The sequence below is a fragment of the Rhipicephalus microplus genome, chromosome 2 (assembly GCF_043290135.1).
Source record: "Rhipicephalus microplus isolate Deutch F79 chromosome 2, USDA_Rmic, whole genome shotgun sequence".
Classification (NCBI taxonomy): domain Eukaryota; kingdom Metazoa; phylum Arthropoda; class Arachnida; order Ixodida; family Ixodidae; genus Rhipicephalus; species Rhipicephalus microplus.
This window is the reverse complement of record NC_134701.1, coordinates 224,071,402-224,215,580: the sequence shown is the minus strand read 5'-3', so window position 1 is coordinate 224,215,580 and position 144,179 is coordinate 224,071,402. Positions and strand designations below refer to the sequence as shown.

The following is a 144,179-nucleotide window of genomic DNA, read 5'->3' as shown; positions in this document are numbered from 1 at the left end:
ACTGGTACAAACATGATAAGCATGAGATGCGTGTCATGTGAGAACATGACTACATGCCACAGTCAAGGCACCGATACATTTCGACAAGACGAGGCGCGCGTGCTCGCTGGCGTTCATTTCGTCACGTCACGCCAGCGCTGCCACGCCAGGCGCCGGTGCTGCCATATACTCGCAGGCGCGCGCCGAGCTGCGTTGCTCTGACGCCTGCGCGTTTCAGCGCGTCCACCGTCCCTCCGTTACGAAAAGAGGAAGACGCAGGGTTGTCCGGGCAACGCATAGGCGCATAATGCAGCATGTCGTATTTCGCGCCGGTTGCCGTCGGGCCACGCTGACGGATGCTGGTCGCGCCTGGCGTCAGAGTCTAGAGTGCTCGCGTTTTGCTAACGTTGCGTCGCTGTGCCCGGTGTGCGTGCGCTGAACGCTACATTGGAGTATATCGGGACCTTCATGATGCGCTCACGGCCGTTTTGCTAGCTCCACATATACCAAATTTGGTGTTACGTGACGTCAATAATTGACAAATTATATGACTAGTGCAAACATGGTACTCGTGACACGTGTGTCATGTAGTAAGAACATGACAACATACCGCGCTCATAGCGTGTCCGTGGCCGTTTCGCTAGCTCCACATATACTAAATTTGGTATCTCGTGGCGTGAATAGATGAGGAAAGTAAACGACGCCTCCAAACATGATAGCCATGACACGGAAGTCATACACTGCATCATTTTCCTTCACCTCTTAACGTTGTACTGATTTTAAGGCGACATAACACTTCTCATTCGTGCTTCGCATATCATCGAGTCCCACTGTACGTGGCATCTTCCAATTTTCTTTATTATTTTAAACACCCTTTCACTTCTGAGGTGCGTGGCACTCTGCTTATCCTTTCTGATATATCTGTGTCTTGTTACCGTGCCTAAAGTGTTTTATATGGTACGAGCAAATAAACAGTGATGTATTATAGTAATACAGCACTCTGGAACTGGCTAGGACTTGGTTGAAGACATACTGCTCGTGTACAGTAGAGGGCCCTTTTGTGTAGAGCACGAAAGCAGCTGGGTTTCGCTCTGCGGGTGGAAACCTTGAGGGAGTATCGAGTTCTGACGTGGTCAGTCTGACAACAAGGCCATGCATACTTCTGATACACCATGTCAGGTTTCGCCCCGCAGTGCAAAAAACCTGCTGTTGGCGCACTCCACACAGATGTAGCCGCGGCTGTAGATGTCGTATACAGTTGGAGAGCATATATGTTGCCCTGAGAAATAACTTTTTCTTCTCTTATATAATTTCTTCTAATTTCTTCCTTTCTTTATTTCTTAAGAAATATCTATAATTGTGACAGAATCCTTCCTCCCAAAAAAGGTATTGCAAGAGTGCTGATCACTGATCACCACAGCCTGCCCGTAAGCGGTTCAGTTGACGTCTCCTTGGCATCATCGCGACTCGCATTACTTTGTTTTTTTTTTTTTGAAAGCTCTTTTGTGCTTTTTAGGGACCACCGGACTTCACAACCACTTGTGAAAGAACACCATGTGACCATGCTGTGTTGTCTCGAGCTGACTATCCATCTTTCTTACTCTTCTTCTTTTCTCTCTACCTTTTTCTTTTCTAATATTCCCCTTTCCCCCACGTCAAGTGGAGGGTAGCCAACCGAGCCAAGCTTGGTTAATTTCTCTGTATTTGATATATCCATCTCTCTCTCGCCTTAGTCTTTCGGTTTGTCCCTTCCTTCCTTCGCAATACATAACCCGCATAAATTTTCATTTCAGTGATGCAAAGGAAGAAGTGCGTTTTTGAGTCTACCTTTGAATCAATTGAAATAACTGCACATTTTTGTATAATTTGTCAGGAGGCACACGTACTCCAACATTTCCAGTTTGATGCCATTGATCTCTGCCTGTCTCAAGTAATTCGATAAGTTATCGAGAACAAAATGCTCTCTATAACAGCAGGTGGTCTTAGAAGCGCGACTAGGCCATTTCAGCATTCTTGAAGTACTCAATTCCCCAACGATGACACCATGTAAGCATCCTTATTCACAAACTGTTACTTAGTTGTAACGCAGGCAATACTTCTCAATGTCATGGACGCCTATTCCTAACATTGCTTTAAAACAAGACCCATTATCTTTCAGTGAATAAAAAAAAGCACCTGGCCTGTGCTGAACGCGCAGAACTGTCACAGCGAAAGCTAGAACCGTGGTCTTTAGGAGCCTTTTAACTTAATAGCATTGACAATTTGATGTCTGCTGTTGCTCAGAGGTAACAACCCCAAAAATAATTTTCTGCAAACACACCCTCCTGCGCGAGCCTTCTGGCGTTATATGCTGTAATAGACACACTGCCTGCCGTCTTGATACGTAAATATAAATCTACTGCGTTTTTGTAGTGTTTTGTTTGAGTGTCTTACAGGTGGTAAAATAAGCTCCACACACGGAAGGAAATTTATTCGACTACAGCGGAAGAGGACGCTACTGCGACATCTGTTATACTTAAAACGGCTCGGAACGCGTTGTAAAACACTTATAAGCACTCTGATTAATGTGGCTGCAAGTTACGTCAAAGAAATATTGATAGCAAATACGTTGGTGCACACGAGCAACATTGGGCATATATGGGAGTACCATCAGATGTAGGAAGATGCCATTATTGTAATTTAGAGTGTGTGGACCTGTTCTATTTGATGTTTTTAGTGGGCGGAGGGAAGTAAAACTATCATTTCAAGAACCAGCTCGTGCTCCTTTCATCCTCTTCTTTCTCGTCTGCGTCACTACTTGAACAGGTGCACCAATCTGTCTGGCCTAAGAAAAGGAAGAAACTTTAGTTTTACGGAAATGTCTGTGTAGCTGAATGTCCTTATTATTTTCACAATAATAAATCTGAACAAGATCGTTTTCGTTTTACAAAACGAGAAGATACGTTTTTTATAGCTTTGAAATACTTCCTATAGGCTACCCGACCCAAGGCAAGTCCCCCAGTGCAGGTGTAAACCAAACTTTTGGCATGTATACATTTAAGGCTCAATGGTGCAACGTGCATCTACACCTTACTCCAGGCCGCTACTGCTGGAAGGCGTTCTGGGAGAAGTAGTGCCGTAGGTGTCCAATGTTGTTCAAGAACAACTCATTACTCGCCTATAAATAATCATTATTTTTTTCTGAAAACGTTATCGGCATATTTCATAATTTTCTGATGCATACCAGGGGTTTCTTGGTGTTGTTTATTTAAATAAAATTTTGGGCATCAAAGGGTTAAAAGGCTCTCATGCGTTATGCGTGACCGAAAAATCGAACGATGCAAATAATGATAAATGGTAAATGATAAATGATAAAAAAAAACTTGGAGCAGAGTGGGGAACCAACCAGGGTTGTTGGGGTCCCAGTGGGGATTGAAGCAGGGTCGTATGCGTGGAAAGGGGATGTTCTATCAACCAGCCTCGCCGCTGCTCATTAAAAAATGCAAAGAACTTCCTCTACTTAGAAATTCACTGAAAGTAGTTTTCATGCTTCACAAACACACATGTTGCAAAATGCAACAAAAAATATTGCAATAATAATGCGTGGTACAAGCGTCCATTGCCAACGGCTGCCAAAATATGTGGCTATCGTAATGACTCTCTGGTTGAAAGCCGCTACACCACTACACACGGCACACACTCTATTGCGATGCATAGCAAATTCAAAAAGGTTTCACGCACTAAGTGTTCGAAGTACGCACTGTGAACAGGATTTCGCTATCCCGTTCAACTCCTAAAGGCGAAGCTTCACGGTCACTCATTTTTTGAACACTTTTTTGGTTGCTGCTGCCAGCCCAATTGCGGGGTACCCACTAGGCCATTAATCATTGCGTAGTAGGCCACTATACCATGCTTCGTCATTCTTCGGAGAAGCGTGGTTCCTGCTGAATACTTGCAAGGAACTTTCTGCAATTGTTATGTGCAGTGGCTGACGGTGATAAAGAATTATACCAGAAACTTTTGTAATTCCCATAATCCCCCACAGTGGGTACGCGCCATAGTTAATAGGTGAACACGATCAAGCCTTTGTAAAGGGTTGCAGCAATCGGTGACCCAGTAGTTGCGCAATTCGCATTATCTGACACCTAATTGTTCCATTGCTCTTCCATAACGTTTTGTTATTCATATTGTTACGAGAAGGAGACTGACTCGGAGGGGTCGTCAGAGATGTATTTACAGCCGGTTAAGCGAGCAGCGCCAGCCACAGAGATTAGCTGGCTCCTGTCTTCTTCGTCTCCATGCACTGGCGCGTAGCATGACCCCCGGCGGTGAAGGCATCGTCCCGGTGCTTTAAAGGTGCTTATCTGACGCATTCTTGCAGGGCTTGATCCGCGATACGTGTACAATATCGCTGGACCACACAGCAGATGATGATGGATAGATGGGGCTGATCTCGTAGGTGACAGGTGTTACTTCACGCAATATACGGTAGGGTCCCGTAGAATGAGACAGAAGTTTTTCTGATAGGCCCAGCCGACGATGAGGGGACCAGAGTAAAACGAGGGTACCGGGAGTGAAATGTACGTCTCTACGTTCCGCATCGTAACGGCGGCATTGGTTGGTTTGCGACGCCATCAGCCGAGCGCGAGTGAACTGATGGGCATGATCGGCTCGCGCAATCATGTCGCGTGCATACTCGCTGGTGGACGAGGTGTTAGCTGAGATGACTGTGTCCAGTGGTAAAGTCGGCTCTCTTGCGTACAATAAGTAGACCGGCGAAAAGCCCGCTGTGTCGTGATGGGATGAATTATACGCGAAAGTTGCGTAGGGTAAGACAAGGTCCCAGTCTTGGTGGTCGGGCGACACGTACATAGCGAGCATATTTGTTAAGAGTACGGTTAAATCGTTCCGTGAGCCCGTTTCTTTGAGGGTGGTAAGCGTTTGTCAGTGTGTGTTGCGTGGAACAAGAACGCAGAATTTCGGCGATTACTTGGGATAGAAATATACGGCCACGGTCTGTGAGAAGCTGCCTCGGAGCACCGTGAATCAATATAACGTCCCGTAACAAGAAGTCAGCGACGTCGGTTGCACAGCTGGTCGGTAGAGCTCGCGTAATAGCGTAGCGTGTAGCGTAGTCTGTAATCACGGCTATCCATTTGTTTTCCAATGTTGATGTGGGAAAAGGACCAAGCAGGTCTAACCCTACACGTTAAAATAGTTCCGCGGGTATGTCAATTGGTTGAAGATGGCCAGCGCGTAGCAGCGACGGTGTTTTACGACGCTGGCATAGGTCGCACGTGGCGACGTATCGGCGTACCGAGCGAGCAAGGCCTTGCCAGAAGAAATGGCGCCGGACGCGCTCGTACGTGCGGGATACGCCAAGGTGTCCAGCCGTGGGAGCATCGTGAAGTTCGGTGAGAACACAGCGGCGCAAATGCTTAGGCACAACGATGAGAAAGTCATGCTCATCTGGTCGGAAATTGCGCTGGTATAGCATACCTTTTGAATGACAAAGTAGCGGACGGAAGCATCATTTGGGGAAGATACAGTGCGGCTGATGATGTCAAGCAGGACTGGATCACGCTTTTAATCTTCCCCAATGTTAAGGAAGTCGGACACTGACAAGATAGAGTTCTCTGTGGGCTCGTCAGTGTCCTCAGGATCGTCGACAGGGTACCTGCAGAGGCAATCGGCATCATGTTGTAGAAGGCCCGATTTGTAGACCACCGAATATGAAAACTCTTGCAGGCGCAAAGCCCAGCGACCAAGGCGGCCTGATGGATCTTTCAGAGAGTTGAGCCAGCAGAGCGCGTGGTGGTCGGTAACTACTGAAAATGGGCGTCCGTATAGATAAGGTCGAAATTTCGCCACCACCCATACAAGAGCCAAGCACTCACGCTCAGTGATCGAATAGTTACGTTCAGGTGCGGATATGAGACGGCTGGCATATGCAATAACGCAATCATGGCCATGTTGTGTCTGAGCCAGCACTGCACCAATGCCATGTCCACTTGCATCTGTACAGATTTCTGTAGGGGCAGCAGGGTTGAAGTGTGCTAGAATCGGATGTGTAGTGAGAAGAGCGATGAAGGTCGAGAACGCAGAAGCCTCTTCTGAGCCCCATGAAAACGGGACGTCTTTCTTGAGGAGCTGCGTAAGCGGCCTCGCTATGTGCGCAAAATTTTTCACGAAGCGTCGGAAGTAGGAGCATAGTCCGATAAAGCTGCGTACATCCTTCGCAGATCGTGGTACAGGAAAGTTTTTGACGGCGCTGATTTTTGCCGGGTCTGGTTGTACACCGTTCGCGTCTTCTAAATGGCCAAGTACTGCGATTTGATGGCGTCCAAAGTGACATTTCGACGAGTTGAGCTGCAGGCTAGCGCAACGGAAGATGCCTAAGATGCCTGATAGGCGCTCTATATGAGTTTCAAATGTTGTTGAAAAGACGATGACGTCGTCCAAGTAGCACAAACAGGTGGACCATTTAAATCCTCTGAGCAGGGAGTCCATCATTCGTTCGAAGGCGGCTGGAGCGTTACAAAGGCCGATGGGCATGGCCTTGAACTGATATAGGCCATCGGGAGTGATTAATGCCGTCTTTTCACGGTCCATTTCATCTACCTCTATCTGCCAGTAGTCTGAACGAAGATCTATGGAGGAAAAATAGTGGGACCCATAAAGGCTATCAAGCGCATAATCTGTTCGTGGCAGAGAGTACACGTCTTTTTTTCGTAATTTTGTCGAGGTGTCGATAATCAACGCAGAAACACCATGCACCGTCTTTCTTGCGAACTAGCACTACAGGAGAAGCCCAAGGACTGCAGGATGGCTCGGTGATGTCCTTGGCGAGCATTTTGTCGACCACACTTTGGATAATGTGACGCTCGGCCGCCGACACCCGTTATGGACGCCTATGAATAGGATGCTCATTGCCAGTGTTTATGCGGTGAGTCATACCAGTAGCTTTCCCTAACGGACGGCCACTGAGGTCAAAAACGTCGATGTAGGACACGATTAACGCGATTCTTTTCCCGACATCAAGCCTCTCTGGGGTCAACTCGCAAGGGAGTTCCAAGCACCAGCGGGGCTCAATGGTTGAATACTGGGCTGGCACTCAGGGTGTCACAGGGTTCGAATCCCAATGCGGCATTAATGTCTAATTACTAGCATTTTTACAGCGAAATCTGTTATGAGATCACAACGCGGGTCACGCGTGGCACCTGATTGTCCGCCGATGCCGCCGCCCGTAACCAGTATCACACTTAGGACGCAATGGGATTCGAACACCGGTCTGCTGTGTGCCATCCCAGTATTCTACCTGCGAGCTACACCAGTGCTTGGAGCTCGTTTCTAAACTGGCTTTAAGGAGGCTTGATGTAGGGAAAAGAATCGCGGTAATATTTTGGTAATAAAGTGTTTTAGAACATCAAAGGAACAGACAGGTGCCACACAATGCGAATTGCGTAACGAGTGGGTCGTCCAACGCTCCAGCATATTAGTAAACTTGTTCTTGATCACCTATTACCTGTGGCGCATAACCACTTCAGGTATATTTCTTCATCGTCGTCAGCCACTGCATAAAAAATTCACAAAATTACAAACAACTGTGTAGCGGATACCACTTTTCTCCAAAGAATGACGGATAACATAGTGATTGCTGGCCTACTACACAAAATTTATGATTATTTATGGCGTAGCGGGTACCCAGCAGTGTGCTTGCAGCATCCCAAAAAGTGCTTAAAAAGGCTCTGAAAAGCCGCTCTTCTAGCTTTCGTTGTGACTGTGCTGCGCGTTCAGCGGAGGCCTGGCGTCTTCTTCTTATTTCGTGCAATAGTGTTTACGGACACCGGCGGTGGCGGACAACTACGGTGCGCACGTGACCCGCGTTGTTATCTCATAACAGCTTGCGCAGTAATAAAACCAAGATGATAAGATGAAGAAAAGAATTTAGCACCCCTTTTCGCATTGTTTCAGCTGACAACGTGCCAATCAAACAAATAATTGAACACTTCCTGTCGTGTGATTGTTCGTGATATGTTCACGATAGTCATCTTTTCTGCCATTTGATAGGAGGGCCTGTTATAGCGATCAAACAGGCTGCCAACTGGTGCCACTCCGCTTGTTTTCAACTAAATGCGTGTATATGGCGGCGCCACGGTGACGTTCTCCTAAAGCGCACGGGTTGACTGACGTCTTCGCGAAAGTCGTCCCGGACGCATGACTTGGTCACGCCTCATTTTTTTGACACCGACTGCTGCTCCTACACTTCTGCTCCGCTGTTTTGTCATCCCAACAGCACTCAGCGGTCAATTAGTGGAAAGAAGGAAAACAGCAAAAGCTGACTTCGCTTCACCTTCGCCCTCGGGCGCCACGAACGTATTGATTTACACTCCAACGCTGAAGCCAGGTCCTGGGTGAGCCGAACGAGAACAATATAAACGAAAATAGAGAAAGGGAAAGAGTGAGAAAGAAAGGGCTAGACACGCTCGCCCTATACACGTCGGTGTATGTATCCCCAGCGCATCATTGATCCTGGCCGTGACGTCGTCGGGGCCCTTCCCCGGTGTCCTCACATCCCGCGGGGGTGCGCATGCGCGTTTGCAGCCACCGGAAGCGACCGTGGCGGATCTCGGGTTCTTCGTTTGTTGTGGAGAGCCGCCGCAGCCGCGTGACGAAGTCTTCCAGCTTCCACAAACTGCTGGGAGCCCCAACGGGACGCGCTCGCCGGAATTGAAAGTTCGTGTGGTGCGCGGTGTGACGAAGACTATACGGGTTAGGCTTCTGCTCGAAGATAGTGCGATGGGTATCGAAAACGAAAGGAAGAAGGGACCGTTTTCTCGTTCTGGCGCTAATGATCGCGCGTGAAACAGAGACAACGTTACCACAACCGCCACCAACAGAAGCTGCGTCTCCGCACGCGACGAGTTCGGACGGAGCACCACGCGAACAAGGATTTTCAGCGGGGGCGATGCTCCGCTTCGCCGTGCTAGTGTCCGCTACTAAGCCTAGGAGTCGCGCTGGAAACTTCGCTGCAGCAGGGTGCGTGCGCGCTCTGTCGTCGCCGCCGCCGCTAAGCCTAATGTGAGTTCGAGTATTCGGCGCGCGGGGGCTTGTTTCGCTCTTTCTGTTTTGCTTCCTTTCGCTCTCTTTCACTTTGTTGCTTGCGCCGCCAAACGCACTCGCTTCGAGAGTTGGGCCCGTCCCGTGTCGGGAAGAAGGCAACGGAAAGAGCTCACGATGGACAACCCGAACGCAAACTTCGACGATGATAGCCTGTCTGAGGAAGAGGCTGGCGAGACGATCAGGCTGCGACCCTTTCTTGACTGGAGGGTGAGAGGACGATTTCACTTTTTTTCCCTATTCTTTTCTTATAACGCACTGGCTTCCCTTAGAATGATGCTTAATGGTAATTTCGATGGTGGAAAGAGTGCTTCTCTTGAAAGGAAGCTGAATGGTCATTGTAATGAGAGAGGAGGGGAGTCATTTTGAAACACTGCAACTGTGTTCCGCAAGTTAAGGAAGTATCAAAAGTATGTAGCATCGAGCTCAAGCTTTGCGTACTTATCTGCTGGTTCTTGCACTAATGTTGAAAGTTGTGCTCGGAAGTGGAGCCGAACTTCGTGGGTTCGAACCTGGCTGCTGCAATCGCATCTCGATGGAAATTAAATGCGAGAGGTCCGTGCACTGTGAGATGTTAGTGTACGCGAAAGAACACCAGAGGATTATATTTTACGGAGCATTTTGCTTCAACGTGCCTTTCAATCATACCGTACTTTCGACACGTGCAACTACGGATAGATGGTTGCAATGTCCTGACAGGACAGTTCAAACGCGGTGCATTTTAGTTTGTTTGTTTCTTGACATGTTTTTTGGTTGGCGTTTGTGTGAAGACGCCCCTGTGAAACACGCTTTAGGATAATTTATGGTCTCTCCGCTCCTTTGTTTCTTCTTCTCTCTTACGTATCAACAGCCAAGTCTTCTCTGATCGGTGCCCGCCTACGGTGCTCGGCTGCCGACACAAAGGTCGGGACTTCGACCCTGCCGCGGTGGTCGCATTTCAGTTGGCTCGAAATGCTGGAGGCCCACGTTTTGTGTGATGTCAGTGCAGAGGGTTGAAACTTCCGCAGCCTTCCACTGCGACGTTCATCGTAATCTAACCGTGGCTTTGAGACCTGAAAGCCCCGGTATTACATTTGTCTGCTCGGTAAACGCAACGGGACAAAATTTAACGATCTCCAGTCAACATGAAACCAATGCCACTTTCACTTTCTGCTGTATAGCACTGCTTTAAAAGCAGATTATTCTTCTGATGGAGACGGAAATGTTGTAGGCCCGTGTGCTCAGATTTGCGTGCACAGAAAGAACTCCAGAAGTTCGAAATTTCCGGAGTCCTACACTACGGCGTCTCTCATAATCATATGGTGGTTTTGGAACGTTAATCCCCACATATCTGTGAATCAAAAGCATTCACTTTCCCTTGTATAATATTGTTTTAAAAGCTGATTATTCGAGCCAGAAACACGTCCTACCCTCTTAATAAGGAAATGGTATCTTTGTATGACGTGCAGCCACTTGTTCGAAACAGTTTTTTATTGTTTCAGTTTTTTTTTTTTTGGTAAAAGAAACACAAGTGTTTCAAGAAGCCAGCCTTTTCTGAGGAACGTTGAAACGAAGGTGTTCAGTTATCACCGTATGCATGGCTGTCACGTTAGGTAATACGTTTCCAAAGCCCGCATTACGATAAGCCGCTTGCCGCTCAACGTGCCACAAGGCTGGACAGATTATCGTCGGGAGCAAGCCAGATATAATGGCGGGCTCGTATGCTTAAACCGACGTACCGTTACTCCTTGCACGCTAGGATCAATCGATTGTATAACAATTCTATTGCTTGCGAAAAAACTGGCTGCAGGGTTATTGCAGGGCCTGTGCAGTTTTATCCACGCGACCACTTCCTTCCCCGTACAGCCTCTCCTGGCAATAATTTCGAGATGATCGTTAACCACCGCGTGCGAGAGTCGCTTTTCTATTAATAACTTTCGGTTCTCTATTTTGGCCGATAACACAGTCGCTTTGAATATTTTTTGCTTATATGGAGGCCTTGAACAGCAACGTAGTTTTTGTTATCTTTTCTATAGCAACCTAAAACGTTCAGCGATTACTTATAGCTGTGTATAGTGACCTTACTTTTTCATACGATTCTTGTGCACGCTCTTCAAGCTTATCTCTGCCATTGGTTCTGCTTGATTAGGATTCAGAACGAGCTGAGTGTGTGTATACACGTTCAAACTTAGTTTCCTTCTGTTTTTTTTTTGTTATGTCAAGATACGACAACGCGAGGGTGGAATGAGAGAATGAATGATCTTTGTGCACATTGTCATTGTTCCTGAAATATTGTAGACGTAAAACTGTCATAATGTTACTGCCTAGTTTTTGCGAAGATATTGTTTTTTCTTCACTATGAGTGGGAAAATAGAAACTGGCGTTATATTACGTGAAGCACTGCCATCATTGTAAGCATGCACATTATCATCGAAAGAATGGTGCAGTCTCAAAGGTATACGTCAAAAATGTGACGAGGAGTGTGCAGGCTACATATCCCATCATCTGTGGAATACACCGGGCCGTACCGACGAACCATTCATTACGTCGTGTATAGAAGCAATAAAGAGTTCGTGAGGCGGCAGCATTAGGAACGCGGAGCTAAATCTTTGGTTCGTTATAAACCAGTAAGGCGCAGATGTAATGCACAAAAGCAACGATGGTCTAAAGTACAGACGCGAAAGCGTAGTTATGTCAACTAAACGCTTTAACGTTTGAGATGACGTGCTAGATCTAAACGCATAACCTGTCTCGTTCCTACTTTTGCGAAGCAGCGCGAAGTCTGATGTTTTTAGTCATCCTGTGAAACTTTGGGCTATTTCACAATCTATACCCTAACGACATCAATAGCGTGGCCTTTGTCTCACTCACGTCTAAAATTATAATTTATTATTACCTCGTCATTCTCTGTTCCTTCTTTTCCCGCATTTCCTGCTGGAGCCCTTATTTTCCCGTTCTGCCCCTTAGATCTAGTGGCTAAGGTACCGAGCTGCTGACCCACAGATCGCGGAATCAAATCGCGGCTGGGGCGACTGAATTTTCGATGGAGGCGAAAATGTTGCTGGCTCATGTGCTCAGATTTGGGTGCACGTTAAATAACTTCAAGAGATCAAAATTTTCGGAGCCCTCTATTACGGCGTCTCTCATAATTTATGGTGGTTTGGAGACGTTAGGCCCCACATATCAATTTCTTGTTCTCTTTTTGTATTCAATATAACGTGCCGTAACTTATATGTGCCCAGCAAAAATTGTCTTAAGTGAAGCTTTTTTATTCGCTCATCTCTGTAGTCGGTGGTGAATACAGAGGATATTTCGGAACATTCATGCTAAACATTGATGGTCTCTATTTTGAACTCGAAGTAAGCACGCAATTTATATAAAAGAATGCTCTTCGGTAATCGGCTTGCTTGATCAAGCAAAGGTTATATTCATATTCATAAACAAGTTATATTTATAAGCTTGTTTTAGGTTATGGCTGGGCGGCGGAATCGCAGACAGCGGAATTTTCAAAAAGTAGTTGTCACGCTTAGAATCTGTGTACCCTGTTTAGAACAATAACGCTGGGATATGCTATGTAGTCTCTGGCTGTTCTTTGACGTCTGCGTACAGAGTAAATGCAGAAACGTGATAACGGCGAAAAAAAAGTGCACGTGGAGGTAACGTCATTTATTCACCGCTCTGAGATGATGAGAACTGGCACGAAATAGAACGAAAATGCGACACTACCGAAAAAGCGTGTTGTGTGGGGTGACAAGTAGTGTAACAGCGATAATCTAGTGCAACACATTCACAATCAAAAGGCGAAACAGTGTACCCGTCATCACATCTTTTAATGACGCCATCATGATCGTCGTGTTTGGGTACAAGCGTGTAGCCCATGACGTCATGCGACGCATTATCAAATGGCTGACTCTTGAACGCAGGACTTGAGTCACCTCACCGTTCGGTCAACTTGTCTATCACTTCAGCAAAGTGGCTGACAAGTGTTTCGTATCCAACTGTAAGAATAAAGTTGATTTTTAAATTCTGAGCATTTCTTACCACCGTATTCACAAACGTTCCTGGACGACTTGACTTGCACCCTTCACTTGAGAGAGTTGAGCACTGCGCCACCGCTCAGCTGAAAATGACGCTGCGCTACTAAAGAATCGCATCAGATTGTCGTTGATATACAGTGACTTGCCGTGCCTAGGGACAGCGCTCCCATCGGATTTCTTAAGAGGAGGTGAAGCGTTGAGTGAAGGGACGTTCTAGAATACGGGGTTAGCCTACTAAAGGCACTGACCATTTTTCTTCTATCTTTTCTTTGTTTCTTTCTTTATTTATTTTTTCTTTCTTTCTTCCTTTCTTTCTTTTTTCCTTTCTTTCTTTTTTCCTTTCTTTCTTTCTTTCTTTCTCGCCGCCTACGTTTGGGTGCTGTCGTGGTCACCTGTGCGGTACACTTGCGGTACACAAATCGGGTATGCAAAAGCAAGAAGATAGGCCGAGTATGTCTGGCTGGTCACAACATAAATAACGTGAAGCCCTCGTCACCTACGTCATCAAACAATTTTTACCTGACAGGCGAGACTTACACAGGTGTCTCGATGCGCCACAGGTGATTGATAGTTTATATCTGCCCGCAAAAGGCTAAAACAGGCTTAACGCCCTCGTATTTAAATTGTCATCGGAAGCTTTGACCCAACAAATGCAAAGAACAAAAGTCGCAATCTCTGCAGTAATCAAACCCAAGCATTCTGCGTGACATTCAAGTTCGCTTCCAAGGAAGGAGCCACGCTATATTTTACTTTGATACTCGAAGAGCGTTTCGCGTTTTCTTTAAACACAAAAGTTTTCTATACCGGGGTTAACCATGACTCCACTGACGTATTTTTGTCACGGATATGAGGTTGGTAAACATACATTAAGTTATCGCAACGAAAAAAAATTACAAGAAACAGTTCCTTCACAGGGCGTCGAACTTACTACCTCTCGCTCTGGAGTGCACAGCGCAAACTGTCTCGGCCACAATGTTTATGTTCTTCAGGTTGCTAACGGTGAGCTATTCATATACGTCCTTTACCGCTGGCGGAAAAAAGATAGGTGGCTTTACCATGTGCTAGTCATCACTGCAGAGATGGTGCGAAAGGTGCAGAGGGCACGCTTCAAATCTTGCGATGCACGTGAGCCTCAACCGGGTGTGGTCGCTCGTGCGCGTACTTAGCAATCGGGGTGGTTTGTACCATAGAGTTTCCCACAATACTTACTAGAGGGAACTCTGGCGCTAGTGTCTATGGGAGCTGCAACGCACGGAGTTTCAGCGAGCATGGCAATGATGGGTAGTACACACATTTGTCTAATATTCGTACTTCTGGCCTGCTTCTGGCTCCGTGTGTGTTCGTGTGGCTTGAAGCTGTTTTCTTACGAAACAAGTATCAGCAAATGTTCAGCGGTTGTGCTTCACGATTTTATTTTTTTAGACTTACTTTCCAAATTGGCTTTCGAAGTTCAAAAGCATTCAATCTTTCTTTAAAAACAAAAACCGAAACACAGCAATAAACGAAGCCGCAAGCACGATTCGCTGCCCTCAAGTATGAAGACTAGGCAAATGTGTGTACTACCCATCATTCCCATGGTCGCTGAACGATCGCTGCGCCAGAGTGCCCTCTAGTTAATTTTGAGAAACTCTATGGTTTGTACATCTTGAGCAAGTGTGCGTTACAGAGAGCACGAACGTCACTTGGCCGGCTGCAGCGGCCGCGGTTGCGAGATGAAGTACTCTGCTCACGCACAAAGTAACAATTGCGGCCACAGGTCGGCGAGTCCGCTCATGAGTCGACTCACTCGCGCTCCCCCACGCACAGATCAAGCCGTGATTTTGAGGTTGAGTGAGTCCGGGTGAGTACTGTTTTGGTAATATTGCGTCCGAGTGAGTCTGGTTAAGGAAAGTTCTCGTGAGTGCAAGTCCGAGTGAATGTAAATCGGAAAACTTTTGGTTTCCTAAGCGCAAAATATATTTCATTAGTGAATCTGATAGCATCTTTGGGAACTGTGCCCCGGAGCAGTCGCGGAGCATTCTACAATTTCCCCAAAACCGAAAAAAGGGGGCTAAACGCCCCGGTTCTGTGGAGGGGCAAATGGAATACCAGCCGTTGCGCGTCGTCTGCTGATCGTCTCCTACACGCGCGGCGCGCAACGGAATGCTGGGATTGCACAGCATCGCTCCGCCAATTTTTTCGGAGCACCTCGGAGCAACAAAAATAAAAAGTGCCTAGACAGGTTTCACCCTGATTTCCGAAGACGGTTGGAACACACTGATGCGCACCGGTGCACACCAGTGCACACTGGTGCACTTCCCAAAAATGCCATGAGTGAGCTGCCTCAGTTTTTCCGGCCTATGATTGTGGCAGTTGTAGGTTGGCGCACACTTTCTCACTTTCTCTACTTGTATGCTCGTTCTTGGCGACCGCCCTTGTGTTTGAGAAAATCGCCCTATAGTAAGCGTCGAGCTGCGACAGCTACTTGTTCGTGCTCGTTCGGTGTGTGTTCTTTTCGTGCGTCCTTTTTGCTTGAGGAACGTGCTGCAAGTTTCTAGTGGTTTGGCGTTCGTCGCGTGTGACATCACAATTTGTTGCTATAGCGTTCATTTCTTTGACCCTCTGTTGAAACAATGCACAGTAAACACTCAACTGCATTTGTGCAGGCATGTTTCACTTTCGTGTTATACATATTCCTGTGACAGAAAGATGAGTCGTGTTTATTTTGTTTTGTTTTATTGCAAAATAACGTGGGCACTTTATTCTTAGAATATACTGTTTTCAGAATATACTGCTCTAATCATTTGATGAGTAATCATCTTGTACCATGCTTTGGAAGGTATATAGCTGTAAAGTATGCAAGGGGGCAACAGACGAAAAAATATACAGTCAATGGAGGTCTTTTTTTTTTTATTGACGTGCTGTGGCGGGCAACCAATTGGAAAGGCATGGGGTGGTGGAAGTAATTTTCAAAAGAGAACATACAGCGTTCTCACACGTACGGCGCACTACTGCTAGAGGACACAGTGTCCCCTTCAACTTTAACTTTACCTTCGATTCCTAGCTTCAGCGCTTAATATTGAAATAAGACGACAAATCGGTCTAGTTCTCCTCGGCTATTAATGACAGTCGCTAGACCATCCAATTACTTGAATAGAAATGTGTCCCGGAATAATTTGACTCCTCTGTAGGGCCTTTATGCGAAAATATCCTGATCATCCACGCCGTCAGACGTCAAACCAAATTTTAAAATCTACGTTTCAGACTATATTTATGTAAGTGTCATTATTAGCCACTCAGCGTGAGCTAGTCATCGGCATAAAAAAGAACAGAGCACTATCAACGTTTACCCAAGATCCAGTTTTTATTTCTCTATAAAGGCGCTTATACAAGCGTGTTACCTAATCGTCCCCGATGGCATCAAATTAAAATTACCTGCTGGAAAAAAAAGCGTCGATAACTCACCAGTGCCGCGAAAAGTTGGATCATGACGATATGCGCGCTGCGTCGCAGTGCTATGAAAACAAATCATTTGGGCGAACTATTAAGGATCATCTTGCGGCAAACTGGCTCGACGTTATGCCGGCAGTGCTTTTGAAACGTATTCAAAATATGATATTGTAACCTATTATTCCAAAGGTGAGCGCTCTTTACCAGGAGCATCGCTGAAGCAAATGTTTCAACAAACGGTCGCCTCCTCTGAAGCGCCAACTCACTCATGGACGCCTTGTTGCGTCTATGCGTAGGTTTTGTACACTGTCCTCCCACAACCCCAAAAATGGAGGACAGGGCAAGGCAAGATTGCCAGTTGGAAAGTTGGCTGTAACCCCTGATCAAGAGCACTCATCTGTTCAATGTTTCATGTTCAGTTATGACTTGATATTTCAACCTATGTTGATAACCAAAATTTGAAATTCGTCGCATAAAATTTTGAAGATGTACGTATATATTTAGCTCCTACGTTGTCCCGACGTTTCTTTACATTCAATCATGCCATCATATATCATGTGCCCCCAGTGCGTTAATGCAGTAACCTTCATTATGTGTCCCATGATTTCCTTTATTATTGTAAATTAATAAAGCAATGTTGACGTTTATGTATAGCACTGGATTCTAATGCATGATAGGATATGTGAAAAGCAAAGAAATGTGACAGATATTACATGGAGACCACCCAGGCACAGTTTACTGTTACACTTAACTTAGAACTCCCACCTCACTTTTTCACACGCAGATCCTTTCTACAAAAGGTTACGAATTCATCCAATGAATTTCTCTAATTTCTGTAGTTCATCGACAAAAAAAAAGCATACAACATAGTTCGAAAATCATAAACAAATTAGGGGACCCTAAAGCTTCGCCTTGAGGAGTGTAACACGATAGCGACATCCTGTTCTGGTGCGTACTTCAAACACTTTGTGCATAAAATATTTTCGAATTTGCTATGCACGCACTGTATACGTGGACTTAAGAGAATAGGCACGGTAGCGTGTGTGTGTTTTGTAGTGGAGTACCGGCTCTCTACAACGCAGACGTTATGCTAATCACATATATTGGCGCCCCGTGGCAATGGACGTTCGTACCACGCATTATTACTGCAATATTTCATGTTGTGTTGTGAAGCATGTATACAGGCCGCGTGTGTTTGTGAAGAATGAAATATGCTTTCACTGCATTTCCAAGCAGAGGAAGTTCTTTTCACTATTCTAGCAAACAGAGGCGTCGCGAAGACGAAGACGGAATTCTGAACGGTCATGTTTTTCATGTTCTCCGCTTCTAAGGATTAATCGGCCATGTGCTGAGGTGCTGCTCAGGCTTCAGCCAGCGGCAATGACGACCGTGTTGTACTTCCTCGCCTTCCCACCGGTAAGCTCGTTGTGGACTCTGTTTTTCTACGTGCGGACTTAGCTGGTCGCCCTTAACCGGTTCAAGATTTCAGAGATGCTCTTCGGGATATCATTGACTTGAAGGAAAGAAGCTCCATAGGTCAATTTCAAATGTCTCGTGTTTGTATGGTCACATGCAAGTCAGAGCTGACGAAAACAAAGTTGGTCACAAGAGGCGAATTTTTCGTCGAAAGCCGTCGCTGCCTTGTTATTGACCCGGAGCCCACGGAAGTGAAGATGAAGCTTATGTGGCTACCTGAGCACTTGGAGGACGCCTATATCCGCAAGGCACTGCAAACATTTGGGAAGGTCAAGACAATATCACAAGAAAGCTCGAAAGTAGCGGACATGGAGCAAATGCGGCCGCTAAATTGGGATGTGGTTTTGTCCCTTGCTGATGGAGTTCGCGTTGCTAATATTCGCCATAATTTTGCTGTCTGCTGAGTGCGAATCCTTGTCCTGATACCTGGCCACCCACCACTTTGCCTTTGGTGCAGTAAGGTCGGACACATCCGTCAAAACTGCAGGACACCTCGCTGTAACCCCTGTCGACGCTTCGGTCATTTGGCCGAGATTGTGTTATGACATACGCCAATAAGCTGCGACAGCGCACAAAACAGCCAAATGATAGCCTGAAAGAGCATATTATGGATGCCATCGAGCTTCTGGACGCAACAGGAGACACTCAGTCAATTTCAGATGCTGCGGGCTCTACCACAAAGAATCCAGAAGAGGACAGGTAGTCCCTCGCTTTTGACTGAGTTGAAAGTTCTGCGTGCAAAGAGCCAAGTGAATAATGCAAGCAGCATACCCAAAATGGCTCCCCACAAGCCATAGCACAAGCAGAAGTCCCTATGAAGAATGCTGCTGCGCTTACCCAAAAATGTGCCGAAAGGCCGCCCGTACAAGACAGACACTCTGGGCCGGATTCCGCAGTAGGTTCTTCACCTGCTTGCGCTGCAGCTTCGCAGCAGGTTTTTGGTCATGGTGCGGTGTCAGATGGTATACGCAGGCCTCTATGGATGCAGCAATACCGAAGCGTCGCACATCGTACAGCTCATATTAAAGCAAACGGTCAGTGACTAGGAAGTCCCAGCGTCAGTGACTAGGAAGCCGCACCGTCGCCGAAAGTTCATGCCCAAAGGGAAGTGTCGGCGATACCGATCTAGGACGCCTGGGGGGGGGGGGGGGGGGTGTCACAGGAAGCTTCACCACCAACTCTAGGGACTGATCAAGTGGGACTATAAGCGCAATAGAAGGTAGTCACCATGGCGCAGTCTGAGTGACTTATTTTTGCTACCTTGAACGTACGCGGCCTTGCCGCAGTCTGAGCGACTTATTTTTGCTACCTTGAACGTACGAGGCCTTAGGTCTTCGCAGAAACAGGCACAGCTCCGTAGACTTTTCAATCGGAAGTGTCTCGATTTTGTCGCAATCCGAGAGACAAAGATCGAGAGCGAAGAAGAGAATGAGAAGGCCCTGCGGCCTTTTCTGTCTCAGTATAACGTGCGTGTTTCACATGCAAAAGGTTTATCTGCGGGCTGTTGGCTATTTCTGAGCAAGAGCCTACCCTGTTCAGCATTCTGCACTAGTGTCGATGAAGAGGGCACGTATATATGCACTGATGTTTTGTTGCAAGGAGCACCGTGGTGAATTATCAATCTATATGTGTCTAATGAGGTACCGCAACGACTTGGACTCTTTGAAAAAGTGCGGAATTTAATTGACGTGGACAGATGCACGGAACTTATGCGAGAATTCAAATGTGTATGTCATGCTATTGATCGTAATAATCCTTCTGAAAAGAGAGACAGGAGTGGCGAGCTTTTATCCGGTATTGTACATAACGCAGGACTAATTGACATCGGGGTCTTAATCTGGCAACGGCATATACAAGAGTACACGACAGTTCTCATGCTTGCCTTGACCGGATTTACGTGTCCTCATCACTCCTCTCTTGAGGGATAGTGGCAATCTACCTATCATAATTTGAGAGTGCTTGCCAAATGTGCTCCAACCCATTCTTATTCTTCTAGTTACTTCATTCTCGTGGTTTGGCTCCGCGGTTATAACCTGCCCTAAGTAGACCGTCTTTTACAACTTGAAGTCGTCTATTACCTATCTCGAAGCGCTTCTCTCTTCCAAGGTTGTTGTACATTACTTTCGTTTTCTGTGGGTTAATTTTAAGACCCACCTTTCTGCTCTCCTTGTCCAACTCCGTAATAATGAGTTGCAATTCGTCCCCTGAGTTACTCAGCAATGCAATGTCATCGGCGAAGCGCGGGTTACCAAGATATTCTGCATTAACTCTTATTCCTAACTCTTCCCATTGTAGGCCTCTGAAAACCTCCTGTAGGCACGCAGTAAATAGCAGTGGGAAGATTGTATCCCCCTGCCTTACACTTTTCTTGATTGATATTTTGTCGATTTTTTTATGGAGCACTATGGTGAAAGTTGAACCTCAGTAGATTTCTTCCAGAATGTTTATATATACTTCGTCGACACGCTGATTCCGCAGTGTCTGCATGACTGCCGATATTTCTACTGAATCAAACGCCTTCTCGTAATCTATGAAGGCTATGTATAGTGCTTGGCTGTATTTTGAGCATTTCTTCATTACCCGATCTATAGTATGAATATGGTCGATTGTTGAGTAGCCTGTTCGAAATCCTGCTTGTTCCTTGGGTTGATTTTATTCTGATGTTTTATTAGGTCTGTCAGCAATTACCTTTGTAAATACCTTGTATACTACGGAGAGCAAGCTGATCGGCCTGTAATTCTTCAAGTCCTTGTCATCTCCTTTCTTATGTATTAAGATGGTGTTAGCATTCTTCCAAGAATCTGGTACTCTTCCCGTCAGGAGACACCTCGTAAACAGGATGGCTGGTTTTTTAACACAATCTGTCCTCCATCTTTCAGCAGATCAGATGTTACCTGATCCTCACCAGCAGCTTTGCCTCTTTGCATGCTCTCCAAGGCTTTTCTGACACTTTTTGTCATTACTGGTGGGGTGTCATCCGGGTCACTGCTAGTTCTTATAGTATTAAGGTCGTGGTTGTCCCGGCTGCTGTACAGGTCTCTGAAACTCCTTTGCTATTTTAACTACCCAATTCATATTGGTAGTTATTTAGCTTTCTTTTTTCCTTATTGCATACATCCGATTTTCGCCTATCCCAAGTTTCCTCTTCGCTGCTTTGACACTTCCTCCGTTTTTCAGAGCGTGTTCAATTCCCTCTATGTTATACCTTCTTACATTGGATACCTTACGCTTATTAATCAATTTCGAAGGCTCTGTCAGTTCTATTTTGTCTGTTGTACTGGAGACATTCATGCTTTGACGCGTTTTAATGAGATTCTTCGTTTCCCGGGAAAGCTTGCCAGTGCCCTGTCTAACTACCGTGCCTCCAATTTCCACTGCACACTCCGTTATAATACTCGTCAGATTATTATTCGTTTCATACTCGTCATATTACTCGTCATTCATACTCATCAGATTATCAATCAAGGTATATAACAGCTGTATCTTGCCGGTACTCAGATATGGAGCAGAAACCTGGAGACTTAAAAAGAGGGTTCAGTTTAAATTGAGGACGACACAGCGAGCAATGGAACGAAAATTGGTAGGTGCAACCTTAAGAGACAAGAAGAGTGCAGAGTGGATTAGAGAACAAATGGGTGTTAAAGATATCATAGCATAAATCAAGAAGAGTAAATGGACATGTACCGGGTATGTAACGCGTAGACAGGATAACCGCTGGTCATTAAGAGTAACTAACTGGATTCCCAGGGAAGGCAAGCGGGTTAGGGGGAGACAGGAGGTTAGGTGGGCAGGTGAGATTAAGAAGTTCACGGGTATAAATTGGCAGCAGCAAGCACAGGACCAAGTTAACTGGCGCAACATGGGAAAGGCCTTTGTCCTGCAGTGGACGTAGTCAGGCCGATGATGATGATGATCACTCCTCTCTCGTAAAATGTCCTGCAGTACTGAAGCTGTACTATTCTCAGACCATTGTATTGTTATTGCGCAAATTGGTGAAAATCGTCACAGACAATTCCGTCACAGTGGGCCTTTTTGCAAATGAACGCGAAGCTCCTTGGTGATCAGGAACTTATCGATCGTGTCCAGATGGTGATTAGGCATTTTTTTTCAATTGGTCTGCATATCTTCGCTGCTTTGGTGCTTTTTAAATGAGAAGTTCGTGCTCTAGCTTTAAAAATTGGGGCTGTTAAGTCTTTTCATAGAAAGAATGATGAAAATATACTTCTTAAAATATCTTTAGGAGATAGAATGCGAAATGCCGGGAAAAAACATCAAAGACATTGAGAATAATAAATGCCAACTTCAAATATATGATGTTTCTCGCTACTAAGGGGCACGTATTAGATCTCGGAACCATCGCACTTTCAACTCTGAGCAACCAACGCACCAAGCTTTACTTGATGAGCAGCGCCATGTAACTTGTAAAGCTATTCCAGACTTTTACTCTAACGGTGTGCTCATAAAATTACAAAATACATTAGTTTGGCGTTTGAAAAGTACTATAACAGTTTATTTAGCTCTGTTTATTTAGGTGCTGTATTAGTATGCTCTTCCCTCTTCCGTTACACTACACTCCAATCTTTCAGGCCACGATGTGTTGAAGCGAGTGCGCAAATTGTACATTTCACCGAATCCAATAACGTTCTTATATAAAATCCACTGTGAAATGTTGGCGGTAAACACATGGTTAAAAAGAAAGGGTATTTTTATTCCGTCTGTTAACTGCCCTCTATGTGATGTGCCAGAAACGATCAGACATTGCTTTGTTAGCTGCAAAGATGCCATACTGTTTTGGGATGTCCTTCAGCGAGCATTGAAAAAAAAGTTTCGTCTATAATGCTCACACAATACGTTATATTGTACGTACCAGCAGCGCTTGGTGAAGTGCCATATGATAAGTTTTTCCTGACGTGTACACACAGCTTGTGGAAGACAGAAATGTGGGACCGCAATGCAGAGCCCACCATCCTCTTCAAGCACACATTTCATTCAAATGACTATTCCCCGCAAAGACATTTACAAGCTAGAATTCAGACCGGACTGGTACTCCTTCTTGGAGAACTCTTTGACCTCACCCCTTTCTTGTTTGCATAACGCGATGTGAAGAGCTCTCGAGCGGAAGAACTTGTGCTGTGTTAGCAATTGAGTGTTTATGAATAACGCTTGGGCGCTTAATGTCGCCATTTGATGGTACTTTTGTTTGCCTGATTTTATTTCTTTATTACGCAAATACTTCATAAATACTATGACAAAAAAAGAGGCATGGTCACGCAAACGATCCGGATTCGATCCCCACTTGAGCCCAAACAACCCTGGTTTGGTCCCCACTCTGCTCCAGAATATTTGATTATTTATTTATTTCATTTGCATCGTTCTCGATTTTTTAGTAACACATAGATGATCATTCTTTGCTCCCAACCAATGACGCTGACGCCGTAATTCCTGCGAAACGAGCTCTTTCACGCTGTTGCGTTAAAGATGCCTATACAATATGTTCGGTTTTCAACAATGATCTGTGAATCCGCGTAAACTAAGCTTTTCTTCGCTCTCTTGAATCGAAAACGAGTAAAATGTGAAAGTAGCTTTGAATTCAGTGTGAACGCGTTTTTTTTCCTCGTATTCTCTTTACACAAACGCTGTTTCCGTGAAGTGAACCACCGGTGTTGCAAATCATCGCTTCTCTACTCGCTTCTCATCAGGAGGAATTACAAACGTACGGTGTTTGCCTAACGGAAGAGAGCGTAAAAGTAAGCTACACCCACCTACAATTTCTAACGTCGAAGCCACGAAAATGTGGCGTTCTTGGTCTTATTGCTTCTTTATCTTTTTTTTTAAACACTGAAGCTAACTGGTCATACTTCTTGGACAATGTGTGACACGTTCGTGGCACACTTTCTCGCTGCACAAGTCTCGCAAGAAAAAAAACTAGAGACGCGGAATTGTATACGACACGGCCGCGGAGGCACGTTCTCGTCTTTGGGGAAAGCAGTCAGATGCAAAGAGTCTTGCAAAGTGCTTCCTGTCGCAACGTCGAACGGGTGACATTTCTTTCGTGTAGGCTCGATCCTACTGTGAAAAAGGGTGTCATTCTTCTTCCTGCTTTTAAACGGGTGGCCTTCGTTTTTGAGCACGTCTCTGTGGAATCCTTTCAATGCGATTCCATTGCTTTCAACTTCCTCGGGGCGTTACGAATGCTACGAATCCCTACGCGTCATCGAGTGCGTTTTACTCGCTGTCGAAAACAATGGTTTGAACGCCGTTTCTTACTCTTTCTTCGATGATGTCTTTGCCTGTGTGAGCAAAAGCTTATTCTGTAGCTAAAAAACAACAAAAAACTAGCAGGCCCAGCAGTGCTTTGCTCATGGTGTCACGTTCATGCAACAACGCGTGTTAGTTAAGTAGGAAACCTAATTAGTTTTGTGAGTGATTTCTGTTACTTCTCATATCGCACACCATGTGGGTAGTGCCGCCGTAGTTACTGCTACAGACTCGTATGCGAGAATGTGATTGAGTAACTGAACCAGCATATCGAATACCTTATTGGATACTCGTGAGTCAGAGATCTATCTACGCGGTAGTGGTAAAAAGCTCATTTCGCAGAAACTCCAGCGCCGTTGGTTGTGAGCGGAAAATTATCTTGGGCGTGACCAAAAATTTGAGATACATACAAATAAAATTTAATATAAAACATTCTGGGGGCACTAGTATATAGGAATCGAACGCGGTTTGTTTGCGTGGAAAGCGTGTGTTCTACCGCGCAGCCAGGCGTCCTACATACATGTTTCACAATACACGAAATATTACAGTAATAATGCGTCGTACAAGTGTACACTGCCTTCGGGCGTCAGAGCATGATTATCACAATGAATTCATGATTTAAATGAGTCGCTTTCAAAACGGAACTGCCTTCACCAAAGCATTTGTGCGCATTGCACGCGATCGTGTGCGATCATGTACATCACACTACAGTTTCTTTACTATATTTCACTATGAAATCCATCCTGTTTCATCTTTCTTTTTTTTCTCGCAAGTAGATCAATCGTAACCTGCATTAAAGAACTCTTTCATGAAAACTATCTGGTTTTTGGCCAATCCCCCAGCTTGGGTACGTGCCACATCTTTAAGAAACTTGATTTAAAGTCACCTGTAGTGGGTGCACAGCAAGTTTGATAAGATTACATGCACTATACATTTAAAGTACGTGCTGGGGACAGGATATCGCTATCGCGTTCAACTTTTAAAGGCGAAAATTAAGGATCTCTCAATTCTCGGCATCGTGGAAGGAATGGGACATGTCGAATATGCTTTGTGTGTGATCAACGTTTGAGGTGATCTCAATCAATTAAGAGATTGACTGGTCAATCGGTTGATCTGTTGGTTAATCATCCAATCAATCTGCTGATTCAATCGGTTAATCGGTCAATTGATCTATCAGTGAGTCGGTCAATCAATCGGTCAATCTATCACTCTTCATTGGTAACCTAACACGAGAATACAATACGCGCATAATATACGAAATAAATACGCAAAACGATGTCTCAAGGTAGCATATAGCAAGCGGGACCTCCTAGCGGCAGTTATATGATGGTCTGAATGACTGTAAGGCCACACATCTGCGTTTGGAGATGCCTTAAAATGTTCACCGTCGTAACCAAAAGGCACCTTCTCCGAAACGAATTCTTTCATCGTAGCTTTGCTTAAAGGAAGTGTCGCTCAATCAGACGTAAATAATGAATGATTGATGCACCTGACAGGCTAGTTTACATTGTTATTTCATGAATTGTTACGTTAGTGAGGAAATGTAGGAGAAACGCTATCACTCAAGAGTATAAGAATAGCCAGCATGAGACATTGGCCGAAGTACTACATTAAAGCATTTCCTTATTGAGAAAGAAAAGGTTCAACTAGTGGGAAAAACCCTGTTCTAATGATCGCATTTCGTTTCTTTTTCTAACCAGCTATAAAATCCCAGTGTTTATGTTGGCCTTGGGCTGCAATACATGCGATGATATGAACAATGATAGAAGCACACATCAAGATGAAGCAAGCTTAACCATACGACATATTCACTGCTTCCTTTGCATGTCATTACAAGCAAGACACAGCGCCATGTCTGTCGCCTTGACGAAATGAAACAATAGGAACTCGCTGAAGCCTGTCGACTCTAGGAGCTGCGATGCCGTCGTAAATGAACTCAATATCTTTATTTTAAAACCCGATACCAGGGTGCAAGGATGGGAACCAAAGGACACCAGAACTGACTTCCAGCAATAGAAATGCTGCTAGAATAAGGAATTATATATACACACCACAATCTATACATTCACCAAATAATTTTGTGGTTACCGGTATGGTATTATGAGTAGAGACGCGGAGAAACGAAAACCGCTAGGCCTGCGTGGAACGCGCCGCACAGTGACAGTGAAAGTTAGAAGAGCGGCCTTTCAGAACTTTTTTAAACACTCTTTGGGTAACTGCTACAAACACGCTGCTGGGTACCCACTGCGTCATAATCGCAATTTTTGCGTAGTAGGCCAGCATTCACTATGTTATCCTTTATCATCCTTTGTAAAAGCATGGTTTCCGCTGCACACTTGCTAAGAATTTTGTTCAATTTGTTATGCAGTGGCTGACGATGATTAAGAATTATGCCTGAAGTGGGGTATGCGCCACAGTTAATTGGTGATCAAGAAAAAGTTTTCTGATGGGTTGGAGCATTGAACAATCCAGTCGTTACGCAATTCGCATTGCGTGACGCCTGGTTGTTCCTTTGATGTTCTAAAGCGCTTTATTACTCATATTAACGCGATTGCTTTCCCGACATCAAGCCTGTCTAAGGCCAGTTTAGAAACGAGCTTCAAGCACTAGCGTGCCTCGGTGGTAAAAGAATGGGTTAACACGCAGCGAACCCGGGTTAGAATCCCATCGTGCCATTATATTTTATTACTTACTGCGTTTCTTTTTTCTTTACTGGTTATGGACGCCAGAGTTGGCGGCGTTGGACAACTATGGCACCACGCATGAGCCGTGTTCTGATCTCTAACATCTCTCGCTGTAAAATGAACCTTTTAAGATAGACCACCAACTGCTTGACATATGCAGTGATCAGGTCATGAATGCAACAGAGCGTATTTTACTGCCCTATTTTTACCTTTTTTTTATTAACTCACAAAAATAAACATAACCTTTACACTCTATTTGTCTCAATGCAACACAAGATTCGCACGCACCGCTTTTTTGAATATGCTTTGTTGCGAACTAGCATGTTCGTACTGCAGAAATGCTGCTGATTTTCGAAATTCATTAAGAAGACTACTTCTGTCTCTCCTCTGTGTCCTGTCCCTTCTACCACTGCTTTGCGTTCATGTCATACCCGACATTACTTTTCACCATAGCTCCCCTTCGACGTCATGCACAGCTTGATGTACTTGTTCTAGCCCCGGAACCGCGTTATATAAACTAAACATCACCTATGGCTCTATTCAACCATTTCTGCTGTTAAGTCATTATTGTGACTATATACAATGAACACCGATCGTGCAGCTACGTTGTAAGCTGGTGCCGCAGAAGCACCTCTGCATTTTCACTCTGCACGCTCGCACCAACCAAACGTTGAGGACAAACAATATGCGTGTTCTCAGAAAAAAAAAGAGAAAAAAGAAAGTCGGCTTTAAAAGCAGCGATAGCTTAGCTTCCTCTTCAAACCGAGGGTCGTTATGTAAACGCGTTATTATTTTTTTTCTGCGAGTGGCGTGAGCCTTCTTCTCAGGCAAAAGTGGCAGTAATAGGAAGCGTATAAAATTTAAACATGAGCCGCCGCAATCCACACGCCCTCTTTGCTGCCTTGTTAAATCTGTCGGTCCTTGTATGCGATGACACGTGGAAGGTTAGTGCGTCATCTATGAACACCAGTTCGGAGAAGCAAGTACATGATGCGCACTTCGTGTAGTAAGCCCCCCTTTTTTGTATGTAGCCGCATTATACATTGTGCATCGGAGCGTGTGTTTTTCGTACCTTTGCGTTGAGCCCATTAGCGGATTATCTTTGTTTATCTAGAGCTAATAGTTTTCATAGGCTGAAGTGAGTGAACCGAGGGCTGTTCAGGAAAATGAATGTGTTGCAATGAAATCACATCAAAATCATGTCGAGTAGTCAAGGGTGGCTTGCATATACCGTCGATTTTGTTAAGTACGTGCAAGAGGGAACTAACTGAAGTAAAAAAAAAGATTGCGGTGTTTTGAGAAAAATTTTGTCCCTTACGTGCTCATGAAATGTTAACCTCGCATAGTCAAGTATAGGCGGTAGTATATATGGTAGTCTATATTCGGGATTATCGACGGTAGACGGTGGTATAAATATAGACGGTAGTCTATACTCGCGGAAAACTTTCCTTGTCACTGAAGGGAAAACCTTATGTGAATTAGTGACGCCGTGGAAAGTAATTGCTGCGCGGGTTGCATTCGAAGTACACATAGAAGGTGCCACTTTCGTAAGCTTTGCAAAAATGTAAAGTGACAACGTGTAAATTGAAGTAAATAGAAGTATCTCCCTGGTGTGAGCTGCTTCCGGCCTCAATAAGATACAAGCAGTTAGCTATTCCCGGGCTTCCAGCCCAAACTTCAGTGTTTTGGGCGATGTATTCAAGCTGGTAGAACGTCTGATTCAAGTGGTGTCTACATCTTCTGTGCGCAGATGCGGTTGCAAGCTGAGACACCTCATGCCCAATTATTCACAACAATGAAGGACAAAGAGAACCAACTTTATTAAAATGGGACAGAGTATAATTCACAGAACTATGGTTTTCGGGCCGTGCCTGGCCGCAACATCCTCGGTTCGTTGTATGGCCCGGAGCTGTCTTTCGGGGCTCCTGTTCCGGATTACACTTCTGCATGCTTTGGGCGAAGAAGTCGTCCGGAGATCACGGGGGTGGATCCCGGCTGCAGTTCCGTAAGATGTGACAGAGGGGCCACACTGACAGCAATGTGGACTGAATAAACTGTAGTAATGTGTGTGGATACACGTGTACACGGGAAGGAGTTCGTTTGGAGGCTAGGTCAGTTGTGGTTTGGTCAGCGGGGGATGCAGCAGTGTCTCGTTCGAGGCAGTAGTGCTGGGCTATTTTCGTGATAGGAGGTCAGAGGCTCATGCCGTCACCGCTGGTGACGTCACGCTGTGGACCACTACTGGCTCAGATGGCCCCAATCAATGAGACTCCAACGTGGGGCCGTTGTCATCGTTAGCCACGTGACGCAGGCGGCCCTCTTGTGCTAGGAGAGCAATTCAGAACTCTTACTGCCATTCAGGCCTCCTGACCACAATAATAAGTATCCTCCCTCCCCGATCACTGGCGTCTATGTCAACGGTGTAGCCGCATACCACACCTTAACCTCTTGCGCATTTTAGGTCTATTCGTATATAATTGAATCAACGCATAAATAGTCTGGTATATCTCACGTATGTGCAATATACGGATACACTTCTGGAACTACTTCCATTAGCGATAGGAAACGTGTGATTTGGCTCTAACATTTGCTTCATTGCCAAGAATATCCTACGGGTACAGTGGTTAAGGTGCTCATTTCGCGGCACATGTTCGCTTGCAATACACACGAATGCTTTGGGGAAGGCAGTTTTGTTTTGAAAGAGACGTCATACACGAGTCATTTTGGCAGATCTCAAACTTTCCATTTGCCCTTATAGGAGTGCTCCCGAAGAGCAGATAACTATCACATGTAATTTTAGTGCACCGTTGAATACTGCTAATGAAGAAATATAACAGGATTGATTAGGCGCTAATTATATTACTATACTTACGTCACAATTACAACCGATTGCTGTAAAGTACACTAATTTCTTCTAGTACTTCATCTTGCTTTAAATAGGTCACTGAACCTTGGCGCCAAATTATGCATGTTTACATCATTTAGAGACTACTGATCATAATATGTGCAACGAAGTGATAACAATGTAGAGATAACGAGATAACAGTGAAAAACAGTGCGATACAACGAAATCAAGACAAACAGGATAGTTGTCTTGTTTGGTTTTTCTTCCTTGCACCGCGCGGTTGTCCACTGTGAATATGCACCAACAAAATCAAGTTCGCACGCTTTTAAAGATCACGATTAGTTAAACTCTACGCGTGCACACGCCTCACTCGAAAGTTCTCCTTTAGAGAGAATGCGGTACGTCTCTGCAAGAAGCAACACTTCCCTCAGCTACTTTCAATGTCTGGAGTCTCGCGAGAGAGAGAGAAAGCGGCGCGTTGGCTGCCTTTGTTCTTTCGTCGGTTCCGCTTTCAGCTTGTGTGCTCCTACACGCCGGGCAAAGCGCCGGCTCACTTTTCGATGTTGCTGCCTCCAACGGCGATTGCGTCTGGTTTGCCAGTGTACACGCTCCTTCAATCGCTTGCGAGTGCTGCGCCAGCAACGTAGGTGTCGGAACATAATGTGGACCTTCACGTAGTAAGTTCTCTACTGTTTCCTCGTGATATGTTTGTGCCTTTTATACAGCGTTCATTGTGGTCTATGAATTGATTTTCGCCCGATACTGACACCGCGCGCTGTAACATTGTAGTCGATACACATGTGCAATCACAGTCTTAACAGTGGGCAAGAGACGACGAGGCGCTAGTCGGCTCGTCGTCTCTTGGTCGGATTTCTCAGAAAGAAATTTGGCCTCGTAGTTGCCGAGAAATTCGTCCCTCTGCGGGGATCGAACCCCCGAACCAATGCGTTTTCGGGATAGTCGCTATACCATTTCGGCTAACTTGTGAGCTGGCAGTTGACAGTGCCAGGGCGAAATAATCGATAACTTGAACGCGCAGAACTGAACTGCAGTAATTGATGTCTTGTGTGACGTTACCAGTTTCCCCACAGGGGTGCTACATGAGGTCCTTCGCTTTCTATAAAATATCGCCATGCTCTGCTCTTATTTATTTTTACTCTCCCTTTCTCTTTCAACCCCCTATTCCCCAACCCCAGTGTAGGGGAGCATACCAGATACTAGCATCTGGTTAACCTCCCTGCCTTCCTTATTTCTCATTTCTCTCTCTCATCGCCATGCTCTGATTTGGAGCGCAAACGAGGTGTCGTGCTCACTGTTGTTTCAGATCAACTACCGGTACACCTATGTTTCTCTCAATCAGGCTTTTTATATTACGCGACGCACATGCCGGGCATCACGTAAACATGCAGCTAGGTATGTTTTGAGTCGCACATGCGCAACGTGAATTATCCGCACAGTGAATGTGCGACACAACGTCATGGTGTGACCGCCTTCATGTGCCTTCGAAGCAACTATACGCAACTACTCAGAACAACTGGATGCAGCAGCTTACCCCCAATCGCCAGAAGAAAAAAAATTCACTCCGCCGGTTCTGCGGTGACCAAGTTCGTACCTGCGATGCATTCAAAGCTGTAGCTGCGTCATATCATATTTGATGCTCTTCGGTCACAGGACAGAAGAGCATCAAATTATGTGTTACTTCGTATGACAAGGCACGTTACTATCCTGTCTCTAAGTCGCATTAGTTCGAAAAACTCACAGGTTGCCGTGCGCATCCTCCTCCGTCGACTTGAAGACTGAAGTCATCTTTTTTTATATTTATTATACAGAACTTCTCACGTTCCTCTTCGAAAGGTTTATGCAGCTAACCTCGCTAAGCACAAGCTCCGGGTTCTGCCCGGCTTTGATCGAGCGATGATGTCATGTAAGGACGTCACATATTTTGGCAACCTTTGGCACCATGATGACGTCATGTGGTGACACGATCACGTGATGACTTTTTTTATCGCTCGTATTGACGCCGCCGATGGAAGACGCCAAGGCGGGACGAGACGCCCGTCAATTGTCGCGTGTTGATGAGGCATCTAAAGCTTTCGCCCTAATACCTTCTGATCTAGAATGGAAGTAGTAGAAAAAAGGTTTGTCTGACGTACGTAGCGTTGTCTGCCGCGTCAGAAACAGGAGTGCGGAGCAGACTGTCAGCGGCGCCTGCGGTCAGAAACGTATACGTTGCAGAGCGTCCGGGAGAGCGGGAAGAGTCCACGCAGTGAAACTGTAGATACAGCGCGTCACGAGGTTTACGGCGGATCAGGCCGCCCGTGGAAACGACACGGCCCGCGCTCTCGCGTTTCTATCCGGCCGCGGAACGGGACACGACAGAAGCCGGTGGTGGCGTGGCCAGTGTCCGCCGAAAGCCCGCCGGTATACAGCGCTTGTCTAGACTTCGGCAACGTGCATCAAGGACGCATTCTCTCTAGCTCGAGGCCATAGGTCCCCCACGTGGTACCTGTCGGATGACGTCAGATCACGTAAGTCACCAAGCTCAGCGCCAGGCAAGTGGTACATGGTGCAACATCCCGCTTTTATTCTCACTTGGCAAAAGTTCCTTCGTAAATTTTGCATATGACGTGCTGGTGTCCGTGGCCATCACAATCCCTCCCCAGAAACGCAGTCGTGCACGTTCTCTGATAGGTGTGAGAAAAATCGGCTAATGAAATTGGAAGGAGGCATTACCACGCTTTTTTTTGCCAATATATATATATCCTGTGATCATAATTTGCCAAACAGATCTGAGCGCGAAAGAAAGCTGCTGCATCATGCTGGTCAATCTAAGCGGCTTCGTTTCGCCAACGCAGTGAGTGTGCGAGTGGGCCGTCAATTATACAAGGCCATTCACGAGTAAAGCGACGAGTGCTGGTACACATCGAATAGTTAGCCTTCGGCATAGAGCGAGGCAATCGTATAATCATCGAGGGATCAGAGATTATTATGCAGCTGTTACTCGACGACCCTGGAGTGCCACTATTGAACTCTAGTTTGCGAATCCAATGTTCGTTCCCGAAGAGCTGCTTCTAATGACCGTGGCATAAAAGGACGGCAGTGAAAATAAGTTAACTGTCGTGTTATCGATCCTCCATGATTGTCAAACTCATAGTCTACTGTTGCTCCAACTCGTAGCCCTTCGTATTGCCCTACTTCGCCTCATTAGTGATTTGTTCCACATTCAATCATTCCTGGTCGTAATGTGTATAGATTCGTGTAGAAGACTGGCACGGGCGCAGACTTGAAAGGCGAGACCTGCGTTTGCCTGTCTATCATTTCGGATATGTATACAATGCGACCATACTAATAAGCCTAGACGATGGGACTAATTGGTTTGGAATTACGTTGTGATAAAGCGCGGAATGCACGAAGACCCATGGTGGACGAGTAGTTGGGACACCACGAACACTGGACTTCAACTCCTGAGGCATGGCATCCGTGGTGTACATTTACAGTCTGTTTACGCTTTTTTTTTTCTGCTTATGTGTGATGCCGTCGAGATGCATTGTTTCGTACAAAACATGTATTCTGACGTACTCTGCACGCCATTTCTTTACCCTCTTAACTTGCAATCACCCTCGTCTCTTGCCACTGTGCCGGGTCGCATATCGGTTATTCTGAGCTGGTCAACATAAGTGCGGTCCCCTTCTTTCCTGTTTTCCTCCTACCTTCCTTTCTTTACTGCTGCGGCGTAGTGTAACACTCCGATCCACTTTCGTTCACCACTCTACGCAAAAGTTGTCAGCGCGCTGCCGTCCTTGTGGCGAGAACACCGCGCTGTGCAGCGTCGTCGAAAGGCGGTCGGCGCGCCGGGACTGCGCCGCGGGCAACCAGATGCTTCGCGGCGTCGCCTTTCTCAGCGGTGCCGCTCGCGGCGCCAGAGCCCGGCTATACCAGTGTGGAAACACGCCTTCTCAAGGCGCATCAGCAGAGATTTCTTTCTGTTTTTTTTTCCTATATTACTTACCGACATTTTATTTTTCGCGGGTTTGGCCACTCTGTACTTGCCGCCACCAACCCCCTTCCCCCTCCTCCGCCCCATTCTCTGAACTCGATCTGGACTCCCCGTGGCCTAACCATGTTGACGCTCCCGAAGCGGGGCACTTTACTGGCCTCCTGCTATTTGCGCTGTTCTTTCAATAAGTCTCAACGCCGACAGACGATAAAGCATGCGTGTGTTTATATCTTTACGATCAGCTTCGAATTTTTTTCATGCCTGTTCGTCTATGTGCGAAGCACAGATTCGAGTTTTGCTCCATAAGCTAAACATCTACTTATACGTATGCCGGGTTGACACGATTTCTTTTTAATGCCTTAGAATCATGGCCACGTGACCGAGAGATCTCGGCACCTGAAGGCAGGCGCGTACTTTGGTCTTTAAAAGCGTGCAGCTTTCCTTTTTTCTTTTCCGAATTCGTTTCTTTGTATCTTTCGGTATCGCAAATATTTACGTCGATGGATCGGTGAACGAGATTTTTGTTAACGCTGTTTGCGAATTCTCGATATTGTCGGCAATAAGGCGGAAAAAATGAAAATGATCACCAGTCGCATGTTGCCGCTTTTAGCAATGGTTCGAACGCTTGGTCGAACACGCTGTTTGAGATCAACTTCATTTGTTTTGTCTTATTCGTAGTAATGCGAACATAAAAAACTGCCACAAAAGTGAAGCTCCCATCGAACTATCCACTCGGCAGTTTTGCGGGGACTGCATGAGTTGCTCGTGCCAACGAACTTCAGGCTGTAAACGTCAGTAGTTGATTCAAAGTTCACATTTTTTGCCATAATAAAAAGTTCTGATCATGACGGGCAGCAGCAGCATACTCTCTTTATGTGATTCGTGCTTTACCAGCACTTTGACCACAGCCGATGTCGCTAGCAACCGTCTTGAAATTTCATCTTGAAAAAAAAATCTAGTATGAAAGCAGCAAATGCATTGCTAAAATTATAAAGGACAGCAAACTAGAACGAGTGGCTGCACACTGATAGAGATATACCCAACAAAGCTCATGCACCTTGATGTTGTGTCTTCGTGTTCATCTCTCTCGGTCTCACTTTCTTTAGTGTTTAAACTTTCAAATCTTTCTCGTTCCGTTCACCGGCGTACACTCTTAATGATGTCCCCCTTAAAGGCCAACTACGGCAATATTTCAAAGTCAATAGGTCTGTATAAAATGCGCTAGATACGTTCCTTTCCAAATTCCAATGGTTTATACCAAATTACAGGCTTGAGAGATGCGCTGATTGTTTGGAAATAGTTTTTTAAGGATTGCCTCGAAATTCTCGCCTGGCTTGCCGTAATAGTTAGCAACACTGCCGGGGTGACGTCATGTTAACGCGATAGCCTTAGAGAGCTCGTGTCGCAGAAATCCCGCCGTTGGCGTCGGCCCCGTTGGTTGTGAGCGAAAAATTGTCTGTGCGTCTGTGAGTGAAAAAGCAAATTTCCGAGAACGCCGCGGGAGGCCGCCACTTGTCCACGCCAGCGCACGCGATCACACTGAAAAAAACCGCGTATTCGAAGAAAAAAAAAAGTGCTCAAGGTCACGAAGCGCGGTAGTGTCTTTGCCCCTGCCACCCATCCCTGCCTAGCTTCCAGCGCTTTCATCGGGACGAGAGAAGAGATGGTGCAATCGCAGCATGCGACAAACCTTTCTAACTCAACTCGCACTGGACGGATTCTTAAAATTTTTGTGGCGTTGAATCCGTGAGTCAATATGTTCTTCTAGTGAATTCATTCCATGGCTCCTTGCAAAAGTGTTTCAGGACCCCTTTAACGCGTTTTGTTCGATAGGTGTCACGACGAAAATGAGCCCATTCAGCGATTTGTAGGCGCATTTGGGAAGTTTCTAACTGCGCCGAAAAAGAACGGGATAGTGCAGCCACCATCGCTAAAACACACAAGAACTTTGAAACTGCTCTGAAAATGGACAACTATGTCCATCTAGCAAAAATCATATCATGCCTTTCCAGAGGCGTTGATCAAGCAAACAAAAAACGCTAGATAATGTGCTGCTATCTGTGAGGTATTGTGAGACTCTTTATGGCCTCCGAGAGGGCGAGTGCGCAGCGTGTATCTTGGAGGCCATGTGACTCTTGCTTTAGGTCAAAAACCTGTATGTACCATTCGCGCGCGCGCGATGGTACGATCTACTGTGTTTGTGTGTGTGCGTGCGTGTGGTTGAAGGGCGCACTAGGGGCCGGATTTCGCTATCGCATTCAACTCTTAAAGACAATGCCTAAGGGTCCCCCAATTTTTCGCAAGTCAACGGAAGTGACGCAGCCAATGGTTAACATCGCTAACTTTGGCCGCTACAGCGTCTACTTTGTTGGCCACAATGCGACGGTGGTGGCATTTCGCGCGGGAAACCCCTTTTTTTTCGTGGTGATTGGCCAGCGCTTCACTGGTTTGGCGCACGATTTTCTGTTTCCTGTGGATGGGTGTGCGATCGGTGGTAGTTGGTGTTGCGTTGTGGGCTGCAGAACGCACTCACACAAGACGTGGAGAGTTTGTTTTCCGGGCTTTCCAAGTGACCGCGGTTTTCGTGAGAAGTTTATCAGTGCGTTCAGGCGGGACAACTTGTTACCGAGCAAAATGGCACGCGTGTATTACGATCATTTCTTGCCGGAGTCATAAACGTTTGAGTCACCGCTGTCGAATAGCTCCGAGACACCGTCAGTCTCAAACATGTCACCTGATGTTCGGCGCATTTATCTTTGCTCTGAGGGCCGGCCCTTTCCAGTTTTCATAGTTTTTGTATACTCCGTGCCAGTGGGACCAGCATGCCTTGTAACTTCCGGTTCTTACCAATTAATACGTCATTCGTAGACAGTGTGCTCGGTTGGGTTTTCGTTTCGGTATTGCACCTTTTTTTCCTCTTCTCAAACCGTTTCTCAAATTTGCTGAGCATTTCAGCTATCGGTTGCGTGACGAGAGTGTCTCATGAACTTACCCTGACATGGTTAAAATATCACCAGAGTTAGCGCTGGATAAAGCCAAGAAACTGGCCATATTTCGTATGGTTTCCTGGATGTAGCCGTCATTTAACCAGAACCAAGTTAAAAGGGTAGGATAACATATAGGTTATAGTGAACTGGTCGACATAGCTGATTTTCTTCTTTTTCTTTCTTTCTGTGTGTTTTATAAAAAGAATCTTTCTACATTTTATTGTTAAGTAACGTATACGCGGTTTTCGTAGAACGAACCGTTCATTCATCTAAACAGACTGGTTCGGTCATGAGCCGCAACTTTCGATGTCTTGATGGAAGTTGGTCTCTGAAACGGCACGCAACCGTAGGTTTGAGCGTGTTTCACCGATTTGCCAGCTGCAGCCAACCAGACCGCAACGACGGGGAGCGGACGGGCCCCCCTCGCACACAAAATCCTCTTCTGGTGGTGGGCAATCGATACGCGAAGGGTTTCGAGTCAATATTCCTCATTTAGCTCTGCCGAGGAGCTCTCTCTTTTGTGTTTTGTTGCGCGGGGCTCCGGGAGGAGTGGCGTGTGTGACGAGCATGGGTAATGTTCGCCGTTTTCTGCATGCGTGATCAGTTTTAGAGTGGTGCAGCGCGTAACTTCCATAAAATAAACGGTAAAATGGCCGTTAATGACGGAAACAGGTAAACGGCACTGTTAGAGACCAGAAGTTTCTTTCGCTTCACGTGTAAAAGTGGATATGTAAACAACGAGACAACCGTGGGAGGATGTAAGCAGGATGTGAGAGATTTGTGTGAGCATGCCATCCGGCTGAGTGCGCATGGGGTGCAAAAAATGAAAATGCCTGACAAGTACAACAACGCTGCCGATAGTTCTCTAGAAAAAAATTATGTCCTATAAGTGCATCGGTGCCACATAGCATAAACTAAGGTAACAAGCTTCCGAGGAAAGGAAACGCGAAGGTCACAGTGATATAAAATAATAAAAATTTAAAACAGTTTGTCAGTATTAACCGTGGAAATGAAGTAGTGCGAGCAAGCGCGAACGCAATAGATGAGATTCGGGCGAGACAAACGCCGCGTGCGTGAACTTGTCAGTATCTTCTCTCCTTCATCTGTATTTCTGCACTTTACTTTGTTTCGGTGGAAATAGCATTATAGAAACTGTTTCTCGAAGCAGAATTCCAGTGATACAGTCCGCTCTAGGTAGACTGCTAATGAGAAAAGATTCATGGAACACGCGTAAATGTGCTTCCCTCAATGAAAGTTACAGGCACACATTTACACATTTCTTTTTTTTTTTTCAAACTCAATTTACCCAATCCTTTTGCTGTAGACTTGCTTAATGATACTCGTTTGATGAGGTCTTCCATAGTTTGTAGATGATTTTTTTCCAGGTGTGAGATAGTTGCTAGTGCTGTCTAGGCGTGGCAGAATAATGTCTCTGCACGTTGTTGCACTACTGGGTTCGTCGAGCTCGGCAGAGTGGCAGTCCGTAGCGTGCTCGCTCGGAAAACATCGAGGTCCTAAACAATCGCGTCTGCTACTCGTGTAAACGTAGACGGCCTCCATTGCTTCGAGGTGTTGAAGTGGTTCGAGTCGTCTGGCTTGAGAATAACCGAACCTCTCCGTGGGACATTCAACGTGAAATGAGTATTTAGGAACAGAGCGTTAGAAGTTATACGGAAAACTACAAGCTAGTGGGGCAATGACTGTTGCCCACTACAAAGCTATCCGCAACGGGGCACATATAACACAAGGGTGCATGGTGCAGACCACAGTAGCTGCGTGTACCTTGCCGACTACTCTTAGTAGTACGTAAGCTGCTCCTTTTCAGGCTAGTGACTGGTTCATCGTGAAATGTTTTACAGCGCAACGGGACACAGCGCTGATCACGAGTTGGGCGGGTTGGTTGATGTTCATCGTAGAATATTTTACCGCGCAACTCTGTCCGTTCTAACCCGTTGCGCTGTAAAATATTGCACGATGAACAACCACCAACTCGCCCAACTCGCGATTCTTCTTTAGTGACTGGTTCACGTTACAGAACACCAGGTGTTAAAAATTTTCCAAGTTTCTACTGCACATCTTGATTTTGGGATGAAAAACTCTAGCTTTTATTATTACTAAGTGGGTCACACGCATCGCCAGTGTGCAGCACGTGTCGCCATGATAGCTTCATGACAATGAGCTTGGCTACCACAGGGCTCGGCTCCCTACGGAGCAGTTTTATGGTCAGTGGCTGCCTGTCGCCGAAAACACTGCATACACTCTTGGCAAAACTGCTACAGTTTTTTCAAGGCACATTCTCACAAGAACACCACCTTGAGGAATGCCGTGGCTTGAGGCATGCCTTAGCTTGGTTAACACTTAGCGCTACACTTGTAAGATGTTATTGACGCTTCAGTACATACCTCTCGCTTCATTTATTTGTGAATAGTGCATCAACCGTGAATTGTAAGCAGTATCGAACATCGCGTAACTTGGCCTGCCATAGGTGGATTGAATTGTCGCCGAAAAGTAAGAAGTGTTTATAAATCAAAAGTGGTCTGAAACGAAATTTCAGAGGAACCAATTACACCCATTTTTCTAGCTAACGCACACTATAAGGTACACAAAACTACTCAAAACAAATTACAGCCATCGATTGCGCTTGAGTCGACAGTTCACCGACACTTAAGGGCACACACCAGCGTTTTATTGCATGCATTAAACGGCCTCGTCACTGAACAGCGTATCAGAAGATAGCACCGCTTATCTTGACCACCCCCTTAGCACGTGGTGTCCGTTCGCCCAGATAATCAATTTCTTTCATTGTCAACGCAATGGATAGGGTAGTAATGCATGTTTTAGCCATTCTTAAATGTATAAACCAGCAATTCTCTCGTACTCTCTAAGTTGCCTCGTTCATGCACGTTAAAGTTTTTAACATTACGTTTTGGGATAGAAACATCACTGAACTGAGTAAACCAAAAGTCGTCTGCATTTTTATTAAGGTCCATTGCTTAGTTGCATCATTCTAAAGGACCAAGAACACTAGCTAGTGTGGATGTTGGCTGATCTCATATCATTAGGTAGCATTTTTCATTTTTTCGTTCAGCATTGAAAAACGCTCAAGGCACAATAGTGACAGGACCTGAAGACTTGTTCTGGAGTTCGTGTACTTGCAATGTGGGGTTTAATGTCCCAAAATCATTATGTTAATATGAGAGACGCCGTAGTGGAAGTCTCCGGAAATTTCGAGCACATAAGGTTCTTTAACGTGCGCCTAAATCTGAGCACACGTGTCTACAGCATTTTCGCCTCCATCGAAAATGCAGCCATCGCAGCTGGGATTCGATCTCGCGACCTGCGGGTCAGCAGCCGAGTACCTTAGCCACTAGACCACCGCGGCGGCGCTGGAGTTCGTGTACTTCACTTTTTAAGCAATGCTTACCCCGAAAACACTAATCTAATTTTTCTTTAAAAGTCATGAACTTGAGTTTGTACTGTCGCGAAACTGCAAAAAAGGGGGGGGGGGGGGGGTTTCAGGTGTCAGTAAACAAAAAGTTGCAACCCTCAACTTTTCAGTAAAGTTGCAACTTTCAGCTTTTTAACCAACGCCTACCCAATGACTAATAAACCGCATTTAGGCTGCTATTAAGGGTCATAAATTACCTGCGGAATATTACGCTGCAATATACCGTATTCTTATCACATGACCTGCCTATTACCACTCGGTATTTCGTTGTTCTATCAATTACTGATTCCACTTACACTGCGCCCTCATTACCGTTTATGTGCTTCCCGGTTTACGGCATCTAAAACTCAGAAATTGTCTGAGGCGCACGCATCAGTTTCGCGAAACCTCAATTAATGTTCAAGTTAAAATGCGAAGTTTTAGTCTAAGTGCTTTGCTCTGCTGACTTTGATGCGTGCGAGTCATACCAGGAAGCGTTTTCGGTCGGAGGTAGGATCACTCTTGTGTTATGAGCAATGGCTTCATTGCGAACGCATGCTGCATTAGCGAACCGAGGAATGCGCTGAGCTCGTATCGATTTCGGAGGCCATGCTGCCCCGTCGCAGTTTAATCATTCTGCTTGGTCCCATTTTATGGAGGCCGCGTACGTTTCGGCGACGTCTGCTGCTTCTGACGATACGTAAACGGCAACGGCCTACCGGTAAAGCGCACGTCATCCCCTAATGCACCCGCCGTCTGTCGCTTCACTGCACAAAGACGCGTGTTGAGGCAAAGGCAACCTGAAAACGCTCCAGCGTTGGCAAACAGGCTTTTCCGGATCTAATTGAACGCCTTTTCCGCTTCCGCCTCTCTATGCATTCTGCCATGAACACACATGCTACGTTAAGAGAATTACATTCTTCACTAAACTCGCTGTGTCGACGTGGTGCTCCAAGACCAGGCTGAGATAAGCTACCAAGTGCTTTCTGATCAGCCTGGCAAACTTGAGAGGAAGGTTTTTGTAGGACGCGAATACCTCAACTACGTCTGCGCCGTGCTCCCTACCGGATTGCAGAAATTAGGTGCCTTTTCTCATCTACTAACCATCACCACCACCACAACTTATGTTAGATATTATGCACATAGCACAGATGGTTTGGCTGGTACAAAGCGCAGTACAGAACTTCTGTTAGCTGCCCTGAAGGCGCAGTCGACTCTCAGACTTGAAGTTGGACTTGCTCCACCACTATTTTTTTTAGATCAACTCTGGGGAGCAAAAGTGGCTTCTGTTGTTATTTGCTGTAGCGTCCAGAACTTAGAGGTAGGCGAAAAATTCCTATTATTGCGATGATCAAGACAGCGTTCCAAACGCTACCTGATAATGTACATAGTTTTCGACGGAAAACACAGTATTCAAAGGAAAGGTGTAGGTATAGGGGGGCACAGCACCCGTCACAGGGCCTGTCGAGGTGGTCTGTTCGAGTTTTTTGCTAAACTGCTGTGACTCTGATTTTACGAAACGGTCCTAAAATGTTGCCCTTCCCTAAACTGATGATTTTGCAGCGTGAAGATATAGTACGTCGTTTATGTAGATCTCGTAACCTTGTTGCATTTTCTAGTTTTAATGCACTTACAGCAAGCAGCGTACCACGGTGCATGAACTACAAAAGACATCACATGCGCTTGAGTATGGTTTGGAAACATCGTGTTGCCATTGACTCCTTAGCTCCCCGGTGTTTATTTTTCTTAGTCAATTCTCGGAAGTCAGTCCGCACTTTAATGATATAAAAATACACCCTCCCCCCCACACACACACGACAATTTCTTTAATCCAGCTCGTCGTGGCCATTATAAACTGATGCATCAGTACGACCAGTGAAAGGGTCATTCACATCAACCGAGAAACAAAATGAAAAAAAAAGAGGTATCGACTTTCAGCCGGGACGCATAAAAGGCACGTCGTACAAGGAAACTACTCGATCGTGCTGCGACAAGTGCGACGGGCCGCGGGGCATACATATAGACCCGGGTCACATAAAGCCCAGCGGGCGAGCCAAAAACAAACACTCGCCAAGCGCTACAGCTGTTAAGGTCCGAGTGCATGTACGCGAGGGAAGCACACACGCAAGCCACACGTTGGCTCTCTCACTCACTCACGGTGACCGCCATAAAGCTCGCTATCTCCCTTTTACGAGCTCCCTCTCGGGAAGGAGGCACGATTCGCAGTTGCATATTGAGCGACCACCCGCCGTCGTCGCCGCCTGCCGACGCAAATGGCAGCGAAAGAGCTGCCGAGAAGATACGTGACCACGTTGCTTTCCTCCGTCATCGTAGCCTTCAAACGTGTGAAACCGTGCTCCGCGATTCTCCTTCTTAACTTCTTCTTCTTCTTTGCCATCTTGCACACGATTCTCGTGTTCAGAGAGACGACGAACCTCCGAGTAGTCGTTCCTCGTTCGCACCTTCGCCGATCGTCGTTTTCCCGCACATTACTTTCCTCCCTCCTCATGTCGCAGATCGTCACTGCCTTTTTCTGGTACAGAGAACCTGCCGCAGAGAAAAAAGAGACCTTCGGGAAAGCAGAAATCGCACGGCGATACGAGGGAACGATTCGCTAGCTTGTTGTTCGTGTTATTATTTTCCCGCGTAAATAATTTTTGCTATATTTATTTTTTTTCTTTCTTTCACGAACAGGGATCATTTTCACTCTGGATATTTCTCGGCGACGAAGCGCCCAATCGAATCTTGTAATCATGGTTCAATGAAAGAACGGTTGGCGTGTATTACTCCTTTCGTTCTGTCTTGCTGAGCGAATGTTTCTTTGGGAGCGAAAACCTCAAAAAAAAGTAATAATTCTCCCGCTATCGTGTCCTCCCGCAATATTCTTCCCCAATTTCTCTTTTCTCTCTTTAGGCTATCCTAGATTTCTGCTCATCTGAAAGCCAGTGATGCCAATCTCATTTTTGTTCATCGGTGGAGCCCCAGCGTGGTTAAATCTTGCTTTCTTACTTTTTTTTTGTAGTTTGCCTTGTTCCTCCTTTATTCACCCCCTTATGACGCGATTGAGCGTAAATTTCAAGATTCTCGTTTTTATCAATGCTCTTGTACGGCAGAGATATAATTTCTTAACCCATTCTTCTTCTCTTTCTTTCGTGGTTTCGTAGTCTTGTGTGCTTCAGTTGTACTTGCACTCTAAAAAACGAGTCCTTTGACTTGTTTCAGTTCGGACTTTCCACGTGTGTGACTTATTTTATAGAGACATGCTATTTCTCCTCTGAGGCAATTATGTTTGGAGAGAGAGAGTCATTAAACCCAAAAGAGCGTTTATAGGTATTTTTGAAGGGTCATAACCGTTGATGGCTATTAATGACTCACCCTGAAGAGTAACGCATGCTCCGTTTTTTTTTTTTTGCCTTACTGCACTGAAATGAAGGCTGTTAAAAAGAACCTGAAGACAAGTTTCAACGTTACTCGTTGGCAATATGAAGCAGCTCTTCCCACATCAATATGTCACTTGTTGCTGCAATCTCACTTGTTGCATCAAGTTAGTCAACTGAGCGAGTACACAGTGTGCTCAGATTTGGGTGCGCGTTAAAGAACCCCAGGTGGTCGAAATTTCCGGAGCCCTCCACTACGGCGTCTCTCATAATCATATGGTGGTTTTGGGACGTTAAATCTCACATATTAATCAAACTGAGTGAGTACACAGGTTAAGCAGTGTCTACGATGATCCATGCATTCTAAAAAGTTTTCCGGGGAAACAGCGCGAATCCCCGAAAAGGGCACTTTGCTCCTCCAAAAAAAATGAAACTTGTGCAAAAGATTGCGCACGGCACGGCAAGGAGGGGCACTTTCCTCCTTGTGGAGTAAAGCACCTGTTTTTCGGAGCAACTGCAGGAACGTTCGCGGCGTGTGAAAACGACCCATCGGTGCCTCCACAAGTTTGTTTGCTTTAAGAAGGTGCCGCAGCGTGCCGTGATGTAGTGGTTAGCGTACGCGCATTCTGACTGAGTTCCAATTCCGTCTATCAGCTGCGAATTTACCAAAATTAATTTCTGAATGTGATGCTTGCACATCGATTGTACACCTAACCAAATGCCTGCACGCACTTCGAAAGGCTAGTTTAAGTCAGCCAGAGCCTGATTTTCTTTTTCGCTGTATGAAAACCACCCGTCGGTGCCTCCACAAGTTTGTTTGCTTTAAGAAGGTGCCCCAGCGTGCCGTGATGTAGTGGATAGCGTACGCGCATTCTGACTGAGTTCCGATTCCGTCTATCAGCTGCGAATTTACCGAAAATTTTAGATGCGGAAGCATCTTATACTCGCGCCTTGTAGTGCGCCGTCCGCGCCGTCCGCACCGCTTCTCGAACATTCGACAGCTGACGCGCGCGCATGCGCCGTCGCGCCGTCGCCCACTCTTCCACCATCTGTGCATCCCTTCCTCCTCTACACACCGCGCGCGCTTCACTCCTCCACCATCTGTGCACCCTTCCTCCTCTACACACCGCGTTCGACATCTACAATTCTCCTGATTCTCCAGTGGACGCGCATGTGGCGTCGCGCTTCGAGAACATTCAACAGCTGACAGTGCATGCGCCGTCGCGCTGTATATATACTCAAGGTCGGCGCTCGCTCGCTCAGTTGCCGCTCGTCGGTTGGTTTGTACGGCGCGTCGACGTCCAAGGTCGCGGTGAAATGAATTCCAACGAATCCACAAACACAATGATCGACGTCCCTTCGACCAGCGCCGCCCTTTCGCATACGTGTGTACGTGTTCACTCATTTAACACCCCCTCCTACAACCACGTTAACCAATTTAGCCATCGACCCAAGTAAGTCGCAATTTAACACCCCATTTCACAACCACGTTAACCAATTTAGCCATCGACCCAAGTAAGTCGCACTTTAACACCCCGTTAACCAATTATATGGTCCGCATCCTCCTCAGTGTTCCCCCGAGGGAAGCTGCGGGCAATTTTTTTCTGAATGTGATGCTTGCACATCGATTGTACACCTAACCAAATGCCTGCACGCACTTCGAAAGGCTAGTTTAAGTCAACCAGAGCCTGATTTTCTTTTTGGGGCAAAATAACTGTATTCTCTTTAAGGAGTAACCAGGAGAGCGCGGTTACTCCTTCGCACTTACTCCCAAATCTATGCAGTCGGCGTGGCAATCTATAGTTACTCCTCTAAAGTAGCAACCTCGATACCCCTCTTCCTTCTTCACTTCTTAAGACCTGACCCAACGTATCCACCCCAGCGCGTGAGCGCGAGGTTTTTTACGCAGCGCCGCGTCCTTTCATTATAGAGAGAGTGAACGCGTGGCTGCGCGAACCCGCTCTCTCTCTCTCTCTCTCCACATGAGAGAGGGCTCAACGCCGCGTCAAAAAGATACGCGTCGACGCGCTGTGGCGGATACGTGGGGTCAGGCCTTTGAAGTGTACTGAAGTTTCTCGAAACAGCTTTTCCCACCACGTCACCTTTATGCGACCTTTCCCGAAAATATCCACAAATATCGTTCATTATTTTTGTATTAAAATGCGTTTTAATAATATTAACATGTTAACGTTTCATTATTACTACATAGTAAGCTTTCCTGCTTTATTCAGAACAGATATGTCCACCTTTACTTTGCTACAGCTTAACATTCAATTGTGCTGTATCTGTGTTGAAACTCTCTATCGCGCGTAGATGGGTTCATTTGACACCGTAGATGTTGTGGCTCTGTGATAATGTGACCTAGCCGTTATGCATACTGTGAATTTTACGACGGGCATTTTCACGGTGATACGTAAAATAAAACGAAGGGCAGCCGTAAATAACGCGGTTGTGCATGTGGCCTATAAATAAGGAGTAAAAAACATTCACAGCATATCCACGGAGTGAATGATGATCAGTGGGCGAAACGTCCAGCTGGTAAACAGTGCTATAAAAACATTGTACCTGAAAAAAATACTCAAGGCAAAGAAAATTCAGAATATAAATTCTAGAAATGTATGACCCAGGAACCGTATAAAAATAATAAATGTTGTACAAGATGTTTGTATTCCCATAGACAAAAAAAGGAGGACCGAAGTGCTGCTTCTATAATGTAAATGCAAGGTCAAAAGTGGTATCAGCGTCTGTACAAAAGCAGCAGGAGCTGGCCGGGTGTACGGGCAGCGTCGCAGCAACAACCAGGCAGTCTTAGCTCGTGCCTCGCGCCAACGTGTCGACGTCGCTGCAGTAGTGGGCATTCCTCTTCACTACTCTTTGTCCCGCGTCGAAGAAGGAGCCATCCTGGCGACTCACGGTGAACAGAGTACGAGCGGATCGTAATAAGGTTTCAACCGCTCTACGTGAACGGTTTCACGACCGCGAAAACGCTGGTCGGTGGATGGCGTAACGGGTTCGACGATGTAGTTAACAGGTGAAGTCTGCGAGACAATGCGGAAGGGTCCCTCGTATTTCGAAACAAGCTTCGAGGAAAGACCTGTAGGTGCAGCGGGAACCCAAAGCCACACAAGAGTGCCCGGAACAAAGTTAGGGTACGGCTGGTTATCGTCACGTCGAGATTATTGTCTCCATTGGTCGACAGTTGTAAATGACTGGGCTAGCTTACGGCAATCCTCGGCACGGCAGGCAGCTTCAGAAATATGCGTAGACAAGGAGGGATCTGGGTGGTAGGGAAGAATGGTATCTAGTGTGGTGGAAGGGTCTCGGCCATATAACATAAAAAATGGCGAAAAGCCCGTAGTTGCCTGTGGAGCAGTGTTATATGCGTACGTCACAAACGGGAGAATGAGGTCCCAATCGGACTGGTCTGAGGCAACATACTTTGATATCATGTCCCCTAGGGTACGGTTGAATCTTTCCGTCAAGCCATTCGTCTGCGGATGATAGGCGGTGGTAGTCCGGTGAATGATACGGCATTGGGCAAGGAGTGCGTTGACGATTTTGATGGAGGTGCTGAGTATTCCTCTTCACTACACTTCATTGTTCGTGCCATGCGGTGAAGCATTGCTTGGTTTTTCGTGAGACACAAATGAAATCGTACAGTATTCTCAGTAAACTTTTGTTGTTTTTTTTTTGCGATAGGAACCTCCAAGTGTTCCAATATAGATAAATTCCCGTGATTTGCATAATTACTTCATAAATCAGGTGTCTTATGAACTTCGCTACTTCATCTAGTGTCCCGTCTTTCATTGAGCCACCTAACTTGCATAGGTTGGCGTTTCTATATGTGCACCCAAGCATAATTTTTTTAGCATTTTGCACATCGTAATAAGAAGAACCATGTCGCGCGCATTTTTAAACGTTTTGCACTGCTCTGTAGTCGGAGCCAAGCTGCATTCTGATGGCCTTCTCGTTAGGGGAAGATCTACAGCCGGCGTCAGCACAGCGCGCCTCAGCGAAGTGTGGACCTCGCAGGTAACCAGAGTAGCTATAAGATTTTGCACAAAAGTCAGCAACTGCGCACTTGCAGTAGAGGATAAAATTTGAGGCCGCACACAGAACAAACCCATAAATGGCTGCGGATGTCTCGGGCTGACGCAAAACATCGTCGCCATTAAAAATTGAAGCTCAAGTACTGTAATCCTCGAACTCTAAGCTCGTTCTCACTTGATTCAGGTGGGGTCACAAGACAGTTTCAAGTGACGTGTCTTTTTTAAAGCGCTGGTGCACAACCAGTTGCACGTGACGACGACGCCATAGACATGACTAGTGACGCTAAACGCGACCCTACGTCTGATATAACAATACAAGAACACCTCAGCTGCTCAAAACTGGCTGAGAAAGCCACCTCCACACTTGATGCATCTGGAGGACCTCCGAAAATATTTATTTTTCACATTAAGTTTTCTACGACGCTTAGCAACGGCTCTGTCGTGATTAGCTGGCATACGTTCCTGGCAATTATTACTGCTCAACTCGGTCAAATCGCGAAGCTCCCTTTAATTCAATATTTGCCTTGCAAATATTTTTTTATTACAGAACTTTGATGTTACTGTAGCACAATCACGAGGGGCACGCATGCCTGTGATCTTTGCCAGCCCACTCCACATTTTCATCTACACACGCACATTGGTTCATGCAAAAGTCTGTAGAAAATCACTGTTGCCCAAATGGGCAGTTTTAAAAATATTCTGAAAGTTGAACGGTTGGTATATCTATAAGAAGGTGCTGGGTGCACGAGGTACAAGTTCAACATGCCAAAATCGATGATCAAAAGCAGCGATCACCGGTGATCGATTCAAATAGAAATGGTAACGAAAAATGTATTGTGCCAATGTATATATTTATGGCCAACAAAAAATTAAACGTTTTTATCAGGAGACGTACAGCCTACAAAGCTACCAAAAACTGGTTGGACCTATAACTGAAGGAAAGAGGCAAGTGTAACGATAAAAAGTGTACAATGATTATGAATACATGCCTACACCTATGATAACTATAAATAATTTTGATGTATTGTCATTTCATACGAATATTTTATGTTTCATTCTGCATCACTAGAGCATTGTGGGATAATCCTAGCTGATGAAGAGGCGTTCTTGATGCTATTCAACATGCGATCCACCTAAATCCCGACTGGCATTGTTTAAAAACGTTCGTTGTTCAACGGTAGAGACGAGCTTGTAGTTTCTAGAGAGCCTATAGAAAGGCGCAGATGAGTTTATTAGAAGAGATTTTGCTTAAGATGAGTCGCCTAGGTCACACCATTACCGCGACAATGGCGCTCAAGAAAACTCAAAAATTCGTTGCGGCCCCCCCCCCCCCCCCCCCAAAAAAAAACCTACCATAACGAGCGTGGAGCTCGCGCCCATTCCCGAAAGCCGCCCGTCTAAAGGCCGCGTGTCAATGGCGCTCCCAAGCTCTCGCCCGCAAGCTGACCTAGTTCCCGGGAACAAAAGCGTGACTCTGGCCGTGCCCTGGTTTCCTTCTTTTCTTCTTCCAATCTGTCCCTACGAAACCCGCCTTCCCTGTACCGTCACCCTCCCCTTTTATCCTGCCGTGTCATCGAGCCGTCTCGCCTTTGCTCTTCCTATTTGTCTCGTCCTTTCTCTTGTACTTTATCTCGTTCTACGGCTTGTCTTCGTTTTTGTTCTTTTTTGTGTCTGATCTCATTGCTTTATTCTCTGCGCTTCTACACACAGGTCCCGCAGGGTGTGTCTGTGAATTGGCGGAACGCAAAAAAGGAGTGAGCGAAAAGTTAAAACAACAAACAGCGACGGAAGGAAAAGAAAGTAAATGCGTCGTATTAAGCGGGGAGTCGAATGAAGCAGGTGTCCTTGCCTTATGGCCCGGCTACGACGGAGGCCACCGACTCTCATGACGCCTTTATTCGTCGATGATGATTTACAGAAAGCTGCTTCTGCCGAACAAGTAGGAGTAGTGCGGAGAGAGCTGGGTAAAAATGGGTGCCGTAGAGGAACTCGATTTGAACGGCGTTAACATTAAAAGGCTTTTAACCACGCTACGCATCCATGTGTTGTCCTGCGCGCTCTTCGTTCCTTCATATTTTGTCTTTTTCCCTTGCTCGCAATATGTAGGATGTTTAACGCAGTGTCAAGTCGCAGTGACTCCGCATGTTTATTTATTTCGTGTGCGTGCCTGGGTATGCATCATGATTAGGTAATAGTGGCACAAGTGGCTCATGGCTTGTAGCGCAACTGTTTATATCTATGCTTATGAGTGACATTGCCATCGCACCTTAAATGCTGTTTTTTTTACCCCACCTTACTTACGCGGCAAGATCTTTAGCTTCAGCGTCTACTAGCAGCACTCGCTCACCGGCATATTTGTGCTTGGGTGTGTTGCCTCACCTTTCAATTTTTCATTATGATCCCAATGTGGATCCCAGAGTCCACGTAGAAAGAGGCATGTGGTTGAGATCTGTTCCACCAGGTGCCGCATTTATCTCAGCTGCTCGCAACAAAACCACGTCACCTTTAAGTAAGTCACTCAGTTAATGTTCATTGATTCTGACAGTTTACTGGCCTTTCACTTATGCAAACCTGCGCTCCGATATAATGTGTATCTAATATAACTCTTAACTTCAACCGGTACCATTAAATACATACCAGTCTTTATGGTAGACATTTTTATTGCGATAGCAATTATATGGACACTCTCGTCTGGACTTCACCGCTGGTGTCAACGTGGATGTCGGCGTCGATGTCATGGACGGTATATGTATTTATATCTATGTATATATGAAAACTCCAGCAAGAAGAAAAAAATCTCAGAAAAAAGACTCCGAAGCACGGAATCGAACGTGGGACCTCCGCGTCATGAATGCGAGGCGTTAACCACTAAGTCACCGAGAAGTACTCTTTTTAAAGCCGATAGTCTTTCTTGGAGACCTCCGACGCAAAGCTTTTTGTCTTTCTGTCTGTACAATTGTCTCTTCGTCAGCCCTTAACGACTTGCCAAATGGCACCAAATGATACTCCAAGCGCCCGACCCCATCCGCAGTGCCCACCAGTATTGATCTAGCTTTAGCGTTTATACTTGTGCGACTGTCAATTAAAAAGCAATTATTGCACATATCTGAGGCACTATAACACGATGTCAATATTCTGTATGGGTGTTGTTTTACTAGAAAATGCATACATAAGTAATTCTAAGGACCATAGAAGTTATCACGCTGCGCTGACGATGCAACGCTTGCACAAAAAGGCAAGTGTTTCCAACGCTTTGCTGAGAAGACACAGTGGTGGCACCTACCCGCCGCTTTGCGTTCTACACCTTATCACCTCCGAGACGGACGCGCACGCCGCGCGCTTCGTTTTGCAAGATAACTGCCAGATTGCGCTCATGTCTTACGTGTGACGTGACTTGATGCACTTATTCGCCTTCGCTGCACGCTCGAGGCAAAACACAGCGCCTCCAGAATACCATTGACCAATTTTATTGCGTAGAACGTCAAATAAACGTTTTGTTCAATCTCTCCAGACGCAGGACTATCGTCTTTCGACGACATTTGCAGTGTAACATGCAGATACGGGACCTTCTTTTTTGTAATAAGCCACCGAGGGGTACTTTTTTCAACGTTCAAACGGCAAGCTGTTCATATCAACCACTTACCGCTGTTAGCGGGCATCTCAGAGTAGTGGAGGGGGGGGGCGATTTTGTTTTCAGCATTATCAACAAGATGGCGCAGTGAGCGCGCGGAGTCTTTCATCTCTCACGCTTACTTTGGCCCGCGTAAAGAATTAGGGCGCGTACACTCGATCTCGCGCCCTTACCTTGCAGTGGGGAGGCTCGTACGTTTTGACCAGCCTTTGGGTTTCGCCGGAACAATTCTGTCGTAGTTACCGGGCACAAAAAAGTCACTTCAATCGTTGCACAGCCTCCGTTTGCGAAAAGAGGGTGCTTTTCAGACACAGCGAAGTAACAACTGAGACGCTTATTCGCATTCATCTGTACCTGTGAGTACGCTTCGTGCGTCATTTGTGCGTGAGAATCGCGAGGCACGTTTCGATCTGCTTTCCATTCCACGCGTAACCTTCCAATATGTTGCTATCGCGTTCATTGCTTAGCCTTTGCGGCAAAGCTGTGATTTTTTTTACATTCGTAAAACACAAGCTAATTTCTCGACCGGAAGTGCGTGCAAGAGAAACGAGTGCACGTCAGTGCTCGTGTCACTAAAATACAGGACGAACGCATGGGTCATAAACACATCAGATTATTTTTCTGGCGTTCCATAGTATATAGCCTACCACGTACGTGTCTCGATATGTGCTATGCAAGTACTCACTGGGTGTATTTGCCTCGGGGGATAATCTTGATTTCACTTACAATTGAACATGCAAGCACACTGTGTAAGCGAGATATTTGCTCGGTTTCTATGGCGCAGCACTGAGAAACTTAACACTAGAGTAGAGTCATTCAGCTTAGAAAGAGAAGTTGAAAAAATGATTACTTTGGTAAAGCATTGATAGTTTCTGGATAGGGTAAATTGGCCAGTATGCATGTGTTAATAATTTAATGGGCGTCTAGTTGAGGTATGTGAATGATGATGAGCTGGTCCATTTGGCAGACTGAGTAGGAATTAGTTCTAATCCAAAATGTCCATACCTTGAACTTAGATCCATGATGCTACTCAAGTCAGTACCATATACATTAAACACCCGAAGCATCATATTTAACAATATGGCCAGGGCAGTGTGTTTGTAAAATGTGAAGCTTCCGCGAAAAGCATATAACATCACGTTAGTTAGCGTTCTGGTTTGGCTTGAGCACGAGCAGTAACTGAAAGCCCCTATTTTTTAACAGCCAGACATAGCTTTCTTTTTAAGATCTTCCTAACATAGTTTGAGTGATGCGAACATGGTTAGTGTGGTGCTTAAGTCAACCGCTCGCGATTGTCTTGACAAAGTATTAAACACCCGCGTGGAGCGAAAGTAGTTGACATTCAAAACAAAATGCACTTCGTCTTTTCATAGGAACCGGGCTGCCGGGGACAGTGAGTCACATGCACAAATACCCTACGTAACAGGCGTTACCTCGTAACATGGCTAACTGCAGCACGTGACACTGGTTCCTCATTTCCTGCGGAGCGCGAACAGCCGCTAATATAAATGAGTCACTATTTGAAATACCAGATAAGAAAACACTCATAGCTTTTCTATGGAACCCTATGTGCGTTGTTGCTCCTTCAGTTCCCACTCTTCTTCCTCCGAGCGAATTAGGCTCGTCAGTCCCATAACCAATCCAATGGGCAACTGCTAAGAGCATCCACAGTGCGACCTTCACGCCAAGAGATAGAGACACCGTGATTGGAGGTAGGTGCCACCTCCGAATATCACAACACTTATAAAAGAACCGTCGGCAGTGGCGAGCGGTCGAGGGATGTCTGTGACAAATGGAGAGAGAAATCAACGGGGACGGGGTGACACTTGCGGTGAGCCTAATATTGTTCTTTGCCTCTTTTGTTTATGCATATAAGCAATCCGCCTGGATCTTGCTATATTTAGCCTCACCGAAGACATTTGTTTCCTCTTATAAAATTTATTCCGACTCCATTGTATGCTTGGCTTCAGAATTCTTAGCTTGATAGGTGAATCTATCTTTGAAGTAGAACCGTGTAGACGTTCCCTACGCACAGGTAGTGCGCCATGTAAGATGCTCGCTGCTTCCAGATTGTCCTTTATTTTCATGTTTATTCACCTGGCTCTATTTCGAAACGTGCGACTTTAAAGGAGCCGTATATACATTTATGCCTATAAGCGCACACTGCTTGTTTTTCGTATCGGGTAGTTTTTTTTGTTTTGTTTTTCAAATTTAGTCGTATTTTTTTTTCTCGCAAAGTGCAGTACGTAATATAAACGTATAGCACTCCACCGCGTCTTCTTGTTTTCTTTTTTCTCTTTACTTCTATAGATAACGTTTTCCGTCACCATTACTAGGTTTGTCTTGCGTGCTCTGAAAAATGTGTCAGACTTCCATTAGCAATCTCTAAAAAGCTGCAGTCACTTCAACGCCAGCTATGCACATGGATGCGTGGCGTGCATCGCATGAAACAAGCGTTGGGGCAAAGGGGCTTGTGCGTTCTTACCGGTCGTTGCATTATCATTTTTCTTCGATTTTTTTTCCTCCTTTTTTCTCTTACTATCTTAATGTTTTTTGTAGCACATACTCAGGCACTAGCTGCACCTATGACTTCAATTTATGACATACATTGGTGGGACTATACGGTTGTCTTACACTTTGCATAGGTGCTAGTGGAACACCGTCCACAACCATTAGGTATCAATAATGCAGTGACAGCGATGTTCTGTTTTGTAAAAGATCAGCTTGTTCTACCGCCTTTTCCTAAGTCATGCACTGTTCACCACATCTTATCTCTCATTCCCTTATTCCCGAGTATTGCATCTATTTAATCACGCGCTTTTCTGGCAAACATACCTGACTTTAGAGTTACTCATCTTTGTATTTTATCGTCACCTTGCATTTCAGCTTCCCTGTATCCCATCTGCAGATCCACCACCTACAATCTTTAGTGTGCGGTTGTTTGTTAAAACTCTTCGTCGCGTTTTGAAGTGTGCCTGAGACTTTAGCCCACGCACGTGCCCTTTAAGGAGAAGACTTAACTGAGGACGCCTATTCTCGTCCGCTTCCATTTCAGAATGACATGGAGCAGGAGTTTCCACGGGTCAGCTCCCAGGTTCCCTTGTCTCCGCGGGGTGGCGAGGACGAGGAGCGAGGCTCGGACGGCGAGTACGTCGAGCGCGGCACGTGGACCGGCCGCTTCGACTTCATACTCTCTCTTCTGGGGTACTCGGTCGGCCTGGGAAACGTCTGGAGGTTTCCATACCTCGTCTACAGCAATGGAGGTGGTGAGTATGTGTGTTGAAGGTCTGAAGAACGAGGGGTTTATTAAAACCTTTAAGGCATCCGGAAGAAGATATTGCTAAGTAAAAAAAAACAGTTGTATTACTAGCGTATATATATATAGTGCAGTGTAATTTTTTTGTAATTTACTAAAAAGATTAACCAGTGTTTGTTTTTTCGGAGTCGCCATCAGCGTCTTGATGGTGCTCAAAACTCAAAGGCTTAAAAAATGAAGCTTTTTTAACCACGACAACCAAGATGGGACTCCGCTCAAAGCTTGTCAGTGTTTCGCGATATGACAGCGGCAGTCTGGCGCTTGAGCGAAACTCGTGAACGCCGTGAATTTGTCTAGGTGAATGTATGTTTACACCAGGCGTTATTGGTGTTTTGTACTCAAATTCGGGAGAGAAATGTAGAAGGGCAAGAGACGAAAATAGTTTAGGGTACTTCCACTGCGTGGAACACAACGAGATTGAGCCGGCACGTACGCGCCGGTAGGAGGACCCGAGATCGCCAACGACTACGCCATATGATGATGGCGACAATACACAAGTGACAGAGATGCGGTGCATATAGATTTGCGCAGTATTGTATCGTATTATCGTGGCCATGGGGACATGTTTTAGAAAAAGGGGGTGAGAGATCACTTATTTATTTGTTTATTTATTTATTTGATTTGCATACACGGATATACAAGGACACAAAGGAAAGAGGGAAAGAGCAAGCTGGCAACTTCCAGCTGGAAAAGCGCAAAGCCTGCTTCCTCTTTCAGAAGGAGGGATGATTAAGAGAGAGAAAATAAAGAGAAAGGCGGAGAGGTTAACCAGGGCTGAGCCCCGGTAGGTTACCCTGTTATCAGGAAGAGAGGGAAAAGGAAAGTTAGAGGAGGAAAAAAAAGTCACTGACTGGGTTGACGCCTAACAGTTTCACATGTGAAGAAGAGGGGTGAGATAGAAGAAAGGAAGATGAAAGGAAAACAAGGAAAAAGAAGAGACGGAAGTAAAAAAAAATATTATCATGTCTTGCGGAAGTCCGCAAGGCATGGTAAGTATAAATAAGTATAAATACAAGACAAGTATAAATAAACTAGAAATAAAAAATTGTCTACAAACGGCTGATCAGATCCGTTTGGTCTATAAAAGTCAATAGACCTTTATGGGCCTGGTCGCGTCGAGAAACACAACCTGTCAGCGCTTGACACAAACAGACGTATACGAGAGCAACAATAACCCCCAATGGCTGCTGTAGGCACTGCTTGAATCGTTAGGAGAGCATGGATATGCCAAACAAAACAAGACAGTTTCACTCAACGAGAAACAACGTGAAAGCCAGTGTTCGTTCCACCTGTATGAGGGCCTTTGTTAGAATAAAAGCAAATTTGTATGCAAGGCTTGGATGCAGTCCTATAAACCACTGAAATGAACCCAGTGATTTCCTGCGATGCGGGCTCACAGGCAAAGAGGTGCCACGATCAATAAATACCTTGATGCTATTGTCACGCGCGTGAATGATTTCTTTTCTCGCATGGTACGAATCATGGAAAGATGATCATGGAAAGAAGTCTCAAAAAAAAAAAAGAAGTCTCGAAAGGAATAAAGGCCAACTGTCAAGGTGGAACAAGGACCAAGAGAGCGGCGATACGGATAAGAGAACTGCGTGTTTTTTGCTTTCTCCTCGTGTATGTATCTGCTGCATTGCTACGAGAACGAGAAAGCCACCGCACAAGCCGAAAGGCCAAAGCTTAATGCTATTCCGCATCCCATCTCAACACTGTCTTGTGATGCGGAAAGGATTCTGCCCGTGTACTTTTGCAGGAGCGAGACCTTGGCCGCGTTCGATGGGCACGTGGAGGCTTGTTCCACGGTTTCTTCGCGCGTTATTCCGATAGGGAAGACGGGGATGGGACTTAGGCGGCGCGAGCGTTGATGCGCACATTTCTTGGGGAGCGTCTCTAGAGATAGGGGAAGGACCTATCGTCGCATTCCTGTGTTGATACCTTTCTCTTCTTTTTTTTCCCTTTTCGCCTTTGCAGGAGCTTTCCTGATCCCGTTCTTTGTGATGATGATCCTTGCGGGACTTCCGCTCATGTTCATGGAACTGTCCTTCGGGCAGTACTCTAGTCTGGGGCCCATCGCCATCTTTGAGCGCTTCTGCCCTCTCTTCCATGGTACGTAATGCATCGCTTATGCCTCGCAAGTGGTTACGACGACTCATGTTTTGTACTGTCTTTCCTTGTTTATTATTTTTCCTTTGACATCTTTGAAATCGCTATCACACGCCACCCTTTGCCAAGTTTTTCCAAGCAGTAGCTTGTGTTTCAAGGAGTGGCGTAGGCCTCCTTGAAGGCTTGTAAACGCTGCACTGATATCACGACTAGTGTTTTCTTGTGCAACTTCATACATATTTGTGCTTCTGCGTAAGCAAATGCATGCAGGTGCACAGGTCGTATTATATTTAGGTGGCGGTGTAACATAACTGCTTAATCGCTAGTTGGTGGTGGTGGTGAAAACATTTATTAACCATTAAATGGTTACAGAGAGGTGATTGGGTTGGGGCCTTATTGGCCTCCTACCCTCACAGCACTAGGTGGAACCCCTATTCCGGGGCTCTATTGGCAAGCAACGCCGCCCGCGCACGTTGAACCAGAGCCTCTTGGGCCTTCAGGTCTTGACAGCCGAGCAGGGCCGCCTCCCAGTCCTCTCTCGTGGGATTGGGGTTGGGGGGGATAGATGGATTAGACTGTTAAAGTTGCAATGCTAGAATACTTTTTGCGGATTTTAAAGGCTAATCGATTCTACTTTAATTGATTTCTTAATTATTTTTGAGTGATATCTATTTAAATGAATAGGAGCTCTGGTGAGTGAATGTAACCCCCAAGGACTGCAACTACCCACCGAATGAGCTTGTAGTTTTGCGTAACCTGCAAAAAAAAACATTGGTGCTTGATTTGTGCCAGAAAGTTTCACCGTTACGTATAGAATACCATATAATAATATGTAGATCAAAGAAAACAGTTCCGTTTCACTGCGTTATCAACATATCTAATGTTGAAAGTTTCCTTAATCGTCAATGCACGTCATTTGTTTTCTAATGTAATGATGTAATGACCTTAAGCTGGTTTGGCGAGGGGCCGCAAGTCTTTGTTGGCTTTTAGAAGGAGAAACCTACTTGTGATATCACATGATTTGACAGATGTCTTCTTGTTTTCATTGCAGGTCTAGGCTACGGTATGGTGATTGTGTCCGGCATCGTCATGCTCTACTACAACCTGATCATCGCCTGGACACTGTTCTATATGTTCGCATCCTGGTCCAAATCGCTGCCTTGGGAAAAGTGCGACCCGGAGTGGTGCACTCCAGGTACGATGCTTTCGGTTATTGCAGTCTCATTGTACTGCAAAGAGTAAGGTGAACTGTAGGGCCAGGTATTGCGACATAGTCAATGTTGAGTACTTCAGTATACAAAAGCAGGAACCAACGAACGAGACTGACACTCTTTGTCGCATTTTGGCGATGGCGTTTCACAAAAGCATTCAGTTAAATGGTGCAGTATACACTCCCTGCTGTGCAATTACTCTGTGACACAAGTACAATGCAGATTATACGCCAAAAATTAAAATATGCGTTTTAACGCTGCTATGACTACGATAATAGGCTGCATGAACGTAGATGCAATAGTCAGCCTTTTAATACCATCATCATGATTAACATTTCTCTAATAAACTCGGACAAACAGTTATTCACGTTGATGCACGTTTAACTGAAAGTTGCGTCCCAGATTGCGCTTTTCTGGCTGTAGTTGTCACTTCTTATTTGCACATTTCTTCGATAGCAGATTTGCCATTAGTACTACCATGAACGAGGTTTTCGGTAATAACACCTTGCGATTTCTCTTTTTTCGCGTTTATTTACAGCTTGTTACCAGTACGAAGACGCCGACGCGTGCTTTAGGATCAACGGATCCTACTACAACCAGACCTGCTTCAACCAAAGTATGGCGCAAGAACTCAATATATCGGCCCTCGTGAAGAACATGACAAAGCGAACACCGTCGGCTGAATACTTCAGGTGAGACATGAACAGTCTGAAGAAAAAAATTGGACTTGTTCGCTCTGACGAGTGTTTTTTGAACACTGCAGGGTGATTCGACTTAGCGTGGAGCCATCGATCATGGCGTATTCAACAAGTTGATTTGGTTCTCCCTTTTTTCACCATCCAGAGGCGCCGGGCTTCAAATCCTATGTGATCAAACTGGGATATGCAAAATGAATTAATTTCGGAAAATTGGGGTAAAAAACAGTGCAGAGATAAGGGGGTATCATCAAATGCGCGAAGTAACCTTACGATGTAAAGTAGATAATTACAGCGGTAGCTTGCAATCCATCAATCAACCGAGTGATTGACCAATCAGCCATCAATCATTAGACCAATAAGCCGATCAACAATCAACAGAACAATCAATCAATCAAATAATAACTAAATAAATAAGTAAGAAAAACTGTTTTACATTCATCATTGTGAAGACTGGGTAATTGAAACGTTTTTAAAGCACTAGTAACGTGCCCTCAACACATCTTTACGCTGTCATGCTTGACCCCCTCTGCATTATTTTACAGGTTCTTCGTGCTCGGAGAGTCTCCCAGTATACGAGAAACGGGCGAGATACGGTGGCCTTTGGCCTTGTGCTTGCTGCTTGCCTGGATCATTGTCTTCCTATGCCTCTGCAAAGGCGTCCAGTCCTCGGGAAAGGTGAGCGCCAATGGCAGCCACTTCTTCGACCTCTTTTCTTTCTGATGTTTTTGTTGCTAGACATCACTGTGCCTGTATTATTTCAAGTGCAGCTAATATTTGAGTATTCGGTACTCTGATATGACCACATATAAAGACTGGTAACCATCCTGCCTCGATCATTCTGCCTCACCATTCTGATCTTTTTATTGACGTTTTTTTTTATTCTGCTCCCATTCCTTCCCTTACTTTTTGTTTTTAGGATAGAACATGGATTTTGATGATACCCAATCGTGTGCTTGGGTCGCAGGCCGCTATTTTTAGACTGCTTTAGCTCAACGCTAAAGCTCGGGAAAAGCTTCACATGATTTGTTTACCATCACATGCCTCAATTCAGTTTTGCCGCAATATATTTCTATTGTGTGAAGAAGCATACTTAATTTGTTGTGGTACAGCCTATATTTAGTGAAGCATATAGATTATACTATACGGCCACCACTGCAAAGTCTGCTGTACGTATGGTTTAATCATACGTGAGGGCATGCTGCTTTTTATCACTGTACAACAAGCAATAACTCTACTGCCTAGGCTTCAGAGCTGCTCTCGATGCGGCTGATGTGATTTCGGCCCTCGTCAACTGCACCTAGCCCCTGCTCTGTACAAGGCTTATATTTGCTTTCCCGATTTGTGCACGCACGCGTCAGTTGATTATTATTGGTTCCCATGTTAATATTTCAAAGATCTATTGGTGAAAATAAAGCGCCTTGTTGTGACAACTGGTACGAAAGCCGCAGCAATGAATTACAGATTCAATTTTTATCGTTCATTGTGTGGTTTTCAATTAAGTCTGGTATACTTATCAGCTCTCCGACTAATTTCAAGGAGGCACGCCATGCGCAGATTTCGCTGGTTTCACCATCATTACTTATGGTCTTACGAGACTAACTTGCACCACGATATGCACAGTCAGCGTTCGAGCCATGCTCGCGATCCATCATTGCTCACGCATTCTAGCGTTCAGGGGTGGTCTAGGTCCTCGTATTGTAATCTAGACTATCCACGCTTCATTTCCCTATTTGTAAAAGTTCTACACTTCACAAAATATAAGCTTCACTGCAGTAAAATTTTTGTACTTCGCCACACAACGGCGTCGTACTACAGTGAAGCTGACTAAAAAAATCACGGCATATTCACGGAGTGAATGATGATGCGTGGGAAGAAGCGTCCGTCAGCCCGTCTGTGCTTCCGTCGTCCACTCTTGCTTCCGTCCGTCCACGCGACGATCTGCATGACCATCCGTGCATTCATCCATGCGTCCGTCAGTCTGTCCGTGCGTCCATCCGTCCGTACGTCCACGCATCCATCCATACATACATACATACATCCGCACATACCCGCTCTAGAGCGGGTATGTGCTACCGGTGGCTAAGTGCGACAACGGAGGATGGACAGACCCACGCCTTAAGCAGCTTCGCCCTTAAAAATTGATCACAACGCTACGCGCACATGACCTACCTCTTTCAATGAATCGGCTTTGGGAGAGACTGCCTATATAATGTTATTCCAAACATCGCTCCTAAATCGCTTTCTCTGTTTCATGAACGCAGGTGGTGTACTTTACTGCCCTCTTTCCCTACGTGGTGCTGGTGATATTGTTTTTCCGCGGTGTTACCTTACCCGGTGCCTACGAAGGAATCATGTTCTACGTCACGCCCAATTGGAGGCTACTACTTACCCCGCAGGCAAGTACAAACACTTTAATTACCAAATTCACCTCTAGTCTATGAGGCGCTGGATGCTTTCAGCTATATATAATTCCATGCCATCTATTTCATGAATAAATGTTACGTCATCGTCGAATAAACGGCTGCTGTGCCTTTGAGCAGCTGCCAATAAGCATCTATCAGTTATTCCAGGGATAACAGACCCAAACTAAGCATAATCTTCAATACCCGTATTTAGTAACCAATGTTGTGAAATGGCTTATCGAAATGAAACACTTGTGAATATGAGTGTTAACTGAAATCTAACTACTGCTACGCAGCTAGCGGGAGGTCTCGTATTTTTGCGGAATATATTTAATGAAATCTCTAAATCTGGAGCAATATTGTTGTCAAAGCTTAGCGCATATCAGTATTCTCTGAACATTTAGGTTTTTTGTATATGTTATTTATTTAATTCCGAACATCCTTTATATTTACCGTAGGTGTGACAAGGTCTCACTTCCTCAAGCCTTAAATTACCCAAACACAGAAAATACCTTAAAAAAAGAATACCAAGGTAATCATAAATAAGCGAGTTGTCATACAATACTTCTAACATGAATTCAGCCTTGATTAAGTATACTTTACGCGAAAAGTAAATATAGGTAGCGTAGCAGCATCTAATTTCTCAAGCTAATTAGCCATGACGTCATCAAACATGAGATGATTCGCCCTGGCTTGTGCTGTCAATTTAACGTCGCACATTAACTACATTATAATTTGAGGAAGGCATTACTCAAATAAGCAAGTATAGAAACTATGCGCTTTCGAACACAAAGGCAATATACATTGTACGTAAGCGCTTGTTTTAACGCTGCTGTTATTACGAAAATAACTTTCGTGACAGTAGACGTGAAGGTCACCCCGCTAATAATTAACGCCAATCTAATTATTTCTTTATTGACGAGAAATTCACTCAAAGAACAAATAATTCTGAAAACGGGATTTGCTTCGATATTCGTCGCTTCATACTTGGCGCAGTGATTTTAGAAACTAAATCATTATTTATCTGCAACCTTGACCTTGTTCTTGTCATGAGCCTATGATGGCCTAATTACAATGATAAGTCCTTAAACAATATCTTACTGGAATGATTCAATTAGGGCTTTTCTGCGCGCGCGTGCGCGCGCGCGCGCGCGCGCTTGTGTGTGTGTGTGTGTGTGTGTGTGTGTGTGTGTGTGTGTGTGTGTGTGTGTGTGTGTGTGTGTGTGTGTGTGTGTGTGTGTGTGTGTGTGTGTGTGTGTGTGTGTGTGTGTGTGTGTGTGTGTGTGTGTGTGTGTGTGTGTGTGTGTGTGTGTGTGTGTGTGTGTGTGTGCGCACGCACGCACGCACGCACGCACGCACGCACGCACGCCTCTTTTACCTTTACTCTGTGCCATTCCGCCTTCACCCGTGTAGGGTAACAAACTAGGCGGAACGAGGTTAGCCTCCTTGCCTTTTCTTCGCTTTTTTCTCACTCTCTCCATCTCTTTACTTCAAATACGAAGCAAAGATTCACCGCACTCATTCTTATTTCAGGTCTGGGGAGATGCGGCGGTGCAGATATTTTTCGCTCTGAGTCCGGCCTGGGGTGGACTCATCACGCTGTCGTCTTACAACAAGTTCCACAACGACTGCTACAAGTTAGTGCCTGTGTTCGTCGATGTATTTGAAACATGAAATTGCCCTCTGTTTTCTACTCCATTCCCGCTTGCTTTTTGCAGTGTTACAGTGTTTTACAGTGTTAGAAATGTGATGGCTATATGTGCAGACGTTTTAGATTGTATAGATATAAAATTGTCGCTGTTACTAAGGGAGCAGGAAAACAAATCTTGACTGGGTAACGCTGAACAACGGGACAACGGAGACAACGCGTGGGCCTTGAATAAAAATAGGTTCTGTTTAGAACACATATGCTGGATGAATGTGCTTAACCATGCAACACTTTAACTGCGACTCTAAATGGTGAACATATTCACTATCACGTAAAGTAAGGCAACTCAATCAGCCAACAAAGCAACTAATCGATCAAGCTATCGTCGATCAACCAAACGATTTATTCAAAAACGATTTATTTATGAATGAAACAACACAGATAGTTTAACTAAGAGACCCTCAACTTATGTGAGAGGGGCTCCTTTCTTTAATCACGAATTTGCTAACAATATCTTGCGTTGTGTGCGTTATTAATTTATTTATTCATTTATTTTTTATTTATTTATTTATTCAATTATTTGTATGCGATGCATAAAACTTGGCACGCAATCAATGGATGGTTAAGAAAAGAATATCAGAAAATCAGAAATCAGAAATGCTTTTATTTTCCAACGAAATTGTTGGGGGTCCTTCAGGCGAAAAGCTGCAAAGTACAACTTGAATGTGCCTGAAGGCCCTCACATGGCAGCAGTAACACTAAGACCAACATAAATACAGATGTTTAGCATATATGCAAATACACCATTTCAATTGAAACTAGAAACTTGCAACATGTTGAATAACACTAGTGACTTCCCACGAACACATGGTACTTAAAAATAACATAGAAATGTAATACATATGTGAGAAGAGATGTGACATTACATTGTGATACATAGGAAACAATAGTATTTACAACACTAAGAAAAGCACTGTTATAAAAATGACCATGATGCACAATATGATGATACTTTGTATATTGAAACACTGAGCGCGAAGTAGATAATGTAACAGTAGTTGCGAAAATGTATCAACGATGTCTTTTATATGTTCAATCCGATTTACAAAAGTATTGTCTAATTTGTTTGCGAGTCAAAGTATTCAGAGTAAATGTTTCCCCTTGCACTTTGTTTAACAACGAAGGTAGGCTATGTCGTGGTGACTGCACAAGATTATTTGTGCGTCTGTATGGTACTAACCACCTGTCTTGGCTACGAGTGCGCGAGTCACTTTTTTTGTATTCGAGTCGTGACGTATGTTTTAGGAAGGATTTGATATTGTTTTAGCATTGTACTCTCCGCTGGTGATCTCGGCTGCGGCGGCTGCAATACCGATGGAGGCGGAAATTTTGTAGGCCCGTGTACTCAGATTTGGGTGCACGTTAAAGAACCCCAGGTGGTCAAAATTTCCGGAGCCCTCCACTACGGTGTCTCTCATAATCATATGGTGGTTTTGGGACGTTAAACCCCACAAATCCTACTCTCCGTCGGTGATGAGTGCATGGCGACAGCCACAACCCAAGTGGCTGAAAATAATCCCTTTGGAAACAAAAAGGAAGGGAATACATTTATGCCTAGTTCACACTGAAACATCCGCTTTCTACAGCGACCGAAATTTCCCTGCTGCCGAAACACAATGTCGTGAAATTTCCCTGCCGCCGAAACACAGTGTCGTTCGCACTGGACGTGCCCCGCGCCGCCGAATATGCCATCTACTACGGGGCGAACGCGGGATGGATTCGCTGTCACCCGGTTGTTGTCGCGGCTCGCAAACGCTACTACGCTATCCGGTGGTGTATACTTCGACGATTCTCGTACGCAAGAAGCAAGAAAAGACAGTACTGCTTACTTTGCTGGCAAGTGGCTGTCTTGTAATGCACAAAGAGCAGAAAAACCACCGACGCCAGCGGCGTTGGTGGTTTTTCTGGCAGTAAAATCAATGAGCGCCTTTTTTTCTATACGTCATGTATGTAGCCCGAATAGCACACCCACTTGTCATAAAAGTTTCGAGGAGAAGCAAAATTAGTCCGGCTATATTTGATAGCTAATGTTACTTTTTGTAATTCAGAACGCAGAACATGATCAGATGAGTTAGGTCAATCGAGGGCAAGCACCATTTGTTTCCAGTATGTACATCTAGTGTGGTCGCTCTCATGGGTGCCAGTAGGATTTTATCATCGGGAAGGGGCAGGAGGTTTAAAAACGCTTTACGCGGGGAACAAGTGTTGGGGAACAAGTGCTGTGGGGGCTGCAGGCTGTTCTTTCGCGCCACGGCATCAACGTTGTGACGCGTGACGTTCCGATTTGCAGGGACTCCCTAATCGTGTCGGTGAGCAATGTCCTGACGAGCATCTTTGCCGGCTTTGTGATCTTCTCGGTCATCGGATACTTGGCTCACGAGCTCAACGTGGAGGTGGAGCACGTCGTCGACCAGGGTGCCGGACTCGCCTTCATCGTCTATCCCGAAGTGGTGGCCCGACTGCCTATCGCGCCCCTCTGGGCCTTCCTCTTCTTCTTCATGCTGCTCACTCTCGGCCTCGACAGTCAGGTACCTCTTCTTCTTCCTTCCGTCGAAGAGGAAATGCGTAGGCCACATGTCGTCTCCCTTACACTCTTCTTTCAACCCCCCCCCCCCCCCTGGCTTGGTATAGCTTTTCTTGGCGCCTGTTAGTGCGAACAGAAACATGAATTGACACGTGCTCTCTTTGTCCTCTCAATCTTCTTTTTCATCTTCTCCGCTCACAAAACACTTGCGCCGATTTCTCCGGCACGGAACGAATTAACTCTGATCAGTGATAGAACGAGTACAGACAAGAAGAGAGAAACAGAGAGCTGGAGAAATTTTTGGCGAAAAAACGTCTTGGTCAGCTGGCATTCAAACTCGCGTGTGCACACGAGAACTCTGCCGCGAAGCTGTGAAGGAATTCGGTGCTCTGTCAGGCACTTGTAATGTTCTTTGCTTTGAACTGTCCCAATTAGTGATAAAAAGATGTTAATTTACTCAACAAACTTCTATCAGACATTTTCCTTGTCAATTTCTCATGTTAACCGGTGGTTGAGCAACAGTAGTTTTTTGAGACCGAAAATTCCGCACGCCCCACCGTGGTGGTCTAGTGGCTAAGGTATACTCGGCTGCTGACTCGCAAGTCACGGGATCGAATCCCGGCTACAGCGGCTGCATTTCCGATGGAGGCGGAAACGTTATTGGCCCGTGTGCTCAGATTTGGGTGCACGTTAAAGAACCCCAGGTGGTAGAAATTTGCGGAGCCCTCCACCACAGCGTCTCTCATAATCATATGGTGGTTTTGGCACGTTAAACCCTACATATCAATCAATCGAAAATCCCGCACAACCTTTTGAAAGCTCTAGAGCGTCACTACAAATGGTGTAAAGCTTGTTAACCTAATGTAACTGAGAAGAACCTCTCGTATATAAACCACCTAATTTAACAAATTAACGCACACGATGCGTTCACGTAGCCAGCCTCATATGTGTAGAAACACCCCTCTCCTCGTATTTAGTATGAAGAGGGTGTCTTACCCAATAAAAAATAATAAAAATAAGTGTTCTTCAAGGCCCTCAAGAAGTCACCCCCCCTCCCCCCCTCCCCCCCCCCATAAAAAAATCCTGTCTATGGATCTGACACGATGTAGCTGCTTCTCTGCGCAAATCACTGGTTTTGTGGCAATACATGTGTACCTGTATACTTCACTGTACATTTAGGTGACAACCTTTAGACAATGGAGACTGTGCGCCGCCATTAACTGTGCTCGGAAAGCTGTGCAGTATTTATTGTTTATTCATATTTTTGCTTTGCGGATATTTTTGCTAGCAATTCGTGATTGCACAGTAGTGAATGTACTTCAGCGTGCAGTGAATAGGCTAATGCTTGTACTATCAATTTCTTTAACAATAGCGCTTCGCCCATTAGATATTTGTTTATGGGGTTGTTCACTTTACTCATTTCTCTGGTTTTTGTACCCAATTCTCGTCTTTTCAGTTTGCTCTCCTAGAGACTGTGTCAACCGCAATCTTTGACCGGTTCCCGAACCTGAGAGAAAAGAAGACGTTTGTGGTTCTCGCAATATCCGTTTTCGGCTACCTGGGCGGCCTAATATTCACGACGCGGGTAAGTAAATAGTTAAAAAGTAATGTCCTTTTTTTCTGCAGGGTGTATCGTCGGTATTTCACGGTTAGCAAAACTCATTCTGTTAACCAGTTCCTGAAATTTGTAACAATGTTTAGTTATATACAGTCTGGCCAACCTTGCTTGGTGGTGAAGTTTTGCTTATTATTAAATAGAGTAAATTATTTGTTTCCATTTTGGCACATATGACAGGCTGGAGTTCACTGGCTGGAGCTGTTCGACAAGTACGCCGCAAGTTTGTCTGTGCTAATCATCGCCATCGGAGAGTGCACCATTATCTCCTGGTACTATGGTAAGTAAGATAAATGATTTGTAGCGATAGCATTACAAGACACTCAAATAAGGGTGAAATTTGGTTTATCGAAGTAAACTGTTTACCATAAGATAACCATGTAAAAATCAGTATATAAAAATAAACCCGTCTCAGTGTACGTGTATACGACCCCCATCGCAGCTAAGGATTTGGTTCCGTATTCTAGTTTCAAAGTCGAGGTACAACGTAAAAAAAACGTGAAAGTAATGCCATTCAATCATAACGGTTAGTAGGAGTAAGATGACGTAAGCCTGAGCGCTATACTGAGCATTATAAAAAATAGTTTTTAATGTTTTGTAACCGTAGTTCTGAAATGCCTATATAAAGAAGATCAAACGTTGGGACATGTGTTCCAGGTCGCTTGCTGACCGCTTACTTTTTTTGTCATGTGAGTAATTAGGTCGCACAAAACTGGATCATGAACAACATAACGGCTAGTATTCATTCTCCGACCTATTCGCTAGCATACGTAATATAAACAAGCCTATTCTTTCGATTCTATCTCGTTTACTTCGTTATTTTTTGTGTCTTTGGGTCAATCAATGTATTTGGACCAATCTGAGTCCGTTATCTGACTAGAAGGTCAAACCCTCTCTAAGGAAGCACCGAGGGATGTTACATGCAACTAATATTCCCCCTTTGTAAAGAAGAAATTGACGTGATGCCTAGGTAAACTATAGCAGTGTCACCTGTCCCACATTGAAACTTTGGCGTTGTGTAATAAGTGTTGTGTTTAATGGTGCGGCTTATCTAAACCACCAGACGCGGACGTGGACGAGCAGCTGAAAAGAAATAGCAGTTGGCAAGTTGGAACGTTGCGGTCATAATGCTATATATGATGAGAAGGCAATAAGGCAGTAAAAATTGTTGGTGGCAGCGAAAAGAAATGGTAAAAAAAATCAGTAATGATCTTCATTGTGTACGTTGCGCTCTGAACAACATTATTTTCATTTCCACCAAAGGCGGAACGTAACATTATCATCAGCTCGAGCAATTACCACATCACCAGTGCAAACATCTGAACTAACCACTCACACTTTTTTACGTTACATATTATTATACGCTGTATCATTTCTGTCTTTTGTAGGCGCGGAGAAGTTTCTCTGCGACATCGAGAAAATGATAGGATCTCGCTCCTACGCCTGGACTAAGTTCTGGACCATCATGTGGAAATACTTCACACCAGCCACGTTAGTGGTGAGTTGGCCGTTATTTTACACGTGTACGTAAACGCGTTTTCTACAATGAACACGGGCTGAACATACGAATGCTTCAGATTTTAAAAAAAAATCAGTTTTCTATGATGTGACGTAGCTTAGCTGGCTGAAAGCGCACGACTCTTGTTTCCCGTGTTATGTTCCTGGCGCACCACTCTCAGTATTGGCCTCATCATACATTATTTAGTGTCACAATTGTATTGTGCATGCATATGCATTCAAACGAAATCGAAAAGGCATTGAAGCATGCACAGTGTCCGGTTATGCATGTAACAAGTAACTCGTAAAATTCTGTCATGCTAGATATACCAGCCATCACAGGTAGCATTGTGCTGTTAAAATGCTGATAACCTTAGTTATCAATGATAATCCTCATTGCTCAGCTACGGCGTCTCCAAATGTCTACTGTTCAGCGCCGAGGTGTTATTTTAATTACCTTAACTTGGGTATCCTAATTTAAACATAAACGGATGAGTTTCACCGCAAAGGCCTAGCGGTGCAAACGACAGCAAGAAATTGGAATGTCTAATGAGGAATGACAAACAACTCAATCCTTACAGCTCACCTCTTTTAAGCACCAACTAGGATGCTTTAAAAGAACGTACAGTTACGCACAGCACAAGTTTGAACTAACAACTGCCTCGGTTGTTACGACTTTTTGTTTGAGCAACGCGCTGCAAGTGTCGACAGTGCGGAATCAATGCTGGAAGAGATTTTCTTTTCGTTTAAACTGCGGCCCGTGTACTGACCCCTCTTCGACTACTGCCACGCGGTGGCGTCTGGCGCAAGGTGTTTCTAAAGTTACTACGTGCCTAAAGGTGGCATGTACAGTAACTGAGGTTTTTTTGTAATTATCTTGAGGGGGTAAAAAAAGGGGCCTTGTATTTGTGCGCGACTCAAGGGTACTTTTCAAACCTAAAGAAATGTGGGAGCTTCGCCTGATAAGAAACACGCTCAAGCTCCTCTGACATATGCGTACTGCTAGCAGTAAATAGTAAATATATATAGCTCACCGTTATTACGCCAGCACATGCATGGCACGTGGTTATCTAACGCAGCGCGCTAAGAAAAGAGGAGTCACTAGTTCAAATCTCCGGGGCGGTGCTAATATCACTAATACATATCCGGGACATGACGGCAACGGCAAGGATTCCCCTAGACAGTTCATGTAATTGCTGTCGCAATAAAACCTATGCATCTCTTTACGGAAAGATTTCGTTGTTTCACAAGTTCATGTTTCTGTGGCACTGCACCTTCCAAGTTCACGATGGCGATTTTCTGTCCTCACGTGCACAACAGAAGCAAATGCTTAAAGCATGCGCGCTTTGTATTACAGTTCATTCTGATCTTCAACATCGTTGAGCACTCTCAGGCGAAGGGCAGCGACTACCCACCTTGGGCCATCGGCGTCGGCTGGACTATCGTGTTCATACCACTCGCCACTATTCTCGTCCTCATGGTCATCAAGCTCTGCTCAGTGCCTAAGGGCAGCCTGGGACACGTAAGTCATTCGCTTGGGCTTGTGCTGCTCAGGACTTCTGATTTAATACTGTGGATTATTGTGATAGGATTAAAGTGTTCTGGAAAGTTTCACCTGCCCTACGCTACCTGTGTTTGTATCAGAACCCTTAGAGTGACCCAACGTGTCTACTAGCTTGAACCACAAGGGCTTTCTGACCACAGGCTCGCAGAGGAGGTGACACGGAGAATTCGTATCTGGTTACCGTCTGACCTACCTCAATGCTTGCGTAACCGGGTGGACTCCGTAACTTTGACGGGCACAGCCTATGCGACATCGACGTGTTTCGTTTGCTAGCTACTTAGACTGAAGCGCGTTGCAAGAATTTTTTTTTCGGAAGGAAAGGGGTAGGAAAGCATGTCCTTGATTACGGGAGACGCACCTCCTTGCAGTGGTTATTTTTTGCTCTCTGTGCCATGGTAAAAAAAATTCGGGGGGGGGGGGGGGGGCACGTGCCCCGTGTGCCACCCCCTGGCTACACCTCTGCTTTGACAGAACTAACCAAGAACCAAGATGACACAAGGGGCTTGTGTACCTACATACTTGAGCTCAAGAAAGAGGCACGCACTACACAAATCGGCCATGATGCCATTCAGTCCCCACGTCAAGAACAGAAGCTTCATTGAGTCATTGCGGGGAAGTTACGTGCACCACAGAGTTGTCTTTCTCATATTCTAATATTGGTAGATCTACACATGATTCATACATGTAACGCGAAGCTCATCGGGTTTACGAAACTCATCATTCAAATGTATGTGTCTGTATTTTGAACGGTATATTTTGTCTGTGTCACTGTGCCTTCAAAAACAAAAGCAAACGGGATTTACATCGGCTTCTCACTAGCCTTCCGGCTTTCAAAAGCTTGAGACAAATGTTTGTTGGGACATTGCCTCATCGCATCGAAAAACATGAGAGAAACGGTATGGCGGTGCGTTGTCTTATATAAGTAGAAGCGACTCGGACGAAAGCTGTGACCCTTGTTTCTCCATCACTGCCAACTCTCCCGCTATCAAGACTGGCATCTCGTTCCGAAAGTGGCTTCCTGGCACAATGTCAGGTCTTTCTTTGCCAGACAGAAGGCTGACATATGACCAGTAAAGTTAGAGCCAAACACCCTCGTGCAAAACGACATCTCTCTCTCTCTCTCTCTCTCTCTCTCTCGTTGTAGTGCTGTCGGCATATGACATTTGCATTCGGAACTCGTATTACATTAGTGACTGTAAGCTGATCTTAAAATTCTTCTAATGCAATACTGCAAAGTGTCGCTTTTGATTGGACGAAAATAGGCTCACGGTCGTAATAGTAAAGAGGGTCCTTGCTTAGTGCTATTACGCGCCATGCTACTTATTCCTTCAGGATTCTTCCTACTAGTGTTCGTGAAATTTTATTATGTAATAAAAAAGATAACCATGGCCTTATTTATCTGACCATATTGTACATGATTGTTTTTTATCATTTTACGTATATAACTGCTACTGTTTGTGTACAGAGTACAGTGGATGCATACATAATAACGGCCATGTCAAAGTTTCAGCTTCTTCTCAGTTACATAGAAAATTCTACTCATTAATATTTGAGCACAACCGTGCAGATTGTTTTAGATATGTCTAGCAAAATTGGCATTAACATAGCTTTCTGAATTGTCAACATATTGTATTGGTCAGCATTTTTTTTGTTGTTGCGACGCTACACTTTCCTTGCAACTCTTACTGAAGCATATCGATAAAGTCCCTTTGAGTGAATCATTTTCTCCGTGCTGTCTTTTCTATGTGACGCAGCGCGTGGCCGTCACCATGAGGCCGACCGAGGGCTGGGGCCCGGCGCAGACGCAGCAGTCACTGAGGCCCGACGCCACGGACGAGAATGGTAGCATGAACGGCGGTATCGGACGCGAAAACTCCTTCGACAACCCTTCTTTCAACGTGACGTACACGTTCGAGACGACCATCTGATGACTGCAGGACCTCTGCACCTCCCTGCGAAGCAAGAACAGGTCCAACGACTGAGTCCCAGCCGCCTTCGAGGGCGGCTTAAGCGGACTCAGCGGCGGAGGTGCAGAACGGAGCGCTGCAGTAGCCTGCGCTCCAACAATCAAAGCGAATGACTAAGGAGCACCGAGTTGGCCTCAGTCCTCCCTACCAGCTCACTACTCGGTCTGAGAACTCGTGTGGACACTCAGTGCCAGGTGACACGCGCGCAGTGCCATGGTTTTCGTCTTTGAGGATGTGCCGCTTGGGATTCAGGATGTCACGAGGGCAACAGGCCTCATCGTGAACGCTTGTTTATTAGTGAGTGATCTCTGCCGCAGAATAGAGAGAAAAGAGGGGTGTGAGAATGCGCTCCCTTTAGCCTGGCCAGCTTGCCCATCTGATCGGACGCGTGAGATTTCTATCGATGGCTCAGCAAAGTTCACCTTTTTGAGCTGTTCTGGCTGGAGAAGGCGACAAACCGAGAGAAAAGAGAACTCGGTATGAAGGTTCAGCCGAAGCAGTAGCGCCACCTTTTCACCCCACAGCCGACTCAACGGAAGAAAAGCTTCGTGCTTTACGTGGGCGTGGGTCAGAATTTTAGTGAGAGATACAGTGTGCCCTTCAAAAAATTTTCTCTAGCAATGACGTCCTCAGTCGAGCGAGGTGAACGTAGATCATGATACGAATAGGCGTTCACGTGTGTCGTTTTCATTTTATTTACATATGTCACGTCGCATTATGTTGTTCGCTCACTGACATTGTTTTTAATGTTATTTGAACTGAACCGTAACGTGTGAATACCTGCATTTCTCCTTTTTACTTCTTTCACGGTGAGTTTGTGTGGCTCTGTTTCCTGGTGAAGCAACTGTCACGCCGTCGCCGCCGATATTTCCTTGCTGACCTCAAGTCATCTCTGATCTCGTCACTATACTTTCAACTTGTGAGGATTACTTCGAGCCTGATCATCTTTGCGGCTTCTGAACTCATCTCGATGAGAAACCATTCGAAAAACAGCGTTTCGTACGCCTTTTTAAGCGAGACAACATTCAGCACGTCTAACACATGCTAGCCGAAAAAAAGTTACCTCACATTCTCATGATTTCTAAACAACCGACATACGTGTTGGGCACATTCCAGAGAACATGACGTCAGCAAGCACATTCGACAACCCTAATCGTGCCGCTAGCGGCGTCTGCATGTGATTCTGATATTCATACGAGATACATGTAACATATAGCATCGTCAAGAATGACATGAAGTTTATTTCTCCCGACACAGCACTGCTTGTACAAAACGGTGTATTGTTGATAGTCTGCTTATTTATTCGTTCACTGTCGCTCTTGTTGACGATTAATGGTTGAGTTTGGAGAAATTTATGTGACGCTCCTTCAATGAAGGTTCCGTGTCGTTGTCGTGTATGCGTGTGACTTTCTTCTTCTTTCACGTCCGAGACAGTGTTTGCTGGTGTGAACGAATGCTCCTGTGCTTATGCATCGCATATGTTTTGCTTTCCCTTCATTTCGTCATGAGAGAACGAACACCCACCGAGATGCTGCTGTAGACTTAGATAAATCGTACGCTGACCCGCTTAGTTGGTGTTACATTAGTCGTGTAATACGTGTAGTTTATGGTGATGTTGTCATGCTGTTTCCGAGTGCTTAGAATGTGATCACAGAAATTCTTTGTCACGAGTATACGCCGTGATGTGTGATTTCCTCAAGTCATTGACGCGCATAGCTTATAGTATATCAAGTTATATAGCTTTGTAAGTAAGAAAGTGACATTTGCAAAACTAACGAAGTGCTTGACATTGTACATTGAGATGACAAGTTATTTTGCATAGTTACATTTTTGTAGAGTGTAGCAACGTATGTTACGAAAGCACTGCAGAGCCATCACCGCTCGGCTGCTGTAGCGACCGCTTACTGCTGAAAAGTTCGCGATCGCTGCCATTGGATGATTCGCGTAGCATAACACGACATTTCACGTGTACGGGTTTCTGTTACGCAGCGGCGTGCCACTATGCCAGTGTGAAATGCGTGCGTTAGTCATTCCAACTTGATGTTTTGTCCAATTGCTAGTCGCACGTACACTCTGGGAGTCGTAGTGCCGCTCTTAATTTGTCCTCGTTGTTACAGGGGTTGCGTTCCTGTGCGAAGTTGTTTTTGTTTGACATTTAATAGCACCTCACTGATAATCTCACGGCTTTATGTTACACCAGTATTTTGCCAATGTTGAGTGAGCATTTACTTTGGATTCATCTCGGTGAACTTTCCAACGGGCCCAAGATCCGGGCCAAGGCGCCAGGCATATTACCTTGGCTACCCTTTTACTAATAATATTAACCCGAGCGGTAATAAAGGAACCGAAACTTGGTGGTAATCACGATTGCCAGACCGTGAAAGGCGAGTGCACTAGTCAGCACAAGCCTGCTCAAAATACCCTCAGTTCTGTTACACACTGTTTTGTCGACTTCCGATATGTGACGCAGTTGTACTTACTTATTTGGGGCGTTCAAAGTTGCGTTACAAAAGTGCTCGAAACACAAACCTATTATATCTCACTAGATATTATAACCTCATCCCATAAACACGCATGCGTGGGACCTTAGCGAAGATCTCTGCCCCAACAGGAACGGGTGGCTTATTCCTAGAACCAGTGCGCGTACGTTTCTGAGAATCTTCTGCGGGAGCTTACTTACCGCGTATGCTATGAAAGAAAGGGAATGAAAAGAATGCTGCCCTGTGTCGCCTCTGCACGTGTCCGAATGCCATTTTACTTTGACGCAGTGGCGAATCGAATCGCGAACATGTAGACTGTGCCTAAACACTAGCCTGATGACTCTGTGTAACGCTCAGCGTATGTGACTAGTATAGTAAGAGACACTCGAGTGTAAATAGTGTATATTAGTGTGTTAACTGTATGTGTCTACCATGCTCTAGTTCTCCCGTTATCTCGTATCTTTTTATCCCTCGATCTCGGCGCAAAACCGGCACGACAGAAGCAGGGCATCACGTGTACATTGCTTGTATAGAAGGTACCTTTTCTGTGGAGTGGGTGCTCAGGTGACTGGGACGCCGTGTTCAAATCTGTGCGTTCGTTTCACTGATTTAGCTTTTTTTTTTCCTCTAACCAGGAGGAGGACGTTACTGTTCTTCCTGTTTTTTTTTTTTTTTTGAAGCTTGAGCTTTCTGGCGCGCACTGGCGTGATGTCGCACGTTCGAGTCTACGACAGTCCTGTCATACAAGTGAATGAGGATTCTTGTGTACCGTGAGGCAGCGAATGAAAGGTAGTATAAACAATTGGTCGAGCTTTGTTTGTGTCTTGCGATCAAGGTACTCCACGCTAGATTAGCTGCACGACACGTGCATATGTAGTGTGTACCAACTCACCGATTTTTATCGTTCTAGTGAGCCGCGCCACCAGTTTTATTGAGAGGCTATAGTTAAAATCTGGATCGGAGCCCCTCCTTGTTGAGGAGCAATTAGTTCTTGTCAGTGACGTTGTCATAAGTGGCTCCTAATAAGTACTTGTGTGCTTCGACCATGGTTCTGATATTTGCGGCAATCTGTACGTATATCTTTTCGTTAAGGTGCTTGGAATAATTATTGATACGGGCATAAATTGAAAAAATAAGGATGTGGTGGAACGAGAGGGTTATTAACTGCGAGAAACCTTTGTTTCGCAGTCAATCTGACCGAGTCACGACAGATGCATTGAAGTAACAAACTTCACAAAAGTAATAAACCAACACGATGCATTTACGGCGGTAATAAATTTTCATCAGCCTGAAGAATTGCTTACAGAACAGCCCGCATAATTTTGACGGCTCGAATATGTGTTAACTACAGTACAAATATATGAAAGTGGCCCGGTAAGTCACGCGGTGACGCAAACGCAAGCTCGTCTCACGGAGCGTACTAAAAATATTCCTGAATCAAGATGCAAACAGTTGTAAAGATGGTAGACGTGAAATGGCTAGTGCAAGAACCACTACCTAGGGTGCGTGGCAGGCTAGAGGTGTACCCACACGGAAAACTTTTTTGAATGGTTTACTTTACTTCTCGTTTAGCGCTCTAGCACTCCGACAAGAAACAATACGGGAGTGATCTTGTTTCACACTCGAGCACACCCGGGGATCGATGTTAGTGTGCAAGTATATGCTTAGATGTCTGATGGCTTGGCGCCCGCAGTACCTATTTGAAACAGCACGCCTACACTACAGCTCTCAATGCTCGTAACCCGGACTCTGTAAGCAATATGAACGGCATCAAAACCGGAACTATGGGGCAGCGGCTCCCACACCATACCTGTTGCGTTTGGCTGGTCAATCAAGCTGTGCCATATAGTTGTGTAACTTCGAGTCTCGCCGAAGCCATCATTTAGGGGCACGCCTACTTCAGCCCTCTCCTTTTTCCCCTCCTCCTGGAATATAGTCTTTCACGAGGGGCGCGTCGGCGTTCTTTTTGCCAGCGGTCCGTGCCGTCGCAGACCCCGTGGGCTGTCGGGATCGGTCTCCTTCCGTCTATATACTGTCGTACCTAACCAACACTCGCTTCACAACACTCATCGCTGCATCGGATTGAGCGTGTGCGCATACTCCGTCTCTAGCCGTGCCCAGTTGCGGTGTTAGCATTCGTCGCTGCCGGACAGCCGGTTATACAGAACTGTACTGAAGAGCCGAACTCGGAGTCAGTGGTATACCGCTGATGATCTCTAAGATTGCGTTCAATGGGATGCGAAAGAGAAACTACATGAAGTGTGGACAAGCAGATTACATATGTTGTCGACCGACTACCTTTTGTTCCTGAGCGAATGTTAGTTCCTAAATTGAAAGCAAAACAGTACTTTTTTTAAAGATATTTCACAAAACCAAGCCACCGATGAAAACCGTTCGAAAATAGCTCATTTCCTTGTAACGTCTGTTCGTGTGATTTTTGTGGAAGAAATGTTTCCGAACATGATTTAACCTACAATTGTTCGGTCACTTACAACATGCAACTTTCGTATTTGTGATAGAATCAATCCTTTTCTGACAGCTTACGACGTCATAGAAGGCCGTTGGAGAAATTTGCGCATATTGACACCAGCGACTAGTCGTTCGTAATACTTTTGTTGGTAGTCAGGTCTCTGCTTACGCCATAAAGGTGATATTTTTAGTAATCTATCATGCTACCTGCTTTTCGAGCTTCGTGTGGTATTCATCTTTAGCTCCCATTTAAGATAAAGGTGCGCACTATAACTCGGATTTTTCTCGCAGCGCTTGGCAAAAACGCAGTGTAGGATCGCCTGTAATTGGTGCAGTTGGTGGCACCATCACGCGCCGTTAGGCTAGGTGGCAACGTTTTTCGTGGAAGCGGCTGTCCAAGTTATTAGGCAAAAAAAAAAGCTAAACCATCAGTTTGCGCGTGGGTGTGACTTTGGCCCTATCAAGCATACGTGTACCTGGTACCAGCGGAGGCAAGAACAGCATTGAAACTAGCACTTCAATGATAAATCTGTAATTCGCTTTGTATTCATGAAACAAACGATATTTCGCTTGTGCTTATGCGATGTTTGGATGGGAGCAAATACTTCGCTAAAAAGGTGCGTTGGCAAACTGACCTCCCTCTTCCCCCTCTCGATTATGAAGAGGGACGTGTTGTCTAAAGAAATCTTCAATTGCAATAACCAAATTCTACTGTGTGTGTTTCGCTAAACTTCACCAGGCACGGACGCCTATAACCTTATTTTACTCTATTATTTCTGGAAACAAAAACACCTCACTTAAGTCTACTGAACGTTGCTGCTTTGCTTTACCGCGCTGCTTTACTTTGCTGTTCTATATCTCGGCGATACCTCGGTGGCGCGGAGCTTCCCGGCGCCGTCTTCTCGCCAGTTGCGCAACACTGTGACGTCATCGGCCGCGCTCTCCGCTGCTGCAGCGCTGTTAGCGACGCGAGGAGCGACGAGCACTTCTTGAGGACAGCACGAGACGTGTAAATAGGCAAAACAACCGGAACGCGGTCGCACGCAATATGTGGACGGAACGCAAGGTTCATCCTTGCTTGACTGTGTGATAACGTGTACATAGACCTTTCGGCTCACCGTCAGATACAAGTAGATGAGTATCGCGTGAACTTGTGTAGACTGAAGGCACCTCGCTTTTATTTGTTTTTTTGTGTGTGAATAGTTTGCTTCTGCCTAATCGACAACGGTTACGTACGCATTCTCAGGTGCTTGTACAGAGCATAATATTAGAATTGTTCTTTATTGCTCTTCTAGCGCGAGGGCAATGCATACAACACGCATACGAGGATATACAAGTGAATAGCTTTGGGACGTTTGCACGTTCCATTGCGAAACACTTGCCAGTTAGCATTCGTCAAGTAACAATTCACTCGATCATTTTCCGCGTTCTAAAATCATTGGAAAAATGCACTTGTGCGTTGTTATAAATTACTTACACGGAGCTTATGTAAAACTGACCCTAAGTCTCCGGGAATTTCCGCATGAATGAAATCGGAAACGATTACCATAATGCATACGTAACCGTTCAGAGTGCGGGTGGTTTATCTGTGAAAAAAAATATATATATATACGAAAAAAAGGAGATTGTTGACTGTTTTTGAGAGTCTGAGGTATCGAACGTTGGAAATCTGAGGTGACGCTACATGCGAGAAGTTTATTTTTGATGACAGTGCCCTCTGTGTGTCTAGCGGTTTTTTTTTATCAATCACATATATATGATGTCTATTGCATCTTTTTAATTTTTTTCAGTAAGTGGCTGGATATTCAACTGTCTTTTTTTTTTCATTTCTAAAGTAAAGATAGCATTGATGTTGTTTTCATTCGCAGATATTCTCGAAACCTCACCTGTAATACTGAATTTTATCAAAGTAAGTCGTTCTTTTCTTTTCAATGCGTTATTATTCACAGTACCTTAATCGCAATTGGTGGTCACGATTCGTCAATAGTGTCGCGATTGTTTGTTTAATGCCGCTGCCATTACGTTTCGTTTTACTCAAAAAAAGAGGTGCCTTTTGTGACTCTGTACGAGCCAGTGTTGTTGTTGAACCGATGTGAGCACGTGTAAAAGATACATCTGTACCTTGAGTTTGATAGCTGAATAAAATAAGATAAAAAAAACAAAACACCTGACAATGTCAAGAGATTTTGTTGGGACATCCCCTCGTTGCCGGATGAATGTTACGTCCTTCCACAAAACAACAAAGGTCCTGATATCTGTTTATTTTACAGAAACAACGTAAGTGCCCGTGAATACAACTGATGAGGTGCAACACACAACTGTGTACAACGCCGCCCTCATGGAGCAGGCCCCACCTACTCTTGCTACACCATGGTATGTGTAGTCCACAAAAGTGAACAAAAAAGCGTCGCTTTGCTAAGCCACGTGAAGATATTCAGGCATCATGCACATCCTAATGCACACTGATAAATATACTTCTCGCAGTGTGTGATGACGTGACCGGCTGAAATAAGTGTGGTGCAAGGGATACGCGTCCATTGGGCAGGCAATAAGGGGACATCTACGTTATGGTAATAATAATGGTAGCAATAATGTTAATCCGAGACACGTATGTGTCGTTGAAATAAGCCGGACACATTTGCTGTCTATACGATATCCCAAAGACTTTTCGTCTCAGCGGCATTTATCGTTTTTCATCTTTGCTATTTGAAAACAGTAATTGCGTCATAAACACGCAGTCCAAACTCTGAAGTGTAACACACACAAACAAGTTTTGCTTTTGTGAACTGCGATTTAGAGAGTGTTCTCAAATCACTAGGACAGCGTGTATGTGCACGTTTGTCATATTGCCACTGCCTGCTTTCTGCATTGCAACCACCATCTAGCGCACCTGCGCTACGGCGAATGCTTACGCTCTATCTGTCCCACTGCAGGCGCAAGATAATTACGCGGGAACAAACTAATATATGAACATGTACGAAAGACATAAGTAAATAGCACCCTAAAAACAGCGCTACGCATTTGCCTGCTGGACGCCTGTAAAGTCATTAATGGTGATGCGGTGAAAACATTACCCTGCCTATTATTTCATTTCTTCAAGAAACACACACTTATCGGCCTCAACTTCATTTCTAACGAATGAAGAATGTTTTCGACAATGTACGCTGAACCGTGAACTACTGTGAGTTTACTACTCCAGTCACTGCATCAACACCACTACTAAAGCAGTATCGAACGTATTACAATAGAAGCATGTTGTACGTCTCAATTACAAAGAACCATGATTTAGTGCGTATAAAAAACCCTTGCAGATCATTTTCAATCATACAAAAGTACTCTGAATTAACCTTTTTTTTTCGCTACTTGTTCAACTTCATTAGCGTCAGGAGAAGAGTCATTCACCTGTTTGCACATGAAAATTCACTTGAAGGAAATTCATACTGATTGCTCAGACAGCCAACCAAATGATTGTTCTTTTTCGCCTGATTCCGTATTTCAGTCGACAACTTTTTTTTTTTCATATGTAGAAGCTCCGAAGCTTTCGCGCTCATAAATCTGCATAGAAATGTGTGAAGGGCTATTTTTGTTTTTTCACAAGCATTTCGCCACCATGCGGATTTCCAACAGTAGAATTTGTCACTTTCCATATTAGGAGCCACGCCATTTTTTCAGCCCAGCTTACACCGACGCAGTCACCAGCTGAGTGAGTATACATCAACAACGCCCTTGTCTCCGTTCAGCCTTTAGGCGAAGCTCTCGCCGTTCTGTGTCCTCTGTGCTACCGTGAACTTCTGCAGCTCGCCGCGGATGGCGCTGAGCATAGCCTGGGTGGAATCTCGGACGCTTGAAGTTATAAGTTCACCAGGATCACCCCTCCGCGGAGACACCAATTCGTCATCCCTGCTAAACTTGCAGTCCTGGGAAAAAAAGAGTTTTACAAGCAGAATAGGTTAGTACAGTAGCAGTCTCCTAGCCTTTTCAGTCACGGTGTGTACATATGGATACACACCAACTTCAATGGCACGTCACGCACCGCGTGTTTTATCAATTGGCTCGAAACTTAGTGCGCACATTCGTGCACGTCTTCTGAGGGGACGAATGTGCGCTATCATTTACCTTCGTTATAATGCGCATTGCTTCGCAGGATACACTAACACATTCGACGATTGCTCGGCATAACGCGTTCCAGGACCAACGCGAAAAGTGTTTTTTTCTTCATTTGAAACAAATAGAACCAAAGACAAACTGTCTATGCTTTTCGGGCCTAATAGTGGGTTCTTATTATGAAAGTACTGACGCTGAGTGGTGGCAGAACTTTTAGATAACTAGTTACACATTCATGAACTTCAATTACTAAAACTCGAACAAAACGACGCTTTCCTTCATTTTATTACTTGGAATGTATTACCTAATGCCTTTGAATAGTGCCACGCGAATCAGACTCGTTTCTGACAGCACCACATGATTCGTGACTGAACGGGATAGAGATAACTAGAGGGGGCTTCTGCATTGTGATCGTTCACCCACTAAGGGAATGATGGGTAATACGTGAATTTGCATGCTCTTCGTGCTTGTGGGATTCGCACACACTCGTGGCTTTGCTTGTTGTGCTTTGATTTTATTCGAATAAAAGAACGGACCATCGCAAACTTCGTGATCCTATTTAAATTGGTAAGCCTAAAAGTAAAACTGAAGTACAACTGCTGAATATTTGCTGATTGTGGTTTCGTGACTAAGAGGCTACAAGCCACTCGAATCCAAACGGACACGAAAGTACAAAGATTCGACAAATTATTCGCTCTGCCTGACGGGTAGTGCACAAATTTGTCTAATCGTCACACTTTCGGCTTCGTTCGGCCACGTGTGGCTTGTAATAATTTCCATGCTGGCTTGCAACTCCCATAGACACCAGCGCCAGAGTTCACTCTAGTGTACCTATAGCAAACAACATGGACAGCGGTACTCAATCGTGTGTATTTCGGGGACCCCTTGTGGAAGTAAGGCAGGACCACTTGCAGTAAGAGAGAAAAAAGCGAGGAGGGCGTTTTATAATGTAACACAACAGGCAGCACAAAATAGGTGTCCCTCGTTTCAGCGTGGCCAAGAATGGTCAAACTAAAGTGACGAGGCGATCAATCTCAACAGGTTGTAGAAAAATTGTGCAGTCTGCAGACAAATTCCGTGTGCTTATAACTGCGCTTCCTCTTCAACTTTGCAAGCCTGGGCAAAATTATGTCATAAAATTGCAACAAAAGCTGTACATCCATCTCATAAAGGACTGAAAGTACAAGTCAGCCTCTCTGCAATGCAAAACCATTAAGCGTCAAAGCATACCAAAGTTTTCAAGGGGGCTACTGTCACTGCACATGGTATGCCTTCAAAAAGTGTTTTTTTTTTTTATTGTTGGTTCTTCCAGACCACTATACATGGCTTCTCGGACGCTCACTTGAGAACCAATTTCTTAGGGTCAAAGAATGGCTGTAAATGGGAGACGAAAATGGGAAGCAGAATGACTGTTGTGTTCTGCTGCTGACGTAATGCCTTCAGTTTTATTCCCAGCGCCACTGTATGTGCAGTTCGACAGCATGAAAAGTATAAATGCTCATGAGGTTAAGGTAATTAGGTGGTGAAATTTGATTGAGAGATGCCCACCAGCCTACATGTCTCACTAGAAGGCTTAAATCAAATCAATTGGTAAACCAACAAATTGGCGAATCGATCAAATGTTAAGGATACGTTTTCATCACGTAAATTTGCGAAATGCGCAACACGAGTCAGTAACTGCGTCGACTCACCAGGAAAGAAGTTTGTGCGGCAGCTTCCGAGGTCTTGTAAATCGACCACACCACGCGGGGTTTTCCGGATGCCAGGTCGGTAGTCTGCGTCGGTACATCCTTCTTCTCAGGTTCTTCTTCCGGCGAGAAAGACAATCTATATGGTGAGTCGGAAAAGCCAGTGAACATCTTCCTTTGAGCATAACGTACGGGAGCACTCTTTTCACTCCATGGCATTGGCGTTCCTAGATTTAGTGACATGTGTGGTTCTTGTTACGCATTGTAATACCGAAATCTACTCATGCAGTTTTCTCAAAACGACGGTTTTGCAGTTTTCTCAAAACGGCAGTTTTCTCAAAACGACGGTTTTCTCAAAACGACGGTTTGTGCTAGTTTTCTCAAAACTAGCACGCGTGCGTAGGCAGCGTTCGGTTACTCGCCTAAAGGCGAGATGTCAGGCTTAAACAGTGATCATTCGCATAGGCTCATACGTATCTCAAATTGAATGGAAACGCTGCAATTCTTAAGCATGCACAAAGAACTTCTCTGCCTACCTTCCTTTGCGCCACACTGCCCTCTTTCTGCTGAAAGTAAGCGTTTTTTATGTCTATTTCTTTCACGTCGTGTCATTTTCTGCACGCTTAACGTTTTCTACAATAACCCACTCAATCTCAAAAACTTATAGGGCGGTAAACAAGAGCAAATCATTTTTCGCAAGTCATGTTTTTTTTTTTTTTTTTTTAGGGAAGAAGCCTTGTTTTTGTATTAAGTAGTTGATCTAGAACATCCACTCACACTTGCGGCCGGTGAAAGACATTTGACGACGAGTTCTGTTGTCTCGGCACCTTCAAACTGCTGGTCCTTCTCATTGCCGACGCAGATGGAGGGACGCGCTGCCTGCGGAGGCTGCACCAACACGCGTTGAAGGAGAAATAATATATCATGTTTCGATGTTCATTTTTTTGCGCAGCTTTTACTGAGTTTTCATCCTCTTCGTCTCTTTTTTGCCTAGACACAACGCTACCGTATTGGTATAGATTACTTACTCTGAAACGATAAATAAAAGTTCGGGATAGCTCTTTATATTTTTTGGCGTACAAAACGGCACTTCATACTCCCTTGTAGAAAAAAGCAATTACGTCATTAACTCGGATTCCTCACTGTCAGGACTCTACCCAGTCGCCATCGCCCTGCTGTTATTCTTTCATTAATGTATTTTATGCTCCATAGCTTTCTGATATTTAGTACACCCGTTATACGCTGACTGATGCACCGTCAATCGTAAACTATCCATTTCTTAACGGATAACAAATCAGCAGAAAACACAAGACACTGTGAGAAGAAAACGATAGCATATGACTGCATTCCGACCCCGTCTTTTTTTTTCTTTTTTTTTTCAATTTTGATAATGTGCCAAATAGTCCGACCCTTCGCCATGGTATTGATTCCTTGGCGTACCACTTCGTCGATGCCACCGGAAGTGTTTACATTCTCGCTCAGAGTGGTGTAGCAAGGGGAGGGGGATTCAAACGTCTCCGAAGTTTTGTTATTTTGCTAGCCCGTGTGTTGTTCCCCCACCGCAGTGTTCTAGTGGCTAGGGAACTTGGCTGCTGACCCGAGAGTCACGGGATCAAATCCCGGCTGCGGCGACTGCATTTCCGATGGAGGCGGAAATTTTGTAGATCCATGCGCTCAGACTCGGGCGCATGATAAATAACCCCAGGCGGACAAAATTTTCGGAGTCTTTCTCTATGGTGTCTCTCATAATCATATGGTGTTTATGGGACGTCAAACCCCGCATACAAATCAAGCACACATACATACATACATACATACATACATACATACATACATACATACATACATACATACATACATACATACATACAAATCAAGTACACATACAAACGTGCGCAGGTCCATCAGCTAAGGCTGAACAACCCCCAAAAATTCTGGCTACGCCCCTAAAACTGTAGAAGCATTAAACGCTGGTCTAGATTGCACAGGTTGGCAGAAAAGTTGAAGCTCACTCAGGCTCACTTAAAAGAGTTAATTTTGTCTCAGGGCTCATTAAGGCTCAGACTCACCGAAATGTTCCTCAACCGAGCTTGCCCCTCACTCAGAGTCACTAAGCTTTTTTTTTTCTCATTCTGAGTCACACTCACCGCGATATCACTCGGCTGGACACACTCAGACTCATACTAAAGGCTTGACGTGATAGAGTTTCCTAAAATTAACTAGAGGAAACTCTGGTGCTGGAATCGTTCAGTGACCATGGGAATGATGGGTAGTGCACGGATTTGCCTAGTCTTCGTACTTGGGGGCCTCGAATCACACTTGCGGCTTCGTTTATTGCTGTCTTTCGTTTTATTTCGAAGAAAAGAACGAACCCTTTTGAATTTCGTGACCCAGTTTAACATAGTAAGCCCAAAGATTAAAGTCGTCAAGCGCAACCACTGAGCATTTGCTGATTTTTGTTTCGTGAGAAAACAGCTCCAACTAAGCCACATGAGCACACACGGGGCCAGAACTACCAAGGTTAGACCAAGCCATGTACTACCCATCATTCCCATGCACGCTGAAGCACCGTGTGTTGCAGCTCCCATAGACACTAGCGCCAGAGTTCCCTCTAGGGTATATATAGGAAACTATGCTTAACGTGAGTCTGAGTGAGCCTGAGTGAGTCAACTTATCAATTTCGTTAGCGTGAAATTCACTTTTTTAATCTTGATGTCAGCACTGTTTAACGCCATCATCTCACAAAACTGGTGCTCTACGATACGCCTTTTGGTATTGAACCTTCAAATAGGAGTCATCAGTGACTTCCATCCAGCAACGACATTTTTATGCAGCACGCAACAACTCACACAGGATATTTTTATCGAGAAATTCCCGTGAAAGAGCTTACCAGGGTGTCATGAACTCTGGATGTTAAACGACACAAGAAATAAAGGAGTACGAAAAATGTTTATGGGGAAAAAAGCGGTTATGAAAAGAAACCCAAGTAGCAGGAAGGAAGGAAGCAACAAGAGGGAGAAGGCAGGAACGTTAACCAGAAAGACATCCAGTTGACTACCCTAAACTATGGGATAAGAGAGGGGGACAAGAAAGATGAGAAAGAGGGAAGAGAAGGCAAAGAAAAAAAGAGGGACTGACAGTTTTCACTGCAGCGTGTAGAAGTCCACCGCTAGTCAGAGGCATTCACACAAACCCGTATTTCTCAAGAAACACAACAGAGCTTTCACTGCTTTGTGGGCAGTCGAGGGATGTGGACGCTGCTGTAATAGCAGCTTCACAGAAAGAGATCGATCATACAGTTGCCGCATTGCGTTGGCAAGCACTTATCTGTCTGAGGCAAATCGAGTACAGTGGCACAGCAGGTGTTCGATATTTTCATCGGTGCCGCAAACATCGCATGCCGCACTGTCAGTCATTCCGATTAACGTGGTATAAAGCATTCGTGAAAGCAACTTTCAGCCAAAGGCGCAAGTAGCAGAATAGATAATAAACTACGCCATAGCAGCACAGAAGTCCCTTAGACATAATATACGGTGGGAAGCGCGCGCACCGGCTGTAAAGAGATAGTGTCATGTGCGCAGTAGCGGTGCGCGCCGCCCATTTGCGCTCTTCAAAAGGGCTAGCGTGCGCGCTGCTCGCGGCAGAAGTGCCGGGCCAGCCACGAACAACAAGTGCTATCAGCCAAGCTGGCTTATTGCAGCTGCCCGAGGACCATGATCACTACGCCGCTGTCTCGTCCCTGGTCCAACCCTCTCGTATGCCGCATTCGGATAATCAAATTATTGCTGTTTGTTTGACGTGGAGCCTCCGTTGTCCTTGTTTTAACTACGAACGGGAGGTAGCAAGCCCGATGTTCACAGTTGGCGCCCAGCGTGGTTTCGCTCCCGCCCGTAGGAATGGCCCGGTGGACGTAGGTCCGGTCCTTTTTTTGTTTTGTTAGCCGAGTTTCTCAGTGACAACTGCAGGAATTTCTTTTTGAGCATGTGTTTTTTGCGCGGTATTTTTGTCTTCCCGTGGCACAGGCAGACGAAATGACGCTTCGATCCGGGACGAGCGTGGCCACCGGCGACTAGGAGGACTCATCACTCCAGCCGTCAGAACAGCTGCTCGCGCAGCAATTGGACATATTGAATTCATCTTGTTGCTGAGTTGTGCGACACGGTTGTTAACCGCGTGAGCAGTCTGGCCGTTGAGCCACAAAAGGTAAGTGAGCCACAGCTCCGACCGTACGTCGAGCTACCCACGTATACGGGATACGACGACCCGAAATCAGAAAACTGAAGTGGACAGCTATGTCAGAGCTACTGGCGCCTCGCAAGCGCACGTGATGGTTCGAATCCTGTCTTTGGCTTTACGGGATGCCGCAGGACGATGGCGGCTACAATCACCTTTCACCACATGGGCAGACATTGAAAAGCGCTTCCGAGAGGGATTGCTGCCCCTGGGTACGAGCAGTTAGTCCCGTTGAGCTCAAACTGAGAACCCAAAGAATGAAAGTTTGGTCAAGGACGTCTGGACTATGCAGGAATTGCAGCACCGACTGCCTCGGGAAGGGACTAAGTCGCTCGGGTCATTCGGCCGAGTCATCCCAGGTGCCGGCCATTTCTTTACGAGCGCACATTCGTGACCCTTCAGCATCTGGCCCGGGAGGCCCACGGGGTACAAGACGCCCTGTTAGCTGAGAACACCTGTGTGCCACCGCCGTCACCTCTACCTGCTTTTGAGCCGTCACTGCCCTGCGTTCCCCCTTTGCCAGTCCTTCATGCAACCTGACGAGCTCAAGCACAGTCGCGGTGGTCTCCTCCCGCGCCTTGGACCCCTTCGTGTAAGAGAAAGGCGGCGTGGGGCCCCATTCAATACAGTATCTGGGGTGAGCTGTTCCTGAGAGCAAGTGTCCCTAGAGCAGCGTCCAAGCGCAGAGCGCTCGCTTCGTAGTCGAGCCAAAGGGCATAGTTGGCCGGACCCCAAGACTCAGTATGCCGGCTGCACAAGTCCTACACGAGCCGACTGCGACAGGCACTCCTGTGATGGCTACTCCAGGGGCCACTCCACCGAAAGGCGTCGTTTCAGTGATAGGCAAACTGGCCAACGCAGATGTCTGCAAGTCGTATGCTACCAGTGCGGTCAAACTCGCCATGTGAGGCATCATTTTTTTTTTCTTTTGCGACGTAGTGGAGATAGAGGTCGTTTGGGAAACTGCTGCGGCCGACAACACTTAACACTGACAGTGTGTATCAGCCCGCAGCCATCAATGCCAAGAGCATAGAACGCTGCTTGGTACGTGCAGATCAGGAAGATCTAGCTGGCGAGTCAGTCATCATTTCCAACGTTGGCCGCATAGCGCGGGTGCAGGTGCCTGAACCGAAAATGAAAGTTAAGGCACTGGAAATTATTGTACCGACACTTCTTGATACCGGCTCGGGAATCTGTTTAATCAGTGACGCGTTTTTGGAACAGTGTAAAGCTCGGAAGCTTCGTAACGCAAATGTTCACTTGCAAATGGCATCAAACCACGTATCAAACGCTGAAGCTTGTGTTCGCTTGCGAATAAGCTTTAATGGGAAAATGAAGCGCCAGTGATTTGTTCGTTTGCCAGGTCTATCAGTGTCATTGCTATTCGGTCGATATTTTCTTGCAGTCGAGAGGTTCGCGCTCAACTTTCTGGCAAGAGGCTTCCACCTTCATGGACAGTCCGAGAAAACACCCCTTGCGGAGGATAGAGTTTCAATTTTATGCCTGTACCAGGAAATACAGAAGGCGCTGCAGCCCTGCACAACACTTAGCCACCCGCAGTCAAGCAAGCCCCCGGTGAATTCGAGGGAATGAACCGCCAGCGAAAGCAGCTGAAGGCCGTGTTGATATCATTCTCTGGAATAATCACAAAGCATCCTGGGAAGGTCAATGCCCTTATGCATCACATCAGTACTGGCGACGTTGACGTTGCAACCCGAAACCATTGAGCCAGCACAAGCGAGACCTTCTCTACGAAGCCCTGTACGAGATGATCGACGCGAGATCCATGCGACCGTTGAGAACACTCCGTGGGCCTTCCCAGTTGTACCGGCCCCAAATAAAGACGGTACAGCACGTCTTTGTGCGGATTACCACAAGCTCCACGCTATCATGGTGAGAGATTCCTATCCTTTTCCAGCATTATTAAGCATAATCTATGCGCTCAGAAACGTGATGTTCTTCACCACTATCGATTGCTCTCGTGGGTACCTGAAAATCAAAAGTTCACCCTGATGATATACCAGAAATGGCATTCGCATGCCATAGAGGCTTGTTTGAGTTTCTGCGTATGCCTTTTGGTCTTTCTAACAGTGCGAGTTCCTATCAAGCGCATGATTGATATGATCCTATAGGTGATGCAAAGTTTATTTATGCACCGTGGTATCTTGATGCTGTGACGGTATTCTCACGCACATTCAGATAGCATCTGGAACACTTACATGCGGTTTTACAGTGCATGTCAGCAGCCAGTCCAACAGTCCCTCCCAGGAAATTGCAGCTCGCAACGTACTTGGCTTTGTTATAGACAATGGTGTACTAAAGCCAAACTGAGATAAGCTCCGCAATCGCAGATTTTCCTCTGCCCCCATACACTAAGATTTTGCAGAGGTTTCTTGGAATTATTGCTTTTTTATCGCGATTTCATTGCACAGTGCTCAGACATTGCTCAACCACTAAAACGGCTGCTGAATGTATACGCGCTAAATGTCTCGGGAGCAGTGAGAAACAAGCAGCTTTGATTCGTTAATATGTGCCGTTTAACGTCCATAAACCACCATATGATTGAGTGACGCCGTAGTGGAGGGCTCCGAAAATTTTGATCAGCTGGGGTTCATTAACGTGCAACCAAATCTGAACACACGGGCTTACAGCATTTTCGCCTTCATCAGAAATGCAGCCGCCGCAGCCGTGATTCGATCCTGCGGGTCACCAGCCGAGTACCTTAGCGACTAGACTACCACGGCGGATCAACAAGCAGCTTTCGACACGCTTCTAACAGCGATAACCAGTAATGCCTCCCTTCAGCTGGCAGATATAAACAAACACTTTTGTTACAGGCTGATTCAAGTGATTATGGCCTTGGCGCAATACATTCACAGCAGTGTGCCGGTGCTCTGACGCCCATTTCTTTGGCAAGCCACACTTTGACTGGTGGGAACGCAACTTCTCGGTGACAGAAATAAATTTCTGGCCATCATTTTGCAATAAAGAATTTAACTTCGGGTTGGACTCGGTTTGTTATTCAGACTGACGATCCAATGTTGTCTTGGTTGAAATTGTTACCTAATCCCTCCAGGCGATTGACCCTACGGGAGCTTACTTTGCAGCACTGCGAATATGTCCTTGAGTACAAGACAAGCAGCACTAACACCATTGCTGACGCACTTTAACGTGCGTCGTTGTCTATTGAACCCAGTAGAGCTGGAAACAGTTTGTTTGATCATGACAGCACCTGAAACCATGCATTCACTTTTGGGTTGTTTAACTGGCTAAACAGCAGCTTCTCGTAGTGCACCACTGTGATGACCTCTGTCGTCGAGTACTAGAAAAGCATGCGGCTTGTGATCGAGCTGACACAGGAAGCGCCAAGCAAACGCACTGCTTCTGCTTACCGAAGGAGGCCTCTTGTTTCGGTATTTTCCCAAGATTTAAGATAGTAATGTAGGATCACCATTTTAAGTTGTTCTTCCGCACAAACTTCACATATCTTTCATAGCGTACAACCACTACAGTGCTTCAACTGGTCACTCTACAGGTCAAAAAACTCGCGAGAAGCTGTGTAGTATGATGACTTCCCGTTCACTTTGTCCCGTTCACTTTGTCATTCCCGTTCACTTTGTCAAAGGGTAAAACCACGTGGTGGTTTACCGTTGGAACAATGTGATCAGTGGAGAGTTCATCGCCTTGGCAAATATTAGCATGTTAAGTTATGAGCTCGCTTCCAATGAGTCCGCGGCGAAACCAGTGACTGCTTGTTGCGACTGACCATTTCGCGAAATGGGTCTGTATTCCTTCGCGCATGCTGGCTTCACAGGAAGTATGGTACTGCCGTCTCAAAACGTTCTCTTGGTTTGAATTTCCTCCTTAATTGGTGACGGACAACGCGTCGTACTTCACCAGCATGGTGTCCAGATTCTTGTGGCGCGCCCTGGGAATTCGTCATAAGGGCACGTCTGTGTATCACCAGCATGCCAACATCGAGGGAATGGTAAATCAAAATAATAAATCTATGGTTCGCCCACATACCGAGCGTCACAAATACTGAGACCTGAAACTGACAGATATCGTTTGCTACTAAAAGGACAGGGAATAGCTAAACAGGTTTCACTGCAGCATAAGTTAGCCTAGGCAAAGAATCGACTTTTTCGTAAGACGGTGCTCTTACATGTAAAACCACTTCTTCAAGATTTGATTAAAGGTTTGCAGGGGACTGGCTTACCGGCGCAGTACAACAAGATAGAAAGAACCACGATATATCCTGCATGAAATAGGCCGGACAAAATGCTAAACGTCGGAAGAATATTGATTTTATGCATGGTAACTTGCTGTTTAAACTCACCCTCGAGTGATGCTTCGAAAGGTCCTTCAGCTTCCCTAGCAAACAGGCCAGACGGGCTTCATAGAGTCACTCAGAAATACAAGCTTTTTTATATGTTGGCAGATTGCATGACTAATGAAATGTATGACCATATTCATGTCCCCAATCTCAAACCTTTTTTTTTTCTGCACGACAATATTCAGCTGCTGGGGATCAAGACACTCCTCACCAGAGCTTGGCCACCCAGTCATCAACACCACTGTGCAAGTGGTACCACTTGGGTCCGGGGTAACTTAAAAGGGCTGGGTTTGGGGAGATGACGCATTTGCTGCTGCACTTGCGCTAGCTATTCTTTTTCTCCCGAAAGTACACGGTCGCTATGTTCGCCTCGTTTCTTGGCGCAACATACATATACTTTTGTTAGTGGCGAGAAGAAAATGTTTATTGGCTGTTGTTTGTCCTCGCTATGCTTTAGGATCCCTGCGAGCAGACATTATGATCCGACTTACGGTCCCCACCCCGTTTTCTCGAGGAGGGGAGGGGGGAGGGGTATGGAAACAAAGCACACTGGCTCTCCAGAGATCGCACCACGCGTTGCGCAGTTGCGGTACGCGTGGCCCACCAGCGCTCTTCAAAAGAGTGAGCCTGCGTTCTGCCTGCAGGGTATGGGTGCCCTGGCTGCCACTAAGGACGAATGCTGTCACCCGCGCTGGCCGATTGCTCCTGCCCCGAGATTGCGGTTGCCCCGGTGCTGTCTCGTACCTGAGCCGACCTTGCCGTATACGGCCTTTAGTTATATAAGTTGTGGTTTGTTTTGACCTGAAGTTTCCGTTGCCTGCTTCAACTTCAGACGGGACGCAACCAGCCCGATACCAACAATACACAAATAAAATTGAAAAATAAAATTGAGAAAACATTTGAACCTTGCTTACCCGCCCACTCCTTCTGGTTACACCCCTGCCTGCGAGCGTCCATCGACGCGTACTTGAGTCCTTGCATCCACCTCTCCTAATCATTTTCCTTTCGCCTTCTCAACTATCTCATCATGCAGAGAAGGGAGGGCGATGAGAGTGAAGATACAACAATAAAGTTTGTTTATTGAAAAAAAAACCACACTGCCCGGCTATCTGTCTTCTCGTTTAGACGCCTCTCAACACCTACTTCGGTGAAAAGTAGTTGGCAAATCAATCTTGTCAGCCAGCTAGCGTATTTCAAAAAATGGAGGGATTGATGTCTTGCATAAGACTTCGCGATTTTGGCATGAAATTGCAAATAAATCAGTTTTGTCAACACTCTAAAAGAAGGAGTCTCTAATGTACCGGCTTTTTTTTTTTTGCGCTACCAAATTTATCTTAGTTACGAACGAACTCGCCCAAGGAGCAGTTTTAGCGAACTCTAATAAATTCCACAATGATAACGAAACTGGTGATTTTCGACAGCTGTGTATCTCTTTTTTCAAGGAGGCCAAAAAACTTTGTGTGAACCGAGGCTCGAAAACACAGATTCAGCATTTAATTTTGAAGATTGAGCTACACAATGTACAGGACCACTTTTAAACCATGTTAACAAGCCCGTGACAGTGGCCGAGTGTGGAAAGTTTCCAAGTTCAAACCCAGAGTGCGTGGGTCTGAATCATGGTGCCAGTAGTGTTGAAAGAAACGAAAGCCACAAGGTGACGTGGGTAACAAAAATAAAACGCCAAATTCCATTCTTTATTTTTATGCATGACTTGCAGTAGTGAGCAGACCAAGTTTTAAACACTCCGTGCTATGCCATTCTGGTAGCCGAGAGCGTAGAGTGTTTAGTTCATAACCGAAAGGTAAGTGATTCGAATCACAGAGTTGGCATAGGTGAAACACCGCGAAGTCACCCGGATACATTACTGCCGAAATTGAGGTGTAGCCTACGTGCTGCCACATAAATTGCAAATCTGGTCTGACGTATTGCGGAGAACAAATTTGCGAGGGGCTGTTGTAGGCTATGAAGTTACGGCGGGCCTTTTCCCACCGTAAAAAAAAAATGTTTGTTTTTACAAAAACGGGGGACCAGCTCTATAGCGGCATGGGACCGTGAGGGCTGGTGTGCCCCTGTCGCAAAGGTGGCTCAAGGTAGAGTGTGCCAGAACTTCAGAATATAAAATTTTGAAAGCTCTAAAGATTTTTAGCTTGAAAGTGGGCCTACAGCGGGATTTGAGCCACCGACCTGCTGGCTAGAAAACGAACACGCAACATCTAAGCTACTGTCACGCGGTGATATTCAACGTAGATTGTTAGACTGATCATCATCTTCAATATCTTTAGAAACTGATAACCGGATATGACCTTCAATGAAACTTGCGAAACTTCACTTAAGTTGGGAAATCGGTGCAATGAAGGCGATTCTGACATAGAAATGAGCCATTTATTTTCACTATGACATAGCTAACACGCAGCTATAGTCGTATCTTAGTTTCATAACCGAGAGGCCACTGGTTCAAACCCCGCGGCCGTCCTCATTCCCATCATGAGTTAGTTAGAGGCTTTCATATATTATTTTCAGAAGCTTTATTTTCTGAAATTACTAGATACCTCTGCCTTTGAATCAGGTGGCCCCAGACCAGCACTATGGGTATTGTACCGGGTATTTCCTGCAGTGGAAGCAGACGCTCATACGTATTTTCCGAGCTAAATGTTTCCTGGTGCGTTTGCTTTCCTGCACTACACATCCAAAAGCAGTACAAAAAGTTGAGGCCTTTATCATCCATGATAAGGCTCAACTTTTGTTTGACGTCACCGCTTGAAACGATGCATCCAGCATGCATATTTTCCGATCTGAATGTTCCATAGTACGTTTGCTTTCCTGCTATGGATGTCGAAAAGCAGCCGAAAAAGTCGAGGCCCTTATCACTGATGATAAGGCTCAACTTTTGTCTGACGTCATGGCTCAAAACAATGTAGCCAGCATGCGTAAATGGGAAGATAAAGCTCAGGAAATACGCATGCTGCGTGCATCAATTCGACCTGTGACGTCAGACAAAAGTTGAGCATTATCAGTGATGATAAAGGCCTAAACTTTTTCGACTGCTTTTCGACGTGCATTGCAAGAAAGCAAACGTACCAAGGAACATTTTGCTCGGAAAATATGCATGCTGGGTGCATCGTTCCCCGCTGTTAAGTCAGACAAAAGTTGAGCCTTATCATGGGTGATAAGGGCCTCAACTTTTTAGGCTGCTTTTTGACATGTATTGCAGGGAAAGAAACGTATCGAAGAACAATTCGTTCGAAAAATATGCATTCTGAATGCATCAGTTCTAGCTGTGACGTCTAAAAAAATTCAGCCTTATCATGGATGATAAGGGCCTCAACTTTTTTTACTGCTTTTAGACATGTATTGCAGGAAAGGAAACGTACAAGAGAACATTTAGCTTGGAAAATACGCCGTCCGGGTGCATAGTTTCGCACTTTGACGTCATACAAAAGTTGAGCCTTATCATTGGTGATAAGAGCCTCAACTTTTTTACTGTTTTTCAGTGTGTATTGCAGGAAAGCAAGCGTACCAGGGAACAGTCAGTTGCGAAAATATGCATGCTGGATGCATCGTTCCGAGCTGTGACGTCAGACAAATGTTGAGCTTTATCATGAGTGATAAGGCCCTCAACTTCTTTTATTGATTTTCGACATGTATTGCAAAAAAGCAAACGTACCAGGGAATATTTAGCTGGGAAAATGCGAAAAGAGGGGCTCGCGGTTCCATGCGTCAAGTTGCCACTAGGTGGAGGGTGATAAAACTTCAGAAAATAAAATCTAACACGCTCTAAGAAACTCTAGTTGGAAATAGGTCCGACAGCGTGCTTCGAACCACCAACCGTTATGAAACGAACACTTAACCTCTCAGCCACTTGTACATGACAGGCGTGTGCAGTCTACAATGTTGATCTTCATCCTTAAAAGCTTTCCAAACTGATAACCGGACTTGACCTTCATAGAAACGTGAAGAACTTCACCTATTGGTATAAATCGATGCAGTTAGAGTGGCTCCAATGTGGAAACCAGCCTTTTTTACAGCGAAAGCTTTTATGTGATCACAGCAATGGTAGCGTGCAGCGCTGTAGTTGTCCTGCCTCCGCCGGTGTCCCAAACCACTATTGCAAGAAATAAAAAAGACAGTAAATAAAAAACCAAGGAAACAGTGGAATTCAAACCCGGTTACCTGCGTGCCAGCCCAGAATTCTACCACTGAGCCACGCCAGTACTTGAAACTACATTCTCTATTTCTTGTTTTAGGCAGGCTTGATATGGAAAGTAATTGCGTTAGTGTGAGTAATGAAGCATTTCAGAACAACAAAGGAACAACCAGGCGCCACAACATGCGGATTGCGTAACGAGTGGGTCATCCAATGCTCCAAGCCATTACAAAAGCTTGTTATTGATCCTTTATTAACTGGGGCGCATACCCACTTTCGGCATAATTTTCCATCGTCATCAGCCTTTGCATAAAAATTGCAACAAAATTTCTTAAAATTGTGTACCGGATACCACTCTTCCCCAAAGAATGACGAAAGAGCATAGCGAAAGCTAGCCTACCAAACAAAACATGATTTTTATGATCATTTATGGCATAGTGGGTACCCAGCGAGTGTGCTTGTAGAAGTTACCCAAAGAGTGTTTAGAAAAGGCTCTGAAGGGCCGCTCTTCCAGCTATCGCTGTGGCTCTGCAGCGTGTTCCTCGCAGGCCTCGCTTTTTTTTTTCTACTATGGGCTAAAATAACACGCTGGCCTAGTCGTATATTTATTTCATAACAGGAAGGTCACTGGTTCAAATCCTGCTGTCATTCTCAAGTAGAACATGAATTCGGTAGAGGTTGTGCGTTATTTTAGCCCATAGTTTAAATATATTTGGCTCATTTCCACGTTGCAATGACGCCATTATATTAGCACTGATTAACCAATTCATGTGAAATGTTGCAAGTTTCTTCGAAGGTCATATGCGGTTATCAAATTCTAAAGATCTAAAGGACGAAGATAAGCCTGGCATTGCAGGTTGGACACGCTTTATACGTACCTGTGGCCGAGGGGTTAAGTGCTCGTTTCGTAACCTGAAGGTCGGTAGTTCGAATACCGCTGTCGGCTCCGTTGCAAACCACAATTTATCGTTACAGCGTATTAAATTTTATTTCCTTAGCTTAGCCAAACTTCACCGAGTGGCAACTTTGTTGCACAAGAACCCCGAGCTTCACGGTCTCATGCCGCTGTAAATCGGGTCCCCTATGGTGAAAACAACCTTTTTTACGACAAAGAAAAAGGTCCGCCATAATTTAATTTCCTACAAGGGTCACTCTCAATGTTGTTTTCTATATTACTTTTGGCCAGTTTCACAAGGTATGTGACAGCCTGTACATCTCAAATTCTCCAGTAATGACTACCCGGTGCTGTAGTGATCCCAGCTTTATCATTTGATCGACCAACCTTTTGTTTATGAACTGACCACTAGATGCACTCGAATACCAGCACGTTTTCTTTCTTTATTGCCATCTTTATACACACAAAAAAAAGAATTACAAGCTCTTAATAACAGGGCTAATACACCAGCCTGGCTGTGACTGCTTTATTTAAAAATCATTCATTGTAGCCAACACGTTCAATATCGACACCAAATTGAGTCGTTCTTCTCTGGAAATGAACACGTCTCTAGCGTGTACAGTACTTTTCATTAGGTATTTGTGCACAAATCGAGCATTTTTATCCACGTGACGGACAGCCATTCTGTTTACCCACACGCTGTGGAGCGCAAGCAACATTAACATTCCATAAGGCACACCATCTTAGCTTTCCACAGCCAAAAAGCGAATACCGTGCGGTGTGATAGGCCAGTCCTTGTTCGAGATGTGCTGGAAAATGTCTCACAGAAAAACAGCGTCCCAACAGTCAGGAAAAATGTTGTTGACAGTTTTGAGTTTCTCACGGATAAGGCAGTCTATCGACCACGAAACAAAGATACCCTTTCCTTGTAACCACGGTTTTACCGACAATGTGCCGCTGTGCAGCTAAAAAAGAATGTCTTGTGCGTATGGTCATTATTTTTACTCTCTTCAATACGTCACGTTCACCACCAACCTGGCTTACTGATCTGTGGATAGGCTAAGGCAACATTACGTTACGTAAATATCTCTAAAGATGCTTTCTCGTTACAACAAAAAATATTTCATTTAGAAGCAATCTTGCAGTGGTTAATATGCCATTAAAACGTCTCTTAAATACCCTCGCAGGTTACATTTTACAGACATATTTGACACCACATAATCAGGAATTCCATTATAGAGTACAATTAACAGAAACTATTCCACACAGGGGTTACATTATGCACGTAAAAAATATATCCGTACACTGTTTGTCTGATAAACGGATGAGCCAATCCTAAACGACCATTTCATGAAGAGTGAAAAAAGTTTGTCCAATTCGTACTCTCCAAACCGACCCCCAAACAAACTAATACTACTCTATGTTTTTCTGTACATTTGTTCTTGACATAAAGAGTAACTGCAGAAAATAGCACACTTTGCAAACAATGGAACAGTTACAAGCTGTTGTTCTAGAAAACACCGAGAGTTCTCTACCGCCTTGGTTTCGTGTCTTTTCACGAGTACTTTCACACACCTCCTTCCAGTAATAATTCGTGTGCTTGTAATGCTGCAGGTTACTCCGAGGTGCTTGGTTGGTACAAGTGACCAGTACATATTTGAAAAGTTTTGTGGGGTGGTCTCCTAAGAACCATGCCACAGGCTTAGGCATTTCATCCGGTTTAATGCACTGCCTGTCATCTTGCAAAAAAGGGGCCACTTAACGTATTACTTCGCTGACACTTTCCTTATCGTAACAGAACACAGCAATGTCGTCTGCATATGTTACCATTTTAACTTCACTTGCTATTAGCTGGTACCTCTTTATTATTTCATTGCTTATAATGTTCATGCAGAAAGGTTCCATATAAATTGCAAATAATAAACTTGAAATGGGATCACCTTGCCGCACATCATTTGTCTCTTGAAAGGTTTCAGTAAGCCCCTCATTGAATCCAATAGTCGTAAAGCCCTTTCTATCAGCCATTTTACCCCTTCCATAATGACAGACCTGACATGAGCATATTCAAGTATTGAAAAAGTAATGCCATGATTTGTACAATCAAAGGCTTTTTGTGTGTGTAATTGAACATTGCGACTCTGCTACCGAACAGTTCACAACTCTCCAGCACGCTCCTCGATGCATAAACATTGGTGTTTATTGTGCGTCCTTTCAGTCCACAAGCCTGGTGTGGTCGAACTAGTATTTTCATCACCCTCTGCAGCCCACTCGCGAGAACCTTCATAAGCACTTTATCATCTGTGTTGACTAAACTGATTGGTCGGTGCGACTTGACCAACAATAATTTTTAGGGCCATCAGCCTTCGTTATGAGTATTCCATGCGTCGTTTGAAATGACGCGGGCCGCACCTTTAATTTTAAAGCATCTGTGAAGACACGATGTAAAGCCAAAAATATGACTTCTTTAATCATCTTGCACAGTACGGTGCCCAATTCATCAGTTCCTGGTGCTTTGCCAGCCCCTATAAGTCGTCAATAGCCTTTTCAATTTCGGGAACATTAATTGGTATTTTCAGTTTCTCTCTTTCGTTATCGGAGAGCTTTGGTATCAAATGCAGAATGTGAGCCTCAAAGCCTTAATCTGCTTTCATTTTTTGATCAAGTAAACTGTGAAAGTATCCAAGAGATACTTGCTCAATTGCTTGACTTTCCCGTACCATTTCACTACTGGTTATTATCGCTTTAGTTTCGTTTCACTTGGCTTATCTTTTTTTGTCACCGAGCGCAGCTTTGTTGGTGTTTTGCCAAGAAATAGTTTCTCTGCACGCACATTTATCATCGCTCTTCTGTATTTTTAAATGTCAATTGCCTCCGATTAGCTTATTTACTTTGTGTGCTTTCAAGGCAGTTTATTTTGCGAGCTCAGTGCAAAGTCTAACTGGCATCGCAAGTCTTTTTCTTTTTCCTTTTTGAATTCTATGTAACACGCCCGATCTTTCCGTGGCTTTCATCTTTTTTATCTCCTTAAAACTCACCCAAGCTTTCATCGCGTTTGCTTGAGGCTCAGCTAACATTTTCTTGATATTCTCCTGCGCAGCTTTTACGAACTTTTAATAATTTGTCATTTATTTTCATACGTACCATTTGAAACCTGTTTTCTCTTTTTTATACCCTACAGTGAACATGACTAAACTATGGTCACGAAAAGACTTTTTACTTCAGAAGTTGAACATGCTCGCATCAATTTTAAGGACACACATGCTCTGTCTACCCTCACATGGCTTTCGTTCTGAAAGTGTGTGAAGTGCTCCTCTGCAGAAAGCATATCAGCACATCTTCAAGATGACGATCTTGTACAATTTTGCTGAGTAGCACTGCACTTCGATTTTAACAGCTGCTTTTTTGCTCTGTCTTGAGGCTTGCGAATACAAATAAAGTCACCGAGCAAAATGACAATGCTGCCACAGCTAAAAAAACACCGTAGATTCTCAAAAAACTTTTACGCTCAACCTCTTTGTTGAACGCAAACACACAGAAAACTTGCCATTTATTATTATTATTATTATTATTATTATTATTATTATTATTATTATTATTATTATTATTATTATTATTATTATTATTATTATTATTATTATTATTATTATTATTATTATTATTATTATTATTATTATTATTATTATTATTATTATTTGTAAAATTACACTCGAAAACTCTCTCAGTGCTAGACACACAGACGTTGTACCGTGCTCTAAAAGGGAACACCATGCGGCGAGTCTGATGCTGACTTTACAATTTCGTTTCCTGAATGGCAATAACATCGAGATCATGTTCAAGCAACAAACTACTTAATTGATGCTGCCATCATCGAGTGGCGAGGCCCCTGACATTGAGAGTCGCAACTCTTCATTCTGCCTCGACGCTCACAGCCGTTAGGACGTGAATAGTGATCTCGGCCACACAATTCTCACCTCTGATAACCATCAGGTCCACGGTTCCATTTATTTCACTAGGCCCCTTTTCTTTTGATCACGAGAGTAGAGTGTTGCGCACTTAATGCACACATTGTTAATGTGCTTCATTTGTTGATGTCACTGCCGGTTAAATACTGTGGTCACTTGGTCCAGACCCCCGCCTCACCGGGGCTGTTGGTCTGAAAGTGATTCCGTTGAAGGCCCCTGCTGCTGATGATATGTTTGTTGTTGCTGAAGTGTTTGCTGCTTCAGCAGTGGCTGCTGCTGCGGTTTTTGTTGTGTATGTAGTTTTTGAACTGGCTGCTGCTGTTGCGGCCATGATAGTGTCTGTTGCAACTTGGTTGGTGGTTCGGTCTCGACTATTCAACGTTCACTTAGGGTTTTGGACGCCAGTTTACGGGGCACATTATTTGCCTTAGCCGGTGGTTCCTCCAAGGCTTTTATTACATTGGCATTCTTGCCTTCCACCTCTTCCCAGTTCTTTTTGCAAGTAAGTATTGGATGTGTCCGTGTTTTCCGGCATTCCTCCCTTTGCTGCAAGCGCCGTCATATGTTGTGCACTCCTCGTAGATTGCACTTCTTTTGCAGGTCCTTTGTCTTTGTTGGCAGTCGAATCAGCGCTTGCCAGGCCTGCCGTAAGGGACGTTAAGCTGGGTGTCGGTTCTTCCCGACGCCCCTATCAGATCTTCTACTTCGGCCTCATCCATGTGGTGCTGGGAAAGTTGTTCACTCCCCACGGGCCTTGCTACAGTTGCATATGTTCGCGTAGAGCCACACTCGTTACCCAAAACACCGACACTGCGCAACGTTGCGCTCGGCAATCTCTCCTAATGTGGCATGTTCCGCGGGCAATGCAGGCATAGCGGTGCCCTTCCCGCGACGACAACCAGTGTGAGGTCTGCGGCAATTCACAACTGATGTCAAAGGTCATCCACCGTGAAGCCAGCTTGAGGTTCACCACTCGCGTCAAAAAACCTTTGTACGTGCATCCATACATTCTCGTACTACTTCGTTCACCTTGCCACAAGGTGCCAACGCTGCCCCCACACCGACGTCAGGAACATTGAACAGTAGCTAATGAATCTTCAGCCTCGTATCCTGGCGTCTTGGGTAAATAGTGATGCAACGCTGGTTCTTCTCCATTATGTCTTCAGCAGCAAGTGTTTTCTTCTTGCCCTCCGCATTCTTGGATGTGAAGGCCCAAACATAATCCATTTAGAACACCCCCAAGGCAGCCACATCGAGGAACAAAACCAAACGAATAAGAGCATCCCTGAAATCCTCGACGTGGTACGGCCGCGCCTTGATATCGAAGTGAAAATAAAAACAGTATGCAGCGTTGAATTATTTGATGGCAGTCGGGGCAAAGTAATCTGAGAATCCTGGGCGATTCGTCCATGTTCGTTACCGCGACCATGCTGGTTCACTGATGTGACTCCGATATCGCCGGAGCTTATGCCGCCACGTCCGTGCACTACGGTGGCCGCAAGTGGAATAATACTCGGCTACCAGCACAGCACAGGAAGCACTGTTTAGAACTTGGTTCGCTGACTACTGCAAATGATGTTTAAAAATGAATTATGGCCATCACCGTGCCCTTCTTTTAACACTAGTGGCCCTGTGATTCGAACCAGTCCTTTCTGCTTAAACTTGGACACCTTACAAATCCGGCTACTACCACGGGCTTGATAATGGTTAAAAGTTGGTCGCAGCCCATTCTTCAATATTAAACGCGGTCTTTCTGAGTCGGAGCCTTGGCGCGCACAAAGCTTCTTGGCCTCCTTGAAAAAAGAGATATGCAGCTTTTTAGAATCGTCAGTTTTGTTATTCTTTTGGAATTACTTAGAGTGGTGACAAAAGGAATTTATTTGCGATTTCGCGCCGATATGGCAACGTATTTGCAAAAGATTAATATCTCACTTTTTTGAAATACGCTAGTAGGTGGACAAGATTGATTCGCTAACTACTTTTCCCGAACAAGGTGTTCAGCGCCGCCGGCAACGCCACCAGAATTTCTGCAAATGAGCTCTTTAACGCCATCGCGTTAAAACGTGTCTACTTAAATGGCCATCGCTCACTCGCCCAAACAAGGTTTTCAGCCGTGATAAATTGGCGACTCATAAGCTACCTATTGCCACAGAACAAGAGGTTAAACGTTTTGAGCCAATGCTGCTATAAAACCGCGATCAGCAATGGGTCATCTACAAAAAGAGGTTCATAATTAATTAAAAGTGATCAGCGCTAGAACAAATAAGAAAGAAGAAATTAAGACAGTATAGGCGCTGTACTCACAACTGAACCCCGTACAGCAGTTCTCTTGGAGTCCGTACTAGTAATCCAAAAGCCTTTTTTGTTTTGCATATTCGCGAGGCTTTCTTGCTCGTTAAGTTATAAGCATCTAATTTTTTATATTGATGGCATAATCATTCATTGACCCTTACGCCTGCTTCAGCTATAGCTGCTTCATTTTTTTAATTAAGCTTAATTAGCTGCGTAATCAAAATTTCGGAGCTGGAAAGACAATTCATTGCCATGTTTTGGCATATTACACTCGAACACCAGCGGCTGCTACGTCATTAGATATCAATAATTTTGCTCAAATTGAGGGGACAAGCAAGTAGCCAAAAGTGAGCCAAGAAGACAATTTTTCTGCTACCACTGGCCTAAAAAAGGGCAGCCAAATTGGCTCAATATAGCCAAACCTGGCAACCTTGCGTGCGACGCACCCCAAAAAGTGCTATGCAGTCGTACAGGAAAGCACTTGCAAGAGTCTCAGCGGTGATGTCTGCAATAGGAATGGCCTTCGACCAGCGGGTGCATCTGTCCACACATGTCAGCAGGGAAATCTGTGCGTGGCAATGTGGCAGTGGGTCAGCAATGTCCAGGTGGACATGATCAAAGCGAGAATACGGCGTTTTGGAGTTTCCCAGTGCTGTCGAAGTGTGACGCTGTATCTTGGGGCACTGGGAAGCTACGCATTCTCGAGCCTAATGTCGTACGTCCTGATTATTGCGTGGCCAGACAAACCTTGCTATAACCAGTTTTTGAGTGGCTGCGGTCCGTTTATGAAAAAGTCTGTGCAATGACTCGAACAGGTGGCAACGGAGGCTCATAGGCAGGGGCGTACCCAAAAAGGCGGGAGGCTTCTACCCCCATTCCAAATTTTTTTTAATGTCACTTGAGTATATATTGTTATGTGGTAAACAGATGGGTAGTGGGATACTAGCAGAGGAAAGCCGCAGGACAGAGAACGAGGAAGACGAAGTGTTTGGAGAACAGTGACGCTGGTGCCAGACTAAAGCCGAGTTAAAGTGTATTTCGCTTTTGTGTCTTTAGTGGCTGTTACAATATACATGCACACATAAAAACACACGTACGAACATACAAATGGTATGGTGGAAGCCCCCCCCCCTCCCCCTAAAAATATTTCTGGCTAAGCCTCTCCTCGCTCAAGTTATTTAAATATTATGCACTGCTTTTATTACCATTGCATTATTGATAATAAAATTTTACGTGTTCACAATCATACTGAGAAGCACAACTGACCAAAATTCCCCACATACAACCTACCTGCCATAAACCTTTTTAGCGGCTGCTTTCTCAAGGGCACTGTCAAGGATGTCCCCGATCTTCTTCTTCATGTTATCCAACTCTTTCTGCGCCTCTTTCAGGTCTTCGTCTGAACACGGCTTTCCTGGACTGTCAATGTGGTTTACTTCAGAGGGCTGTAACAATGGATTGTAAAACACAGATCTAATTCAGACTACCATTTAAAAGTGAGAGTATAGCTAACATCGGTACACAGAGATAGGCGAGCAACTTCACTACACTGGTGTCATTCAACTAGCCCATATTCCTCGTTGTGCACCTTACATTTCTTATTTTGCTGATAGTGTTTAAGTGGTACGATCCTAAAACTGTGAAATAGAGGGGAAGGGGAAGATTAATTTCGGTTTCATTGCTTCTTTTTTTTTTACACAAAGCTTTATGTCAGGGTTAATCACGGCTCCGTTTACGTATTTCCGTCACGGATATGACGTTGTAAAATACGTGCCAACAGATTGCAACAAAAAGAATTGTTGCAGCAGCGATTAATTTTTCACCGCTACTGTGAAACAATGCACAATAAACACTCAACTGCCTCTGCGAGAGCACATTTCATTCTCGTGTTATACCGGTTCCTAGAGAGACGGATCAGCCACGTTTTTTTTTTCTTAGTAAGTGCCAAATAATATTGTGTGCCACAGTCACACGGGGTGCCTGCTGTGACGGTCGAAACTGATTAGCAGCAAATTTTCAGTTCCCGTTCATCTGCACCGGCACTTTCTTGAATGAATGAATGAACAGATTTTATTTCTGAAGAGGTACAAAAAAACGAAGCGAAGCTAAAGGCCATTCGGCCTGAAGTGGCTTCGCTACGCGAAAAAAGTTCAGCACACAGTGCTACATTGAATAATAATTATCACAATACAAGGAGCAGCATAATAGCAGAACACATACATAGCATAAGAGCAAAAATAGGTGACATATAAATACAAAAATAGGCTGCATAGTCACACAGAATCAGACATCAAGGCTCTTTTCATTACATATCCAAAAAACACATACTTACATATTGATATATTCATATAATACACTCATATATATACATACATTCATCTGCCCATATGTACGTACATACTACTCTCTAACATATACACGCGTTTTGTACCTAAAGGTGAGAGTTTATATGGAACCTAGCCAGAAGTTATTGGAAACATGATGTTTACTATACTCAATTAATGAGGAGATGTTTTATGTGATATTTGAGTTGCGTTAATGAAAGGTTAAAATTTAATTGATCACCTAAATGATTTATAAGCTGTGGGGCGCGGTATGCAATTAGGGTTGTACCATATCCAGTCCCAGTAGCAGGAACGCGAATTTGTTGCATACGGAGCTTGTATTTGAGTGCGCCTTCCTGTGCCATAATAGTGTGGAGTTTATTTTTATAAATGTAAAGTGATAGCTTATATTCATACACCTGTCTTGCTTTTAGTATACCATGTTTTATGAATAATGGACCACTAGGCATATTCCTTGCGTTGCCATAATAATCATCGAATAGGCGGAGAACGTTTTTCTGTAAGATTTCTAGTTTATTTAAATTCTTCTCACTTGTAGTGCCCCATACTAGCATACTATAATTTAAACGCGAATAAAAAAGAGCGTAGTACATCTTTTTTTTAGCCAAATTGGTATAAGTAGATTTATTTTAAATATACATCCAACAGTCTTACTTAGTTCGGATGCGAGACTATCAACATGGGTATTCCAAGACAAATTTACTTGGAATCACACTCCGAGGAATTTTTGCGATTTAACCTGTTCCAGCCTTTGCTTTTTGAAAAAGATGTTAATGTCGTCCTCGTAGGGCTTGTTGATAGGCTGGAATACTATGTACTAACTTTTAGATATTTTAAGCATGAGCTTATTTTGATGAAGGCATTTTTCTAATTTGAGTAAGTAATCATTTACTTCAGTTTCAAGATGCATGAGTATTCTACCTGTAAAAAATATGTTGGTGTCGTCAGCGTAAATGATTATTTTGGGGATCGTGGAATGTCACACAGATCATTAATATATGTTATAAATAGTAACGGTCTAAGGATTTAACCCTGCGGTACACCATTTTTTACAGTTTTCATTGGGGAAACAAGGTTACCTACCTTAACATATTGTTTTCTTTCGGTAAGATAACATTTTATTAGTTTAGCTGCCACGCCCCTTACACCATAATCATGCAACTTAGATATCAGAATATTATGTTTGACTGTGTCAAAGGCCTTCTTCAAATCAATGAAGAGACGTATGGTGTAGGTTCTGTTTTCCATGTTTTTTAATATCTCCTCTTTCGTGTCTAATAGCGCCGACTCCGTAGACTTACCCTTTGGAAACCCATACTGTGCTTTATTGATTATCAGGTGCTTAGTGAAAAAGCATTCAAGTCTGGAGTGTATTATTCCTTCAAAAACTTTGGAGAGTACCGGTAGAACCGATATCGGGTGGTAGTTCGATAATACATTTTTGGCACCCCCTTTATGAATAGGACAAACGCGGGCTATTTTTAGTTCTGAAGGCTAAATGCCGGTTTCTAACATAGTGTTCATGATGTATGAAAGAGGGTGTGAAATTAGTGACGCTTTATATTTTATCGGGCTTAACTTACGCAACCGAGCCAATCCCGGTATAAAAAAAAATTAGTGCGACCAGATTGCATCACGCTCGAAAATGCTTTTGCCAAGGGCGGCTCACCAGTTATTGAGTCATAACGAATACACCCATGAACAATGGACACCTGGTCGTGGTTCGCATAACAGCGTGTGTACATGCTAGCCACGAGTGACGTCACACTTACGAATTTCGGGCACTCCAATTAACCAATAAGCTATTTTTGTAGAAACTGCCAACTCACTGACTGCGCTATGTTCGTGACCCTACAAAAACTGTAATCCTTTGACAGATGAGGCTGTAAATTCAATACTACGAAGGTTTAAGCTTCCGAATTAATATATGAATGTAAGCATTGTGGATAATATACTAAATTTCCAAAAAAAGGCTAGCAATCTTGTAGCTCACCTCGTCAGAAAGTAGTGATGTGACGACGCTTTCCTGCGCGCTTGTTGCCGTCTTTTCTTCAGCCGATTCAGACGTCGTGGTTGACTTGAGGCTGGTGGGTGTGTCATGCAATGTAGCACACACGACTATGAAAATACCAGTACTTTATGACATAGTGCGCTTGTCCTAAGTCCCGTAGTACACACAAGATATATGTTCTAGCAAATTTTGCAAACAACATGTCTTTCTGCTCATATGTGCCACCACAAGACTGCTTCCTTATTCAAATCCAGTCATACAGACTTTGATTTTTATTAGAGGTGAAGCTCCTTAAGACCTCACGATGTCCGCCGTCTCCCGTCTGTCTGTAACACCATGTAACCTTCAACTTTAAGCAACAGAGGGCGTTGGTGGTAACCGTTTTGCATGTAACCTTCAACTTATAAGCAACAGAGGTCGCTGTGGTTAATTGTAGATGTGATGGCGCTGCTGTCAACGCTATATATATATATATATATATATATATATATATATATATATATATATATATATATATATATATATATATATATATATATATATATATATAACCACGTTCCATACCGCACATTCTCTTCTTTCATATTGACGAATACGAACGCAGGAAAGCGCGACATGCTGAGTATCAGCGTCGCCGTCGATGGGAAGCTACCGCGGAGACAAAAGAGAAGGAAGCGGATGCAAAGTGGCGACGGCGACAACAAAGTTCTACACCACAGACTAGGGCTAAACAAGCAAAGGCTAAGCGGGAAAAACGCCAAGCTGACGCACAGTTGAGACAACTTGAAGCGGATGCAAGGCGGCAATACCGACAAGAAAATTCTACACCAGAGACGATAGCTAATGATGCTGTGATTATGAAGTCAGAACGTAACCCGGAACTCGTAACCTCATATCAGCTATAAAGAAGAATCACCGCAATATCACAATCGGTCTCAGCACTATCTCTTTGAATAAGAAAATATATAAGTATCACAACCACAATCAGTCTCAGTACTATCTTAACTTTATTCACAATAATCGCCTCCGAAAGCTTCGCCCCATAATTATCTTCAAGGAGCTTGAAATGCAGTGATTTTTTTAATTTTTTCTTCCTTTCTTTACGACTGTTCGCATAAGTGGCGCGTCCAAAAGCCTCGGGGATTGCTTAAAGACCTACATCGTTGTTCTTCAACAAAGGAAAACGTGCATCAATGTACATATAAGCACGTGCAAGACAAACCGGTAATTGTAAGCACGTATGATTAATGCTGAGTAGATAGACGAATACATTTTGAAGTGTAATATAATGAATGTGAGAAGCCTACGTTCAGACAGCTAGTTACTTAGAGCTCACAAAAGAGTAGATTGCGCTTTAAACTTGACCAGCAGCCGGTCTCTGTCTTCATCGATTGTCTCTTAATTATAAATGCATCATACCGCGACGGCGCACACCACTTTGCGCTTGATAGCCACGCGCACGCTTCTGTCCTGTGTTTCGTTTTTGGAGACTGAACACGCACACAACGCAAGCTACAAAACTGCATGGCATTATTGTTTTGTATCTGATTTTATAAGGATATAAAACATTCCGCGCTAAATCCCGAAAATGAGTAAAGCAATTTAATGATAATAATAAAATATCTTACGAGGTGTCGCTGTCGCTGTCCAGGTCACCTTGGTTAACATCCATTCGCAAGTTGTTGCGAGGCAATGGCAACGGGCAGTCTGCCGAGTCTAATGGAGGCGGTGGCACATGATCGAATAGTCCTCCTTTGATCCCGTCCAAGCCTGGACTGACTGCGTCGTGATAAAAATAATAAGTCAGTTTTCTTCTTTTTCATACCAAAATGCGGTAAGATTGTTCAGATAAGGGAAGTCTGCATGAAGTCTATGTCATATAATATCTGCTCATTGGGACATGTCATATGCATAAGTAGGCCTAACTAGAGACGGTATATAGACGTGACATAGCAAGTGTGCAGTGGTACAGATGAGTTATGGATTGAGTTAGTTTAAGCTAACTTCAAGAAAAAGGAAAACTGAAGGCAACTGGGCGACAAAAGCGCGTGAGATGAATTGAAAGCGATATAGTAAATGGATTAGGCAAGGTGAAAGTGAACTTCGAAGCTCTTCAGTCCATACCATATTATAATTACCTACTTAGGACATTGATCGTCTCACCTTAAAAACACTGCAAACACATTGCAGTGTTGTGCGTGATTTCATCACACTCCTCTAGTTCGCTCTAGGATTAGGTTATTCAAGTCATTCCGCATTTGTATGAAGTCCTAAAACCATACCGTCTTGAGACAAAGTATTTCCTGATACAGCAAAAGTATTTCTTTCCAAATTGTGTCATTCTCAGGCAGAGAACTTATGATCACTGATCAGTCACCTGTGTCATCGTACCTTCATCATAATCAGAGTTAACGCGCAGCCTGGTGCTGGCCGCCGCTGATACCCGCACTCCCCGGTCTGGTTCGTAAGCTTTGTTCACGAAGTATTCGCTGAGATTCTTGGGCCTTGAGCGCCTGCGGTAGAAACAAAGAAAAGCTTGCGTAACCTTCAGTTCTGCTTTTTTGCAAGCACTAAGGGCGAGGTTCCCACACTCGGATAACTTCGTCTGCGTTTTCCAATGAAAATCTCCCAACTTTGCTTCTTTGATGAAAACAAAGAGCTTTTGCATTTTGCGTATACTGATGGGAAAACTTGTTGTCAATAAGCTCCTCAGCACGCATGGTTCAGTTATTGTGTGACAGTAAGATGAAAAAAAATTGCAAAGGACATCACTGCTGTAACGAAGCTGAACTAGCCAAATAACCAAATTGTAGGCAAGCTCTTTTGCGCAATGGTTCTATGCTCATACAATGTCGACTTCAAATTAAGTTTTAGGGCTAATTCACGGGCCCTGACCGAGCGTGTGACATGCCAAGCTGAGAATACTTGCGACACCCACCGTTGTGTATAGCATAGCTTGGAGCATTAATAACTCTTGACAAAAAGGTGACCTTGCTGCTACAACTACACTAGAGAGAACAGATTTGTACACTTAGTGATGCCGTAGTTCATGGTGCTTCTAATGAGAGGTCATCGTGCTATGAGCAACTTGCGGCGACGGCATGCAACTTCGCCTAAACCTAAACAGAGCAAACTTCGCGGAAGGTTGATATCGCGACATAGGGGAGCAACATAATGTTTGTCCTCACTTTTCCTTCAATACTCTCCTGTAACATTTTCAATTTCGACAGTACACCGAAGCCTCTAGGGCTTCCTTTGAAGAATTAAAATTATGTAATTATTTGGTAATAATAGTGGAAACAGCCGTGAATTCTGGTGTTATTTACAGCTACCCTAACGTACTGTGTAGATTGCCGCGGGAAAACTTCACATGCTTCACTTGTAAAAAAAACAATCACAATAAATTATGGATAAGCTCTTTGTCACACATGTCCCGTTTATTAGGGAGGCGATCGCCGGGCTAATTCCAAGAGCCGAAGTATCGGCCCCCCGAACCGCACCACGAAAGCGTGGACAATTTAGAAGTGGTCCTTATTGGTGCGCCAGCGGTCGCCGGCTGTGGCCCAAAGAACAAGACAGAGCCGAGAGTTGATAAACAAACAAATTATATTCTCAATAATGGCAGATCGAAAATAATACACAAAAATGCACACTCCACACTAGTTACATACAATATGTCACCAATCAAACCAATCAATCAACGTACTACACAATACAATCAGCCACACTTGAAACAACGGACACGGACAACAATACGCACTACAATGCAGTCGCATGCATTGAACAACCAAGACACTTAAAGACTAAAGAGATAGAAAACCTATTCAGTCCAAAGTCCTTGGAACAAAAGTTTGAATGATACTCTTCCGAGAATCACTCACTCAAAGTCCAGCGTTGTTGTCGTTCCGCTGTCCCCTGAAGTTTCTCTTCCAGGAAACCTCCCGTCTTAAATTGGCCACTCTTCAAACTTCAACTTCTTCGCCGGAAATCCGTCGGCTTCCCACACGCAGCTGTTGCCCGCGTCTTCGCTCGATAGCGGTAAACCCACGCTCTTGCCTGTAGCTCGAGCCGTCCCTACGGACCAAAACTTCGCCGACTACACGGCGGACTCTCTACGCACTCTGGCGCTCACTTCCGTCTCCTCCTGTTCTGTCACTACGGGCAGAACCTTCGCCGACTACACGGCGGAATTCCTACGCGCTCCGGCGCTAACTTTCCGTCTTCTCCTGATTTCTCGTCTCGGCCGCTCGATTAAATACTTTCCGCGCCACCTTCCAGAACGTTCTCCTCATTTCGTCGGCGCGATGCGCAGCGAAGGCTGGGGAGAGGCACGAGACGGTTCGACTGCCCTCTCCGGAGGTCGATTCACTCGGTCTGACCCCGCCTCCATCGTTCTAGAAAAATCGCGGCCTTGCTGGGCCGCCGATGTGGGGTGAGGAGGATCGTCTGCGAAGCCGTGCTTCTGCGGGGAGAGCGCGCGCCCGGGAGCCCTGGATGTTTGCTTTCTTTTTTTTTTCTTTTTACCTCGCGGCGTTTCTGCCGCCCGTTGTCGCAAGGATTTGGCGGCGCGCTCTTGTTTAGCGCTCGTTCTGTGACACTGCCCCCCACTTTAAGAATATTATCTCATAATATTCAAAACCACACAACGAGCGCGAAGTGACCACACATTCTCACAGACTGTAACACAATCCGTCGCTCATGACACTTCACATTCACAATATATCACTCAATACAATCTTACATTGTAGTTCAATTCCACAGCACATGAAATATAACCACAGGCACATGATTACAACACTTCATCACACATTCCAAACAATACAAACGTACAAGGTTCTGTCTATACAACAATTATACAACACTATACATCACATCACAGCACAACACTTCGACACTTGTGACACAGGATAACAAGAACATTAACACAACATATGTCACTCAGCCCTGCCAAACACATTCTGATTCCACCTCAGCACCTATCTTGAGTACTTCGAGCAGCGCTTGCGCCCCTTTTTGCGGTGCTCGCTCGATCTCTTCTTGTGCTTCCACGTTCTTTTTCGGCGAGCCCTTTCCAACGACGATATCTGAGGCGTCGTCTCAGCCATCGTTGTCTCTTCCGACACCGTTAACGCGTCATTACATTCGACGGGTCCTGTCTGTTTATTTACCCGCTTGATCATGCCTCTACTTTTTGCCCGGCTGGCCAACTCCGTCTCCTTTACACTGTCAGTCGGTTGAGGTCGTGCCGACGTACGTCCAGTTGCTCGGCCTGTGAACTTATTCGACACGATCGTCTTCTCCTTCGCTGTCTCTTGCGCCGCAGCTTCACCTTGGGCTCTAGTGAGATCCGTCACGGGCTGCTCCTCCACTGTATCTCGCGGCCGCTGTGTTGGCGAGGGCTCTATCTTCGGGTCTTCTCCCAAACATTCTGGATCATTCGGCCCTCGCGCCCCGACGATGTTTCCGATGACAAGGTCGTAAAGGGGGGTCGTCATACATAGAGCGGTAACTTTCCCGCTGAAATACGGGGTTTCAACTTCAATTTCTGCTTCGGGAAGCATCCGAACTGTACGGTCAATTAAGCAAACCGGTTTTGTTCTGCCTGTCAACTCACTTTCCCGTACCAAATTTCTCCGCACGATAACAGTGGAGCTGCCGGTATCTCTTAACACCGTAATATTTTTGTCGGCAACTTTTCCAGGCAGCGTTGGCATTCCCTTCGAAGCACCGGTTGGCTGTTTTGACATTACAGCACCAACAATAGGAATTTTCTCCCCATTTTTCAATTCTACGAATCCGTCGGTGACGGCATTATTATGGGATTTCGGTGCTGCTTGCACACAGGATACCTGGTGAGTTTGACTCGCTCCGTTTCGACATGCATCTGCTTTGTGCCCAGTCTGACCACACTTAAAACATTTTACTGCCGTAGGGCTCGTAAAGATCGTTCGACAGTTTTTCGCGCGATGACCCACTCGGTTGCACAGAAAACATCGCGGAAGGCTTTCTGGTGCACGCTTCTTTTCTTCGGGAGCCAATTTCTTCGAATCGTCGGGACACTCCTTCTTTACCTTGGCCAAATTAGTGCCACCTTGCGCTTCCAAGAATTGATCAGCCAATTCAAGCATGTCCTCAAGTGAGTCAGCCTTCCTCTCTTTTAAGTACAGTGACAGGTTTGGGTGGCAACTAGTAAGAAACTGTTCTCTAATTAGGAGCTCTCTGAGTTCATCGTACTCCTGCGCTGTCCCTGAAAGTTCAATCCATCGGTCGAAATAATGGCAAAGTCGGGCGGCATACTGCGTAGCCGTCTCACCATCAGCTGGTTTTCCTGTCCGAAATCTGTCCCGGAATCCTTCCACAGTGAATCTAAATCGCTTCAACAAAGCAGCTTTCACCTTTGCGTAGTTGGCTGCATCGGTCGGCGTCAGCCTACCGTACACACTGAGCGCTTCACCACTCAAGCAAGTACTCAAAGCAGTTGCCCATTGATGTTCCGGCCAATTCTGGCTCTTCGCAATCGTCTCGAATCGGTGGAGGTACGCGTCTAGGTCGTCCTTCCTTTCATCAAACGCTACGAGCAGCTTGCTTGGGTTCAAGCGGAAGCCGTGATCCTCTCGTTCGCTGCTTTCAACTCTAGCTTGGACCGGAGTTTCACTTCGCTGTTGCAAACGGAGCCGCTCGAGTTCTATCTCGTGCTGTCGCTGCCGTTCCCTTTCCTCTCTTTCTTCTTTCGCCCTCTCAGCTGCCAGTCTTTCTTTCTCCAGCTCCAACTTCAATTGCAGCTCTCTTTCTTCTTTCAGCTGTCGCTCTTTTGCTTCTCTTTCTTCTCTCGCCCTTTCAGCTGCCAACCTCTCTCTCTCCAACTCAGCTTCTTTTTCCGCTTTGGCTCTTTCGACCGCCAACCTCTCTTTTTCCAGCTCGGCTGCTTTTTCTTCTTTTTCCCTCTGGGTGACCCACTTCCGTAGTTCGGCGCCAGAAAGACCCATCTTTTCACCAAGAGCAACTAACTTTTCGAGATCCATGGTGTCTCGCAAATAAAACCTTGCCGCGTGCAAAAAGTATCTGCCTAGATCAGTCTATCGGAGCACTCCCCTGCACTCGTTAACGAGAACACTGAACAACACACAAAATCGTTCCGATAGCACTATCAACAACTCGAGGCTCTTTCTCACTACTTTGGACACACTGTGCACCAAAAGGTCCTGTCGCGGACGCCAGATTAATTGTCACACATGTCCCGTTTATTAGGGAGGCGATCGCCGGGCTAATTCCAAGAGCCGAAGTATCGGCCCCCCGAACCGCACCACGAAAGCGTGGACAATTTAGAAGTGGTCCTTATTGGTGCGCCAGCGGTCGCCGGCTGTGGCCCAAAGAACAAGACAGAGCCGAGAGTTGATAAACAAACAAATTATATTCTCAATAATGGCAGATCGAAAATAATACACAAAAATGCACACTCCACACTAGTTACATACAATATGTCACCAATCAAACCAATCAATCAACGTACTACACAATACAATCAGCCACACTTGAAACAACGGACACGGACAACAATACGCACTACAATGCAGTCGCATGCATTGAACAACCAAGACACTTAAAGACTAAAGAGATAGAAAACCTATTCAGTCCAAAGTCCTTGGAACAAAAGTCTGAATGATACTCTTCCGAGAATCACTCACTCAAAGTCCAGCGTTGTTGTCGTTCCGCTGTCCCCTGAAGTTTCTCTTCCAGGAAACCTCCCGTCTTCAATTGGCCACTCTTCAAACTTCAACTTCTTCGCCGGAAATCCGTCGGCTTCCCACACGCAGCTGTTGCCCGCGTCTTCGCTCGATAGCGGTAAACCCACGCTCTTGCCTGTAGCTCGAGCCGTCCCTACGGACCAAAACTTCGCCGACTACACGGCGGAATCTCTACGCACTCTGGCGCTCACTTCCGTCTCCTCCTGTTCTGTCACTACGGGCAGAACCTTCGCCGACTACACGGCGGAATTCCTACGCGCTCCGGCGCTAACTTTCCGTCTTCTCCTGATTTCTCGTCTCGGCCGCTCGATTAAATACTTTCCGCGCCACCTTCCAGAACGTTCTCCTCATTTCGTCGGCGCGATGCGCAGCGAAGGCTGGGGAGAGGCACGAGACGGTTCGACTGCCCTCTCCGGAGGATGATTCACTCGGTCTGACCCCGCCTCCTTCGTTCTAGAAAAATCGCGGCCTTGCTGGGCCGCTGATGTGGGGCGAGGAGGATCGTCTGCGAAGCCGTGCTTCTGCGGGGAGAGCGCGCGCCCGGGAGCCCTGGATGTTTGCTTTCTTTTTTTTTTCTTTTTACCTCGCGGCGTTTCTGCCGCCCGTTGTCGCAAGGATTTGGCGGCGCGCTCTTGTTTAGCGCTCGTTCTGTGACACTCTTCGTTATGTATGATTTCCACCCTAACAAGCTTAGATCATCCCATTTCTGATCCTCACGCATTACGAATCAATCTGATGATGACATGAGTTTCACATATTATCACTTGCCATTCACATCAGTGACCACGTTGCAATTCTTGCGGAAGAAAATACAACAGTGTGACACAATGTAAAGGTACAACAGACTTCGATCAATTTCCGCATCGATATTTGGACCATGCCTAAGATAACTTTTTTTGCAGTGCGTCTTTAGCGAATTTATAATTGACATCAATTATTCTTCCAAAGTTTTCGCTTAAGTTTCTTATCCACATCTTGCCGCGTACAATTTCACGGGATTTTGGCCGCAATATATATACGGTTATTGAATTTGTCGTTTTATCACTCCGCTTTGGAAGCGCGAATGTTGCCTTGTTCATTCGAATTTGGGCTTAAACAAGTCGAAGTCGAGCACTAATCTGTAAACGCTGTAAGCTTGCAAATCAGCTGCTTCCATTCACTCCATAAGAATTTCCAGTTTAGGCGAAAATCTTGCGGGCACCTAGTTGCGACGCCCGCTAGATAACTACACGAAATACCAAAAGCATAGCATGGTAACTCTTAAATAAATTTAAATGTTTTCTATAGGCATGCAATCATTTAATATATGTACCATCATAGATTGCGGTTAGGGATAGCGAACCAATGTCGAGTGCTTCTAAGCAGTGTACAGAGTAATGCATGGCACTTGTTAACGCGATATTGTTAAAGAGCTCGTTTCGCATAAATTCCGGCGTTGGCGTCGTTGGCTGTGAGCGAAAAATTATCATCCTTGCGTGACCAAAAAATTAGAAAAATGCAAATAAAATCAATAATGAGAAATTCTGGATCTGAGCAAGGATAAAACTCGGGTGATTTCCACGGCAAGCGAATATTCTACCACATGGCCACGTCTCTGCTTGTGAAAACAGTGAAAATAACTTCCTCTGTTCAAAAATGCAGTGTAAGTAACTTGCATGCTTTACCAAACACACGCGTCCTGTATACATGCTTCACAATACAACATAAAATATTGCCGTAATAATTCGTGGTACAAGCGTAACCTGCCATCGGGCGTCATAAAATTTCATTATTACAACGACCTCATAGTTTAAAGCCAGTCAACCTCTACGAAAAGCCCACATGCTACTGCACCCTTAAGGCCACGTAGTGGGCGCATAGCAAGTTCGAAAAGATTTCATATACTAACCCCCGTATTCACAAACGCTCCTCCACTCGACCGGTTCATCCTTCACTTGACAGAGTTAAGCACTGCGCCACCACTCGGCTGAAAACGACGCTGCGCTACTCAAGAATTGTAGCAGAGCATCGCTGATATGCAGTGACTTGCCGTGCCTAGAGGTAGCGCTCCCATCGGCTTACTCAAGTGAAGGCGAAGCGTTGAGGGAAGGGAGGTCCTAGAATATGGAATTAAGTGTTTGAAGTACGTACTAGGAACAGAACATCTCTATAACGTTCAACTTTTAAAGGTGAAGCTTAAGGGTCCCCCAATTTCATGGGTTAACTTTGCCTTTTTTGCATTATTCAGGCCATAGAGCCCTACCATTTTTGTTCAGTAAGTGTGTTTTTAGACTAGTTGCGAGAAAATCAGAAGAGCCTTCTATGGACGATAGATACTTTGGATTACTCCATTCAAGCGACGCATTACTTACGTTGTTATCATGTCTGCTTCCACCGGAGGCGCCGACGGCACGTGTATGGGGCTTGTGAACACGTCCTTGTAGGTTTTTTCCCCGAGTGATCCAAACTTTCCAGCCGACTCTTCAAACATCTGTAAGCAAAAACTACAGCTGTTACACAAGGCGATTTTCTCCCCTATTTGCAAATAAGGGCCAATATTCTACGCCGACATGCTGTTAACTTACGGCATTTTCATGTGTGTAAGTATTTCTTACGCCTCGATGCAGTACTCTTACTCCGGTAGCAAATTTGGTGTATTCCAGAGCGTTGCTTAAAGTGCGTCCGTTTTTTTTTTTTTAGAGAGAGTATGTGAAAGCTTTGTAATACCGTACGTTTCGTAACGGCAATTTCATAAAGGAGCGTGAGACATTTTTTTTCTTCTTTCATGATCTGAGGCTATAACATGAGGAAAGCCTCGTGGTTGTTGTTTGCTGAATATGAGCATTTTATCGTTTTCTTTTTTCTTATGCACGGTATGCAAGTGTCTAAACATGGCTGTATCACCTTCACACAGTCAGTCTCGCAAACCGTACAAGTTCACCCCCAGCAACACTGAAGAAAAATGAAGTCCAGAAGACTTACCTTGCGTCTATTCGCCCGGCCGTACGAGCGAACAGAACCGGAATCGCTGAACGGGCTGCGATGCACTTTTGGTCGGCAGCACTTGCAGTAAAGCACCAGGAACAGCAAGACGAGGACGAAGATGGACGCTAGAACACCGGCTACTATCCAGGCCAGTCTCGACACGGACTCTTCTTGCGCTGGCTTCAGGTAAGCTGAAAGGAACAGCCACGGACACACGTATACTCAACTACAACTTAAAGGAGGCTTGCGTCAATTTTGTGACTGCTTATTATTTAGTGGTAGTATGCATATCGTAATAAATTCTGAGACGAACGCAATAAGAATTATGAAAATTGGTGAACGATAACTGATGCTATCAGTCTTCAATGTTTATGAAACTGATTAATAATAATGATGGAATATCTATATATCATTTGTCACCGACATTCCCATCCCAGAAGTGGCAAAATGGTTGAGCGTATTCTTCCGGTGAAGAAAGTACCGGGTTCGATTAGGTTTGAGGCCGCCTGGTTCAAAGGCAGAGGCATCGATTATCTGGACCTGGCTCAATTATTTAGGTGTACTCACATCAACCAGCCCCTCGGTTAAAGTAGCTACGAGCGAGTTTCGTGGTTATGCTATGGCAGTACGATTCCTAAATCATTTGGGTGAAGGCGGGCACACCACCTCGTGGTCACTTGGCAGCATGGAACCCCCGTTCCTCACTGTTTCATGTGGCTGAAGTCTGTGTTCCCTATTTTCGTAAAAAAAAAACACTTTTTCGAGAAAAAAAAAAGGCAGCGCAGCATAATTTTATGCCTATAAGACCCGCCTGCAATGTTGTTCTCCGCTTCTGTACAGTTTGTGTTTCAGTACACACACCCGGCAGTCAAGTATCTGGATCACTTCCTGGTGTTTTATCAATCCCAGCTCGGCCGTACGAAACAAGAACCTTTTGGTTATGAACCGATCACATTACGCACTAGGAAACCGACACAAAACGTGATGCGATGTTTAGAAAGGGCTGCTCACTTATGCAGGTCACGATAAAAAAACAGTAATAAAGAAAGAACTGACTTCAGCGTTTTATCTTCCACGCCCCCATCGTCTTGTGGCTTTGTCTTCTTTTTCTACACTGCCAGCATCGTGACTCCATCCAGCCCCCTCTCGGTTTGAAACTCAACGCATTACCGACTCGGCTACTGCCCCGAACTTCATAAGGTGGTTTAAAAGTTTATGTGTATTAGCAGCTCATTCTTCAGTATTAAATGCTGTATATGTGTGTCCGAGCCTTGGTGCACACAAATATTTCTGGCCTCCTTAAAAAAAGATGTAAATAATGATGGTCGAACACCTTAAGTTTTGTGATTCTTTTGTAATTTTTTAGTTTTGACAAAAGGGGTCTATTTGCAACTGGTCGTCGAAATGGTACGGTCTTTGCAAAACTTCAATCTTCTGACTTCTTGAATTGTGCTATCGGTCTGACAAGATTTATTTGCTGACTATTTTTCCCCGTAGAAGGTATGCATACACATACTATTTTTTTTTTAATGGGAGGCTGATAATTCTTGTTTGACTATTATCTACCGGTAACTGATTCTTTTTTTGTTTTTGTACAGAAATATTTTCATGCTCAAAATGAAACAAGTTGTGGGTTTGTGCATTATCCTTAGTTGTCGTTTGTATTCTTTGCTTCCTTTAACCTGCCACGCATCGCAAAATGAAGTCATCTAAACTTCCCCCATTGCAACGTTATTGCCCTTCATTTAACTTGATGCATTGGCTCAGTATGTGGAGGCTAGCACACGTTGAACTTGTCGCGTCAAACCAATGAAAACGCTCGGCCTGTGTTGCCACTCCCACGTGTTAAACATAATTTACAATCTGAAAAAGATCCACTTTGTAACAGCGTTGTTTTTCGCATTGCCACTTCCGCAATAACATCGATGCCCTCCACAACTCCAGGATAGGCAATAAAAAGGAGGCGCTTAATCTGTGTTGCAGGGCCCCTTTAAGAATAGATACCAGGAAGGAGGAGGAAGATGGAAGGAAGAAAAACAGAGAGGTTAGTTCCGCTCTTACTACAAGCTCCACCCTAGGTTGATTGACAGCTCGCCTTTCAATCGTCCGATGCAGGCTGGCTACCGTTCGTACCATGAGTACACTTTTGCTGCTAACCTAAGTATTACGCATAATAATAATTAAATGCACGTCGTACTTCAAAAGGTTAAGTATGGCTTTGCAGTGATGTCAAAATCTTCGCCGCAAGTTAAAGCCGTCGACTGAAAACTATCACCATGAACATCCATCTGCATGTGGGTATCAATTACTTGTACACGTGAAAGGTGTTTGACGTCATGTAAATGAGTCCATACATTTGAATGGAGCATCTACGCAAATTCTCTGTAGGTGGGACCAAGCCAGTGGTAGGCGGGGCTTACATTTAATGCTTAAATTGTAACCGACTATAGATGCCTCACGTATGCAGCTCTGTATACGAAAAGGCAATGATGTTTAGCCCCCTTATTATTTCTATGAAGCTTAGCAAAATGTAATGAGATGAATGTTATTAGAAACGAAGAAACAGGACCATTTCCATTCCACAGCTTCCGTGGTTGTATTTTCTATGCTACATATCACTAACGACCGAGAAAATTGGCATAATGTGACTTTGGTGCGCTACGGTATAGTTCACCTTGATATACATGCAAGGATTTATAGGTGGGGCTTAACGTCCCAAAACCACGATATGATTATGAGAGACGCCGTAGTGGGGGCTCCGGAAATTTCGACAACCTGGGGTTCTTTAACGTGCACCCAAATCTGAGCACACTGGCCTACAACATTTCCGCCTCCATCGGAAATGCAGCCGCCGCAGCCGGGATTCGAACCCGCGACCTGCGGGTCAGCAGCCGAGTACCTTAGCCACTAGACCACAGCGGCGGGGCATATACATGCAAGGAGTCAAGCATTTTGTAGAGTTGCTGCATCACAGCATCTTCGAATATCGGAATGGCGGGGGAAGTCTTCTGACAGTTGCCTCGATAAAAGTGGCGCACTCTTGGAATTGTGGTTTTCCGAATGCAAGCGTGAATAATCGTTACAGGTTGTACGTTGAGCGCCCCGCTGCGGTGGTCTAGTTGCTCATCTCTTCATCTCATCTCTTCATCTCATCTCTTCATCTCTTCAATTCATCTCTTCAAACCTACACCTTCTCCTGCATTCCTGCCCTAACTGAGCAATGTGTTTATGTGGGTTCGACACTAGCCCCGAATAAAAATGCACTAATCGTCGTTCTATACTCACGCTCCGCTTTGACGACGACCGGGTAACCGAGAAGTCGAGACATGTCTGTTTCGTTCACCACAGACATGGCGTCCACTGCTGTTTCGGCAGGAACAGGTTTGCCCTCTTGCGACAGCGTGTACACAAGAGACATGAGCTGGTCCTTATAGTCCACAGAGAGGTTCACCACCTGCCGAATCACAGACGGTGAGATAATATCGCCGTTGCGTTCAGGTTTGCTGCCGTGACGTACGATGTTAAGTGGGGCAGCAGCGTCGTTAGACTAGATTTGTCGTAGATTGGGGAAGGCGTCGAAACATGCCACAGTCTGAAACTTTTTTTCGTGGCGCGGAAAGAGTTTAAAGGGCGAGGGGGAGTATGAGATTGAGGAAGTTTCAACTCCTTTTATATTTGTGTGTGGCATGTCTGTATCAACATGTGAAATCAAAATATTTCTAGTAGAAGTTTGCTTTGGGTGGATTGGTTCATGGTTAATTTTTTGATGTGCAGCGATATGAAACACACGCACACAGAAACAGCGCCCGTAGTGTCTACTGTATGTTTCTCTGCCCATGTATTTCACATCACTGCATCCCGAATTATTTCTTTCGGAATTGGCTGCTGTGTTAGTTACACGAGATAATGAGTGTCTTCTTTTTTTTTTCTTATTGGCTAAACAAGAGCACACCTTATGCCATAGGAAGCGATAAATACAACGATAAAATTTGTTTAATGTTCGGGGCTCTGCCATTAGGCGACAACGCTAGACAAAGAAAGCAACTCTACATTTCTGCAACAGCTTTTTTAATAAAAATTCCTTGCAGGAATCATGTACAGTGCAACAGCATAAGGCAATTTTACAAGCGCAGCAAGGAAATAGAAGCCCGAACTCTTCGGTCATAAAAATGAAACCCAATAATTGGTATTGTCTATGAAAACACTACATGCAGTTTTACAAATCTCATTCGATATTTCTGGGTATACAAAACAGTAGGTGCGGTTGGTACTACGGAGTCAGATCTCGTTGTAGTATTAACGCGATAGCGTTAGAGAGCTCGTGTCGCAGAAATTTCGCCGTCGGCTTCGGCACTGTTTGTTGTGAGCGAAAAATCAAGAAATAAGCAAAAAAATAAAGAATAAAATTTTTGGTCCCATTGAGGATCAAACCCGGACCGTTCGCAGGTGTTCTACCACAAAACCACGATGTTACTTGCAGCTGCTTTGGAAAAAAACACTACATAAATTCCATTAAGTGGAAGGAGTTTTCTTAACATATTTTGTTCGACGAGTTTCGAGATGAAAACGAGCCCATTTGGCGATTTGTAGGAGCATTTGGGAGGCCATCAAACTGCGTCAGAAAAGGCTTGGATAGTGCAGCCATCGCCACTAAAAACACACAAAGACTTTCAAACAGCTCTAAAAATGAACAACTATGTCCATCTAGCGGAAAACATATCATGTCTTTCCAGAGGCGTTGACCAAGCAAACAGCAAACGCTAGATAATGTGCTGCCGTCTGTGAAGCATTGTAAGACTTTTTTACGCTCCTTCAAGGAAACACCATTTCAAGAAACTACAACACTTGCATAGATTTAGCTTTTCATTCTCACGACACGATCAAAGAAGCGAAGTACTGCAGTTGTCATTTCACTGACCATAAGGCGGTTCTTGTGGTTAGCAGGAAGAGGCCTCCAGAAGAACAAGTCGATCAACTGCCAGATAACTAACGCAAGATGGACGGCAGAATGTGACCATTTACAAATACAAGTGTCACGCCTACACGCAGTTCATAATACAGGACCATGTGACTATATCACTGTGCAATATTTTCATGAACTTGTTAAAAAGGTGCCGTTAAATCGATCAAAGAAAACTTGTACTATTACTATAAATACGTCATGCTTGCGCGCGCGTGTGTGTGTGTGTGTGTGTGTGTGTGTGTGTGTGTGTGTGTGTGTGTGTGTGTGTGTGTGTGTGTGTGTGTGTGTGTGTGTGTGTGTGTGTGTGTGTGTGTGTGTGTGTGTGTGTGTGTGTGTGTGTGTGTGTGTGTGTGTGTGTGTGTGTGTGTGTGTGTGTGTGTGTGTGTGTGTGTGTGTGTGTGTGTGTGTGTGTGTGTGTGTGTGTGTGTGTGTGTGTGTGTGTGTGTGTGTGTGTGTGTGTGTGTGTGTGTGTGTGTGTGTGTGTGTGTGTGTGTGACAAAACATAATAATAAGTATGCACTTAGCGGTTGAAGGGCGCACTAGGGGCCGAATTTCTCTATCGCGTTCACCTCTTCAAGACGAAGCTTAAGGGTACCCCCAATTTTTTTGTGAAAAAAACGCACCATTCTTTTTTTTTCTTGAACGGGAAGTCAAGCTCCGTATCATAGGGATGCATATAAAAAGTCTGATTCGCGCAGCAGTTTCCTTTTTTTTGTATTGTTTTGTTTTTTCATGTTATGAACTAAACTGACCTGGACAGCCATGGACCGGCCCGTGTACCGTCTCCCTCGCCGAGATGAATGCCGCTGGGCGAAGGCTTTTTCGTACACGAATGCCAGGTTCTTCGCAAGCTTCTCAGTGTTGGAATGATTGTAGCGCTCAATGCGCATCACTGCAAGTACGCAGCAAGGCATTAAGAAAACGGGTCACTCAAGCCAACAATGAATTCATTCGTGCAACTGTCAGATACCTTAGAAAATTAATTACGAAGGAAAAAAACAGAGTTGGACATTCTCGAGGCGTTTTATGCACTTCAGGCCTGCATTCAAAACAAAAAAAGAACATCTAACACTAAAAATTTTTGTAAGAGAATATTTAAACCAATCAGTATGTGGCACACACTATCGGCAAAGCTGGCTGATTAGAGGAAAAACACACTTACAAAAGCGAAGTTTTGTGAATTTGGCCCCAGCTGAATATTCTCAAAGTCGCGAAATGTGCATGTCTTAATGACGATTTCTTAACAAACCTGCTTTAGCTAGGATATAGCATGTTCTGCGTCACCGAATGCCCGCCTAAATAAGGCAGGGAGCACCAAGCCACTGAATTTTCAAACGTGCATGAACTAGTTGTCTGTCTTTGCTGCAGTAAGGCCACGCTCACCTATAACATTTTGTTAACTGAAAGAACACTTTTTTTAGTGTTGTCGATCTTGAGAGAGAAGTCACCTTACTTTAGGCACACAAAGCGGCAAGTGTTGAGGTTAACTTCAATTTCTTATTTTTCTAGTTATGCTACCACAAAAAACTCAAATATTTTTTATAAAAAAAAACGAGTTCGCTGACGAAATTCATGGCTTTAAAAGCCTTCTATGAGTAGCTCAGTATCAGCACACTGTGTAACATACCTGTCCGTATCCAGTACTTCATCTGATCATTCAGCGCTTCCAGAGATGGTTCAGACTCGTTGTCCAGGTTTCCAAACGAAGTAAACACCGAGGTTGGCCTGACAATGGCGTCCGGGGGGCTGCGACTCCAATCCGGCAGGATCGTTGATGGTGGCACAAACCACCGGGAGACAGACGTCAGAAACCAATCCGTCTTCCTCGTCGCGGGCGGGCTCGTCGTAAACCACAACAGCGTAGGAGTGTTGGATTCTGCGCTACTTCGCCAACTCCCCAAAGGCGTTCTGTCGCGGCCCTTTTCTGAAGTCCACAAAGGCGATGGACCGGACAAATAGGACGTTTCCGTGTTTTCCGTTGGTAGCATTTCCGTTGTGGCGGCACTCAAAGAGTGGGATGCTGCCCCAACATTGAATGTTTTTTCTATAGGGAGCAGTTCGGTGGTGAAAGATAACAACGTTTCCGGTTTTAATAGTGGGGACGATGTCAGGCTTGACGATAATAACGGCCTCGTTGCTGTTGGCATAGGCGTCAGCTGAGGAGACAGCTTGGAAGACTCGATAACCGGAGGAACAGTCACGATGTCTCTTTCGACAGAAGTTACAACGTGCCGGTATGAATCAACCACAGTGTCGTTTGGTGCAGAAGCGTTTTTCAGGATATCTGTAGAAACGGAAATTTCCACTGTAGTCGGGAACAAAGTTCGCTGCATCGAAGAGTCGGTGCTGAACGCTGATTCCGATTCATTTTCTGAATACGTGTATACGCTCACATCTCCAATGTCTAACGAGGGAACACTCTCTGTCTCCGAGAATGGCTCGTCTAGAAGATGAATGTAGCTGGAGGAAGGCAGGGGTGTCAGGAGGCTCGGGGAAAATGACGTTGTGAGGTCAGGTGCTGGCGTGAGTGCTGTTGTGCTGTCCACGGGAAACGAAGACGTTATCAAGACAGCCTCATCTGAAACTTTTTCTTCAGTGAAAATTGAAGATGGTGATGTCAAACTATTAGAAGACAATGAAAGTGTATTCACGCTGTCGCCGTAGAATGACGGTGTCATAAATTCTGGCTCCGGCGAATGAGTGTTCGCTGTCGTTTCATAAGAAACCAAGGAAGGTCCAGGATACTCTATTGAAGTTCTGGACAGGTACCAACTGTCACTAGGTGTAAAATCTGGAGATGCCAGTTGTGATTCAGTGCCACCGCTAAAATCATGGTGCTCTGGTGATGTACTGGTTTCCAATGTGGGGAATGATTCTCCGGGATCTACGGTAACGGTAGGTGGAGGTGCAATGACGTCACCGTCCTGGCTGTTGTAGCTATTATCTCCTTCTCCTGAGCTCTGCATAAAGGCTTTGGCGAAGCTTTCCGAGTCAGTGGTCCACCTGTGAACTGCATCTTCGGCCATGAGACTTGAACTAATGGGATTGTTTCGAAGCCACAATTCTTCGCCCAGCCCTTCCTCTCTCCTGAGTGCATCTGGAACAACAGAAGCAAGAAATGAGAACACAACATAGCAATAAATTATTTCAATTAGAAATACTACAAAAATAACAATACGGGGTGTTGTGGGCTTGTATACCCTTAACATGGAGGTAGTCTGCTGCGTCACAGAATGACTCAGTTTCATCGCCGTGCACCCTGGTCACAAAGCTTTCGGGAGCCACTAGGGCTCTAATTATGCACACTATGAAAATGAACGTAGTTCGGTTTCTGCCTCATGCGTATAACTAGTGTACTCGCCCACAGGCGGACATCATACAGCGCAATTCGAGCTGCCACTGCTCGGCAAGCCACTGGTTTTTTGCGCACGCAGTAAGCTAACCTTTGCGGCTGTTCAGCCAATGCTTTAGCTGAAGAACACCTTATTATTTCGTGCATCAGAAAGAAGCTTCAATTCGCTAATTTCAGCATTGTTGAGAAATAATACGTTATATGGAGCACAATTTTCAACATATTCAGGATTCGTGCGACTGAATTTTATGAGTACTATAGTGCGTATGTTGTGTTGCTTTTCGGGATGCCGTGCAAACGCAGTTCTTGGCTATGTGATTTTTTCATGGTTTGACTAGCTCATGTTACCTGTGCCTCGGTGCTTTTGTGGCTAATTATTCATTTCATTTTCATTTATTTATACTGTTAGCCCAGAAGTGGGCCGTTACAGGGTGGAAGTACAAACAATTATTTGCAAAAAAGAAGTACCGTACAGATCTCGAGATAATTTCTCGGTTTTCTAATTTATTTTCTAATTGCTGCGATTTTCACGAATTCCAATAAATGCGAAGCATTTCTTAGCGAGCTTCGGTGACCTTTAGCGTATCTATCTATCTATCTATCTATCTATCTATCTATCTATCTACCTATCTATCAATTTAGCCGCTTCCGTTTGGGTGCTCTCATGGTCACCCCCTTACCTTGGTGTGAACCAAAATTAAAATGGGAGGGTAAGGTGATTTGACGAATATGACGCGCTGGTCAAGACATAAATAATGACACAATCCCGTTGCGTACGTAGTCAAACTTCCCGCCAGACAGTGGCACGTACCCACGGGCGGGTATGTGCTGCTGGTATGCCACAGGCAATTGGCACTTATACCCAGGAAAAACGAGAACACAGATGGGCCATTTTAACGCGCGAGCGTTACGAAATACCCGACATTGGTAGCGTTGAACGAATAAATGCAACGAATAACTGTGAGGGTCCCAGCTGGAATCAAACCCAAGCATTCTGCGCAGCAATGAAGCATTTTAACACAGAGCTGCGCCAGGTCTCGGAACTACTTTTAAAATAGACGCTAATCTTCGTGAAACATCAATAGTGGTTGCAGTGCTGCCATCCCAATTTTATAAACGTTACACATGTACTCCTTTAATACAGCTGTCAGGTCGGGTTAACGTCAATTGTGGTTAGTTGCCATGCGCTGAAGTTGATTTGTGTAGCCGTGTTCAGAGCCAGCATCTTCGCGAGCATCAGCGCTTCATACCAGCCTCTGGTGTTGCGAATACGCATGTTCCAGTTGACATCGTTGCGCAACTGCGAAAAACTGGTTATATAAACATGTGCAACTCTTCAACATATTGTCATCGGGAGTGTTTATTTAGGGGTCGTGCGTTTGTAGGAGAGCAGGATCACAATGCACAGGGCGCACAGAATGCCCGACAACAGGGCAACCCAGACTTGGCCCCACAAGAGCGATGGCGTCGTCTTCTTTCATTAGGTGCCATTTCAGCTGCTCCACTGGATAGCTATTTCCACACTCGCGACATTACCCCGGCCTGTAACACTCATGACATTACCCCGGCCTCTGTGACAGCTATGACAAATAGGGCGTATCATTTGTAGGCCTTCAGGCGAGAGGCGTGCAGTATGTCAGTTTTGAGAGTAGTAGTCGAAGATGCCCCGCCGCGGTGGTCTAGTGGCTAAGGTACTCGGCTGCTGACCCGCAGGGCGCGGGTTCGAATCCCGGCTGCGGCGGCTGCATTTCCGATGGAGGCGGAAATGTTGTAGGCCCGTGTGCTCAGATTTGGGTGCACGTTAAAGAACCCCAGGTGGTCTATATTTCCGGAGCCCTCCACTACGGCGTCTCTCATAATCATATAGTGGTTTTGGGACGTTAAACCCCACATATCAATCAAGTAGTAATCGAAGAGTTCAATGATTTGGCTGTCGGAGAAATCATATAGGTGACAGGTGTCACCTGGCACATTACCTGGTAGGGTCCGACGTATCGCGATAGAAGCTTCTAGCTGAAGCCAACACGACGAGATGGGAGCCAGAGTGGAACGAGAGAGCCCGGAGGAAAATCAGCGTCCCTGTGTCGACTATCATACAGGGTCTTTTGTGTAGCCTGGGTCAGTGAGAGCGGAGTGCGGGCTACCGTGTGTGCCATGAGAACTCGGATGATGGCATCTTGAGCGTGTGAAGTCGTTGATGTTGGATCAAATGGAAGCAGAGTATGAAATGGTAACAAAGGATCACGCCCAAAGAGAAGATAAAAGGGTGAGTAGCCGGGAGTTTCGTGGTGAGACGAATTATACGCAAAGGTGACGAACGGGAGGGCAATCTCCCAATCAGTGTCGTCGGAGACGTACATTGAAAGAATGTCTGTCAATGTACGGTTGAGGCGTTTGGTCAGCCCATTGGTCTGGGAATGATAAAACGTGCTAAAGTTATGACTAGTAGCACAAGATCGCAGTAGGTCATCGACCACCCCAGTGAGGAAGCAGCGCCCACGGTCTGTGGGTAGGTGAGGAGCACTACGCTCAAGAATGACGTCGTTTAGGAGGAAATTGGCAACATAGGTCGCGCAACTGGTCGGCAGCGCTCGGGTGATTGCGTGCCAAGCGGCATAATCCGTGGCAGTCTGTTTATTTCCAGTTGTCAAAGTTGCAAAAGGTCCAAGCAAGTCCAATCCCAGTCGATGAAAAGACTTAGCTGGGACTTCGATAGGCTGGAGGCAGCCGGCAGGGGAAGTCGTAGGTTTCTTTCGACGTTGGCAGAGGTCGCAAGCTGCAACGTAGCGATGAATGAAGTGATACAACCCTTTCCAGAAAAACCGTCGTCGAACACGGTCGTAGGTTCGGGTCACGCCTAAGTGTCCTGAAGTTGGGGCGTCCTAAAGCTCTTGAAGGTCGTCTTTGCGAAGATGATGTGGGACGAGGAGTCAAAGTTTTGCGCCCTCTGGGTGTAAACTACGGTGACACCAAACGTTGTCTTGCAGCAATAACATGACGGAAGGGTGGGCACTGTCGGCTTTAAGGCAGTCAATGATAAGAAGTAGTGATGGATCTTACCGTTTTTCATCCACCATGTACAGAAAGTATGTGATAGTGAAAAGACACGTCAGCTTCCAATCCAGTGGAGTAGACTGGTACAACCGGGTGGCGGGATAAGCAGTCGGCATCGCTGTGCAACTGCCAATATTTATACACCACCGAGAACGTGTACTCCTGCAGTCGTAATGCCCAGCGGCCGAGTCTTCCAGTAGGGTCCTTCAGTGTTGACAGCCAGCACAGCGCGTGATGATCAGTGATGACTGAAAACGGGTGTACGGGTACGGATGAACTTAAGCCATGGCCCAGACGAGAGCTAGAAATTCCCGCTCGGTAATGGAATAATTCCTTTCAGACCCTGACAGAAGACGACTAGCATATGCTACAACACGGTTTCTTCCACTATGTACTTGAGCGTGTATAGCCCCAATGCTATGGCTGCTTGCGTCAGTGCAAAGCTCTGTTTGTGCAGCTGGGTCGAAGTAGGCCAGCACTGGGGGCGAAGTGAGAGCGTAAATCATTGATGCGAAGGAATGTGCTTGGTTTGAACCCCCGGAAAAAGCCACGTCCTTTTTGAGAAGATCCGAGAGGGGTCGAGCAATATCCGCGAAGTTGGCGACAAAGCGGCGGAAGTATGAGCAGAGCCGCAAGAAGCTGTGGACCTCTTTTGTTGAACGCAGAATGGGGAACTCACAAACAGCGTGGACTTTGTCGGGGTCGGGTTGGGCTCCAGTAGCTTCGACAAGGTGGCCAAGTAGATTGTTTTGACGGCACTCAAAATTGCACTTAGACGAATTCAGGTGGAGGCCAGCATGGCGAAATACGTCAAGAATGGCCGACAGACGCAAGAGGTGGCTCTCAAACGCGGGCGAAAACACGATGACATCGTCCATATAACAAAGGCAGGTTGACCATCTAAAACTGCGTAGGAGAGAGTCCATCATGTGTTCGAAAGTTAAAGGAGCATTACACAACTCAAACAGCATGACCCTAAGTTAGTGAAGGCCATCGGGTGTGATTGACGCAGTCTTGTCGCGGTCATGGTCATCTAATGAAATCTGCCACTATCCGGATCGAAGATCGAGTGACGAAAAATACTTGGCACCATAGAGGGAGGCGAGCGCGTCGTCAATTCAAGGCAGGGGATAGACATCCTCTTTAGTGATTCAATTCATATGGCGATAGTTGACGCAAAAGCGCCAGCTGTTGTCTTTTTTCTTAATTGTCACCATATGTCCATGGGCTAGATGAAGGCTCTATAACGTCTTTTTCGAGCATGTTCTCTACCTCCTTCTGAATTACTTCGCGCTGAGCATGCGACACTCGGTAGGGGCGTTCGTGAATGCGACTGACGTCGCCGGTGTCGATACGGTGGGCTACGACACTTGTGTGGCCCAGTTGACGGTCGTCAATGTCAAAAATATTAATGTAGGAAAGTGAAACACTACGCAGGGCTTCAACTTGGGAAAAGAAGAGGTCCCTGTACATAATTTTGTCCAGGAATGTCTTATTGAGCGCTTTTGTGACATGTTTGCAAGGAAGAAATTGTGCATTCTTCGACAGTTGAAAGCTCTGCTAGCGAGATGCCTTGCCGAAGAACTTGGACTGACATGGCGAAGATTAGAACAGGAAGCAGCGTCTTGTTGGTGACAGGCACAACAGTATGTGGAGGGGCTATGTCGCGGGAAAGAGTAAGGTCAATGAGGGGAGCTACCAGGTAGTCGCCATCAGAGATTGACGAAAAGGCGACATAGGGACGTACACAGCAGCCTGAGATGGAAGTCGTAGAAACTCCATAGACCGGGGCCGCGTGCAACTTGCAGGAGGGGCATCGTCCTACAAAGGCATCATCATCATCATCATCATCATTATCATCAGCCTGACTGCGTCCACTGCAGGACAAAGGCCTCTCCCATGTTTCGCCAGTTAACTCGGTCCTGTGCTTTCTGCTGCCAATTTATACCCGCAAACTTCTTAATCTCATCTGCCCACCTAACCTTCCATCTCTCCCTAACCCGCTTGCCTTGCCCCGCCGCGGTGGTCTAGTGGCTAAGGTACTCGGCTGCTGACCCGCAGGTCACGGGTTCGAATCCCGGCTGCGGCGGCTACATTTCCGATGGAGGCGGAAATGTTGTAGGCCCGTGTGCTCAGATTTGGGTGCACGTTAAAGAACCCCAGGTGGTCGAAATCTCTGGAGCCCTCCACTACGGCGTCTCTCATAATCATATGGTGGTTTTGGGACGTTAAACCCCACATATCAATCAATCAATCATTAACCCGCTTGCCTTCTCTGGGAATCCAGTTAGTTACCCTTATTTACCAGCGGTTATCCTGTCTATGCGCTGGCCCATATCCCGGCCCATATCCATTTCCTCTTCTCGATTTCAACTATGATATCCTTAACCCCCGTTTGTTCTCTAATCCACTCTGCTCTCTTCTTGTCTCTTAAGGTTACACCTACCATTTTTCTTTCCATTGCTCGCTGCGTGGTCCTCTGTTTAAGCTGAACCCTCTTTGTAAGCCTCCAGGTTTCTGCTCCGTAGCTAAGTACCGGCAAGACACAGCTGGTATATATACATTCCTCTTGAGGGATAGTGCCAGTCTACCTGTCATAATTTGAGAATGCTTGCCAAATGTGCTCCACCCTATTCTTATTCTTCTAGTTACTTCAATCTCATGGTTTGGCTCCATGGTTATTACCTGCCATAAGTAGACATAGTCTTTTACAACTTGAAGTGGTTTATTACCTATCTCGAAGAGCTGCTCTCTTCCAAGGTTGTTGTACATTACTTTCGTTTTCTGCAGATTAATTTTAAGATCCATCTTTTTGCTCTCATTGTCTAAATCCGTAATCATGAGTTGAAGTTCATCCCCTGAGTTACTCAGCAATGCAATATCATCGGCGAAGCGCAGATTACTAAGGTACTCTTCATTAACTCTTATCTCAAACTGTTCCCACTCAAGGCCTCTGAAAACCTCCCATAAGCACGCGGTAAATAGCATTGGGGAGATTGTATCCCCCTGCCTTACACCCTTCTTGATTGTTATTCTGTTGCTTTCTTTATGAAGCACTATGGTAGCAGTTGATCCCCTGTAGATTTCTTCCAATATGTTTATATATGCTTCATCAACGCCCTGATTCCGTAGTGTCTGCATGACTGCTGATATTTCTACTGAATGAAACGCCTTCTCGTAGTCTATGAAGGCTATGTATAGGGGCTAGCTATATTCTGAGCATTTCTCTATTACCTGATTGATAGTATGAATGTTGTTGATTGTTGAATAGCCTGTTCGAAATCCTGCTTGTTCCGTTGGTTGATTGAATTCTAATGTTTTCTTAACTCTGTTAGCAATTACCTTTGTAAATAGCTTCTATACTACGGAGAGCAAGCTGATCGGCCTGTAATTCTTCAAGTCCTTGCCATCTCCTTTCTTATGAATTAGGATGATGCTAGCATCCTTCCAAGACTCTGGTACTCCTCCCATCAGGAGACACCTCGTAAACAGGGTGGCTAGTTTTTCTAACACAATCTGTCCTCCGTCTTTTAGCGGATCTGATGTTACCTGATCTTCACCAGCAGCTTTACTTCTTTGCATGCTCTCCAAGGCTTTTCTGACTTATTCTATCATTACTGGTGGGGTGTCATCTGGGTTACTGCTAGTTCTTATAGTATTAAAGTCGTGGTTGTCCCGGCTACTGTACAGATCTCTGTAAAACTCCTCTGCTATTTTAACTATCCTATCCATATTGGTAGTTATCTTGCCTTCTTTGTCCCTTAGTGCATACATACGAATTTTCCCTATTCCAGGTTTCCTCTTCACTGCTTTGACGCTTCTTCCGTTTTTCAAAGCGTGTTCGATTCACTCCATGTTATAACTTCTTACATCGGATACCTTACGCTTATTATTCAACTTCGAAAGCTCTGCCAGTTCTATTTTGTCTGTTGTACTTGAGACTTTCATGCTTTGACGCTTCTTAATGAGAATCTTCGTTTCCTGGAAAAGCTTGCCAGTGTCCTGTCTAACTGCCGTGCCTCCAACTTCCACTGCACACTCCGTAATGATACTCGTCAGACTAGCATTCATTGTATCCACGCTAAGGTTGGTTTCCTTAATAAGAGCCGAGTACCTGTTCTGAAGCGAAACTGAATTCCTGTACTTTCCCTCTCAGTGCTAGCTCCATGATTGGCTTCTTGCGTATCAGTCTCTGTCGTTCCCTCTCCAAGTCTAGGTGATTTCGAGACCGTACCATTCTATGGTCACTGCATCGTACCTTGCCAACTACTTCCACATCCTGCACGATTCCTGGGTGTGCAGTCATTATAAAGTCTATTTCGTTCTTGTTTTCGCCATTAGGGCTTCTCCATGTCCACTTACGGTTTCCTCGTTTTCGGTAGAAGGTATTCAAAATTCGTAAATTATTGCGTTCTGCGAATTCTCCTAGTACCTCTCCTGTGGCATTTCTAGTAACGATGCCATAATCTTCTACTGCCTGGTCTCCAGCCTGGTTCTTCCCTACCTTCGCATTAAAGTCTCCCATCATTATATTATACTGTGTTTTTACCTTGCTCATTGTCAATTTAACATCTTCATAAAAGCTTTCAACTGAAGCGTCATCATGGCTGGATATAGGCGTGTAAGCCTGTACCACTTTCATCTTGTATCTCTTATTGAGTTTAATTACGATACCTACCACCCTTTCATTAATGCTATAGTATTCCTACAAAGGCAACTTGAGCCTTAAAACTTCGAATGAACAATCGATGAGGGCAGAGTGACTGGTCAAGAAATCAATGCCAAGGATAACATTGTGTGGGCAAGCGGCAAAAACAGCAAAGAGTACTGAAGTTTTGTGGCCAGCAACAGTAACACAGGCAGTGCACATACCAAGGACTGGTGTTCGGCTTCCGTTAGCTACGCGCACTGTTTGAAACACAGCAGGTGTCAGGACCTTCTTGAGGCGGCATCGAAGCTTAGAACTCATCACAAATAAATGAGCGTCATTCAGTGCTGTTACGGCCAGGCCATCGATTGGGACAGAAAGTTAATTTCGTTTCGGATTAGGCGGTCGGTAGACGGTTTCGGGGGCTCGTCGGCAGTGCAGCGCCACCTCCAGGAGCTCCACTTGTTAGTTTTCCGGGAAGTGACTAGAATGAGCCGGCGACGGAAAGCGAGTGTGCCGAGGAGAACGTGACTGGCGACCCTGAGGTGACGGCGGCCGTTTGGAGAAGTTGCTCTGAGCGACAATGTCCGCGTAGGTAGGTTGAGATCCAGTAAATGAGCGGCTTGGTGCAATGTTCTGACGGTGGTCATCGGGGGAGTATGGTCTAGAGCACTGTCTGCGATCCTGACTGCGGTCACTTGAAAATTTTGGTTGAGAAGACCATTTGTTACGGCAATTACGGGAAATGTGTCCAACGCGAGAACAAGAAAAACAAATTGGTCGATCGTCATTGGTGCGCAAGATGGATTGCGGTATCGCTGAGGAAATCGTGAAACCGAAGAGGATGCGGCAATAAGTGGGGCAGCGTTGTGGTCATCGTTGTGGGCGGGAGTTCATATGTGCTGGGGCGCAAGACGAGTGGATGGGTAAGGTAGCACGCCCATGTTGAAAAATTCTTGCTGGATGACGGCTGGAATTAGTGAAACGGTTGCCAAGTGGTCTTGCGCAGGGGGCGTACAGGTAACAGGGGCCATGGCTTCTAGATCCAGGAGAACAATCCATGTGATGGTTGAATTCGCGTTTGGGCATGGCGGCGCAGGATCTTCGCCCGAGGAAGTCACAGCGGTGTTTTGAAGGCGGTTGAAGCGCTGAGTAATCCGCCTGCTTTCAGCTTGCTCAAAGCGCCGACATTCGGTGATGATGGCGTCAACCGTGGCACAATTCTTACACATGAGGATGTTGAAGGCGTCGACAGCTATGCCCTTCAACACATTGTTGACCTTGTCTGCCTCTGAGATGTCTTTGTCGGACTTGCGGCGCAGGGCGAGTACGTCTTGAATGTACACGACGTAAGATTCAGTATTGATTGAACACGCGAAGTGAGTTCCTGTCTGGCTGCCATTTGTCGAGCAAGAGACCGGCCAAACAAATCGCGAAGCTTGTGTTCGCACACGTCCCAGCTGGTAAAGTCTCCCTCGTGGGTCTCATACTACGCGCGTGCCGTACCCCACAGGTAGAAAAGGATATTGGCAAGCATAAGCGTCTCAACCCCCCTGTAGTGCTTGCTCACGCGCTCGTATAAGGCGAGCCATTCGTCGACGTGAGTTTTGTCCGTTCCGCAAAATGTGCCGGGGTCGAGAAGATGCAAAGGAATCACAGGTGACGGAGCAGGCGTGGACTGGATGGAGGGCTCACTGCATTCACGCATCGTGGCTGGACGAAGGGGACGTCCGCTACGGAGATCCAGAGTCGGGACGTTACCCGGCACCTCCACCAAAAAGATGTTACGTGGAGTATTTATTTAGGGGTCGTGAGTCTATAGGAGAGCGGGATCACAGTGCACAGGGCGCACAGAATGCCAGATAACAGGGCAACCCAGGCTGAGCCCCACAACACCAATGTCGTCGTCTTCTTTCATTAGGTGCCATTTCAGCTGCTTCACTGGAGAGGTATTTTCCCACCCGTGACAATATGCCTGTGCGTGAAAGATTTGCGCATATATTTAGTGTCACATCATGATGTGTCGATGAATAAAAAAATTTTAACACGCAGTCACCTTCGCTCCGCATGCTTCGCATAACGTCGATTCCCAGGTACGAGGGATTTGCCAAATTTTTACCGGTGAAAAGAAGTAACCGATGCTATATAAAAGCACTAACATCTCCTAAATATATAGGTTAAAAAGTCTACAGGATGAAGTAGTCATGTGGTGCTGTGTTCTCATTTTCTTTACGACATCCTTACATTTACGAAGATTATCAGGTGAGAGTTTCCAGTTTTCCATTTGAGCATAAAGCAGAGTGGAGAATACGATAAAAACAACGCGCTAGTCAACCCAATCAAGCACGCTGCTAATATTAACAACAAGTTCAAGAAGTCGGATCACTGACGTGTCTATGGGGATCCGTCATTGTGGTCCTTTGACAGACGCCGCAATAGGAAGAGAGCGAAAGTGGAAGTGAGCCATGATTGCGTGCTCCTAGGTCATTCACTCGAGCACCAAACGCACATGTCACGTGCGTTGTGCGCCGCTTGTCCGGGTGCGCCCACTCTTTCCTCCATTTTTATATTTCTTTTTCTGCTTGGATTCCTGCTTGTCTCCGAAGCTGTCGATTCAGCTGCGCCGTTAAGCTGCGTATTAGGAAGATCAACAACGTTGTTCCACATGCGCACAATAATAGCTCAGCTGTTAAAACATAGGAAACGTTAAAATATCAGCATCGACGATGGCTACGTTAGAAAAGGTGAGTAATGGTGCCGTAGCTGAGAAATTCGTCCGTGCAAAAGATAGGCAATGTGTTGTGAAAACTTCATTGGAGTATTATGGAAGACATTTAAGGCGAAAGCCTCAGATGCCTAGCGGAGCCCTGCGTCCGCATTTCTCGTCGGTTCCAGAAGAGTTTTGCGAAAATAAATCGTCCTCCCATTGTGTAATATCTATGACTTTATCACGACTTCTCAAATAAGCAAATATGACGTCAACTTTGTCTCAGAATGACGTCACATGACGTAATCGAATGACATCGCCGCTTGTTTAACGGTGGGCAGATAATAAAAGCAGTGCAAAACTAGGTGAGGTTCCCCCGATGCTGAAGCCAAGTTAAAGCCATGTTCCATGCAGAATGCTTCCGTTCGAACTGTGGTGGGACAGGAACAGTATAATCACTGAGAACAAGAATAAGGCGGCGTTCTCGTTCTAGTCGTTTCAGGTGAGTGTAAAAGGAACTCCTGGAGTCCTTGACCTTATGGTGTTCCCAGCAACGACAATATAGCCTGGTGCCTGACCGACTACTGAAATATCTAAACAAGATGTTCCATTTCCCCCTAGACCTTTGGAGCTTGAGTGAAGCTGAGGGCACTGTTATCGTGATTACAGCAGACAGCGAGAGAGAAAACAAGTTTGTGGGACAGGAGAGAGTGGTAAATCTTAGCACAGAACTAAAAATATTAGGCGTGATGCCACTGTAGCACGTGGTAAGCATTTAGGCAAAGCATTTCGCACGTGATGGGGTGGCATCATGAACAGATCCGGAAATCATACAAATACTACCTGATTGCTGCTGTGTGCACTAAGCCGAAAAACTAATGGTGAAGGTGTCCCTATTCCTCATGAATACCTAGTAGACGACAAAGATATCATATCAATTGTCAATACCCGCACTGAAGAAACTACAACCTTACATCTGAAGATTATTAGTCGCAGAAACATCTATCAAGACCCTATATAAGCGATCCTGTAAGCCACGAATTCACAGTCACACGAGTGACTAGGCGCAGTAAGCCAGTATGTGTCACTTCGATATTTCGACCCGAGAAAGAGAAGTGACTATTACCTGATGTTGACCACACGACAGTGAATTAAATAGTTAAAATCTGCCGAAATATCTGCCTGCGCAGTGAAATATTTCCTATTGTGTGAGCGAAAAAGTCGCTAAACTTCTGTCCAACGCATGAAATTTTATCGAAACATAGCGCATTCATTCCCATCGGAAACGTAATTTTCACTACTTTTATCTGCCCACAGTTAGCGTACCTGTCATGACGAATGCTCCACACAGTAACACCAACGCCAGGGCCGCTCCGCGTAGCATCGGGCGCCCCATGGCGTCCATAGGGGACGCAACGGGGCAAGCGCAGAAGACCAGGCAGATGCGCACTCTCGGGTTGTGACCGGTGACAGCGGAGGCCGCCAAGCTGAAGAGAGCTCTGCGCTGGGCCTCCGATTGTGCTGCGCGCTACGAACCCGGACGTTCATTGCGGCTCTGAATGCGCTTCCCGGGAAAAAACCGCAAAGCCCACCGCGCCGTCAAAGGCACGGCGCCGGCCAGCGGTCACCCGTGGTCGTCCGCTGCTGCCTCTGTACCGCTGCTCGTCACCCACGCCGTCTCCCTCCACTAACACCAAGTGCGTGATGTCGTCGGCCCCTGGGCTGTGTTTGTACACAGAGAGCAAAACGTTGTCTACTTAACATTGTCTAAACTTGCTCAAATGCTTCTGGAATGCGTATTCAGTCAATACCATGCATCCGATGCTCATTACATCGCAGTGTCGTAGGATGCATATCGTCGACACGGTTTGTAACAACATTAAAGAGAGACATTGGTGAATTGGAAGCATATGGGACATCAGGTTTAGCAAAATTAAAGTTTTCTACTTCACAAGGTTGCCACAACACGGCTTAAAGGCATACTGGTTGTCAAAAGTTCATATTGAAAACCGTGCAACAACACGAGGACGAAGAAGAAAACAACGGTTGAGCGCCTTTCCCGTTGTTTCTTCCTTCTTCGTTCTCGTGTTGCACTGTCCTGAGGATGAGTACCAACGAACTTGTCCAAATCTCTCTTCTCCTAGCCGTCAAAAGTTCCCAGACCGCTATCGTGTGTAATCCTACGGCGGGACGTACTGGAAACTTACGACCACCCTTTTGCGTACGAGTGACTCACAAGCCAATTAAAAAAAAAATGTGGTTCTACTTACATTGCAAGAGGCAGGTGACTACTACTTCAAGAGAAAATTTTAAACTGGAATGTACATTGCTTTGGCTAATTATTTTATTAAGTAAAATAGCATTCCATCCGTATAATTTTCTACAATTAAATATCACCGACACGGCATTCAACAAAGTGGGTTTCACTTTAACATAGCTGAATTTCGTTTCGAAATTGCAGACACAGCCAAGAACATAAATTGTCTTTGTGATAGCAAACGTAACAGAAAGTGCTTCGCTTCACGCAGAAGCACTCACAGCCAATAAAATAAATTGAAACACTAACCTGCGTCTTGGCATGACACTAAGAATTCGTCCCAGTGACGGATGAACCGACAAGGTCGTGTACTATCTCACCGTCATTTTTAGCAGCAAGGTCTGAGTGAATGTTATCAACTTTTTTCGCAATTAATTTTAACTCTCCCAGGTGGTCAAGCTTGTTAGCGTTTACGGTGAAACCATGTCGGCCTACACACCAGGTGGTCACTAGGGGGGTAAACATGAGCTCATAGCGTCCGTCCAGACCGCGCATCGAGCGTGCCGTAGGTGCGCGTTTGTGGTATGATGCACAGTATAGTGTCCATGGCAACAGGTCACATGATCAGACCCCCACTAGGGCGTCGTTGCTTGCGGGCGCGAATTTCGTGGCAACACCTTCATGTGCCTTCCTGTCCGCGTTGCCAGAACAAGTGCTTTGATCACGCGGCTATACGAACAGTGTCATAGTTTCCTGACACGTATTTGTCTATAATTCATGCTTTTGTCTTCAGACGACTCTGTGATAATGTTTGGTGGACATCATATCACTAAATTTCACAGCACTCATCGTTATGGAAACGCACGCAGGCAAGCAGCTCATACGTATACAAGTGTGCCCGTCACTTTTTCAGTGTTGCATGCTGCAAAAAGCCATGTTCATGTATGTTATTGATAAACGGCTCGTCATCTACCCTTGAAGATTAGCGCTGATTGCATTGCCTTGTTAGGTAAAAGGGCGCGTGTTTTATTCACGACCATGGCGTGCGGATCAGTGTTACGGCTCGAGGTGAAAGACCGCCCGCTCGGGTGCAAAATAAACAAAAAACAAAAAAGAGACAAACAAATGTATGAATATGCAGTACGTAAATGAATAAAAGCTGAAGAACTCAGCTAGTCAAGGTAAATACACAAGACATAACTCACACTGCACCGCGTCTCGCAATCCTAATATCAGTTTCAAATCGAATCAAATCGAGTTAGTTTTCATCCTGTTGTACTGAAAGAAAGACTGCGAAAAAAAAACTGTCTTTCGAACAGCTTCTCTAGTTCATGGCCCCAATTTCGCTCATAAAACCATGACATTTATTGGGGAAAATGTTCATTATAAACGTCACAAAGCCCTGCTCGAAAACATAATTTTAAGTAAACACGTGAGCTGCCTTTTTATCTCCTATTGGCTGGACGCTCATTATTGCAGCGTACGTAAACACTAGCCTGCCCAGCTAGTAATCTTTTTAAGGAAGCACCGTGCCCGTCCGTACCCGTTGATTGTTTCCGCGCCTGGCATGGCAAGGACGCCACGTACTTCCGCACTGGTATCCGGTGCTTTGTCTTGTTCTTGCTCAAAAACGTTGCGTTTTATGTCGGGCTAGGTGGATTATTTGTTCAGCAACTGCCCCCTCTCTTTGTTTGTTTTTTGTTTTTAGAATATAAGCGAAGGCACCACAAACTTTGCACATGTTACTCGCATACCATTGTACTTAAATGCTCTGAAAAAAAGATTCATACAGGTTAACTTTGAACGCGCTTTTCGGAAGCACTCAGAATAAACATTTGGCAGGCCATATAAGTATTCTCGATTGAAACATAAAAATTTGAGGATAAGTAGTGCACGCGGGTTTATTTCAAGCTTATACAGTTCGTGCCATATTGATGTATTTTGGCTCTAACGATTCAACCAAGGACAACTTTGCATTCAGCGGCCAGATTTCCAGCGACATGACGCGGATGTCCCGAGCATTTACTCGTGGAAGTAGTTACACTTAAAAAATGGTGTCATGTTTGAGTAGGTGAACACTTTAACATTACGGTGTTCTTATTAGAAGAAAAAAAAAGCACGCAACAGTTGTTTAGTTTATGCTTGTACGTAGAATGCTTTTTATAAACACTACACTTTAAAGTTTTGTGAAAAAGCTGTTAAATAAGGTTCGGTAGCTACGACCAAAAGCAAGTGTTTTATCGGGCATTACATTTTGATATGACAGGTTCTGTGACGTCAGAGTAACGTCAAACGAAGGGGTTCGTCTCACGGCTTTTTAATGACCTTGAGTAATATTTACAAACGTTCCCAAGGTTATGCTATGTAGCTTCAGCTGACACATTAAATAAAGAATTGACAAGGAGCAATGATACTACGTCCACCCAAAGGAGAACCGTTCACAAGTGTTACAAGCTGCCACTCTATAGCGTCGCCAACGCGAAGTCGGCGACGGGAATGACAGCAGGTTGGTTCGTTCCGTACGCAAGCAGAGACAGTGAAGAGATCAGAGACGTGAGAAAACAAAACAAACTTTACTCTAGTGATATTGCAGCACACGGGATCTAATACAACACTTCAATACAACTAACAAAATACATCGACACTTGATACAACTACAGAAATATATAACAGAAACAATAATTCAGCTTACGAGAGAGAACTATTACAAACTACACAAACTAACAAGAATACAACGACGGAGGAGAAAGTTCGAAGATATAAACAGGTGAAGGCATACGTGTGATGACCGGCAGCGTTGCGTCCCCGACGATGGGAAGCGAGAAGTCGAAGAGAGTTCTGGCACAACTGCGATGTCGGCGGTGTTGCAACGCTGGTGGCTCCGGGAGGCTAGTGCTTGCAGGTGACTTCGAGCAGGTTGAGCTAACTCGAGGCGAAGTCCCGATGTCTACGTTGCAGAAGTTAATATCGCGTCACAACTAGACGAACGGCTAAGTTTAGGTGGCCAGCCGATACAGAGCCACACTAAAAACTCCTAGAAGAGATGCTTGTTGATCTGTTTCTACACCATCTTGGTCGGCGACTAGTCTGCCTAGCAGGGCAAAATCCTGCGCTTAAATTCCCCTCGTGTCTCCTCGCTCTCTTCCTTGGGGACAAGAGACCTCTACATGGGTCCAATCATGTGCGTTTAATCCATGGAAACTCCGCCCCAAAAATATTTTGACCCCACCCCTTTTTAATTGGGAGAGGGCCCGCAACTAGCGAGAGTGACAACCTGTCGGGTTGTTGTCATACGGCTTGGCCACCAGAGCGTTTCCCACGCTTTTCCCCGTGGGAACGGTCAACCACTTAGCTCTCAGCGGGTGCGTCTCGTAGTCTAATCCTTGGTCAGGGTATACCGTGGCCTTCTACGACCTTGCAGACGCCGCCACAGTTACAAAAGGATTAACTGTCGGCGGCGACGTTCTAAGAAGAGCACCCCATTTTGCACTTCTCGGCTCCCTTTCATGCGCCGCCGTTTCTCACGGTCAGTCGGGGAGTACGGCGCCCGTTAATTGCCGTGACGCGGTGTCGCCAAAAATGGCCGTCCGTGACAACAAGTCTATTAATTCAGATATATTGATGAGAATTTCTTTAAGTTGTGCTCAGTGTCTGAGCAGCAATGTCTACGGAGAATTTTCCTTGATGTATTGCTGTCTTAGTGACAAGCAAGCACACAGTTGTACCGTTAAAGTATATTGTTTTCTTTATTAGGTTAAACATTATGTGTAGTGCTCCCCTAGAGTCAGTGAAAATCACCCATTGGTTCGACGTTTGACGCAGGATATAGATGAGAGCTTCTCTGATGTCATGAAGTTCTGCTGTAGTTGAGGATGTCTCCCAATTTCATTCGATACAGTGCACCACTTGGCCATTAGCACAGATCACTTTATCACATTCCTAATGATACCGACTCACTGCGGTATTCTGGCCGTAACGTCGATAAAGTCCACATAGCGGTAGGATTTCCACTGAAAAGTTCAGCGAAGCGCACGCCATCCAAATTGCGTTTTCGAAACCAGATGCTGCAAGGAAGCTTCGTCACCTGACATGCAATCTCTAATGGAAAGAAGTTTAAATTCAAGAACCCGGGTTTTTTAGACGCGATATTATTTCTCATTAATCTCCAGTATAGTGTCACACGTGAAGCCTATGACATACCGGACCCCAAAAACTTTTCAGAAAGAATGAAAAATAGAAACAGTCCTTCGTAGTGGTGCTGGGTTTTGAACCAAGGACCTTCCACTCGGAAGGCGATTGTCCTATACTTCAACCACTAAATTTTATTTAGTGGACATGGTGTTACCGACTGGGCTAAACATCACAGCTTGTTGACCGCAGATAGATCTGGACCACATGAATCCGTTGCAGCGCTGGCGGTGATACACAAAACAGTGCGAAAAAAACTTTGTTAGACGGCTTTCTTGTTCTATTCGATGGTGGCTGGATAAAAGCCATCTTTAGGTGAACGTACATGTAAGGCCGACATCGATCATTGCACGAGTCAGGGAAAGTTTGACTTTGCGTACGTTAGGGCTCAATCCACGTTTCGACGATTGCGGGACGGGCCTTTTGTTGGTCTCTTCAGACGCTGACAAATTCTATAAAGATGAATGATGGCATGGTGATGCATCCTGAAAACAACGTTCTGTGAAAGTAGTCAACCTGAAATAAAACTCGGCGGTTACGTGTAAGTTAAAGCAACCCCCAAAGGATATTCAGCGCGGGTATTCAAGCAAACCTTGTAATGATTGCCCTTTGAAGCTGGTGGCGGTGGTGTTCCGAAAAACCCTCTCCATCCGCAGCTAGCACGCACCAAAGAAATAATCATTAAAACTAGATAAATTTCATTCCCTCGACTAGAGTTTGAACACAGGACTTCCCGGTTTGAAAGCAAGTGCCTCGGCCACAAGGCCACGCACCCATGCTTGTCCACTGTGAACTGAACTGAACCATATGAATGTGTTCTACCAACGATGACACAAAAAAGTGAACTTTCCCACGGGGTCTACAGCAAAAAAAGCTCAAGACTCCGTGTTTGTGTGTTTTTATATTGCGCTCCCCCGTAAAGAGGGAGAGAATTGACCACTCGCAACAGCAAATCAGTCGCACGCGCGAAAGAGTCACTCATACGCTGAAGTCCAGCTCGTAAACGTTTAGCCCAACTCGTGCCCGTATTCGTGTATGACTCGTGCCCCCGACTCATAGTAGTTTGGCGTTGCCACGCAAGCAAGCACTTGGCGGTATTTTAGGAGATCGTCCGTGCGCCTTCGTTGCATCCATTTACTTTGCCCCTCAAATCAAGCCCACCAATGTTTGTGTCCCGAGTTCGATGAAATGCCTCGTCGTTAGAAGTGAGTTCCAGTTCCGTTCATTCTGCACGCGCAGGAGATCAGTTCCAGTTCCCTTCCTGGTAAGAAGACTACGCTCGGCACGAGCGCCGAACGACGGCGTACAGCGTTCGAAAGCAAAGCAGCAAGCATCGCGCCTTCGGCTCATACCATGTTTATTGGTGCGGTCAGTTCTGACAAGCGACAGGTTCGATGACTGATGATAATGGCACACCACTGACTGGACAAACTTCCGGGTGCTTGCGGTCACCGGCGTCTCGCTTCTTTATTGCCGC

The 144,179-nt window shown here is 45.3% G+C and overlaps 2 protein-coding genes and 1 long non-coding RNA gene across 5 annotated transcripts in view; 2 read left to right on the top strand and 1 right to left on the bottom strand.

Annotated features, from left to right (window-relative positions):
• LOC119170377 (sodium- and chloride-dependent glycine transporter 1-like) overlaps window positions 1-72,240 on the top strand; it is a 114,620-nt gene extending 42,380 nt beyond the window's left edge. For 2 of the 3 annotated variants that reach the window (XM_075876415.1, XM_075876411.1), the window contains exons 2-14: window positions 54,310-54,520; window positions 56,548-56,682; window positions 57,731-57,874; window positions 58,429-58,582; window positions 59,131-59,263; window positions 60,850-60,984; window positions 62,524-62,627; window positions 64,989-65,226; window positions 66,679-66,807; window positions 67,018-67,117; window positions 68,226-68,335; window positions 69,692-69,856; window positions 71,653-72,240. In XM_075876415.1, coding sequence (XP_075732530.1) covers window positions 54,310-54,520; window positions 56,548-56,682; window positions 57,731-57,874; window positions 58,429-58,582; window positions 59,131-59,263; window positions 60,850-60,984; window positions 62,524-62,627; window positions 64,989-65,226; window positions 66,679-66,807; window positions 67,018-67,117; window positions 68,226-68,335; window positions 69,692-69,856; window positions 71,653-71,826 — 1,932 coding nt within the window. In that variant the 3' untranslated portion in view covers window positions 71,827-72,240. Of the gene's footprint in view, window positions 1-8,735; window positions 9,289-54,309; window positions 54,521-56,547; window positions 56,683-57,730; window positions 57,875-58,428; window positions 58,583-59,130; window positions 59,264-60,849; window positions 60,985-62,523; window positions 62,628-64,988; window positions 65,227-66,678; window positions 66,808-67,017; window positions 67,118-68,225; window positions 68,336-69,691; window positions 69,857-71,652 lie in introns of those variants that run through there. The other variant, XM_075876420.1, reaches the window with a different exon arrangement.
• A 6,820-nt stretch (window positions 72,241-79,060) lies between these two features.
• Window positions 79,061-139,042, bottom strand: LOC119169555 (uncharacterized). The gene is made up of 14 exons (XM_075876405.1): window positions 138,824-139,042; window positions 137,584-137,979; window positions 124,124-125,593; window positions 123,249-123,388; window positions 120,819-120,987; window positions 117,531-117,724; window positions 116,921-117,039; window positions 109,216-109,337; window positions 108,453-108,603; window positions 106,807-106,897; window positions 103,759-103,913; window positions 83,384-83,494; window positions 82,610-82,745; window positions 79,061-80,731 (listed from the first exon to the last, which is right to left on the bottom strand). Exons 2-14 carry the CDS (start codon window positions 137,660-137,662, stop codon window positions 80,558-80,560), a joined length of 3,111 nt encoding a protein of 1,036 aa, XP_075732520.1. The 5' UTR covers window positions 137,663-137,979; window positions 138,824-139,042; the 3' UTR covers window positions 79,061-80,557.
• LOC142787249 (uncharacterized) lies at window positions 86,268-92,267 on the top strand. The gene is made up of 3 exons (XR_012889252.1): window positions 86,268-86,520; window positions 86,629-88,732; window positions 91,820-92,267. It is a non-coding gene; the product is annotated as an uncharacterized LOC142787249 (long non-coding RNA).
• Window positions 139,043-144,179: the final 5,137 nt, after the last annotated feature.

What these genes read in the sequence shown, in the direction of transcription:
- LOC119169555 (XM_075876405.1), bottom strand. Translation starts at nt 137,662, where the DNA reads ATGGACGCCATGGGGCGCCCGATGCTACGCGGAGCGGCCCTGGCGTTG. An exon ending in TGGAGCATTCGTCATGACAG is followed by an intron (nt 125,594 to 137,583) that starts GTACGCTAACTG and finishes CTGTTGTTCCAG; the next exon opens with ATGCACTCAGGAGAGAGGAA. An exon ending in GGTCGTCGTCAAAGCGGAGC is followed by an intron (nt 117,725 to 120,818) that starts GTGAGTATAGAA and finishes TGTTCCTTTCAG; the next exon opens with CTTACCTGAAGCCAGCGCAA.